Source organism: Phyllobates terribilis, unplaced genomic scaffold (assembly GCF_046119375.1).
Source record: "Phyllobates terribilis strain yellow unplaced genomic scaffold, ASM4611937v1 Scaffold_4__5_contigs__length_816908805, whole genome shotgun sequence".
Taxonomy (NCBI): domain Eukaryota; kingdom Metazoa; phylum Chordata; class Amphibia; order Anura; family Dendrobatidae; genus Phyllobates; species Phyllobates terribilis.
Genome location: NW_027362764.1, coordinates 485,578,483 through 485,722,661, shown reverse-complemented (window position 1 = coordinate 485,722,661; position 144,179 = coordinate 485,578,483).

Sequence of the window (144,179 nt, the reverse complement as noted above, 5' to 3'; positions counted from 1 at the left end):
CCAAAACCTGACAAATTCAATGGCAGAGAGAGTTCAGAAGCTCCTTTCGAACAAGGGGTGCTATGTGCAAATGTAACATCACCTAGAATAAAGTTTTGAGTTGAAAACTGTTTGATTTCAGTTTCTAATAACCTGCTAATGCTTATAATTTCAAAAATGACCATTTTTTGTTCTTTATTAAAATGAAAAGGTTGATCGAAGAGTGTGGGGGATCTAAGAGTGTGGCAACCCAGTAGTCAGGATTATTTCGAATTCTGACAATCTGAGGGTCATGTTGCAGGTAGTACAGCAAGAAGGCACTCATGTGTCTTGCGCATCTAGGAGCCCCAAAATTATTTTCCGGGCTTGATGCAGCTAAAAAGTATTATTCATTTGAAAGCTGTTGGAGCTTAGTATAGCTGGCCTAATAGAATCAGTACTGCAAACTGCTACAAGGCCCAAATTATTTTCCAGCCAAGATACAGATAAACATGATTAGAAATTTTAAATCTGGTGGAGTTTAGTACAGATGGCCTAATAGAATCAGTACTGCACACTGCTACAAGGCCCGAATTATTTTCCAGCCAAGATACAGATAAACATGATTAGTAATTTGAAAGCTTAAAACGGTTGGTGAGGTGATTTTAACAAATCATCAAGCTTTTACTCTCCCCAGGATGACACAGGGGTAGAAAAGTCGTTTCGGATCCATGATTTGTTCATCTTTATGAACGTGAGTCTGTCTACATTATCAGTGGAGAGCCGCATGCGCTTATCTGTCAGCACACCACCAGCAGCGCTGAACACACGTTCAGACAGAACGCTGGCTGCGGGGCATGACAAGATCTCCAAAGCGTAAGTGGCGAGCTCCGGCCATTTATCCAGAATGGAAGCCCAAAAAGAGCAAGGGTCCAGTGACACAGTCATGGCTTCAATGTTTACTTGGAGATACTCCTGTACCATTGTCCCTAGGCGTTGACTATGTGTCAGACTTCTTGTCTCCTGTGGCATTGCAAAGGATGGGCTAAAAAAGTGGTGAAATGATTCCGCAAAATTGATGTTACCAGCAGATACTGTGTTTCTGTTACGTTTTGAGTGCTGAACACTTGACGGTCCCACGGTTGGCAAGTTGGAACTGTGAGATTCACAACGTGCACCACTGGTGTTTTGTGGAAAAGCACATGTAGGATTCTGCAACAGTCTCTGCTGATACTCCTGCATGCGTGCATCTCTTTCTATGGCAGGAATAATTTCTGCAAATTTACTTTTGTACCGGGGATCTAACAGTGTGGCAACCCAGTAGTCAGGATTATTTCTAATTCTCACAATTCGAGGGTCATGTTGCAGGTAGTGCAGCAAGAAGGCACTCATGTGTCTTGCGCATCCAGGAGCACCAAGTCCCTGATGTGTTGGTGGCAAGGTAACAATCATGCTTCCTTCCTCTGCCCTCTCCCCCCAACCTCGCACAACAGAAATGTGATCAAGGTCTCCCTCATCTGGTGAGTCTTCCATCAGTTCGTCCTCCACTTCTTCCTGGGCTCCTGCACCTTCCTCACTAGTTTGGCTGCTACCATGCGCCCTGGTAAAACCATCTCCCCCACCCTAACTTGCCTGCCGCCTTGGTGCTGCCGACCGTCTGGACCTTGCAGATGTTAGCCCATCCGCATACAACTCCTCCTCCTCTACTTCCTCCACCTCCTCTTGTGCCACCACCTGACTCCGAATTCTGTTTAACATGTGCTCCAGCATGTAAATCACTGGAATAGTCATGCTGATAATGGCATCGTCAGCACTAAACATCTTCGTCGCCATTTGAAAACTGTGCAGAAGGGTGCATAGGTCCCTGATCTGAGACCACTCCTCCAGCGTGATTTGCCCCACCTCTGGATCTCGTTGGCCCAGGCTATACGTCAGAACGTATTGCACCAGGGCTTGTCGGTGCTGCCACAGTTGCTACAACATGTGCAGAGTTGAATTCCATCGGGTAGGCACATCGCATTTTAGCCGGTGAAGTGGCAGGCCCAACGACTTCTGTAGAGATGTAAGTCGCTGAGCTGCGGGATGCGAACTGCGGAAGTGAGCACACAGCGACCGTGCCCTCTGCAGAAGGCCATCTAGTCCGGGATAGTTGGCTAAAGACTGCTGGACAACCAGGTTAACACGTGAGCCATACAAGGCACATGTGTGACATTGCCCCGGCGAAGGGCCGCACCCAGGTTTGCAGCATTGTCGCACACGGCCTTCCCTGGTTTCAGGTCCAGTGGAGACAACCATTCATGAAACTGGTTCTCCAGAGCTGACCACAACACCTCTGCTGTGTGACTCACATTTCCCAGACATTTCAAAGTAAAAACTGCCTGATGATGTTGAGCCCTGCTGCCAGCATAGTAAGGAGGTGTGCAGGATCCCTTCTGCGCAGTTAGAAAGCTTGTGGCTTGACCAGACAGGCTTTGGGTGCAGGTGGAGGACCGAGAGGAGGTTGAGGAGGCAGAAGCAGTGGAGGAACTTCAAGATAAAGAGGATTGACGCACAACTCGTGGGGACGGCAAGACTTGGACAGCAGCCCCTTGTCCTGCTGTCACCATAGTTACCCAGTGCCCAGTCAGCGACATGTAACACCCCTGTCCATGCCTACTTGTCCAAGTGTCTGTGGTGAAATGCACCCTGTCACACACAGAGTTTCTCAAAGACGCGGTGATGTTGTGTGCGACATGCTGGTGGAGCTCAGGCACACCTTTCTTTGAGAAGTAGTGCCGACTGGGCATCTGGTACTGGGGCACTGCGATGGACATAAGGTCTTGAAAATTCTCTGTGTCCACCAGGTGGAAAGGCAGCATTTCTGTAGCCAAGAGCTTGCAGATGGTGAAATTCAACCTCTTAGCTTTCTCATGGCTAGGAGGAAATGGTCTTTTACTTGTCCACATCTGATGGACCGAGGGCTGGCTGTTGTGCTTAGACGGGGTTGAGAAGGGTGTCCCCGGCAAACTTCCCATCTGTGAGGAAGATGCAGGCAGACATGTTAGGTTGCCTTGATCCAAAGGTGGTGCTATCGATGTCGGACAGCGCTGAACACCAGCTGGTGTTTCCACCTCCAAAGAAAATGATGTCCTGCCAATCACGCTGGCTGTTGCGGGTAAAGAGGTGGCAGGTCTGCGTCCCAAAACAGGTGTGACTGCTGTCCCCCCAGTCACAGAGGATGAAGAGGCCGCGGATGCACAAGATGTGGCAGACGGTGGTTGGCCCGGCCGGCAAGGCCGCATTGTAGCACAGTGAGCTTCCCACTGCAACTTATGCTTCATATCCATGTGCCGGTTCATGCATGAAGTACTCAAACTATGTATTTTTTGGCCTCTACTTAGCTTTTGCTGACAAATGTTACAGATAACACGAGTTGGGTCATCTTTATCGATCTGAAAAAATGCCCAGGCTATGCAAGACTTAGCACCCATGCGACCTGAAGAGCCACCACGACTTGTGGTCAGAGGCAGAGTTGTGTTTGAGGATGCAGTTGTTGACGTGCTTCCAGTACTACGTCTCTGTCCAGGAAGGCGCAACCTGACCTCGTCGTCTCTAGCATCCTCCTCCACCTCCTTTGCTGACCTCATCAACTGGCTGACTGTGGGTTGACAGTAAGTGGGATCTCCAACCTCGTCCTCATCATCCTGTGTGTTATCACACCCGTCGTCCTCAGAGCCAACCTCTTCCTGCCCTGCCAAAAAACTAAAGTTGTCGCTCCAATCAGGTATTTGAGTCTCATCATCATCTTCCTCATTGTCTCCACCAACAGGAGTTACAGTTTGGGAACTTGGGTCGACATTATGGTCAGAACCTTCTGCGTCTGGTCCTGGATTCGACTCATAAAGATTCTGGGCATCAGTGCAGATCATTTCCTCGTCTGGATTCACAGAAGCTCTGGAGCTGACCTCTGATTCCCAGGCTATAGTATGAGTAAACAGCTCTGCAGACTCAACCATCTGTTCTACGCCATACTCAGATGGGCAGCTGGAGACTTGGGAGCTGTGAGGAAGCAAGTGCGATTGGGGTGACACCTCTGAGGACTGGAGTATTTGTGATGTTGAAGTTGATGTGGAGGAGAGCCCACTTAAAGGAGCACTTGATATCCGTTGAAGCACCTGCTGTTTTTGTGCCTCATCCGGAATTTGTAGCAATTGGCGTGGCCGTAAGAAAGGGATCTTATCACATTGTCCGCTAAAAGAAGTAGACAGTTTGGCTGGAAGATGGTCTTTCTTCTGCAGATTTTACTGTTGCTTTAACACCTACCCCACAGACACAACCTTTTTTTTCCCTTCCCAAGACGCCTAATCCCCTTTCCACCAGCAGTGGGCCTTTTTCCCCTCATTTTGGTGGTTAAGTAATTGACAACTCTGGAGTTGTTTGCACAAAAAACAATGGATGGGAACCGAGCAGAGCTGAGTGGCCAAACTGTGGTATTAGCCCAAAAGTATTGGCTGGGTTAGATGCAGATAAAAATTATTTTGAATTTGCAACCTGGTGGAGGTTAGTATAGATGGACTAATAGAACAAGTCCCACACACTGCTACAAGCCGAAATATTTTTTCAGAGCTAGATGCAGAAAAAAATTATATTGAATTTGCAACCTGGTGGAGGTTAGTATAGATGGACTAATAGAACAAGTCCCACACACTGCTACAAGCCGAAATATTTTTTCAGAGCTAGATGCAGAAAATAATTATATTGAATTTGCAACCTGGTGGAGGTTAGTATAGATGGACTAATAGAACAAGTCCCACACACTGCTACAAGCCGAAGCCAAAATATTTTTTCAGAGCTAGATGCAGAAAAAAATTATATTGAATTTGCAACCTGGTGGAGGTTAGTATAGATGGACTAATAGAACAAGTCCCACACACTGCTAAAAGCCGAAATATTTTTTCAGAGCTAGATGCAGAAAAAAATTATATTGAATTTGCAACCTGATGGAGGTTAGTATAGATGGACTAATAGAACAAGTCCCACACACTGCTACAAGCCGAAATATTTTTTCAGAGCTAGATGCAGAAAAAAATTATATTGAATTTGCAACCTGGTGGAGGTTAGTATAGATGGACTAATAGAACAAGTTCCACACACTGCTACAAGCCGAAGCCCAAATATTTTTTCAGAGCTAGATGCAGATAAAAATTATATTGAATTTGCAACCTGGTGGAGGTTAGTATAGATGGACTAATAGAACAAGTCCCACACACTGCTACAAGCCGAAATATTTTTTCAGAGCTAGATGCAGAAAAAGATATATTGAATTTGCAACCTGGTGGAGGTTAGTATATATGGACTAATAGAACAAGTCACACACACTGCTACAAGCCAAAATATTTTTTCAGAGCTAGATGCAGAAAAAAATTATATTGAATTTGCAACCTGGTGGAGGTTTGTATAGATGGACTAATAGAACAAGTCCCACACACTGCTACAAGCCGAAATATTTTTTCAGAGTGAGATGCAGAAAAAAATTATATTGAATTTGCAACCTGGTGGAGGTTAGTATAGATGGACTAATAGAATGATGCTATGCCCAAAAGGTTTTACTTCACTAGGTGCAGTAAAAAAAATTGGTATTCTATACACAGGTGGTGTAGCTTGCAACACAGATAGGCTACTCCACTGACTAACACACACTGCAAGAGGTCAAAAAGGATTTGCTTTGCTAGATTTAGCCAAATGCTGTGAAAAAAACTTGCACAGCACTAAAACAGACCTGCCTGGCAAAAAGTGATAGGAACTGATGTAACCTAGCCCTCAAAAGGACTGCAATTACAATTAGTCTTTACTCCCAACCTATCTATTTAAGAGCACAGTCCTGCCTGATAAAAGTGGTAGGAAATGATGTAACCTAGTCCTTAAAAGGACTGCAATCACAACTATTCCCTATTCCCAAGCTATCTGTAGATTTGTGCGAAAATTGGCTTGAAATTAACAAAGTATAGCGCACACAGCAACAGCGGTGCCGTCTAACACGCAGCTGCAGCAGTGAGAAAATGGTGGCGACGGGGAAAATAGCTGGGTCTTATAGGGCAAGGACATGTGACATACACTGCCAATTACACATGCCCTTGCTTGTGTGAAAAAAAGCAGTTCGCTCCGTGTGTGCACTGCTGATAGGCTGACAGATTGCACCTCCCCACTGTAAATGCGGGAAAGAGAAAAAAAAAATGGTGATCTTCATTATTCCTGCAGAGATCCATCCCCTGGCCCTCCCCCCGCCCCGCTGTACACTCAAACTGCATATTAACATTAATTTTCAGCATTACTGAGAAAAAATCCAGTTATGATTTTGGTGCACGAACAGTTATCGAACATAACCTCGAACAGCCAAATTTGAGATTGGCGAACAGTTCATCTCTACTGTCGAGTTTCACATGAAAGTTCTCTTTTTCTGGTCATTTTGAGAGTTTCATAGAACAAACAAATATAATGCTCCAGATTTAGCAAATATTGGTATTTTAAATGGACATTTTAGGTACCGGACCAACCGTTTAAATGCTTAGCTTCTGCAGGAGCTGCTCACCAGGGTCAGACATTCCATTCGTGCCGCAGGGGATCCTCAAGAGGTAAGGGGGCCGGGTTTCACTCCAAATCAGGTGGAATTGTTCATTATGATGAGCTATTGGACAGCAAGGTTAAGTTCCCCCGAAAAGCTGTTGGTAATTTTTTTATATTGCTCTTGCACAAGGGTCCTCTTCTGTCTGTGTCCGCTCCTGCTGCGCACACAAGGTGGTATAAGGGCTCAAAAGTAAGCCTTTGTGACAGTTATCCATAGACTTACTAACTTTTGAACCCATACGCTGCTCCAGACCCAGACACCAAATGATCAGCAGCACAAAGAAACCCCAGTGATATATATTGTTTTAATTGGTAGGTAAAGAACAATATGTTTTAAGGAACAATATTCCACTGATGTTTTACGATTTGCTGTTAAGTTTTTTGAAACCTCTATGGGAACCATGATAGTGACCTAACAGGTTGTTCCTTAGATTGCCCAAGAACAGATAGAGCTGAAATATTCTGTAAAATGTTCAACAATTTGAAATAAGGAGAAACTTGACTCAAAGACATTTTTTTGTGGTGGGGGGAGTATTTACCTTACTACCATTTGTAGTGGATATAAAAGTGTGTTACTTTTTATCCAACAGTCTTTAATGCATAAAGATGGAAAATAAAGGAGAATGAGATCAGAAGAGCCCTCTAGGGATCTCTTACAGTTTCTTACTCTTGATAGATAAAAGTATTGTCTGCCACCTTTGAATAGTTTCTAAATCAGTGCATAAAAGCAAATCATATTTTTAAATCTTACATTTCTCAAACGTGTGATACATGTATTTGTGTGTGTGTGTGTGTGTGTGTGTGTGCGTATGTGTCTGTGTATAAAGTGTCAGAACTGACACAGGTTTTTCTTAAGGATGAGGGTTAAAGTCTAAAACTCAGTACTGTGTCATACAAAAACATCTCTGCACATGTTTAAAAACTGCCATAATGCCAAAATCCATATAGCAACCAATCACAAATCATTCTTATAAAAAAATTGCATTGAAATCAATAAATAGTGAACTGTGGATTATTTTTTTCATAGGTAGTAATAATACACATAGCACACAACATTCAAAGTAAAAAGAGTTGCCTATTGCATAGAGAGGAACTCTAGAGAGGGGCACAAGCGCGCACAATAGGGCAGTACCGTTTAAAAAAAGGAACACTATTGAGGGGTTGGTTGCGCTCACCTGGTGGTGTTATGTGAAGGCGCAACCCCTGTTTAAGCATGAATATCTGCTGCTGTTGCCCCGTGGCTGGAGTAGATATCTTCCAGATGTATATTTACCAGAATGGAGAAAATCACATTAGGTGGACTGCGCTGTGAGAAATTAGGAACCTTGGAGTTTCAGATAAGGTTTTTATTAGTACCCAAGCACTTCAATGCTGGATTGGCACCTTTCTCAAGGTGGTCAAAATAAAAAATGACCTTGAGAGAAACATTTTTTTTTGATCTTGAGAAAGGTGCTGGTCCGGCATCGAGACGCATTGATACTAACTGAAGCCTTATCTGAAGCTCCAAGGCTCCTCATTTCCCGCAGCACAGCCCGCCTAACAAGATTCTCTCTATTCTGGTACATATTGTATGAACAAATCTATAGGTTTCCACTCAATTTTGGGTTTAAAGAGAATCTGTCATGTTGAGAAATGCTGTTTATCTGTAGATAAACTGTACAGTTCATCTGCAGGTAAGAAAACGTAAAATAATGCCTTCCTGCCTAATTGGAAGTGTGTCTACATGGAGAAATTTAAATTATATCCTCTTTGTAACCGATCATTTTCAGACATCGGGGCTATGCAGGGAGCAGTTACAGTCACAGCTCACTATACTGTGAGCGTTGTTATAATCACTCACAAAAACTTTGATTGACAGCCCGCTCTGTAGTGTGTTTGCAATGTATGTGTGCAGAGCAAGTTGTCTATCAAAATGCTGAGTAGTGATCATAGCCGTGATGACTGTATAGTGAGCAGTGACTGTAACCGCTTTATACACACCCTATGACGAAAAGCAATCAGCTACAAGGAAGACATAAGTTTATTTTCTCCTTGTAGCCATGGTTCCAGTTAGGCAAGCAAGCATCATTTCATGCAATTTACCTGAAGATTAACCATATATCTGCAGGTAAAAAGCATCTTTTGACATGACAAGTTTCCTTTAACCTTTTTACACCGCAGTCAATTTCCATTTTTTAATTTTTGTTTTTTTCGTCCCCTACTTTCAAGAGCCATTATTTTTTATATTACTGTCAATATAGCTGTATAAGGGCTTGTTTTTTGTAGGATGAGTTGTACTTTTGAATGGCACCATTGATTTTACCATACAATGTACAGGAATACAGGAAAGAATTAATAGTGCAGTGAAATTGCAAAAAAAAGTGCAAATCCACAATAGTTTTTTAGCATTTTTATTTACCATGTTCAATAAATGATAAAACTGACCTGGCAACATGATTCTCCCGGTCAGTATGAATATGCAGATCCCAAACATACATAGTTTTTTTATTTAATCATTAAAGAAAAATTCAGAAATTCTTGAGCAAATTTTTTTTTGCTTGTGTCGTCATTCTCCAAGACTCGTAACATTTAGAATTTTCGGGATATGGGGCTGTGTGAGGGCTTTCTTTTTGTACTCTTAGCGGATGTTTTTACTGATACCATTTTGGGATAGATATAATGTTTTGCCGTTGGCCGAAAAATTTTAATTGTTCCGTTTCAATCTTTTTTCTCGTTACGCCATTTACTGATCGGATTCATTTATTTGATATTTTGATAGATCAAACTTTCACGAATGCAGCGATACCAAATGTGTATTTTTTATTGTTTTATTTTTAATAGGGCAAAAGGGGGGTGATTTGAACTTTTATATTTTTTTATTTTTTTATCTTTTTAAAACTTTTTTTTTTCACTTTTAACTCTATTAACTCACCTTAGGAGACTTGAAGCTGTAGTAATCCGATCGCTTCTACTGTACATAGCAGCTAAACAATGGCTTTCACAGAAGAACCTTCATGACAAGCAGGTCTTCAGCAGATGCCTGGCTGTTACGGGTGCTCCGATGGGATTGACAGTGGCATTTAACAAGTTAAAAGCCTCAGGCAGATCTCTCTATGTTTTATAGAGGGAAAGACCTGTAGCAGCGTTGGAATAGTCAGATGGAAATTCAAAGTATATTTTCTCTGAAATTCTAGAGCATTTCAAAGAATAATATACTTGGTTGCAATCATGAAGCCAAGCTGCGATACATACTGCTGCAGTTTGGGCAGTTTGAATCAATCCTCTGGCAGGTTCCCTTTAAGTCACTCATCCATGGGATAGACCATCAATGTCAGATAAATGGAGGTTCAAAACCCGACACCTGCAGTCAGCGTTTATCTGCACCGTGGTGGTCGAATATAAACAATCTATGGAACGAGGACACCATGGCTCCATACACGGTTTAGTGGCCGCTCCCGGGCATTGCAGCTCAAATTCAAGTAAATCCTATGGATAGGTTATCAATATGTTAGTCATGGACAATCCTTTCATCAACTTATTCTTAAAATATATCTAAATCTACACTACATAAACCAAATGAACTTTAATAAATCCATTTTGACCAATTATATACTCTTAAGACATGACTAGGAATATCAGCCAAAATAGAGAAAACCATCTGTAGATAGCACTGATTCAGAGTTTTTGCTCCTCATTAGTAATAGGTAGCCCATTTCCTAGACAGTGACTCTTCATAGAAAATGCATCCACTTGTCTTGTCCCAAGACAATGACTGCAATCTACATATATCACTATCTATGCTAAAGAAACTTACTTAGAGGAATTTGGAATACAATCTTGTACAGCACTTCAATGTGGGTGCTGACTGTGAGTGTAGCAGGAGCCACTCTCCCCTATAATGGTGGGTGAGAGGCGAGGCATCGTTCTCCTTCAACCTCCATTCCCCGACTACTGAATGCGAGCTACAGTGTTCTCCGCAGTATAAACAATTATATGACAAGACCCCCTCTATTGGCCCATATGTACAAATGCCTTAGCATGTCATGTTGTCATTCAGCCACATGGTTGCAGTATTTTGAATGAATACAGACACAGAACACACTTAGGGCTAAGGCACATATAAAACATATAAACTATATACACTGTATATTTATACAGTATATATAGAGTCATGGCCAAAAGTGTTGGCACTTTTGAAATTGTCCAAGAAAATTATTGCAATTACAAGTTTTATTATACACATGTTTATTTCCTTTGTGGGTATTGGCTGACTTTTCAAATATGAGAGACCTGGAGCAGTTCTTAAAAGAAGAATGGTCGAAAATTCCAGTTGAGAGGTGTAAGAAGATTGTTGATGGTTACAGGAAGCGATTGATTGCAGCTATTTATTCCAAAAGGTGTGCAACCAAATATTAAGTTGAGGGTGGAAACAATTTTGTCTTGCCCAATTTTGGGGTTTTGTGTGAAATTATGTTAAATTTGCCTTTTTTCTCTGCTTTTTTGTGTTGTTTCAAAACACCCAAAGGAAATAAACCCGTGTAAAACAAAATATCTGTAATTACAATAATTTTCTGGGAGAAATAGTTGATTTTCTGGAACAATTTAGCAATTTCAAGGTCGCCAACACTTTTGCTCATGACTGTATATACTGTACTGTGTGTATATATAGACATATATATGTATATATACATATATCCACTGCTCAAAAAATAAAGAAAACACTTAAACAACAGAATATAAATCCAAGTAAATCAAACTTCTGTGAAATCAAACTATCCACTTAGGAAGCAACACTGATTGACAATCAATTTCACATGCTGTTGTGCAAATGGAATAGACAATAGATGGAACTTATTGGCAATTATCAAGACACCCTCAATAAAGGAATGGTTCTGCAGGTGGGGACCACAGACCACATCTCAGTACCAATGCTTTCTGGCTTATGTTTTGGTCACTTTTGAATGTTGGTTGTGCTTTCACACTTGTGGTAGCATGAGACAGACTCTACAACCCACAGAAGTTGCTCAGGTAGTGCAGCTCATCCAGGATGGCACATCAATGCGAGTTGTGGCAAGAAGGTTTGCTGTGTCTGTCAGCGTAGTGTCCAGAGGCTGGAGGCACTACCAGGAGACAGGCCAGTACACCAGAAGATGTGGAGTGGGCCATAGGAGGGCAACAAACCAGCAGCAGGACTGCTACCCCCGCCTTTGTGCAAGGAGGAACAGGAGGAGCACTGCCAGAGCCCTGCAAAATTACCTCCAGCATGCCACAAATGTGCATGTGTCTGCACAAACGATTAGAAACCGACTCCATGAGGGTGGTATGAGGGCCCGACGTCCACAGATGGGGGTTGTGCTCACAGCCCAACACCGTGCAGGACGCTTGGCATTTGCCACAGAACACCAGGATTGGCAAAGTCGCCACTGGCGCTCTGTGCTCTTCACAGATGAAAGCAGATTCACACTGAGCACATGTGACAGACATGACAGAGTCTGGAGATGCCATGGAGAGCGATCTGCTGCCTGTAACATCCTTCAGCATGACCGGTTTGGCAGTGGATCAGTAATGGTGTGGGTTGGCATTTCTTTGGAGGGCTGCACAGCCCTCCATGTGCTCGCCAGAGGTAGACTGACTGCCATTAGGTACCGAGATGAGATCCTCAGACCCCTTGTGAGACCATATGCTGGTGCGGTTGGCCCTGGGTTCCTCCTAATGCAGGACAATGCCAGACCTCATGTGGCTGGAGTGTGTCAGCAGTTCATAGAATCATAGAATCATAGAATGGTAGAGTTGGAAGGGACCTCCTGGGTCATCTGGTCCAACCCCCTGCTCAAAGCAGGATTCACTAAATCATCTCAGACAGATGTCTGTCCAGCCTCTGTTTGAAGACGTCCATTGAAGGGGAACTCACCACCTCTCGTGGCAGCCTGTTCCACTCATTGATCACCCTAACTGTCAAAAAGTTTTTTCTAATATCTAATCTGTGTCTCCTCCCATTTAGTTTCATCCCATTGCTTCTAGTCTTTCCTTGTGCAAATGAGAATAAAGATGATCCTTCTACAATGTGACAGCCCTTGACATATTTGTAGACAGCTATTAAGTCTCCTCTCAGTCTTCTTTTTTGCAAGCTAAACATTCCCAAATCCTGCAACCGTTCCTCATAGGACATGGTTTGCAGACCAGTCACCATTCTGGTCGCTCTTCTCTGAACTTGCTCCAGTTTGTCTATGTCTTTTTTAAAATGTGGTGCCCAAAACTGTACACAGTATTCCAGATGAGGTCTGACCAAAGAGGAGAAAAGGCCAATAATGACTTCACGTGATCTAGACTGTATGCTTCTGTTAATACATCCCAGAATTGTATTTGCCTTTTTTGCTGCTGCATCACATTGTTGACTCATGTTCAGTCTATGATCTATTAGTATACCTAAGTCTTTTTCACATGTACTGTTGCTTAGCTCTATTCCTCCCATTCTGTATATGCTTTTTTCATTTTTATTGCCCAGATGTAGTACTTTGCATTTTTCCCTGTTAAAAACCATTCTGTTGGTTGCTGCCCACTGCTCCAGTTTATTTAGGTCTTTTTGAATCCTCTCTCTCTCTTCTCTAGTATTAGCTATCCCTCCTAGCTTTGTGTCATCAGCAAATTTAATCAGTTTACCCTCAATTCCTTTATCTAAATCATTGATAAAGATGTTGAACAATACAGGTCCCAGGACAGAGCCCTGTGGTACCCCACTTGAGACATTCATCCAGCTGGATGTGAGGCCATTTACAACCACCCTTTGAGTCCGATCACTAAGCCAGTTATGAATCCACCTAACAGTAGCCTGGTCCATTGCATACTTGGTCATTTTTTCAATAAGGATGGTGTGAGATACTTTGTCAAATGCTTTGCTGAAGTCAAGATATACTATATCTACAGCATTTCCCTGATCCACCCAGTCAGTGATTCTGTCATAGAAGGAAATTAAGTTAGTCTGACATGACTTGTTAGTTACAAACCCATGCTGACTCTGGTTAATCACTTCATTCTTATCCATGTACTTACATATATGTTGTTTAATAATTTGTTCAAAGATCTTTCCTGGTATAGAAGTCAGACTCACCGGCCTATAGTTCCCTGGGTCCACCTTCTTCCCCTTTTTGAAGATAGGAACAACATTTGCTCTTCTCCAGTCTTCTGGGACTTCTCCTGTTCTCCAAGAATTTTCAAAGATTATGGAGAGTGGTTCTAAAATTTCTTCTACGATCTCCTTCAGTACTCTGGGGTGTAATTCATCTGGACCTGGAGACTTGAACTCATTTATGTTAGCTAAATATTCCCTTACAATCTTTCTGTTTACAGATAACTTGGATTCCTCTATTCCTTTAAAAGGACAGTGAAGATCAGTTGATGTTACATTTTCTTTCTGAGAGAAAACAGATGCAAAATAGGAGTTAAAAAGTTTGGCCTTCTCAACATCCTCTCTTACCATTTCTCCATTTTCATCCTGTAAAAATCCTATAGCATCTTTGACTTTTCTTTTACTTTTGACATACCCCCAAAATCCTTTTTTATTGCTTTTGACATCTCTTGCAAGCCTTAATTCATTGTCAGCTTTAGCTAACCTGATACGTGCCCTGCAGGATCTGCAGACTGCATTATAATCTTCTTTAGATATGCCTCCCTCTTTCCATTTAATAAACATTTCTTTCTTTCTTTTTAGCATGTGTTTAAGTTCTGTGTTCATCCATCCTGGTTTCCTTAAATGCTTCCCATTCTTCCTACTTTTCGGGATTGTTAACGATTGTGCTTTGAGAATCTCATTTTTAAAAATTTCCCATCCTTCCTGGACATTTTTGTCCTTAAGGACATCCAGCCATTGGATCCCTCCTATTCTCTTTCCTGCAAGATGAAGGCATTGAAGCTATGGACTGGCCCGCCCGTTCCCCAGACCTGAATCCGATTGAGCACATCTGGGACATCATGTCTCGCTCCATCCACCAATGTCATGTTGCACCACAGATTGTTCCGGAGTTTGTAGATGCTTTAGTCCAGGTCTGGGAGGAGATCCCACAGGAGACCATCCGCAACCTCATCAGGAGCATGCCCAGGAGTTGTAGGGAGGTCATACAGGCACGTGGAGGCCACACACAATACTGAGCCTCATTTTGACTTGTTTTAAGGACATTACATCAAAGTTGGATCAGCCTGTAGTGTCTTTTTCCACTTTAATTTTGGGGGTGACTCCAAATCCTGGCCTCCATTGATTAATAAATTAGATTTCCATTAATGATTTTTGTGTGATTTTGTTGTCAGCACATTCAACTTTGTACAGAACCAAGTATTCAATGAGAATATTTCATTCATTCAGATCTAGGATGTGTTATTTGAGTGTTCCCTTTATTGTTTTGAGCAGTGTATATACATATATATATATATATATGTATGTATATAAATATATCTATATCTATATATATATATGATAGATAGATATTAGATAGATAGATAGATAGATAGATATGTATTCAATGTATACAAATATACAACCTAAGTGCCACAAAAGGTAGATTGATAACAATAATGCAGAGTTGACTAAAGGCTGGAAGAGTAAGTGGTACTAATGAATAACAGCTGAATAGTCAAATTCAACTATGTCACATGACTGTGTATAAGATGTTAGAGAGGCAGAGTCTCTAAGAAGCAAAGATGGTCAGAGGTTCACCAATTTGTGTCTAAAAATGGTGGATCAATTTCAGAAAAATGTTCCTCAATGTAAAATTGTAAAACCTTTAAAAATCCAACCATCTACAGAGGTACAGTATAGTACATAATATCATCAAAAGATTCAGAGATTCTGGAGAAATCCATGTGCATGAGGGACAAGGCTTAAGATCAATAATGGATGCTTGTGATCTACAGGCCCTCAGTTGACACTGCATAAATCACTTCATTGGCTCTGAAATACTTTCAGAAATCATTGTCTGTAAATACAGTTTGTCTTGCAATCCACAAAGCTATATCATTCGAAGAAGAAGCCATATATCAACACAATCCAAAAACTTTGCTCTTTCCTCTGCACCAAAGCTCATTTATAATGGACTGAGGCAAAATAGAAAACTCAGATGAATCAAAATGTGTAATTCTTTATGGAATGCAGTTTATTATCAACGCACAGTTCAAAAAACTACATTTTTTATAGTATGGTGTTGTATTAGTTCCTATGGCATGGGCAGATTATGCATCTTGAAAGGAACTATCAATGCTGAGCATTATATAAAGGTTTTAGAACAACATACGCTTATTACCAATGTCTATTTCAGCGAAAGCCTCGCATATTTCAACAAGACAATACTAAATTACATACTGCATTCATCACAACAGCATGGCTTCACAGAAGAAGATTTAGGGTGATGGACTGCCTTCTGCAGTCCAGACCTTTTACCAATAGAAAATATTTGGCATATAGTGAAATAAAAAATCTGGCAAAGAAGACCCAGGACTGTTGAGCAGCTAGAATCCTACATCAGACAAGAATAGCAAAACATTCCTTTCCCATAACTTCAACAATTGGTCTTCTCACTCTATAGATGTTTACCGACCATTGTAAAAAGACGGGATGCTACAAAATGGTGGACATGGCCTTGTCCCAATGTTTTTGAGACTTGTTGCTGCTATCAATTTCTAAATTAGTTTTTTTCTAAATAAAAAATGTGTAACATTCAATTTCTGATCTGTGTTCTTTGTTCTGTTGTGAGTAAAATATGGATATAAGTGACTTTACATTCTTGTTTTCTTAACATTTTACATTTTTTCAAAATTTTGAGAAATCGAAGTCTAATATATACATAGCATGTGTATTTAAGGCATCACACCATGTTAAGTGAGAATGGACAAAATGTAAGAAATTCTTAACATATTGTAATTTTTACCTTCTATTTGCCCATTGTGTTTCCATTTTTTAAATAAAAATCATACTGATAAAGTGACTGATTGTACCCATACTAGAAAAAGTCCCTCAGTACTGTATGTACTTACATTTTACTAAAATGCCACTCTGTAGTAAACATCATGTCATGCCAATCTGTCAGAAATATCAAGTAATATTATATTTTCAATGGACTGCTGGGAGTCTTGCCAAAATCTAAGGAAAACAAATACACAGAAAGAATAATTTTGATGTTATCAAATGTGAGGTAAATGTTGACTCAATGTAGATACAGCATTTAAGAAATAGTGAAGCTGTTTTCTTATATTGATTAAAATCTTAAAGCATTTATTAATATGAATAAAAACAAGACTTTAATATTATTCCAGTATTGGTATGACTTAATGAATGCTGATCTGTACATTAGTATGTTAGTATTGAGACGAGTATAAAGGTTTGTCATATCAGTAAGTAGACGATAGATGTAGCAGAGCTGAGATGGCTGAGTGATATACTATAAATCACTGTGATAAAGCAGTGAGATGTATGTGGCCTTATGTAGAATTGCTGGCAGGTAATCCCATTGTTTAGCCCATGTGCACCTGGCTTCATTAGGACAGCGCAATTGCTTTTGCATAGAGATGTAATACAACTACACCCTACTATGGGGCTCTCCTGTACATATGCTTCTGATTTCATACACAGGCACGCAGAGCTTTTTTGGATTTTTCATGAAATCATAAAATTGGAGAAGATGTCTGAACATCCCCTTGTCGTTATATCTAACGTGACCTGTTTATTATTATGTGTTTTATCCTTATGTAGGCTGCAGTTTCCTGATGGACAGAGGGTGACAGGTTTAATTGAAGGACCGTGCCATTGTTGGGGAGGAGTAAATGGGCACTAGGGGTTCCTGTTTTTATAGCAAGTGTTTGTTGAGCTAGAGAGTAGAAAGGACAGCCTCAGTCAGTTCTGGTCATCATTGGGTGTGTGCGAAGAGCAGACCAGCAAGGTAGCATGTTCGGAGCAAGCAAGTAACAGTGGCGGCAGTCTACTCTCATAGCAGGCAGGTTGGGGCACCTACTTGAAGTGAATTTTAGCAAGTTTCAGTGTTAGCCAAACCTGTAGGTCTTTGTGAATAAATACGGGATGGGGAGCGTCAGTCAGTTAGCTGGGAGAACTCACTTACACAGTTCAAATATTGCAGTTTGGGTGCAGTAGTCACAGCACAACACACCGACCCATGTGGCCCTGTAGTAGGAAAATGGAGGGCCTGAGTGTAGTCTGTTATTCGTTTGCAACATTCTACACAAGTAATGTGCCGCCATCCACAACGGTCAAGTGTGAACCTTTGTCATAATGTGCAAAGGAAAAACTGAAACATTGTCTTTGCTACCCACTGTACAAACAGTGGGAAAAATAAGTATTTGATACATTGCCGATTTTGCAAGTTTTCCCACCTACAAAGAATGGAGAGGTCTGTAATTTTTATCGTAGGTACACTTCAACTGTGAGAGACAGAATCTAATAAAAAAAAACAAAAAAATCACATTGACATGAAATAATCTTTTGATGTAATAGAAAATCAGAACATAATACTTAGTACAGAAACTTTTCTTTGCAATTACAGAGGTCAGACGTTTCCTGTAGTTCTTGACCAAGTTTGCACACACTGCAGCAGGGATTTTGGTTTACTCCTCAATACAGATCTTTCAGGTTTCGGGGCTGTCACTGGGCAACATTGAGTTTTAACTCCCTCCAAAGATTTTCTTTTGGGTTCAGGTCTGGAGATTGGCTAGGCCATTCCAGGATCTTGAAATGCTTCTTACGGAGCAACTCCTTAGTTGCCCTGGCTGTTTGTTTGGGGTCATTGTCATGCTGGAAGACCCAGACACGACCCATCTTCAATGTTCTTAAAGAGGGAAGAAGGTTGTTGTCCAAAATCTCGCGACTAGTGACCCCATAAATCCTCCCTTCTATACGGTGCAATTGTCCTGTCCCCTTTGCAGAAAAGCATCCCTAAAGTATAATATTTTCTCAACCATGCTTCATGCTTGGGACTGTGTTCTTGGGATTGTATGCATCCTTCTTTTACCTCCAAACATGGCGATTGGAGTAGATACCAAAAAATTCTATTTTGGTCTCATCTGACCACATGACCTTCTCTCTTGCCTCCTCTGGATCATCCAGATGGTCATTGACAAATTTAAAATTTCAAATGTGCTGGTGTGAGCAGGGGGACCTTGCGTGCCCTGCAGGATTTTAATCCATGATGTCGTAGTGTGTTACTAATGGTAATGTTGAAGACCGTGGTCCCAGCTCTCTTCACGTCATTGACCATGTCCTCTCATGTAGTTCTGGGCTGATTCCTGACCTTTCTCAAAATCATCCATACCCCATGAGACGAGATCTTGCATGGAGCCCCAGACCCAGGAAGATTGACAGTCATCTTGTGTTTCTTCCATTTTCTAATAATTGCACCAACAGTTGTTGCCTTCTCAACAAGCCTCTTGCCAATTGTCCTTTGGCCCATACCAGCCTTGTGCAGGTCTACAGTTTTTTACCTGGTGTCCTTGGACAGCTCTTTAGTCTTGGCCATGGTGAAGACGTTGGAGTGTAATTGATTGAGTGTGTGGACACGTGTCTTTTATACAGGTAATGACTTCAAACAGGTGCAGTTAATACAGCGGAGTAGGATGGCTTCTTAAAGAAAAACTAACAGGTTTGTCAGAGCCAGAATTTTTGCTGGTTGGTAGATGATCAAATATTTATTTCATGTAATTAAAAAATAATAATTATTTAAAAATCACACAATGTGATTTTCTAGTTTTTATTTTTAGATTCTGTCTCTCAGCGTTGAAGTGTACAGTACAGACCAAAAGTTTGGACACACCTTCTCATTTAAAGATTTTTCTGTATTTTCATGACTTTGAAAATTGTACATTCACACTGAAGGCATCAAAACTATGAATTAACACATGTGGAATTATATACTTAACAAAAAAGTGTGAATCAACTGAAAATATGTCTTATATTCTAGGTTCTTCAAAGTAGCCACCTTTTGCTTTGATGACTGCTTTGCACACTCTTGGCATTCTCTTGATGAGCGGTAGTCACCGGAAATGGTTTTCACTTCACAGGTGTGCCCTGTCAATTTTAATAAGTGAGATTTCTTGCCTTATAAATGGGGTTGGGACCATCAGTTGTGTTGTGCAGAAGTCAGGTGGATACACAGCTGATAGTCCTACTGAATAGACTGTTAGAATTTGTATTATGGCAAGAATAAAGCAGCTAAGTAAAGAAAAATGAGTGGCCATCATTAGTTTAAGAAATGAAGGTCAGTCAGTCCAAAAAATTGTGCAAACTTTGAAAGTGTCCCCAAGTGCAGTTGCAAAAACCATCAAGCGCTAAAAAGAAACTGGCTCACATGAGGACCGCCCCAGGAAAGGAAGACCAAGAGTCGCCTCTGCTTCTGAGGATAAGTTTATCCGAGTCACAGTCTCAGAAATCGCAGGTTAACAGCAGCTCAGATTAGAGACCAGGTCAATGCCACACAGAGTTCTAGCAGCAGACACATCTCTACAACAACTGTTAAGAGGAGACTTTGTGCAGCAGGCCTTCATGGTAAAATAGCTGCTAGGAAACCACTGCTAAGGACAGGCAACAAGCAGAAGAGACTTGTTTTGGCTAAATAACACAAGGAATGGACATTAGACCAGTGGAAATCTGTGCTTTGGTCTGAAGAGTCAAAATTTGAGATCTTTGGTTCCAAGCACCGTGTCTTTGTGTGATGCAGAAAAGGTGAACGGATGGACTCTACATGCCTGGTTCCCATCATGAAGCATGGAGGAGGAGGTGTGATGGTGTGGGGGTGCTTTGCTGGTGACACTGTTGGGGATTTATTAAAAATTGATGGCATACTGAACCAGCATGGCTACCACAGCATCTTGCAGCGGCATGCTATTCCATCCGGTTTGCGTTTAGTTGGACCATCATTTATTTTTCAACAGGACAATGACCCCAAGCACACCTCCAGGCTGTGTAAGGGCTATTTGACCAAGAAGGAGAGTGATGGGGTGCTACCCCAGATGACCTGGCCTCCACAGTCACCAGATCTGAACCCAATCGAGATGGTTTGGGGTGAGCTGGAGCGCAGAGTGAAGGCAAAAGGGCCAACAAGTGCTAAGCATCTCTGGGAACTCCTTCAAGATTGTTGGAAGACCATTTCCGGTGACTACCTCTTGAAGCTCATTAAGAGAATGCCAAGAGTGTGCAAAGCAGTCATCAAAGCAAAAGGTGGCTACTTTGAAGAACCTAGAATATAAGACATATTTTCAGTTGTTTCACACTTTTTTGTTAAGTATATAATTTCACGTGTTAATTCATAGTTTTGATGACTTCAGTGTGAATGTACAATTTTCATAGTCATGAAAATACAGAAAAATCTTTAAATGAGAAGGTGTGTCCAAACTTTTGGTCTGTACTGTACCTACGATAAAAATTACAGACCTCTCATTCTTTGTAGATGGGAAAACTTGAAAAATCGGCAGTGTATCAAATACTTATTTTCCCCACTATATGGTCCATACCTAGTAAAGAGAGTTTATTTTTGTAAACCTGTCTGTCTTCTTCATCGCGGAGTTAAAGGGTCCCATTGTCTCACACAGTGTGGCACAACATAGTCTGAAGATGTTAGCAGCTGAATCAGAAATACATGCACATACCCAGAGACCCCTATGTAAAGTGGTTTCAGACACAGAAGTAAAATTCATACTGTGCCAGTTGAGTCCCTTATAAAATCTTGGAATTTATAGGAAGTCCAAATGATGGGACCACCACTTATCCTAGAGCCCTGTCTTAATGGATTAGAGGTCAAGCATGCACACCATTCAATTTTATTGTGATTGGAACTGGGATTAATGGTGGTCTCAACAGTTGGTAGCTGGTGTCGCTGAAATCTGCAAAGGATCACATTTTCAAGTAAAAAGATTCATTCTTAGGCAAATGGAAGGGACATAAAAGACAAATTGAAAGCAATATTTTTAGCCACATGAAACCTCAAAAATCAGATCAAGTCTTGTGGGATGATTGCTCGATGCATCCTGTTAATCAACATGCAGTCACTTGTTGCAATCTGAGAGGGACAGAATCTTTGAACTGAAAGACCTGGGTTTATCACTCTAGCAGATAGCTGCACAGGTAGGCTGATCTGTTCAGCATGGCATGTCCCAGTGGTTGGGAAAACAAAGACAAAATGTAATAACTGCAAAGGATATACAGAAGCAAATGTCTGCATGACCTGATCATCAGATTAGAAGAATGGCAGGTAGTGATCCATCCTGTAGTGAAATTTAACATCACATACCAAGGCATCAAACAGTGTTTACACAAACTATCAGAAGGCATTTGCATTGCATTGGGCTGCGAGCCATATGTCCAACTACAGGTATTCCATTGACCAAGTGTCAAGGGAATAGCCGGGGAGATCACACAAATCCCACCGCTGCCACCAATTTTTCATGGAAAACAGCCGGGGAGATCACACACATCCCACCACTGTCCCCATTTTGTCAGGGGACACAACTCCGATGCCTCCAATTATCATGACAATTACGCAATTGACTGGTGAGTGACTGAGGAGACAATGGCTGCTTCCACGACTAGGCTGGTTATTGGGGAACTCGCAGTGAGCATATGTTATATACATCTCAGATTCCAATGCATGGAATATATATACTGTATATACCCCGGTACTGTCACTGCCAACTCCACAATAACAAAAGGGAACCACTATTTGCCACCACCAATCGTTTGTACAGGACAATTGTACACCTGTTACCAGGTAGCATATGGCTTCAGTGGTGTGGTTTACAGAGCAAGAGAAACAGAGCTATTACATTTTATATATAGTTAATCCGGAAAAGTAGGCTGTGTTTATAAAAAAATATACAAAGATTATATATAATGGGAACAAAACTGTATATACAATTGCATGGCATAAAAGGGATAACAAAAGAAAATTAATAAACCTGTGTCACAAAAATGACTCAGATCTTAATGAAAGGAGGTACTCCTTTGAAAAACGGACAGAATCACAGCAAGTTGTACCTTCCAGGACTGACAAAATACACAAACCCAAATTCTGCTTTTTTATTAAGTTTACGCCCACATACCTCCCCTTGGTGAGCTCATGTGGGGGCTGGTTGTGGAATGGGCTAGGTCTTTCAGAATTTTATGAGATCTCCAACTTACAGGATATCTTTGCCGCTGGAGGTCCCAGTCGGTAGATATTGTAGTTATGTTTCCTATTGCAATTTTTCCTTTATATAGAGATGAAAAATGGCCTGGATAGCATTATCCATCGGACCATTCTTGAGTTTGAGGGTTTAGAATGGCTTTCAGTGATGTGATTGAATGTATTATGTTAGTTCCTTCACAATGATGCTGAAAATATATCTCCCATAAATATCAGATCAATGCAAACCCCAATATTCATCACTGACCACTGGCTCCAAAAAGTCTCAGAACATTGCTTTGATCAGAAGAAGCCCCTGTACGTCTCTGCCTCTGCCTAAATAAATTCCAGCTTTGGTGTCTGGTTTCCAGAGCAAATCTCCTATTGTAATTACCTGGTCGCTGCAGGAGGTCCCTACTTTAATGGAGGTTGAAGTGGCAGGTTTCTCTCACTTCCCCAGTTATAATTAGTTTCTTTCTTCCCAAGTTATAGTTAATCCCATATGTTGATTGTGAGATCCTACTTCAGCTAAGGTTGAAGTGACAGTTTCTTCTCACTTACCCAGTTATAATTAATCCCATATGTTCGATAGGTCCCCTCTCTGCAGATGTCTTATAGATTTGAATTTTTCACTATGACATCATGCTCAAAGGCTATCATGGTGCAGAGCAATATGGCAATGGAGAATAAATCCCACTTTTTGTCTTGGACACAATGATAGCTGGAGATTAGTCTGGAGACTTCACGAAGGAATGCTACATGGATCCTACTCCCGAGATTATGATGCGGGTTGACATAATTGACTGCAGGTGGACTGCATTCCAAGCACAGCAAGAGATCGGTGTAACATTGATTTGGGCAGAGGACGATTGGTACGGTCATTTCTTTAAAGTGTACTAGGAGCCTTTTTTCAACATGACTACATCATACCACATGTTGCTCACGCTACTGTGAGCAACCTACATAGCCTAAATATGCTACCATGGCATTCAGCATCTCCAGACTTGTTTCCCACTGTGCACATATAGGATGTCATTTGTCAGCAATTGCAAAGGGAGTTGCCAGCAGCGGATCTTAGTGATTTACATGCCCGAGAGCATTCAGCATGGCAGAACATTCTTCATACAACAATTATTTCCTGTGACTTTCATAATTCCACAACTTTTTCTTCTTGGTATTACAACTTCAATGTTGAGGAGTGTACTTCGAGCATTATAAGTGCTAGAGGGCCACAAACAAAATACATTTCTTGGAAATTATCAGCAAGCAAAGGCTTTTTACAATAACAACCAGTACTTTGCTGTTATAAGGTAGTAGTTTGTGTTGTATGGATTTGCACGGTAATTGTGGAAATTTCAATTGACCTGCTCCATTATGAGATCAATCTAGGACATAGAGGGAGCTATTCTGATAAAGTTGTAACGTATTTCTTATTTCTTTTTCTTATTGTAACCTGTTTTGTAAAAATTATTTTTGCATATACCAGGGTATTTTTTTCTAATAACTTTAATTTGCTCTTAATTTTGAACTGATCTCTTTAAACTTTCTAATTCAGAGACTTTTACTTACACCTCTCCGGCTTCAAGGAAATTTACATCCTGAATTCTGTCTAAGGAGTCGCTAGACATTCATGAATCAACTCTTCTGTCAAACAGGTTCTAATAACTCTAATGAAATCTGATCATCACATCTATACTCCGAAATATGACCATTAAGTGTGCCACATTTGAATCCACCAAGTTAGCAGGTCTGAACATTTTCCAGGAATTTTACCATCCATATATCTCATTAATAGTTATTTTTAATAGATTTCCACTGTATGCATAATTTATAAGCTACATGTTATACAAAACTCCTATATCTACAGTGCACAGGCATAACCTTGCTGAAAGGCTCAAGTTAAAGCCTTCAGAGTTTGGACGTAGACCAAAGAGGCAGCCTAGAGATTGAAGTGCACACAGGTACCTTCATTTCAAGTGTTTATTTTCCCTCCCTCTGGGTTTAAACATGCTCAGCATATCTGTTAAACAAGAGGTAAACATTGCTCTGTTTCAGATTACATCTGTTCCTCATGTCGACTCCAAGCCAAACACTGATCAACCAATGAAAAATATGACTAATGAACATAATTGGACAGTCACGCACTCCGGTGGACCGGCTAACTGTGCTGTTTAGGGTATTCTGGTTTCTAATAAAAATATACCAAGGAGAAAAAGTGGTCAGCAAAACGTAAGATGCAGGCAAGTTGGTTTCACAGCACCATGAGAGCCTGATGGGAGGTGGCACATTCCCTTTTTCTTCTTTCTATATGTCAAATATTTCAGTATGTATTAAAGAAATGTTCTAATGATATTCTGCACAAATTCTTGCCATTACAGTTTACTGAAATGCAAAGAATGAAAAGGGAATTGGTGTCTCTATAGACATTTTAAAAAAATAGACTACAATAAATCATTAAATTGTATGTTATGTGCCTGCATTAGGTGAATCTTTTGCTTCTATAATGGGGCTTTCTCCATTAACATTCCGCACACAATCGGGATGCTGATGTTAAAAAATAATAGAAACAGCCGTTACTCGACTGCCCAGATCCAGGGCTTCTGCTCTGGTGATTTGCTTACTGTCTTTAGTGGTGAGAATAGGTCAACCATGCTGCAGCCAATCACTCAGCAGATCTGCCGATGCAGATGGCGAGAGCCTCTGGACCAGGGGTGGACACAGACAAAAAAGTGGCCCTGTGCAAGGACAGTATATGGAGCCTTTGCAGTCCAATAGCTGATCATAAGGCATCGATTTATATGAATTTGGAGGTGGAAGTGGGACCATTTATCTTCTGGGCCCCTGTGTCACTGTACAGGATGCACCAATGTAATGTCTGCCCCTGCGCTGGACCCAGTAATTCACTACAGTGCTGTTGACTTAATGTCACTGCTGCATCCGGTAAACAATCAGCAGAGCAGTGGCAGAGGGGCAGCGCAGGACATATTTCTGTTATTTTTAACACAGCCATCCTGATATTAAAAGGGAAAACCCCTATAAGCATCATCCAGACCAGGGATGGGGAACCTCAGGCCCAAGGGCCATTTATGACCCTCAATGTTTCTCCAACCCCTGGGCAGATTCCTGAGGACAACAGTGCTTGAGCCAGCAGCTGTGTTTTGATGGCCACCAGCCTTTTAATTTCTTCTTGCTCTGTGAGCACATGCACACAGTATTCACTACTGAATGGTGAGGCACATGCAGTGAAAGATTATGTCCTGACACCAGTGCTAGTGTCAGGACGTTCCTTGTGGGTGGAGTTAGCGAGCAATTTGTATGGTGCCCGAAGGATGGTATAAATATGCAAATGGCCCTTGGCTGAAAGAAGGTCCCTCACTCCTGATCTAGATACTCAGTAAATACATAGGGCGCCTTGTACATAGTTTGGCCAAATAGCACCCTCCCAGATACTGAAAGTAATAAAGACTCTTCACAAAATGTTGCCTAAGGTCATGTTTTTACATCATCTACGACAGATATGTTTTAATCTATTTTGCAACAGATACTGACAGATGCTGTTGACATATAATGGTTGGCTTTTTTTTTTTACACATATTTTATTAGGGACGGAAAATCATCAACACATTAATTTGTTCTAAGGTTTAAACACATGCGCACCATTGATACTGTTTTATGCTTTTTTATATATACAGTTGGGAAAAAAAGTATTTAGTCAGCCACCAATTGTGCAAGTTCTCCCACTTAAAAAGATGAGATAGGCCTGTAATTGACATCATAGGTAGACCTCAACTATGAGAGACAAAATGAGAAAACAAATCCTGAAAATCACATTGTCTGATTTGTAAAGAATTTTTTTTCAAATTTTGGTGGAAAATAAGTATTTGGTCAATTACAAACAAGCAAGATTTCTGGCTCTCACAGACCTGTAACTTCTTTAAGAGGCTCCTCTCTCCTCCACTCATTACCTGTAGTACTGGCACCTGTTTGAACTTGTTGTTAGTATAAGAGACACCTGTCCGCAACCTCAAACAGTCACACTCCAAACTCCACTATGATGAAGACCAAAGTGTATATAAATAAGTCTACAACATTAAAATTAATATTATTTTTTCTGAAATAGAGCTACCTTACTTTGTCACGCAGTTAGAAAAGTTTTCTCATTTGTCCATTAGAGCATATGAACATTATATTGAGAGTCCCAAGATCAAAAGATGCCTCCCATTTATTAGACAGAAAAGAGAGCAAATACAAACAATGTTACAGTAAAAAGCAGTACATTTTTAAAGAGAATCTGTCAGCACAGAATGACTGTTATTATATATGTGACTGACATGTTTCTATCTATCTAATCTATGTGTGATGCTCTATTCTTTCTGTTCTAAATTGTCGGGTACCGGTGTATGCCGCTGCTGAATTGCCGGCTTTTCATGTTTCACTGTGAGCACTGTTCCCATCGATTTGGGCAATCACTGTAATGCCACAACCACCATGGCTGTGACATTACAATGAGTGGCAGACAATCCCTGCATTATTGGTGCGCTAAATAGCGCCAGACATGCAGGGAGGGGACCCGAGCTCCCACCCGAGCATCTTGAAAGTACTCGGCGAGCTCCGAGCATCTCGAGTACTGAGATACTCGGGCGAGTACCGAGCAGTGGCGAGCATGCTCGCTCATCACTACTCATCTTCTATTTGTCCCAATTCTGTCTTCTATTTTTCTTTAGCAGAATTGTAACATTTGTTCAAAAACTAACCTATTAAATTATGATAGATTAGCAGGATCATGCCAGATATCATACTAGACATATTAATAATCTTAACTATAGAGTTCTTTGTAATTTCTAAACTATGTGACTGTGCTTCTGAGCTATATGTATGCAGCAGGTATTTATAGACCTGTGAATTTAGTAGGGCATATTCTTTTCGAAACTGTTGGAAATGCCCTTGGGCATGTGTTATCTGACCAAGGCACCCAGACCGACCCAATTCCATTCACAGTATATGTTTTTTAATAAATATGTAGATATTAACCATTGACCATAGTAATATGAATTGTCCTTTATTGTTATATTTTATGTATTAAGCAGAGAAACACATAAAAAGCAATAACATATATAAAATTGTTGGTACTAATGTAAGGGAAAGAGGTGCAAATTGATGATAACCCTCTTCTATACATAGTGTTGGTCTCTCTGCAATAAAATTAATAAGTTTCTTACACATCTTAATAATATTATCACACTAATTAATATTTTCTAAAATAATATTAAATCTAATTAAAAAATATCAAATGTTGATTATTTTTATATGCAAAAAAATAAATATACATAGTTCACCAAGTGATGACTGAATTTTGCTGTCATAGGAATGCGATATGGCTGGGGGGCAATTGTAACTATAAATGTACATTTAGTCTTTACCAAATAGTTCAGCACTGGGAAAAATTTAATTCTGTTAAAATGACTTTTATTTAGGGGGTCATGGGAATTCAGCATTAGGTCAAGCATTTATTGTCAGCTTGTTATAATGGGCTTAATGGTAGTAAATTGTTGTTTGTCATCTCTGTAATTATCATTTCATTACACTTTACAAATTATTAACCCCAGACCCGATGTACATAGCCCTCAGTCTGCAGACATTCTAAACACAAAGCATGCACAGATCTAGGAAAGGTTACCTTGTCTCAGATAACACAGCATTGGAATATCATGACAAAAAATAGTGTAATACAACATTGATCAATGGCTTGTGCAATATTACATTATCTTAGTCCTCATAAAGTGAGTTAAACTCTGACAAGCTAGTTAGAGATGAGCGTTGTTCTACTCGAACTGTTTGCCAATCTCAAATTCGAGCTGTTTTGGGCGGTGTTCGAGCCGGTCGGCGAACACGAACAATTTGAGAAAAATTCGGCTGTTCGAGGTTATGTTCGATAACTGTTCGTGCACCAAAATCATAACTGGATTTTTTCTCAGTAATGATGAAAATTAATGTTAATACGCAGTTTGAGTGTACAGCGGGGCGGGGGGAGGGGCAGGGGATGGATCTCTGCAGGAACAATGAAGATCTCCATTTTTTTTTCTCTTTCCCGCATTTGCAGTGGGGAGGTGCAATCTGTCAGCCTATCAGCAGCGCACACACGGAGCGAAGTGCTTTTTTTCACACAAGCAAGGGCATGTGTGATTGGCAGTGTATGTCACATGTCCTTGCCCTATAAGACCAAGCCATTTTCCCCGTCGCCACCATTTTCTCACTGCTGCAGCTGCGTGTTAGACGGCACCGCTGTTGCTGTGTGCGCTATACCTTGTTAATTTCAAGCCAATTTTCGCACAAATCTACAGATAGCTTGGGAGTAGGGAATAGTTGTGATTGCAGTCCTTTTAAGGACTAGGTTACAGTATTTCCTACGACTTTTATCAGGCAGGTCTGTGCTCTTAAATAGATAGATTGTGGGAGTAAAGACTAATTGTAATTGGAGTCCTTTTCAGGACTAGGTTACATCAGTTCCTATCAGTTTTTGCCAGGCAGGTCTGTGCCAGTGCTGTGCAAGTTTTTTTCACAGCATTTGGCTGAATCTAGCAAAGCTAATCCTTTTTGGCCTATTGCAGAGTGTGTTAGTCAGTGGAGTAGCCTATCTGTGTTGCAAGATATACCACCTGTGTATAGAATACCAATTTTTTTACTGCACCTAGTGAAGTAAAATCTTTTGGGCATAGCATCATTCTATTAGTCCATCTATACTGACCTCCATCAGGTTGCAAACTGAATATAATTTTTTTCTGCATCTAGCTCTGAAAAAATATTTGGGCTTCTAGCAGTGTGTGGGACTTGTTCTATTAGTCCTTCTATACTGACCTCCAGCAGGTTGCAAATTGAATATAATTTTTTTCTGCATCTAGCTCTGAAAAAATATTTGGGCTTCTAGCGGTGTGTGGGACTTGGTCTATTAGTCCATCTATACTGACCTCCATCAGGTTGCAAATTAAAAATAATTTTTTTCTTCATTTAGCTCTGAAAAAATATTTGGGCTTCTAGCAGTGTGTGGGACTTGTTCTATTAGTCCTTCTATACTGACCTCCAGCAGGTTGCAAATTGAATATAATTTTTTTCTGCATCTAGCTCTGAAAAAATATTTGGGCTTCTAGCGGTGTGTGGGACTTGGTCTATTAGTCCATCTATACTGACCTCCATCAGGTTGCAAATTAAAAATAATTTTTTTCTGCATCTAGCTCTGAAAAAATATTTGGGCTTCTAGCGGTGTGTGGGACTTGGTCTATTAGTCCATCTATACTGACCTCCATCAGGTTGCAAATTAAAAATAATTTTTTTCTGCATCTAGCTCTGAAAAAATATTTGGGCTTCTAGCAGTGTGTGGGACTTGGTCTATTAGTCCATCTATACTGACCTCCATCAGGTTGCAAATTGAATAAAAAAAATTTCTGCATCTAGCTCTGAAAAAATATTTGGGCTTCTAGCGGTGTGTGGGACTTGGTCTATTAGTCCATCTATACTGACCTCCATCAGGTTGCAAATTAAAAATAATTTTTTTCTGCATCTAGCTCTGAAAAAATATTTGGGCTTCTAGCAGTGTGTGGGACTTGGTCTATTAGTCCATCTATACTTACCTCCATCAGGTTGCAAATTGAATAAAAAAAATTTCTGCATCTAGCTCTGAAAAAATATTTGGGCTTCTAGCGGTGTGTGGGACTTGGTCTATTAGTCCATCTATACTGACCTCCATCAGGTTGCAAATTAAAAATAATTTTTTTCTGCATCTAACCCAGCCAATAGTTTTGGCCTAATACCACAGTTTGGCCACTCAGCTCTGCTCGGTTACCATCCATTGTTTTTTTGTGCAAACAACTCCAGAGTTGTGAATTAGTTAACCACCAAAATGAGTGGAAAAAGGCCTGCTGCTGGTGGAAAGGGGAATAGGCGTGTTGGGAAGGGGAAAAAAGGTTGTGTCCGTGGGGTAGGTGCAGAAGAAAGACCATCTTCCAGCCAAACTAAAATGTCTACTTCTTTTAGCGGACAATGTGATAAGATCCCTTTCTTACGGCCACGCCAATCGCTAAAAATTCCAGATGAGGCACAAAAACAGCAGGTGCTTCAACGGATATCAAGTGCTCCTTTAAGTGGGCTCTCCTCCACATCAACTTCAACATCACAAATACTCCAGTCCTCAAAGGTGTCACCCAAATCGCACTTGCTTCCTCACAGCTCCCAAATCTCCAGCTGCCCGTCTGAGTATGAGGTAGAACAGATGGTTGAGTCTGCAGAGCTGTTTACTCATACTATAGCCTGGGAATCAGAGGTCGACTCCAGCGCTTCTGTGAATCCAGACGAGGAAATGATCTGCACTGATGCCCAGAATCTTTATGAGTCGGATCCAGGACCAGACGCAGAAGGTTCTGACCATAATGTAGACCCTCATTCCCAAACTGTAACTCCTGTTGGTGGAGACAATGAGGAAGACGATGATAAGACTCAAATACCTGATTGGAGCGACAACTTTAGTTTTTTGTCAGGGCAGGAACAGGTTGGCTCTGAGGACGACGGGTGTGATAACGCACAGGGTGATGATGATGAGGTCGGAGATCCCACTTACTGTCAACCCACAGTCAGCCAAGAGATGAGGTCAGCAGAGGAGGTGGAGGAAGATGCTAGTGACGACGAGGTCAGGTTGCGCCTTCCTGGACATAGACGTAGTACTGGAAGCACGTCAACAACTGCATCCTCAAACACAACTCTGCCTCTCACCACAAGTCGTGGTGGCTCTTCAGGTCGCATGGGTGCTAAGCCTTGCATAGACTGGGCATTTTTTCAGATCGATAAAAATGACCCAACTCGTGTTATCTGTAACATTTGTCAGCAAAAGCTAAGTAGAGGCCAAAAAATACATAGTTTGAGTACTTCATGCATGAACCGGCACATGGACATGAAGCATAAGTTGCAGTGGGAAGCTCAGTGTGCTACAATGCGGTCTAGCCGGCCGGGCCAACCACCGTCTGCCATATCTTGTGCATCCGCGGCCTCTTCATCCTCTGTGACTGGGGGGACAGCAGTCACACCTGTTTTGGGGCGCAGACCTGCCACCTCTTTACCCGCAACAGCCAGCGTGATTGGCAGGTCATAATTTTCTTTGAGGTGGTAACACCAGCTGGTCTTGAGCGCTGTCCGACATCGATAGCACCACCTTTGGATCAAGGCAACCTAACATGTCCGCCTGCATCTTCCTCACAGACCGGCAGTTTGCCGGGGACACCCTTATCAACCCCGTCTAAGCACAATAGCCAGCCCTCGGTCCCTCAGATGTGGACAAGTAAAAGACCATTTCCTCCTAGCCATGAGAAAGCTAAGAGGTTGAATTTCACCATCTGCAAGCTCTTGGCTACAGAAATGCTGCCTTTCCGCCTGGTGGACACAAAGGATTTTCGAGACCTTATGTCCGTCGCAGTGCCCCAGTACCAGATGCCCAGTCGGCACTACTTCTCAAAGAAAGGTGTGCCTGCGCTCCACCAGCATGTCGCACACAACATCACCGCTTCTTTGAGAAACTCTGTTTTGTGACAGGGTGCATTTCACCACAGACACTTGGACGAGTAGGCATGGACAGGGGCGTTACATGTCGCTGACTGGGCACTGGGTAACTATGGTGACAGCAGGACAAGGGGCTGCTGTCCAAGTCTTGCCGTCCCCACGAGTTGTGCGTCAATCCTCTTTATGTCATTTTTCCTCCACTGCTTCTGCCTCCTCAACCTCCTCTCGGTCTTCCACCTGCACCCAAAGCCTGTCTGGTCATGCCACAAGCTTTCTAACTGCGCAGAAGGGATCCTGCACACCTCCTTACTATGCTGGCAGTAGGGCTCAACATCATCAGGCGGTTTTTACATTGAAATGTCTGGGAAATGTGAGTCACACAGCTGAGGAGTTGTGGTCAGCTCTGGAGAACCAATTTCATGAATGGTTGTCTCCACTGGACCTGAAACCAGGGAAGGCCGTGTGCGACAATGCTGCAAACCTGGGTGCGGCCCTTCGCCGGGGCAATGTCACACACGTGCCTTGTATGGCTCACGTGTTGAACCTGGTTGTCCAGCAATTTTTAGCCCACTATCCCAGACTAGATGGCCTTCTGCAGAGGGCACGGTCGCTGTGTGCTCACTTCCGCCGTTCGCATCCCGCAGCTCAGCGACTTACATCTCTACAGAAGTCGTTGGGCCTGCCACTTCACCGGCTAAAATGCGATGTGCCTACCCGGTGGAATTCAACTCTGCACATGTTGCAGCGACTGTGGCAGCACCGACAAGCCCTGGTGCAATACGTTCTGACGTATAGCCTGGGCCAACGAGATTCAGAGGTGGGGCAAATCACGCTGGAGGAGTGGTCTCAGATCAGGGACCTATGCACCCTTCTGCACAGTTTTGAAATGGCGACGAAGATGTTTAGTGCTGACGATGCCATTATCAGCATGACTATTCCGGTGATTTACATGCTGGAGCACATGTTAAACAGAATTCGAAGTCAGGTGGTGGCACAAGAGGAGGTGGAAGAAGTAGAGGAGGAGGAGTTGTATGCGGAAGGGCTAACATCTGCAAGGTCCAGACGGTCGGCAGCACCAAGGCGGCAGGCATGTGAGGGTGGGGGAGATGATTTTACCAGGGCGCATGGTAGCAGCCAAACTAGTGAGGAAGGTGCAGGAGCCCAGGAAGAAGTGGAGGACGAACTGATGGAAGACTCATCAGATGAGGGAGACCTTGATCACATTTCTGTTGTGCGAGGTTGGGGGGAGAGGACAGAGGAAGGAAGCATGATTGCTACCTCGCCACCAACACAACAGGGACTTGGTGCTCCTGGATGCGCAACACACATGAGTGCCTTCTTGCTGCACTACCTGCAACATGACCCTCGAATTGTGAGAATTAGAAATAATCCTGACTACTGGGTTGCCACACTGTTAGATCCCCGGTACAAAAGTAAATTTGCAGAAATTATTCCTGCCATAGAAAGGGATGCACGCATGCAGGAGTATCAGCAGAGACTGTTGCAGAATCTTACATGTGCTTTTCCACAAAATACCAGTGGTGCACGTAGTGAATCTCACAGTTCCAACTTGCCAACCGTGGGACCGTCAAGTGTTCAGCACTCAAACCGTAACAGAACCACAGTATCTGCTGGTAACATCAATTTTGCGGAATCATTTCACCACTTTTTTAGCCCATCCTTTGCAAGGCCACAGGAGACAAGAAGTCTGACACATAGTCAACGCCTAGAGACGATGGTACAGGAGTATCTCCAAGTAAACATTGAAGCCACGACTGTGTCACTGGACCCTTGCTCTTTTTGGGCTTCCAATCTGGATAAATGGCCGGAGCTAGCCACTTACGCCTTGGAGATCTTGTCATGCCCCGCAGCCAGCGTTCTGTCTGAACGTGTGTTCAGCGCTGCTGGTGGTGTGCTGACAGATAAGCGCACGCGGCTCTCCACTGATAATGTAGACAGACTCACGTTCATAAAGATGAACAAATCATGGATCCGAAACGACTTTTCTACCCCTGTGTCATCCTGGGGAGAGTAAAAGCTTGATGATTGGTTAAAATCACCCTACCAACCGTTTTAAGCTTTCAAATTACTAATCATGTTTATCTGTATCTTGACTGGAAAATAATTTGGGCTTTGTAGCAGTGTGCAGCACTGATCCTATTAGGCCATCTATAATAAGCTTCACCAGATTTAAAATTAAAAATAATTTTTAGCTGCATCTAGCCCGGAAAATAATTTTGGGGCTCCGAGATGCGAAAGACACATAAGTGCCTTCTTGCTGCACTACCTGCAGCATGACCCTCATATTGTCAGAATTCGAAGTAATCATGACTACTGGGTTGCCACACTCTTAGATCCCCCAAACTTTTCGATCAACCTTTTCATTTTAATAAAGACCAAAAAAATGGTCATTTTTGAAATTATAAGCATTAGCAGGTTGTTAGAAACTGAAATCAAACAGTTTTCAACTCAAAACTTTATTCTAGGTGATGCTACATTTTCACATAGGACCCCTTGTTCGAAAGGAGCTTCTGAACTCTCTCGTCCATTGAATTTGTCAGGTTTTGGATGGTTTCTGCTTCAATTGTTTTGCATGAGGACAGAATACCCTCCCAGAGCTGTTGCTTAGATGTGAACTGCCTCCCGCCATCATAGACACTCCTTTTAATGATGCTCCAAAGGTTCTGAATGGGGTAGAGGTCAGGGGAGCATGGGGGTCACACCATCAACCAGCCATCCTCCACTCCATTCATCTGGACCATCGAGCGCTGCACGGCACTCATCCGTGAACAAAACAGTTTTGAAATCAGTCTTCATGTAATGTTTGGCCCACTGGAGCCGTTTCTGCTTGTGTGAAGTGGATAGAGGAGGTCGACAGGATGGCATATGCACAGCTGCAAACCTCTGAAGGACCCTGCATCTTGTTGTTCGGGGGACGTTGGAGGCACAAGCAGCTTCAAAAACTTGTCTGCTGCTATGACAAGGCTTTTTTGCCGCTGCTGTTTCAACCTGACGTAATTGCCTGTAGGAAAGAGTCCTCAATTTGCCCTTATCAGCACGCACACGTGTGTACTGTGAATCAGCTACATACTTCTTGATTGCCAAGACACTTCATCCTGATCATCGCACAATGTTGATTGTAGTCATGCCTTGACCTAAACACTCCACAATTTGTTGCTTCTCAGCAGCCGACACATCCTTTTTCTTTCCCATTTTGGCAGAAAATGTAGGCTGCTTAATAATGTGAGAGAGCCTTCTTAAGTAGTCTTGCCTTTCATTGGACACACCTGCCAAACTAATTAGCACAGGTGTCTGCAATTGCTTACAGTGATATAAAGAGCCCTGACACACATCACCATCAATGAGTTTAACTGACAAACAAACAAATTCTTCCCTTATCACTCCTAAACACTTTTTGCATAATAATTTGGAACGCGGTGTACATGTGCTTTTCCACAAAACACCAGTGGTTCACGTAGTGAATCTTACAGTTCTAACTTGCCAACCGTGGTCTGTATGGAATTGTTCAATAAAGGGCCCAAAATTAAGATAACATAGATGGGAGAGGTCTCTATGAATAGGAATTCCTAAGTATTTGATACCCTGTGAGGGCCAGGCAAAGGGAAAGTTGGACTGGATGGAATCCTATATGGATTTAGGGAGGGAGACATCGAGGGCCTCAGACTTCGCTGCATTGATTTTAAAATTTTACCATGTAACAAAGTGATCTATTTCAGCCATAACAGCAGGGATGGATATATGTGATTGAGTGATATATACTAGGACATCATCAGCAAATAGAGAGCACTTGTACTCGGTGCCTCCCACCTCAATCCACCTAATATTGGGGTTATGGCGAATTGATGAGAGCAGGTGCTCCGTCACTAGGATGTATAAGAGAGGGGACAGAGGACATCCCTGCCTTGTCCCATTGGTGATTGTGAAAGGTGATGAAAATGTTCTGACGCACCCCCTGGGCCTTGGGACACCCGGAGCCGGACCCTTTTTGGTGGATGCTGGTGGTTGTAGTCTTCGTGGCGGCGATCCGGTTCCGTGGCTCAGGGCGGTCAAACCAGTGGCGGAACTATTTATGTGGTTTTGATATTTAAATGTCCGACTACGCCACCCGTGGATTGCGGTCAGAGTGAACCGCCGCTACAGGGCAGACCGCTAAGGCTGGTGTTGTGGGTGCAGCAGAGCGTAGCATAACTCCCCACTGGAGGAGTATAGCCTCAGGTCAGTGTATGCGGAGGATGGGGGTGATGGTGCAGGGCAGCAGCAGTAATGACACGGAGTCAGTGATGCAGTCCAGGGCCTTTACTCACAGTTCTTATTATCCAGACCACGTCTGCAGGTAACGGCTGCCCACGTCGTACTGTGCTCACCAGGTGAGGGGCTCAGACAACTCCCAGATAACTTTGGAGCGCTTCACAGGAACCCCTTTGTGTGTCCTTTGTCTGGCCTTTCTTACCAACACTTCTGTCCGGCTGCCTCGGGCCTCCTCTTGGTAAACTTGGCGCCAGTTTCCCTGACCCTATGTGGTGCCTTCCTAGCGGGTGGAGCAAGGGGCTGCGCCACATAAAATGTCAGAGCCTCCGGTTTCTAGCTGAGGGTCGTTTCCTGCCTTCCCTAGTTCGGGGACCGGTCTCCCCCTTTGGCCTGACCCCTCCACGCAGGTGGATTCGGGCGTGCGGTGGCGACTCGCCCGTCCGCACCCCTGGGATCCCTTCATTCCTCATTCCTGGAGCCTTCTCCGCTCCTCTTCCTTCCTTCTCCCTCTTGCAGGCCTGGGCCTCTGTTACTAGGCCCGCCTCCGGAGCAGAGCTCATGCAGAGCCCCTGCTCCCTGCCACTTCTGCTCAGACTTCTCTGCACTGAACTAAGATGGTGCCCACCTTTTATACTCCCTTCTCAATGCACCCAGGAACTGCTTCCTCCCTGCTCCTGCACTGCAGGGTTCCCCTTCCTCAGTGTTCCCTCCCCCCACTCCAGCCAGGGACAGGGACTGTCGTGCCCATCTCAGGGGCATATTGGTCGCCCTGCCCCACGGCAATGTGGTGTAATGCATGCAGGTGTCGGGTCCTGATCCACACTCCATCCTTATCTGAGAGTGAGATATCACACCTCTGGGTGAGGTGCAATACGTCTGTAGCAACCGAGCCCTCGGTGCTACAGTTCCATTTATCTTCAGCCTAGGTGACGTATTGTGATACAGGGCCGTGATTTTGGCTATAAAAGGGTCCCCTAGACCCCTACCCAAAGCTTTTTAAGAGAATCATATATGGCGTGCCAGGAGACTCTATGGAATGCTTTCTCAGCATCCAACGAGAGTATCTACTTACAAATTTTTAACTGCATCTAGCCCAGGAAATACTTTGTGCCTAGTAGCAGTGTCTGCTAGTCAGCGGATTATCCCGGCTGTTAAGCAAGCTACACCACCTGTAGTTTGGACACTTAATTTTTTCAAAGGAAATGCTTCGGGACCACGGGATACTTAGTGAAGAGCATCAGGAGGCACCCCAAGGCATAGGGGCTGGGACTGGCACTAGGATGCCTTGCGGTGGACAGCCGAGCTCGATCCTTATAAAAGCTTTTTAACTGCAGCAGCTTTAGTGGACGCTACTGGAGCTGGAATTACGCGGCTGCTGGCATGAGACTTGCCCTCCAATAGATCCTTGTAAATGGATTTAAAGTGTATTCATTCAAATTAGAGGGACAATTTAAATTAAAAAGCTTAGAGCTGCCTCCACCACAGGGGGGCTCTCTCGACCCACCAGCGGACAGGCACCAGTATTGGGAGAGGGGGGCTGGCCGTCAGGGTTCACCGCGGCTCTGGCACAAACCCGGCGACACGGAGGTGGCACGGGCAGGAGCGGACTGGCCGTCTCGGCTTCTCACTTTTTGGATTTTAGAAGGGCATGACATGCCTATATCTGTGTCTCCCCCTCCTTTTACTCCTCCACCTCTTTTCTTTTCGCATGACTATATGTACTTGTCACTTTTCCATGTGTTAGTTGTGTCTTCTGAGCAGTTTGTCAGCTTTTGGACACCTTTGAAGGTGTTTTCTATGTGTTTCTATGTGTTTTTGTTTGCCTGCCATTGGTTTTAACGGTGTTCGAAGGTGTTCGACGAACAGTTCGACGAACAGTTCGGCGAACACACGGGTGTTCGACGAACCGAACCGAACTCGAACACTACGGGGGTGGCTCAACACTAAAGCTAGTATCAAGATAGTGCATTGTGAGTCATGATAACTTTAATTATATTTGTATGTTTTTATTGTATAAATATATTAAAAACCTGTCACCGGTGTGTCAGAGGTGACATATAGTTGCCCTGCAGTTGGTTGCAGGAGATCTCTACGTTTGGCATTACAGACATCTTCTTAGATGCTGTCTCTAGGACCCAGCTTCTACTTCCCTCTGGCTAATTAACTCCCTGGCCTGGGTGTATAAATACCTGGTGTGTTCTGGAGGGAAGTGCCGGCGATATTCATTATTCCTTGTGAAGGCTTAGCAAGAGCAGTACCTTTTCCTCTCTGGAGCTTAAGGACGTGTTTGTGCATTTGTCTGGAGTCATCTAAAGCTAAGCACTTTTCCCCTGTTTGTCCTTCCTTGTTGTCTATGGTGTTTAGTGGAGATCGACTAGTGCTCATCTCCTCCCTTCACTAGCTTGAGCCAAACGCCAGGGAAAGACAGGGCGAGGTACGCATGCGGCGATTGGTTACGAGCTAATACAGGGACGTTAGGGGAGACAGGGTGACGCTAGATCAACCTAGGAGGTCTCCACTTTTCCCCCTTTCCCTAGAGTTTGGGCTCCCCTTCCCCCCCTTTGTGTTGCACTAAGTCTTTCCCACACCTTGCATGACAAAACCCCAATTTAATAATGTTAAAGGTATTGTCTCATCCCAACAATTTCTGTCACTCTGCAACCCCCATCTATGACCATGTTTAGAAAGCCACTAATAACCAGCAAGTCTTGTTTCTTAGGCAATCCATTTATTACAGACAACAATCTATTTAAGCAAAAGAATAAACTAACACAATTCACCAGTAGCAACTGATGGCTACTTTCTCCAGACAAAAATAGCTCAGAAGTCAAGGATCCCAGTAGATGGGAATCAGCTATGCCACAAACATCCTTCTGACCAAGTAAAAGCATGGACTTATCACAACATGTGAGTCTAACTCTTAGGCCATGGCCCCAATATCAGTATTTGGTCAGTATTCAGTCAGTATTTTTTCTTAGGAGAGGGAAACAAAACCAGGAGTAGTGTTGAGCCACCCCCGTAGTGTTAGAGTTCGGTTCGGTTCGTCGAACACCCGTGTGTTCGCCGAACTGTTCGTCGAACTGTTCGTCGAACACCGTTAAAACCAATGGCAGGCAAACAAAAACACATAGAAACACATAGAAAACACCTTCAAAGGTGTCCAAAAGCTGACAAACTGCTCAGAAGACACAACTAACACATGGAAAAGTGACAAGTACATATAGTCATGCGAAAAGAAAAGAGGTGGAGGAGTAAAAGGAGGGGGAGACACAGATATAGGCATGTCATGCCCTTCTAAAATCCAAAAAGTGAGAAGCCGAGACGGCCAGTCCGCTCCTGCCCGTGCCACCTCCGTGTCGCCGGGTTTGTGCCAGAGCCGCGGTGAACCCTGACGGCCAGCCCCCCTCTCCCAATACTGGTGCCTGTCCGCTGGTGGGTCGAGAGAGCCCCCCTGTGGTGGAGGCAGCTCTAAGCTTTTTAATTTAAATTGTCCCTCTAATTTGAATGAATACACTTTAAATCCATTTACAAGGATCTATTGGAGGGCAAGTCTCATGCCAGCAGCCGCGTAATTCCAGCTCCAGTAGCGTCCACTAAAGCTGCTGCAGTTAAAAAGCTTTTATAAGGATCGAGCTCGGCTGTCCACCGCAAGGCATCCTAGTGCCAGTCCCAGCCCCTATGCCTTGGGGTGCCTCCTGATGCTCTTCACTAAGTATCCCGTGGTCCCGAAGCATTTCCTTTGAAAAAATTAAGTGTCCAAACTACAGGTGGTGTAGCTTGCTTAACAGCCGGGATAATCCGCTGACTAGCAGACACTGCTACTAGGCACAAAGTATTTCCTGGGCTAGATGCAGTTAAAAATTTGTAAGTAGATACTCTCGTTGGATGCTGAGAAAGCATTCCATAGAGTCTCCTGGCACGCCATATATGATTCTCTTAAAAAGCTTTGGGTAGGGGTCTAGGGGACCCTTTTATAGCCAAAATCACGGCCCTGTATCACAATACGTCACCTAGGCTGAAGATAAATGGAACTGTAGCACCGAGGGCTCGGTTGCTACAGACGTATTGCACCTCACCCAGAGGTGTGATATCTCACTCTCAGATAAGGATGGAGTGTGGATCAGGACCCGACACCTGCATGCATTACACCACATTGCCGTGGGGCAGGGCGACCAATATGCCCCTGAGATGGGCACGACAGTCCCTGTCCCTGGCTGGAGTGGGGGGAGGGAACACTGAGGAAGGGGAACCCTGCAGTGCAGGAGCAGGGAGGAAGCAGTTCCTGGGTGCATTGAGAAGGGAGTATAAAAGGTGGGCACCATCTTAGTTCAGTGCAGAGAAGTCTGAGCAGAAGTGGCAGGGAGCAGGGGCTCTGCATGAGCTCTGCTCCGGAGGCGGGCCTAGTAACAGAGGCCCAGGCCTGCAAGAGGGAGAAGGAAGGAAGAGGAGCGGAGAAGGCTCCAGGAACGAGGAATGAAGGGATCCCAGGGGTGCGGACGGGCGAGTCGCCACCGCACGCCCGAATCCACCTGCGTGGAGGGGTCAGGCCAAAGGGGGAGACCGGTCCCCGAACTAGTGGAGGCAGGAAACGACCCTCAGCTAGAAACCGGAGGCTCTGACATTTTATGTGGCGCAGCCCCTTGCTCCACCCGCTAGGAAGGCACCACATAGGGTCAGGGAAACTGGCGCCAAGTTTACCAAGAGGAGGCCTGAGGCAGCCGGACAGAAGTGTTGGTAAGAAAGGCCAGACAAAGGACACACAAAGGGGGTCCTGTGAAGCGCTCCAAAGTTATCTGGGAGTTGTCTGAGCCCCTCACCTGGTGAGCACAGTACGACGTGGGCAGCCGTTACCTGCAGACGTGGTCTGGATAATAAGAACTGTGAGTAAAGGCCCTGAACTGCATCACTGACTCCGTGTCGTTACTGCTGCTGCCCTGCACCATCACCCCCATCCTCCGCATACACTGCCCTGAGGCTATACTCCTCCCGTGGGGAGTTATGCTACGCTCTGCTGCACCCACAACACCAGCCTTAGCGGTCTGCCCTGTAGCGGCGGTTCACTCTGACCGCAATCCACGGGTGGCGTAGTAGGACATTTAAACATCAAAACCACATAAATAGTTCCGCCACTGGTTTGACCGCCCTGAGCCACGGAACCGGATCGCCGCCACGAAGACTACAACCACCAGCATCCACCAAAAAGGGTCCGGCTCCGGGTGTCCCAAGGCCCAGGGGGTGCATCAGAACATTTTCATCACCTTTCACAATCACCAATGGGACAAGGCAGGGATGTCCTCTGTCCCCTCTCTTATACATCCTAGTGACGGAGCACCTGCTCTCATCAATTCGCCATAACCCCAATATTAGGTGGATTGAGGTGGGAGGCACCGAGTACAAGTGCTCTCTATTTGCTGATGATGTCCTAGTATATATCACTCAATCACATATATCCATCCCTGCTGTTATGGCTGAAATAGATCACTTTGTTACATGGTAAAATTTTAAAATCAATGCAGCGAAGTCTGAGGCCCTCGATGTCTCCCTCCCTAAATCCATATAGGATTCCATCCAGTCCAACTTTCCCTTTGCCTGGCCCTCACAGGGTATCAAATACTTAGGAATTCCTATTCATAGAGACCTCTCCCATCTATGTTATCTTAATTTTGGGCCCTTTATTGAACAATTCCATACAGACCACGGTTGGCAAGTTAGAACTGTAAGATTCACTACGTGAACCACTGGTGTTTTGTGGAAAAGCACATGTACACCGCGTTCCAAATTATTATGCAAAAAGTGTTTAGGAGTGATAAGGGAAGAATTTGTTTGTTTGTCAGTTAAACTCATTGATGGTGATGTGTGTCAGGGCTCTTTATATCACTGTAAGCAATTGCAGACACCTGTGCTAATTAGTTTGGCAGGTGTGTCCAATGAAAGGCAAGACTACTTAAGAAGGCTCTCTCACATTATTAAGCAGCCTACATTTTCTGCCAAAATGGGAAAGAAAAAGGATGTGTCGGCTGCTGAGAAGCAACAAATTGTGGAGTGTTTAGGTCAAGGCATGACTACAATCAACATTGTGCGATGATCAGGATGAAGTGTCTTGGCAATCAAGAAGTATGTAGCTGATTCACAGTACACACGTGTGCGTGCTGATAAGGGCAAATTGAGGACTCTTTCCTACAGGCAATTACGTCAGGTTGAAACAGCAGCGGCAAAAAAGCCTTGTCATAGCAGCAGACAAGTTTTTGAAGCTGCTTGTGCCTCCAACGTCCCCCGAACAACAAGATGCAGGGTCCTTCAGAGGTTTGCAGCTGTGCATATGCCATCCTGTCGACCTCCTCTATCCACTTCACACAAGCAGAAACGGCTCCAGTGGGCCAAACATTACATGAAGACTGATTTCAAAACTGTTTTGTTCACGGATGAGTGCCGTGCAGCGCTCGATGGTCCAGATGAATGGAGTGGAGGATGGCTGGTTGATGGACACCCCACGCAAACACGGCTACAGCGCCAACAAGGAGGAGGTGGAGTAATGTTTTGGGCTGGAATCATGGGGAGAGAGATTGTCGGCCCCTTTAGGATCCCTGAAGGCGCTAAAGATGAACTCCATAATGTATGTGGATTTTCTCAAACAGCACTTCCTGCCATGGTTCAAGAAGAAGAACCGTGTATTTCACAGCAAGATCATTTTTCTGCATGATAATGCACCATCTCATGCTGCACATAAAACATCTGCATCTCTGGCTGATATGGGCATAAAAGGGGACAAACTTATGGTGTGACCCCCATGCTCCCCTGACCTCTACCCCATTCAGAACCTTTGGAGCATCATTAAAAGGAGTGTCTATGATGGCGGGAGGCAGTTCACATCTAAGCAACAGCTCTGGGAGGGTATTCTGTCCTCATGCAAAACAATTGAAGCAGAAACCATCCAAAACCTGACAAATTCAATGGACGAGAGAGTTCAGAAGCTCCTTTCGAACAAGGGGTCCTATGTGAAAATGTAACATCACCTAGAATAAAGTTTTGAGTTGAAAACTGTTTGATTTCAGTTTCTAACAACCTGCTAATGCTTATAATTTCAAAAATGACCATTTTTTTGGTCTTTATTAAAATGAAAAGGTTGATCGAAAAGTTTGGGGGATCTAAGAGTGTGGCAACCCAGTAGTCATGATTACTTCGAATTCTGACAATATGAGGGTCATGCTGCAGGTAGTGCAGCAAGAAGGCACTTATGTGTCTTGCGCATCTCGGAGCCCCAAAATTATTTTCCGGGCTAGATGCAGCTAAAAATTATTTTTAATTTTAAATCTGGTGAAGCTTATTATAGATGGCCTAATAGGATCAGTGCTGCACACTGCTACAAAGCCCAAATTATTTTCCAGTCAAGATACAGATAAACATGATTAGTAATTTGAAAGCTTAAAACGGTTGGTAGGGTGATTTTAACCAATCATCAAGCTTTTACTCTCCCCAGGATGACACAGGGGTAGAAAAGTCATTTCGGATCCATGATTTGTTCATCTTTATGAACGTGAGTCTGTCTACATTATCAGTGGAGAGCCGCGTGCGCTTATCTGTCAGCACACCACCAGCAGCGCTGAACACACGTTCAGACAGAACGCTGGCTGCGGGGCATGACAAGATCTCCAAGGCGTAAGTGGCTAGCTCCGGCCATTTATCCAGATTGGAAGCCCAAAAAGAGCAAGGGTCCAGTGACACAGTCGTGGCTTCAATGTTTACTTGGAGATACTCCTGTACCATCGTCTCTAGGCGTTGACTATGTGTCAGACTTCTTGTCTCCTGTGGCCTTGCAAAGGATGGGCTAAAAAAGTGGTGAAATGATTCCGCAAAATTGATGTTACCAGCAGATACTGTGGTTCTGTTACGGTTTGAGTGCTGAACACTTGACGGTCCCACGGTTGGCAAGTTGGAACTGTGAGATTCACTACGTGCACCACTGGTATTTTGTGGAAAAGCACATGTAAGATTCTGCAACAGTCTCTGCTGATACTCCTGCATGCGTGCATCCCTTTCTATGGCAGGAATAATTTCTGCAAATTTACTTTTGTACCGGGGATCTAACAGTGTGGCAACCCAGTAGTCAGGATTATTTCTAATTCTCACAATTCGAGGGTCATGTTGCAGGTAGTGCAGCAAGAAGGCACTCATGTGTGTTGCGCATCCAGGAGCACCAAGTCCCTGTTGTGTTGGTGGCGAGGTAGCAATCATGCTTTCTTCCTCTGTCCTCTCCCCCCAACCTCGCACAACAGAAATGTGATCAAGGTCTCCCTCATCTGATGAGTCTTCCATCAGTTCGTCCTCCACTTCTTCCTGGGCTCCTGCACCTTCCTCACTAGTTTGGCTGCTACCATGCGCCCTGGTAAAATCATCTCCCCCACCCTCACATGCCTGCCGCCTTGGTGCTGCCGACCGTCTGGACCTTGCAGATGTTAGCCCTTCCGCATACAACTCCTCCTCCTCTACTTCCTCCACCTCCTCTTGTGCCACCACCTGACTCCGAATTCTGTTTAACATGTGCTCCAGCATGTAACTCACCGGAATAGTCATGCTGATAATGGCATCGTCAGCACTAAACATCTTCGTCTCCATTTCAAAACTGTGCAGAAGGGTGCATAGGTCCCTGATCTGAGACCACTCCTCCATCGTGATTTGCCCCACCTCTGAATCTCGTTGGCCCAGGCTATACGTCAGAACGTATTGCACCAGGGCTTGTCGGTGCTGCCACAGTCGCTGCAACATGTGCAGAGTTGAATTCCACCGGGTAGGCACATCGCATTTTAGCCGGTGAAGTGGCAGGCCCAACGACTTCTGTAGAGATGTAAGTCGCTGAGCTGCGGGATGCGAACGGCGGAAGTGAGCACACAGCGACCGTGCCCTCTGCAGAAGGCCATCTAGTCTGGGATAGTGGGCTAAAAATTGCTGGACAACCAGGTTCAACACGTGAGCCATACAAGGCACGTGTGTGACATTGCCCCGGCGAAGGGCCGCACCCAGGTTTGCAGCATTGTCGCACACGGCCTTCCCTGGTTTCAGGTCCAGTGGAGACAACCATTCATGAAATTGGTTCTCCAGAGCTGACCACAACTCCTCAGCTGTGTGACTCACATTTCCCAGACATTTCAATGTAAAAACCGCCTGATGACGTTGAGCCCTACTGCCAGCATAGTAAGGAGGTGTGCAGGATCCCTTCTGCGCAGTTAGAAAGCTTGTGGCATGACCAGACAGGCTTTGGGTGCAGGTGGAAGACCGAGAGGAGGTTGAGGAGGCAGAAGCAGTGGAGGAAAAATGACATAAAGAGGATTGACGCACAACTCGTGGGGACGGCAAGACTTGGACAGCAGCCCCTTGTCCTGCTGTCACCATAGTTACCCAGTGCCCAGTCAGCGACATGTAACGCCCCTGTCCATGCCTACTCGTCCAAGTGTCTGTGGTGAAATGCACCCTGTCACACACAGAGTTTCTCAAAGAAGCGGTGATGTTGTGTGCGACATGCTGGTGGAGCGCAGGCACACCTTTCTTTGAGAAGTAGTGCCGACTGGGCATCTGGTACTGGGGCACTGCGACGGACATAAGGTCTCGAAAATCCTCTGTGTCCACCAGGCGGAAAGGCAGCATTTCTGTAGCCAAGAGCTTGCAGATGGTGAAATTCAACCTCTTAGCTTTCTCATGGCTAGGAGGAAATGGTCTTTTACTTGTCCACATCTGAGGGACCGAGGGCTGGCTATTGTGCTTAGACGGGGTTGATAAGGGTGTCCCCGGCAAACTGCCGGTCTGTGAGGAAGATGCAGGCGGACATGTTAGGTTGCCTTGATCCAAAGGTGGTGCTATCGATGTCGGACAGCGCTCAAGACCAGCTGGTGTTACCACCTCCAAAGAAAATGATGACCTGCCAATCACGCTGGCTGTTGCGGGTAAAGAGGTGGCAGGTCTGCGCCCCAAAACAGGTGTGACTGCTGTCCCCCCAGTCACAGAGGATGAAGAGGCCGCGGATGCACAAGATATGGCAGACGGTGGTTGGCCCGGCCGGCTAGACCGCATTGTAGCACACTGAGCTTCCCACTGCAACTTATGCTTCATGTCCATGTGCCGGTTCATGCATGAAGTACTCAAACTATGTATTTTTTGGCCTCTACTTAGCTTTTGCTGACAAATGTTACAGATAACACGAGTTGGGTCATCTTTATCGATCTGAAAAAATGCCCAGGCTATGCAAGGCTTAGCACCCATGCGACCAGAAGAGCCACCACGACTTGTGGTGAGAGGCAGAGTTGTGTTTGAGGATGCAGTTGTTGACGTGCTTCCAGTACTATGTCTCTGTCCAGGAAGGCGCAACCTGACCTCGTCGTCACTAGCATCTTCCTCCACCTCCTCTGCTGACCTCATCTCTTGGCTGACTGTGGGTTGACAGTAAGTGGGATCTCCGACCTCATCATCATCACCCTGTGCGTTATCACACCCGTCGTCCTCAGAGCCAACCTGTTCCTGCCCTGACAAAAAACTAAAGTTGTCGCTCCAATCAGGTATTTGAGTCTTATCATCGTCTTCCTCATTGTCTCCACCAACAGGAGTTACAGTTTGGGAATGAGGGTCTACATTATGGTCAGAACCTTCTGCGTCTGGTCCTGGATCCGACTCATAAAGATTCTGGGCATCAGTGCAGATCATTTCCTCGTCTGGATTCACAGAAGCGCTGGAGTCGACCTCTGATTCCCAGGCTATAGTATGAGTAAACAGCTCTGCAGACTCAACCATCTGTTCTACCTCATACTCAGACGGGCAGCTGGAGATTTGGGAGCTGTGAGGAAGCAAGTGCGATTTGGGTGACACCTTTGAGGACTGGAGTATTTGTGATGTTGAAGTTGATGTGGAGGAGAGCCCACTTAAAGGAGCACTTGATATCCGTTGAAGCACCTGCTGTTTTTGTGCCTCATCTGGAATTTGTAGCGATTGGCGTGGCCGTAAGAAAGGGATCTTATCACATTGTCCGCTAAAAGAAGTAGACATTTTAGTTTGGCTGGAAGATGGTCTTTCTTCTGCACCTACCCCACGGACACAACCTTTTTTCCCCTTCCCAACACGCCTATTCCCCTTTCCACCAGCAGCAGGCCTTTTTCCACTCATTTTGGTGGTTAACTAATTCACAACTCTGGAGTTGTTTGCACAAAAAAACAATGGATGGTAACCGAGCAGAGCTGAGTGGCCAAACTGTGGTATTAGGCCAAAACTATTGGCTGGGTTAGATGCAGAAAAAAATTATTTTTAATTTGCAACCTGATGGAGGTCAGTATAGATGGACTAATAGACCAAGTCCCACACACCGCTAGAAGCCCAAATATTTTTTCAGAGCTAGATGCAGAAATTTTTTTATTCAATTTGCAACCTGATGGAGGTCAGTATAGATGGACTAATAGACCAAGTCCCACACACTGCTAGAAGCCCAAATATTTTTTCAGAGCTAGATGCAGAAAAAAATTATTTTTAATTTGCAACCTGATGGAGGTCAGTATAGATGGACTAATAGACCAAGTCCCACACACCGCTAGAAGCCCAAATATTTTTTCAGAGCTAGATGCAGAAAATTTTTTTATTCAATTTGCAACCTGATGGAGGTCAGTATAGATGGACTAATAGACCAAGTCCCACACACTGCTAGAAGCCCAAATATTTTTTCAGAGCTAGATGCAGAAAAAAATTATTTTTAATTTGCAACCTGATGGAGGTCAGTATAGATGGACTAATAGACCAAGTCCCACACACCGCTAGAAGCCCAAATATTTTTTCAGAGCTAGATGCAGAAAAAAATTATTTTTAATTTGCAACCTGATGGAGGTCAGTATAGATGGACTAATAGACCAAGTCCCACACACCGCTAGAAGCCCAAATATTTTTTCAGAGCTAGATGCAGAAAAAAATTATATTCAATTTGCAACCTGCTGGAGGTCAGTATAGAAGGACTAATAGAACAAGTCCCACACACTGCTAGAAGCCCAAATATTTTTTCAGAGCTAAATGAAGAAAAAAATTATTTTTAATTTGCAACCTGATGGAGGTCAGTATAGATGGACTAATAGACCAAGTCCCACACACTGCTAGAAGCCCAAATATTTTTTCAGAGCTAGATGCAGAAAAAAATTATATTCAATTTGCAACCTGATGGAGGTCAGTATAGATGGACTAATAGAATGATGCTATGCCCAAAAGATTTTACTTCACTAGGTGCAGTAAAAAAATTGGTATTCTATACACAGGTGGTATATCTTGCAACACAGATAGGCTACTCCACTGACTAACACACTCTGCAATAGGCCAAAAAGGATTAGCTTTGCTAGATTCAGCCAAATGCTGTGAAAAAAACTTGCACAGCACTGGCACAGACCTGCCTGGCAAAAACTGATAGGAACTGATGTAACCTAGTCCTGAAAAGGACTCCAATTACAATTAGTCTTTACTCCCACAATCTATCTATTTAAGAGCACAGACCTGCCTGATAAAAGTCGTAGGAAATGCTGTAACCTTGTCCTTAAAAGGACTGCAATCACAACTATTCCCTACTCCCAAGCTATCTGTATATTTGTGCGAAAATTGGCTTGAAATTAACAAGGTATAGCGCACACAGCAACAGCGGTGCCGTCTAACACGCAGCTGCAGCAGTGAGAAAATGGTGGCGACGGGGAAAATGGCTTGGTCTTATAGGGCAAGGACATGTGACATACACTGCCAATCACACATGCCCTTGCTTGTGTGAAAAAAAGCACTTCGCTCCGTGTGTGCGCTGCTGATAGGCTGACAGATTGCACCTCCCCACTGCAAATGCGGGAAAGAGAAAAAAAAATGGAGATCTTCATTGTTCCTGCAGAGATCCATCCCCTGCCCCTCCCCCCGCCCCGCTGTACACTCAAACTGCGTATTAACATTAATTTTCATCATTACTGAGAAAAAATCCAGTTATGATTTTGGTGCACGAACAGTTATCGAACATAACCTCGAACAGACGAATTTTTCTCAAATTGTTCGTGTTCGCCGACCGGCTCGAACACCGCCCAAAACAGCTCGAATTTGAGATTGGCGAACAGTTCGAGTAGAACAACGCTCATCTCTAACCAGGAGTGGGTGATAAATGCAGAATTGGTGACTTGTTTCTAATATACCTTTTCTCTCATTGTTCCTCACTGGGTTTTGGCTCCCACTCCTGAGAAAAAATACTGACCGAATACTGACCAAATACTGATAGTGGGGCCGTGGCCAAAACATGATGCTCTAAATAATTTCTGATTCATACCACAAAATCTCCTGCTTCCCATTACACTATATAGGGTGTATATAAAGAGAGATAAAATCCCGCGATCCCAACTTATTATTACCCCTTTTTAAATCACTTGTGAGGCCTCATCTGGAATATGGGATCCAGTTTTGGGCTCCACCTTTTAAAAAGGATATTCAGAAGTTAGAGTCAGTTCAAAGGCGGGCAACTAGATGATTAGAGGTTGAAAAAGTTGGGCTTGTTTAGCTTAGAAAAACGATGCCTCAGAGGGAATCTCATTTATATGTATAAGTATACAGTGGTGGCCAAAAGTATTGGCACCCCTGCAATTCTGTCAGATAATACTCAGTTTCTTCCTGAAAATGATTGCAATCACAAATTCTTTGGTATTATTATCTTCATTTAATTTGCTTGCAAGGAAAAAACACAAAAGAGAATGAAGCAAAAATCAAATCATTGATCATTTCACACAAAACTCCAAAAATGGGCCAGACAAAAGTATTGGCACCCTCAGCCTAATACTTGGTTGCACAACCTTTAGCCAAAATAACTGCGAACAACCACTTACGGTAACCATCAATGAGTTTCTTACAATGCTCTGCTGGAATTGTAGACCATTCTTCTTTGGCAAACTGCTCCAGGTCCCTGATATTTGAAGGGTCCCTTCTCCAAACTGCCATTTTGAGATCTCTCCACAGATGTTCTATGGGATTCAGGTCTGGACTCATTGCTGGCCACCTTAGAAGTCTCCAGTGCTTTCTCTCAAACCATTTTATAGTGCTTTTGGAAGTGTGTTTTGGGTCATTGTCCTGCTGGAAGACCCATGACCTCTGAGGGAGACCCAGCTTTCTCACACTGGGCCCTACATTAAGCTGCAAAATTTGTTGGTAGTCTTCAGACTTCATAATGCCATGCACACGGTCAAGCCGTCCAGTGCCAGAGGCAGCAAAGCAACCCCAAAACATCAGGGAACCTCCGCCATGTTTGACTGTAGGGACCGTGTTCTTTTCTTTGAATGCCTCTTTTTCTTTCCTGTACACTCTATGTTGATGCTTTTTGCCAAAAAGCTCTACTTTTGTCTCATCTGACCAGAGAACATTCTTCCAAAACGTTTTAGGCTTTCTCAGGTAAGTTTTGGCAAACTCCAGCCTGGCTTTTTTATGTCTCAGGGTAAGAAGTGGGGTCTTCCTGGGTATCCTACCATACAGTCCCTTTCCATTCAGACGCCGACGGATAGTACGGGTTGACACTGTTGTACCCTCGGACTGCAGGGCAGCTTGAACTTGTTTGGATGTTAGTCGAGGTTCTTTATCCACCATCCGCACAATCTTGCGTTGAAATCTCTTGTCAATTTTTCTTTTCCGTCCACATCTAGGGAGGTTAGCCACAGTGCCATGGGCTTTAAACTTCTTGATGACACTGCGCACGGAAGACACAGGAACATTCAGGTCTTTGGAGATGGACTTGTAGCCTTGAGATTGCTCATGCTTCCTCACAATTTGGTTTCTCAAGTCCTCAGACAGTTCTTTGGTCTTCTTTCTTTTCTCCATGCTCAATGTGGTACACACAAGGACACAGGACAGAGGTTGAGTCAACTTTAATCCATGTTAACTGGCTGCAAGTGTGATTTAGTTATTGCCAACAGGTAAGTTACAGCTGCTGTTAATTACACGAATTAGAGAAGCATCACATGATTTATCAAACAGTGCCAATAATTTTGTCCACCCCCTTTTTTAGGTTTGGTGTGGAATTGTATCCAATTTGGCTTTAGGACAATTCTTTTTGTGTTTTTTCATTGAAGACAAATTAAATGAAGATAATAATACCAAAGAATTTGTGATTGCAATCATTTTCAGGAAGAAACTGAGTATTATCTGACAGAATTGCAGGGGTGCCAATACTTTTGGCCACCACTGTATGTGTGGTCAATACATCAATACAAAGGACTGCCACATGACTTATTCCTTCCAAATACTCTACAAATAAATGGCATTGTGGGTTATAAAAAATCTAGCGATAGAGAATGTAGAACTGATGTAGAAAGGAAAAAAGGATGAACTTGATGGACTATATATAGAGGTAGCCTAGCCTTGCAGCCCCTTCGTTTTCAGGATAGGTGGGGGAGAGAGGACAATCCCCATTGATTTTAAGTGATGCAGATTCTAGCGATAGGCCATCACTTTATTATAGAAGACTATCACTTTAAAGAAATTAACTGAAATTAGCTAAAAGGATCTGCTTCCTTTTCCAAAACACAATTTCACTCGTTCATGGGCAATATATGGTACAGCATTCTGACCAGAGTCTCTCAAATAGTTTCTGCAACATACTCCCAAAAGCATTAGAATGACCTCACCTTGCCCACTGGTGCAAAGTGGAATGGCAATGTAGGTAGGAGTGACTGACATGTCTACACTGTGCCTGCCCATTCCTTAAGAATAACTGTGCGGCAATGAGTCAGGGGGACTATCTTAGGCTACTGCTTCCCATATTTATTGGTTCTATAGGAAAGCAGTAGTCTGACTTCATTAAGACAGGGGATAAAGGATAACTTACTATCTGGGGGTTACCCTTTAAGCTCACATTGACATCTTTTGTCAGGGCCATAGTCACATGAATGATGAATCTGATATCAATTAGTTCTTCCTCCCGAAACTTCTCGATCGAGATATTGCAATGTTGCCTAAACAGTACAATACCTTAGACTGTGTTGCCAAGATGGCGCGCCTTTTTCAGTTTTTGACAATTTATTGACAACCAAGCCATTTTTATAACTTTTGCAAGTACTTCACCTACCTTGATTGCTACACAGGCCTGAATTAAGGTTGGTGGAGTCCCTTAAACAACAAATCTGATGAGGGCCCTCCATATCAATATTAGGATTGAAATCTAGGGCAGAAAAAACAAATAATGATAATACACACATACACACATGCACACTGTCAGTCACATAAGTACTATAGAAAATATAACCCAGGGGAGGCAACAAATCCCAGATAAAACCTTTAAATAAGGGACAGAATCTGCAAGATATAATAGAAACAGAATTAAACTTGCTATTTGGAACAATTCATTGTAATATCACAACGTGTCATCTGTGGTGACCAATTCAAGTCAGCTAGATCTCCTCCATATTCGTTCATCTAAGATGGACATTCATTTTGGTAATACCAGCTATTAAATAGAGTTCCATAAATATGCATATATATGAAGCAGATGTAGCAGGGCAGTACTTCATCACAGATGGCACATTGTGAGATCATCATATGACTAACAGCACATCTACTGACTTTACTGAACTTGGCAGCAATATTAGGCTGTGTGCCCACGTAGCATTTTTCAAGCGTTTTTGATGCAGAATTTCCGCAGCGTAAACGCTTGAAAAACGCTTGGTAACACGCACCCCATGGTCCCCAATGGGATTCCGCAAGTTCTATGCACATGCTGCGGATTTTTCCGCAGCGTTTATGCTGCGTTCAAAAATCCGCAGCATGTCATTTAATTTTGCGTTTCCGCAAGCAGAATTGCCTTTGTTCAATGCATAAAAAACGCAAGGCAATTCCGCATGTGGAAAACGCGTGATAAACGCGCGAAAAAAGCGCGATAAACGCGTGCGGAATTCCGCATGCGTTTTTCCGGGAGAGGACTTGCATTTATGCAGCAGAAATTTTCTGCTTCATAAATGCAACGTGGGCACATAGCCTTAGAATGTACACATAGGTATATGTACACTATTTGTATTATTAGAGTGCACAAATATACCTGTGCCTGACTTCTGTTATCATCCTAAAAACCATGAGCTTAAAAGGTACTTTTCAGCCCCATGTGACAGCATTTTAAATGCCGCCCATATTATGCCGCACATATTATGCCGCACATATTATAATAAGGGCAATCTGGGTTACCGCCCGGGGCATCCATGGGCAGATTCCCCTCATTATAATATGTGTGGCGCCGCGGCACATACCGGCAGTCAGAGGCGAGGGGCCCCCGGACCGCGCCCCCAGCAGCGGCACACAGCCGCTGCTTCTTCTTTGGCCGGGCCAGCACTGCACCTGTTAACTTCCCTGTGCTGGCCCAGCCGCTTCACAGCTAGGAGACATGGCCCTGTGCGCGGCCGTGTCTGCTAGTGTGACGTCACGCACTGCTACTTACCACCAGAGAGGAGCTGGACGACGTGAGCCGGGGGGATGGTGAGTGTGTGTGAGTGTTTGTGTGTGTGTGTGCAGGCAGATATCATTGTGTGATGTCAGTTTATATGTATTTTTGTGTTTCAAATGTGTTTATGCATGTATGTATATGTCTGTATATGTTTGTGTGTGTGCGTGACTGCGCTGTCTCTGGGGGGGCGCCGTGCGGCCTCCCGCTGTCTCTGGGGGGGCACCATGCAGCCTCCCGCTGTCTCTGGGTGGGCGCCATGTGGCCTCACACTGTTTCTGGGGGGGGCCGTGCGGCCTCCCGCTGTCTCTGGGGGAGGCGCCATACGGCCTTCCGCTGTCTCTGGGGGGCGCTGTGCGGCCTCCCGCTGTCTCTGGGGGGGCGCCGTGCGGCCTCCCGCTGTCTCAGAGGGGGCGCCGTGCGGCCTCCCGCTGTTTCTGGGGGGGCGCCTTTCAGCCTCCCGCTATATCTGGGGGGCGCCGTGGGACCTCCCGCTGTGTATAGATGGCTACGTGTGGCCTCCCGCTGTGTATAGATGGCTATGTGTGGCCCCCTGCTGTGTATAGATGGCTATGTGCAGTCTCCCGCTGTGTATAGATGGCGCCGTGCGGCCTCCTGCTGTGTATAGATGGCGCCGTGCAGCCTCCTGCGGTGTATAGATGGCACCGGGTGGCCTCCAGCTGTGTATAGATGGCTACGCGTGGCCTTCCGTTGTGTATAGATGGCTACGTGCTGCCTCCCACTGTGTATAGATGGTGCAATGTGGCCTCCCGCTGTGTATAGATGGCTACATGTGGCCTCCTGCTGTGTATAGATGGCGCCGTGCGGCCTCCTGCTGTGTATAGATGGCGCCGTGCAGCCTCCTGCGGTGTATAGATGGCACCGGGTGGACTCCAGCTGTGTATAGATGGCTACGTGTGGCCTCTCGTTGTGTATAGATGGCTACGTGCTGCCTCCCACTGTGTATAGATGGTGCAATGTGGCCTCCCGCTGTGTATAGATGGCTACATGTGGCCTCCTGCTGTGTATAGATGGCGCAGTGTGGCATCCCGCTGTGTATAGATGGCTACGTGCGGCCTCCCGCTGTGTATAGATGGCTACGTGCGGCCTCCTACTGTGCATAGATGGCACCGTGTGGCCCCCCACTGTGTATAGATGGCGCAGTGCGGCCTCCCGCTGTGTATAGATGGCGCAATGCGGCCTCCTGCTGTCTACAGATGGCGCAGTGCGGCCTCCCGCTGTGTATAGATGGCACCGTGTGGCCCCCTGCTGTGTATAGATATTGTCGTGCGGCCTCCCGCTGTGTATAGGTGGCTACATGCGGCCTCCTGCTGTGCATAGATGGCTACATGCTGCCTCCCATTGTGTATAGATGGTGCAATGTGGCCTCCTGCTGTGTATAGATGGCTACATGTGGCCTCCTGCTGTGTATAGATGGCGCAGTGTGGCATCCCGCTGTGTATAGATGGCTACGTGCGGCCTCCCGCTGTGTATAGATGGCTACGTGCGGCCTCCTGCTGTGTATAGATGGCACCGTGTGGCCCCCACTGTGTATAGATGGCGCAGTGCGGCCTCCCGCTGTGTATAGATGGCGCAATGCGGCCTCCTGCTGTCTATAGATGGCGCAGTGAGGCCTCCTGCTGTGTATAGATAGCGTCGTGCGGCCTCCTGCTGTGTATAGGTGGCTACATGCGGCCTCCTGCTGTGCATAGATGGCTATGTGCGGCCTCCCACTGTGTATAGATGGCTACATGCGGCCTCCCGCTGTGTATAGATGGCGCCTTACGGCCTCCTGCTGTGTATAGATAGCGTTGTGCAGCCTCCCGCTGTGTGTAGATGGCTATGTGCGGTCTCCCACTGTCTATAGATGGCTACGTGCGGTCTCCCGCTTTCTATAGATGGCACCGTGCGGCTTTCCGCTCTGTATAGATGCCACCGTGCAGCCTTCCACTGTGTATAGATGGCGCAGTGTGGCCTCCCGCTGTGTATAGATGGCGCAGTGCGGCCTCCTGCTGTGTATAGATGGCGCAGTGCGGCCTCCCGCTGTGTATAGATGGCGCAGTGCGGCCTCCCGCTGTGTATAGATGGCGCCGTGTGGCCTCCTGCTGTGTATGGATAGCGTCGTGCGGCCTGCCGCTGTGTATAGGTGGCTACATGCGGCCTCCTGCTGTGCATAGATGGCAATGTGCGGCCACCCACTGTGTATAGATGACTATGTGCGGCCTCCCGCTGTGTATAGATGGCGCCGTGCGGCCTCCTGCTGTGTATAGATAGTGTCGTGCAGCCTTCCGCTGTGCATAGATGGCTATGTGGGGTCTCCCGCTGTCTATAGATGGCTACGTTCGGTCTCCCGCTGTCTATAGATGGCACCGTGCGGCCTTCCGCTGTGTATAGATGGCACCGTGAGGCCTTCCGCTGTGTAGAAATGGCGCAGTGCGGCCTTCCGCTGTGTATAGATGGCTATGTGCGGCCTCCTGCTGTGTATAGATGGCTATGTGCGGCCTCCCACTGTGTATAGATGGCTACGTGCGGCCTCCCGCTGTGTATAGATGGTGCCGTGCGGCCTCCTGCTGTGTATAGATAGCGTCGTGCGGCCTCCTGCTGTGTATAGATGGCTACGTGCGGCCTCCCGCTGTGTATAGATGGCGCCGTGCGGCCTCCTGCTGTGTATAGATGGCTACGTGTGGCCTCCCGCTGTATATAGATGGCACCGTGCGGCCTCCTACTGTGTATAGATGGCACCTTGCGGCCTCCTGCTGTGTATAGATGGCTACGTGCGGCCTCCTACTGTGTGTAGATGGCACCTTGCGGCCTCTTGCTGTGTATAGATGGCTACATGCGGCCTCCTGCTGTGTATAGATGGCACCGTGTGGCCTCCCGCTGTGTATAGATGGCTCCGTGCTGCCTCCTGCTGTGTATAGATGGCTACGTGCGGCCTCCTGCTGTGTATAGATGGCACCGTGCGGCCTCCCGCTGTGTATAGATGGCTACGTACGGCCTCCTGCTGTGTATAGGAGGATTGTGGCAGCTCATATTGTGTGTAGGGTCTCATACTGTATATAGGGGAGGTCAGCATACTTAATTGTGCTCAATATTAAGTCATACAATTAATGTAAAAAAAAATTATAATTAATATATTAATATTGTGCCAAATTAATTTCACATGAACTATCACATGATCTATCACAGGGGATCATGTGACATGTCACGTGATACATCAGGTGTGTGTGGTGTGTGTGGGGGGGCCGCGCCTTCTAAACTGCCCAGGGCCCTTGCTACTCTTAATTCACCCCTGCATCCGGCGCTTCCTTTCTTCTTGCAATGCCGTTCTCCTCTGCTTTGTGTGGATGATGCATCCTACATCATCCATGCAGTGTCCCCCTTCGCGCGGGGAGAGGCCCAAGAGTGCTGGCACATGCACATTACAGTACCTTGCTCCGCCCTCTCTTATGTCATAGTGCAATCTATTATTATTATATTGTTGTGTACCTTATTAAATTGTGTCCTGTCTTATTATGTATAGCACTATTCCTTATTGCATTGTTTCCTCTGTTATTATGCATAGAACCATCCCTTATTACATAGTGTCCTCTATTGTTTTATTGCCATCCCTTGTTACATAATGTCCTCTTTTATTATTTATAGTGCCATGCTTTCTTATATATTGCAATTTCTTGCTATGTACATTGCTTGCCCATATTAAAAAGTGTCCATCCTAATGTATAGCACAGTCCCTTATTACATACTGTTCTTTTTTATGTATAATGCCATCTTTTGTTACATATCATTCTCCCTTATTATGTATAATGCTGTCCTTTATTACATAGTGTCCTCCCTGTATAGTGACATTCCGGTTATTACATAGCATCCTTGTTTATTAGGTATAGTGTTGTCCCATTAATACATAATATTTTATCGTACTACTTACTATGTATAGTGCTATCCTGTTATTACATAATATCCTCTCTTATTATGTACAGCTCCATCCCTTATTATATAGCATCCTCCTTTATTATGAATAGCACCATTTCTTATTACATAACATGCTTCCATATTATGTATATTGCTATCCAGCTATTATATAGCATCCTCCATTATTATGTATCTTGCCATCACTTATTACAGTGTCCTCTCTTATATGAATAGTGCCTTCCTTTATTACTGTTCTCTTTTATTATACATATTTTTATACATGATGTTTTCCTTTATTATGTATAGTGCTGTCCATATTACATAGTATCCTCCATTATTATGTATTGCACCATCTTGTTATTACATAGCATCCTCCCTTATTATCTATAATGCCATTTCTAATTATTTAGTGTAATTTTATTATGTGCAATATTGTTTAACAATTTTAAGCAGGTGTGGGGAAAATGCTATAAAACAAGAATGCTTTCAAAAATAGAAATAGACATTCATTTTTGTAACGCTCTTCAGCCCTTCGGGAAACAAATTACCTTCTATTACAGCCAATAGTTCATATTTTGACTTATCAGTGAAGAATACTTGCCATTTTTCTGCACCCCATTTCCTATGTTTTCATGCATAGTTGAGTAACTTGCTCTTATTTCCAGGTTGAATGTATAGCTTTTTAGCCCAAATTTTTTCAAGAAGATCATTTTTGTCCATGCTTTTTCAAACAATAATGAGTGCAGCTGAGTTCCCTTGGTTGCTGCTAGTTCTGAGCTGATGGCATTGCCGGACATTTTAAAATTTTGAAATGAAGTAAGAATGATGTGTCTTACAGCTGCTGCACTAAGTTTCCTTGGCCAACCGCTGCATCTCTTTCTTCAACATTGCCCCTTTCTTGGTGTCCTCAATGCTGAGACACACAGGCCGATACTTACCTATGATGCAATACTATCAGAGAGGTGTCTTATTTGCTCCACAATTATTCTGCAGCAGGCAACAACTGCAAACATACAGCCAAATGTCATTAAGAATCATCATCAACGTCAAGGAGAATAGAGTCCTGGAAGTGATGATGTGTTCCCAACAGAGTCCTGATTTCAACATTATCAAGCCTATCTGGTATTATATGAAGAGACAGAAGGATTTGCACAACCTTACATCCGCAGAAGATCTTTGATTAGTTTTCAAAGATGTTTGAAACAACTTCCCTGCTGAGTCCTTTAAAAATGTGTGTGCAAGTGTACGTAGAAGAATTGATACATTAATGCCATTTTGAAGGCAAACGGTGGTCACATGAAGTATTTATTTTATTTAGATTTTTTTTTTAGGATTTGTTAAACATAGACTAATAACACTTCCTTCTTTTAAGGCATTTTTACTTTTCAGCATTATTTCGCCAACTGCCTAAAACTTTTGCAGAGTGCTACATTGTACTGTTATGTATTGCATATTACAGTGTCCTCACTAGAGATGAGCGTTGTTCGACTCGAACTGTTCGCCAATCTCAAATTCGAGCTGTTTTGGGCGGTGTTCGAGCCGTTCGGCAAACACGAACAATTTGGAAATAATTTGGCTGTTCGAGGTTATGTTCGATAACTGTTCGTGCTCCAAAATCATAAATGGATTTTTTCTCAGTAATGATGAAAATTAATGTTAATACGCAGTTTGAGTGTACAGCGGGGTGGGGGGAGGGGCAGGGGATTGATCTCTGCAGGAATAATGAAGATCTCCATTTTTTTTTCTCTTTCCCGCATTTACAGTAGGGAGGTGCAATCTGTCAGCCTATCAGCAGCGCACACACGGAGCGAAGTGCTTTTTTTCACACAAGCAAGGGCATGTGTCATTGGCAGTGTATGTCACATGTCCTTGCCCTATAAGACCAAGCCATTTTCCCCGTCGCCACCATTTTCTCACTGCTGCAGCTGCGTGTTAGATGGCACCGCTGTTGCTGTGTGCGTTATACCTTGTTAATTTCAAGCCAATTTTCGCACAAATCTACAGATAGCTTGGGAGTAGGGAATAGTTGTGATTGCAGTCCTTTTAAGGACTAGGTTACAGCATTTCCTACGACTTTTATCAGGCAGGTCTGTGCTCTTAAATAGATAGGTTGGGAGTAAAGACTAATTGTAATTGCAGTCCTTTTCAGGACTAAGCTACATGAGTTCCTATCAGTTTTTGCCAGGCAGGTCTGTGCCAGTGCTGTGCAAGTTTTTTCACAGCATTTGGCTAAATCTAGCAAAGTTAATCCTTTTTGGCCTATTGCAGAGTGTGTTAGTCAGTGGAGTAGCCTATCTGTGTTGCAAGCTACACCACCTGTGTATAGAATACCAATTTTTTTACTGCACCTAGTGAAGTAAAACCTTTTGGGCATAGCATCATTCTATTCGTCCATCTATACTGACCTCCATCATGTTGCAAATTGAATATAATTTTTTTCTGCATCTAGCTCTGAAAAAATATTTGGGCTTCTAGCAGTGTGTGGGACTTGGTCTATTAGTCGATCTATACTGACCTCCATCAGGTTGCAAATTAAAAATAATTTTTATCTGCATCTAGCTCTGAAAAAATAATTTGGGCTTCTAGCAGTGTGTGGGACTTGGTCTATTAGTCCATCTATACTGACCTCCATCAGGTTGCAAATTGAATATAATTTTTTTCTGCATCTAGCTCTGAAAAAATATTTGGGCTTCTAGCAGTGTGTGGGACATGTTCTATTAGTCCATCTATACTGACCTCCACCAGGTTGCAAATTGAATCTAATTTTTTTCTGCATCTAGCTCTGAAAAAATATTTGGGCTTCTAGCAGTGTGTGGGACTTGGTCTATTAGTCCATCTATAATGAACTCCATCAGGTTGCAAATTAAAAATAATTTTTATCTGCATCTAGCTCTGAAAAAATATTTGGGCTTCTAGCAGTGTGTGGGACTTGGTCTATTAGTCCATCTATACTGACCGCCATCAGGTTGCAATTTGAATATAACATTTTTCTGCATCTAGCTCTGAAAAAATATTTGGGCTTTTAGCAGTGTGTGGGACTTGGTCTATTAGTCCATCTATACTGACCTCCATCAGGTTGCAAATTAAAAATAATTTTTATCTGCATCTAGCTCTGAAAAAAATATTTGGCCTTCTAGCAGTGTGTGGGACTTGGTCTATTAGTCCATCTATACTGACCTCCATCAGGTTGCAAATTGAATATAATTTTTTTCTGCATCTAGCTCTGAAAAAATATTTGGGCTTCTAGAAGTGTGTGGGACTTGGTCTATTAGTCCATCTATACTGACCTCCATCAGGTTGCAAATTGAATATAATTTTTTTCTGCATCTAACCCAGCCAATAGTTTTGGCCTAATACCACAGTTTGGCCACTCAGCTCTGCTCGGTTCCCATCCATTGTTTTTTTGTGCAAACAACTCCAGAGTTGTGAATTAGTTAAACACCAAAATGAGTGGAAAAAGGCCTGCTGCTGGTGGAAAGGGGAATAGGCATGTTGGGAAGGGGAAAAAAAGTTGTGTCCGTGGGGTAGGTGTTAAAGCAACAGTAACATCTGCAGAAGAAAGACCATCTTCCAGCCAAACTAAAATGTCTACTTCTTTTAGCGGACAATGTGATAAGATCCCTTTCTTACGGCCACGCCAATCGCTACAAATTCCAGATGAGGCACAAAAACAACAGGTGCTTCAACGGATATCAAGTGCTCCTTTAAGTGGGCTCTCCTCCACATCAACTTCAACATCACAAATACTCCAATCCTCAGAGGTGTCACCCCAATCGCACTTGCTTCCTCACAGCTCCCAAATCTCCAGCTGCCCGTCTGAGTATGAGGTAGAACAGATGGTTGAGTCTGCAGAGCTGTTTACTCATACTATAGCCTGGGAATCAGAGGTCGGCTCCAGCGCTTCTGTGAATCCAGACGAGGAAATGATCTGCACTGATGCCCAGAATCTTTATGAGTCGGATCCAGGACCAGACGCAGAAGGTTCCGACCATAATGTAGACCCTCATTCCCAAACTGTAACTCCTGTTGGTGGAGACAATGAGGAAGACGATGATGAGACTCAAATACCTGATTGGAGCGACAACTTTAGTTTTTTGTCAGGGCAGGAACAGGTTGGCTCTGAGGACGACGGGTGTGATAACACACAGGGTGATGATGATGAGGTTGGAGATCCCACTTACTGTCAACCCACAGTCAGCCAAGAGATGAGGTCAGCAGAGGAGGTGGAGGAGAATGCTAGTGACGACAAGGTCAGGTTGCGCCTTCCTGGACAGAGACGTAGTACTGGAAGCACGTCAACAACTGCATCCTCAAACACAACTCTGCCTCTCACCACAAGTCGTGGTGGCTCTTCAGGTCGCATGGGTGCTAAGCCTTGCATAGCCTGGGCATTTTTTCAACTCGATAAAGATGACCCAACTCGTGTTATCTGTAACATTTGTCAGCAAAAGCTAAGTAGAGGCCAAAAAATACATAGTTTGAGTACTTCATGCATGAACCGGCACATGGACATGAAGCATAAGTTGCAGTGGGAAGCTCACTGTGCTACAATGCGGCCTAGCCGGCCGGGCCAACCACCGTCTGCCACATCTTGTGCATCCGCGGCCTCTTCATCCTCTGTGACTGGGGGGACAGCAGTCACACCTGTTTTGGGACATAGACCTGCCATCTCTTTACGCGCAACAGCCAGCGTGTTTGGCAGGTCATCATTTTCTTTGGAGGTGGTAACACCAGCTGGTGTTGAGCGCTGTCCGACATCGATAGCACCACCTTTGGATCAAGGCAACCTAACATGTCCGCCTGCATCTTCCTCACAGACCGGTAGTTTGCCGGGGACACCCTTATCAACCCCGTCTAAGCACAACAGCCAGCCCTCGGTCCCTCAGATGTGGACAAGTAAAAGACCATTTCCTCCTAGCCATGAGAAAGCTAAGAGGTTGAATTTCACCATCTGCAAACTCTTGGCTACAGAAATGCTGCCTTTCCGCCTGGTGGACACAGAGGATTTTCGAGACCTTATGTCCGTCGCAGTGCCCCAGTACCAGATGCCCAGTCGGCACTACTTCTCAAAGAAAGGTGTGCCTGCGCTCCACCAGCATGTCGCACACAACATCACCGCGTCTTTGAGAAACTCTGTGTGTGACAGGGTGCATTTCTCCACAGACACTAGGACGAGTAGGCATGGACAGGGGCGTTACATGTCGCTGACTGGGCACTGGGTAACTATGGTGACAGCAGGACAAGGGGCTGCTGTCCAAGTCTTGCCATCCCCACGAGTTGTGCGGCAATCCTCTTTATCTCAAAGTTCCTCCACTGCTTCTGCCTCCTCAACCTCCTCTCGGTCCTCCACCTGCACACAAAGCCTGTCTCGTCATGCCACAAGCTTTCTAACTGCGCAGAAGGGATCCTGCACACCTCCTTACTATGCTGGCAGTAGGGCTCAACGTCATCAGGCGGTTTTTACTTTGAAATGTCTGGGAAATGTGAGTCACACAGCTGAGGAGTTGTGGTCAGCTCTGGAGAACCAATTTCATGAATGGTTATCTCCACTGGACCTGAAACCAGGGAAGGCCGTGTGCGACAATGCTGCAAACCTGGGTGCGGCCCTTCGCCGGGGCAATGTCACACACGTGCCTTGTATGGCTCACGGGTTGAACCTGGTTGTCCAGCAATTTTTAGCCCACTATCCCGGACTAGATGGCCTTCTGCAGAGGGCACGGTCGCTGTGTGCTCACTTCCGCCGTTCGCATCCCGCAGCTCAGCGACTTACATCTCTACAGAAGTCATTGGGCCTGCCACTTCACCGGCTAAAATGCGATGTGCCTACCCGGTGGAATTCAACTCTGCACATATTGCAGCGACTGTGGCAGCACCGACAAGCCCTGGTGCAATACGTTCTGACGTATAGCCTGGGCCAACGATATCCAGAGGAGGGCAAATCACACTGGAGGAGTGGTCTCAGATCAGGGACCTATGCACCCTTCTGCACAGTTTTGAAATGGCGACGAAGATGTTTTACTGCTGACGATGCCATTATCAGCATGAATATTCCGGTGATTTACATGCTGGAGCACATGTTAAACAGAATTCGGAGTCCGGTGGTGGCACAAGAGGAGGTGGAGGAAGTAGAGGAGGAGGAGTTGTATGCGGAATGGCTATCATCTGCAAGGTCCAGACGGTCGGCAGCACCAAGGCGGCAGGCATGTGAGGGTGGGGGAGATGGTTTTACCAGGGCGCATGGTAGCAGCCAAACTAATGAGGAAGGTGCAGGAGCCCAGGAAGAAGTGGAGGATGAACTGATGGAAGACTCATCAGATGAGGGAGACCTTGATCATATTTCTGTTGTGTGAGGTTGGGGGGAGAGGACAGAGGAAGGAAGCATGATTGTTACCTCGCCACCAACACAACAGGGACTTGGTGCTCCTGGATGCGCAAGACATATGAGTGCCTTCTTGCTGCACCACCTGCAACATGACCCTCGAATTGTGAGAATTAGAAATAATCCTGACTACTGGGTTGCCACACTGTTAGATCCCCGGTACAAAAGTAAATTTGCAGAAATTATTCCTGCAATAGAAAGGGATACACGCATGCAGGAGTATCAGCAGAGACTGTTGCAGAATCTTGCATGTGCTTTTCCACAAAACACGAGTGGTGCACGTAGTGAATCTCACAGTTCCAACTTGCCAACCGTGGGACCGTCGAGTGTTCAGCACTCAAACCGTAACAGAGACACAGTATCTGCTGGTAACATCAATTTTGCGGAATCATTTCACCACTTTTTTAGCCCATCCTTTGCAAGGCCACAGGAGACAAGAAGTCTGACACATAGTTAACGCCTAGAGACAATGGTACAGGAGTATCTCCAAGTAAACATTGAAGCAATGACTGTGTCACTGGACCCTTGCTCTTTTTGGGCTTCCAATCTGGATAAATGGCCGGAGCTAGCCACTTACGCCTTGGAGATCTTGTCATGCCCCGCAGCCAGCGTTCTGTCTGAACGTGTGTTCAGCGCTGCTGGTGGTGTGCTGACAGATAAGCGCACGCGGCTCTCCACTGATAATGTAGACAGACTCACGTTCATAAAGATGAACAAATCATGGATCCGAAACGACTTTTCTACCCCTGTGTCATCCTGGGGAGAGTAAAAGCTTGATGATTGGTTAAAATCATCTCACCAACCGTTTTAAGCTTTCAAATTACTAATCATGTTTATCTGTATCTTGGCTGGAAAATAATTTGGGCTTTGTAGCAGTGTGCAGTACTGATTCTATTAGGCCATCTATACTAATCTCCACCAGATTTAAAATTACTAATCATGTTTATCTGTATCTTGGCTCGAAAATAATTTGGGCTTTGTAGCAGTGTGCAGTACTGATTCTATTAGGCCATCTATACTAAGCTCCACCAGATTTAAAATTAAGCTGCATCTAGCCCGGAAAATAATTTTGGGGCTCCGAGATGCGCAAGACACATAAGTGGCTTCTTGCTGCACTACCTGCAACATGACCCTCAGATTGTCAGAATTCGCAGTAATCCTGACTACTGGGTTGCCACACTCTTAGATCCCCCACACTCTTCGATCAAACTTTTCATTTTAATAAAGAACAAAAAAATGGTCATTTTTGAAATTATAAGCATTAGCAGGTTATTAGAAACTGAAATCAAACAGTTTTCAACTTAAAACTTTATTCTAGGTGATGTTACATTTGCACATAGGACCCCTTGTTCGAAAGGAGCTTCTGAACTCTCTCGTCCATTGAATTTGTCAGGTTTTGGATGGTTTCTGCTTCAATTGTTTTGCATGAGGACAGAATACCCTCCGAGAGCTGTTTCTTAGATGTGAACTGCCTCCCGCCATCATAGACACTCCTTTTGATGATGCTCCAGAGGTTCTGAATGGGGTAAAGGTCAGGGGAGCATGGGGGTCACACCATAAGTTTGTCCCCTTTTATGCCCATATCAGCCAGAGATGCAGATGTGTTATGTGCAGAATGAGACGGTGCATTATCATGCATGAAAATGATCTTGCTGTGGAATACACGGTTCTTCTTCTTGAACCATGGCAGGAAGTGCTGTTTGAGAAACTTCACATACATTATGGATTTCATCTTTACCCCTTCAGGGATCCTAAAGGGTCTGACAATCTCTCTCCCCATGATTCCAGCCCAAAACACTACTCCACCTCCTCCTTGTTGGCGCTGTAGCCGTGTTTGCGTGGGGTGTCCATCAACCAGCCATCCTCCACTCCATCCATCTGGACCATCGAGCGTTGCACGGCACTCATCCGTGAACAAAACAGTTTTGAAATCAGTCTTCATGTAATGTTTGGCCCACTGGAGCCGTTTCTGCTTGTGTGCAGTGGATAGAGGAGGCCGACAGGATGGCGTACGCACAGCTGCAATCCTCTGAAGGACCCTGCATCTTGTTGTTCGGGGGACGTTGGAGGCACCAGCCGCTTCAAAAACTTGTCTGCTGCTATGACAAGGCTTTTTTGCCGCTGCTCTTTTAACCTGACGTAATTGCCTGTAGGAAAGAGTTCTCAATTTACATTTATCAGCACGCACATGTGTGTACTGTGAATCAGCTACATACTTCTTGATTGCCAAGACACTTCATCCTGATCATCGCACAATGTTGATTGTAGTCATGCCTTGACCTAAACACTCCACAATTTGTTGCTTCTCAGCAACCGACACATCCTTTTTCTTTCCCATTTTGGAAGAAAATGTAGGCTGCTTAATAATGTGGGACAGCCTTCTTAAGTAGTCTTGCCTTTCATTGGACACACCTGCCAAACTAATTAGCATAGGTGTCTGCAATTGCTTACAGTGATATAAAGAGCCCTGACACACATCACCATCAATGAGTTTAACTGACAAACAAACAAATTCTTCCCTTATCACTTCTAAACACTTTTTGCATAATAATTTGGAACACAGTGTACATGTGCTTTTCCACAAAACACCAGTGGTTCACGTAGTGAATCTTACAGTTCTAACTTGCCAACCGTGGTCTGTATGGAGTTGTTCAATAAAGGGCCCAAAATTAAGATAACATAGACGGGAGAGGTCTCTATGAATATGAATTCCTAAGTATTTGATACCCTGTGAGGGCCAGGCAAAGGGAAAGTTGGACTGGATGGAATCCTGTATGGATTTGGGAAGGGAGACATCGAGAGCCTCAGACTTCGCTGCATTGATTTTAAAATTTGACCATGTAACAAAGTTATCTATTTCAGCCATAACAGCAGGGATGGATATATGTGATTGAGTGATATATACTAGGATATCATCAGCAAATAGAGAGCACTTGTACTGGGTGCCTCCCACCTCAATCCACCTAATATTGGGGTTATGGCGAATTGATGAGAGCAGGTACTCCATCACTAGGATGTATAAGAGAGGGAACAGAGGACATCCCTGCCTTGTCCCATTGGTGATTATGAAAGGTGATGAAAATGTTCTGACGCGCCCCCTGGGCCTTGGGACACCCGGAGCCGGACCCTTTTTGGTGGATGCTGGTGGTTGTAATCTCCGTGGCGGCGACCCGGTTCCGTGGCTCAGGGCGGTCAAACCAGTGGCAGAACTATTTATGTGGTTTTGATGTTTAAATGTCCGACTACGCCACCCGTGGATTGCGGTCAGAGTAAACCGCCGCTGCAGGGCAGACCGCTGAGGCTGGTGTTGTGGGTGCAGCAGAGCATAGCATAACTCCCCACGGGAGGAGTATAGCCTCAGGGCAGTGTATGCGGAGGATAGGGGTGATGGTGCAGGGCAGCAGCAGTAACGACACGGAGTCAGTGATGCAGTCCAGGGCCTTTACTCACAGTTCTTATTATCCAGACCACTTCTGCAGGTAACGGCTGCCCACGTCGTACTGTTCTCACCAGGTGAGGGGCTCAGACAACTCCCAGATAACTTTGGAGCACTTCACAGGACCCCCTTTGTGTGTCCTTTGTCTGGCCTTTCTTACCAACCCATCTGTCCGGCTGCCTCGGGCCTCCTCTTGGTAAACTTGGCGCCAGTTTCCCTGACCCTATGTGGTGCCTTCCTAGCGGGTGTAGCGAGGCGCTGCGCCACATAAAATGTCACAGCCTCCGGTTTCTAGCTGAGGGTCGTTTCCCACCTCCACTAGTTTCGGGGACCAGTTTCCCCCTTTGGCCTGACCCCTCTACGCAGGTGGATTCAGGCGTGCGGTGGCGACTCGCCCGTCCTCACCCCTGGGATCATTTCGTTCCTCGTTCCTGGAGCCTTCTCCGCTCCTCTTCCTTCCTTCTCCGTCTTCCAGGCCTGGGCCTCTGTTACTAGGCCCGCCTCCGGAGCAGAGCTCATGCAGAGCCCCTGCTCCCTGTCACTTCTGCTCAGACTTCTCTGCACTGAACTAAGATGGTGCCCACCTTTTATACTCCCTTCTCAATGCACCCAGGAACTGCTTCCTCCCTGCTCCTGCACTACAGGGTTCCCCTTCCTCAGTGTTCCCTCCCCCCACTCCAGCCAGGGACAGGGACTGTCGTGCCCATCTCAGGGGCATATTGGTCACCCTGCCCCACGGCAATGTGGTGTAATGCATGCAGGTGTCGGGTCCTGATCCACACTCCATCCTTACCTGAGAGTGAGATATCACACCTCTGGGTGAGGTGTAAAACCTCTGTAGCAACCGAGCCCTCAGGGTGCTACAGTTCCATTTATCTTCAGCCTAGGTGACGTATTGCGATACAGGGCCGTGATTTGGGCTATGAAAGGGTCCCCTAGACCCGTACCCCAAGCTTTTTAAGAGAATAATATATGGCGTGCCAGGAGACTCTATGGAATGCTTTCTCAGCATCCAACGAGAGTATCTAATTACAAATTTTTAACTGCATCTAGCCCAGGAAATACTTTGTGCCTAGTAGCAGTGTCTGCTAGTCAGCGGATTATCCCGGCTGTTAAGCAAGCTACACCACCTGTATTTTGGACACTTAATTTTTTCAAAGGAAAAGCTTCAGGACCACGGGATACTCAGTGAAGAGCATCAGGAGGCACCCCAAGGCATAGGGGCTGGGACTGGCGGTAGGATACCTTGCGGTGGACAGCCGAGCTCGATCCTTATAAAAGCTTTTTAACTGCAGCAGCTTTAGTGGACGCTACTGGAGCTGGAATTACGCGGCTGCTGGCATGAGACTTGCCCTCCAATAGATCCTTGTAAAAGGATTTAAAGTGTATTCATTCAAATTAGAGAAACAATTTAAATTAAAAAGCTTAGAGCTGCCTCCACCACAGGGGGGCTCGCTCGACCCACCAGCGGACAGGCACCAGTATTGGGAGAGGGGGGCTGGCCGTCAGGGTCCACCGCGGCTCTGGCACAAACCCGGCGACACGGAGGTGGCACGGGCAGGAACGGACTGGCCGTGTCGTCTTCTCACTTTTTGGATTTTAGAAGGGCATGACATGCCTATATCTGTGTCTCCCCCTCCTTTTATTCCTCCACCTCTTTTCTTTTCGCATGACTATATGTACTTGTCACTTTTCCATGTGTTAGTTATGTCTTCTGAGCAGTTTGTCAGCTTTTCGACACCTTTGAAGGTGTTTTCTATGTGTTTCTATGTGTTTTTGTTTGCCTGCCATTGGTTTTAACTGTGTTCGAAGGTGTTCAACAAACAGTTTGACGAACAGTTCGGCGATCACACGGGTGTTCGACGAACCGAACCGAACTCGAACACTACGGGGGTGGCTCAACACTAGTCCTCACTTATAATAAATAGCACCTTTTCTTATTTCATGGCATCCTATATTATTATGTATAGCATTGTCCCGTTATTATGTAGCATCCTCCCTTATTCAGTACAGTGACAGTGACAACCCATTATTACATGGCATCCTCCCTTATTTTGTATAGTCCCGTCCTCATACTATGTATAGCGTCATCCCATTACAACTTAGCACCCTTTCTTATTTGTATATAGCTCCATCCCATTACTACATAACCACCTCTCTTGTTATGTATAGCACCATCCCATTATTACACAGTGTCTTCTACTTTTATGTTAAGCGTGATCCCTTATTAAACAGTATCCTCTTTTGCTATGTATAGCAATGTCCATAAGGTAAAACATTTGGCGCGGTGCTTACGCACAACACTCTATTCTCTAGTCTGCCAAATGTACATTAGACCAGCTATGTGGTCATCACGTGACGTATAATATAACACCTCCCACTATCATGTGAAATCTTACATGACACAGGGCCCACACAGTCTAAACTGCCCAGGGCCCTGGAAAGCCTTAATCCACCCCATGTACCACAAGAAATGTAGCTGCAAATTACCATCATTTTTGTCCACTGTTACTTCATTAGGAGGAAAGATGTTTATACACAGCACATTGGTAATCCTTTCTATAATAACAATAAAAGATTTTCAGTTACTATAATAATGTGATGATCCATGGGACGGCCTCTAATCTGCACTATGAAGGGGAAGTGGTGCTCATATGAAAGGAGGTCTGACCACTTATCAAACATCGATGATTGGTGTGAAGAATAAGATGTCAAGCATGTAAAACATAAATGTCAAATTCCTTTATTTATATGTTTGTTTTTTCTTAATTTGGCAATTAAATGTTATTTTGCTTTAAACTTTTTCAACTGAGGAGTTAATGGCAACCTGGCAAAATTAACTCATAATTAGAAAATAATTCATTGTATTATTTTTCTATCCATTATTTTTACAAGTGTTTTGCAAAAAAAAAACAAAACATAAAAATCAAGATTAAAAGAAACCTATCAGCTGATTCGTGCTGCCCAAACCACGGGCAGGCTGAGTGAAAAACTAGCTGTGTTATGTTTTATGCAGAAAAGCTGCAGCATTTCAGAGAAGACATACCTTGAATCGACAACTAGGGGCTATATGCATCTTGGATGACTACACCGAGGCAAGTCCCCAAAGGCTTCTTCTTGCCATGCTGTCCCATACATGCACATTGGGGGGACCAATTAGTTTAGAGGAGAAGAGTTGGGAGAAGTCTTCTGAGCTGCCTAGTCATATGTTTTCTCTGAAATGCTGCAGCATAAAACATACAGAGTTGCAAAAATGCAGTCAGTGTCTCAATCATGCTGCCTGTGTTTTGGGCAGCATAAATCTAATGTCATGTTCCTTTTAAAATTGAGAATCACCCATAAAGTTAAAAAAAATAGTTTACACTGTGACTGACTAATAATATTTGTCTGTCTACAAAAACTTTACATCATGCCTACTGACTATCCTCATTGGAGAAGGCGATGTGTAGGTGGAAGATGCTATCACTATCTTACACCTTGGTAGTGTAAGTTACTTGGAGTTTGGTGGTGGAAAGTAGGAGGAAAGGTTTTCAGTGGAGGTCACCAAGTTTGAGGAAAACTATGAAGCCTGGACTGGTGATGTGACAGAGGTAGGCTCACTGACTTGAAACATAAGAGTAGGTACATACAGTATGTTGCAGTTGCACTGTGCCAGCTATGTGTGCAAAAATTTAGCCAACCTGTAGATTGATATGGTTTTCATTGTGACGGCAGCTAAAAGAATCCTATTGTAAATGGTTATACAGTGAACTTCCATTAGCGGTGAAACTGATTTTACTGTCAATTTGGAAACTACATGTCGTGGTTTTTTTTACATAATGAGTAGAGATGAGCATTGTTCGACTCGAACTGTTCGCCAATCTCAAATTCGAGCTGTTTTGGGCGGTGTTCGAGCCGTTCGGCGAACACGAACGATTTGAAAAAAATCCGGCTGCTCGAGGTTATGTTCGATAACTGTTCGTGCACCAAAATCATACATGGATTTTTTCACAGTAATGCTGATAATCAATGTTAATACGCAGTTTGAGTGTACAGCGGGGCGGGGGGAGGGGCAGGGGATGGATCTCTGCAGAAATAATGAAGATCTACATTTTTTTTCTCTTACCCGCATTTACAGTGGGGAGGTGTAATCTGTCAGCCTATCAGCAGCGCACACACGGAGCGAACTGCTTTTTTTCACACAAGCAAGGGCATGTGTCATTGGCTGTGTATGTCACATGTCCTTGCCCTATAAGACCCAGCCATTTTCCCCGTCTCCACCATTTTCTCACTGCTGCAGCTGCGTGTTAGACGGCACCGCTGTTGCTGTGTGCGCTATACTTTCAGTGTTAATTTCAAGCCAATTTTCTCTGAAATATACAGATAGCTTGGGAGTAGGGAATAGTTGTGATTGCAGTGCTTTTGAGGACTAGGTTACTGCATTTCCTATGACTTTTACCAGGCAGGTCTGTGCTCTTAAATAGATAGGTTGGGAGTAGGTACTAATTTTAATTGCAGTCCTTTTGAGGACTATTTTACAGAATTTCCTAGGACTTTTTGCCAAGCAGGTCTGTGTCAGTGCTGTGCAAGTGTTTTTCACAGCATTTGGCTAAATCTAGCTAAGCAAATCCTTTTTGGCCTCTTGCAGTGTGTGTTAGTCAGTGGAGTAGCATATCTGTGTTGCAAGCTACACCACCTGTGTATAGAATACAATTTTTTTTACTGCACCTAGCCAAGTAAAACCTTTTGGGCATAGCATCATTCTATTAGGCCAGCTATACTAAGCTCCACCAGCTTGCAAATTAGTAATAATTTTTATCTGCATCTAGCTCAGATAATAATTTTGGGCTTGTAGCAGTGTGTGGGACTTATTCTTAATCCATCTATACTAAGCTCCTCCAGCTTGCAAATTACAAATAATTTTTATCTGCATCCAGCTTGGAAAATAATTTTGGGCTTGTAGCAGTGTGTGGGACTTATTCTTAGTCCATCTATACTAAGCTCCTCCAGCTTGCAAATTACAAATAATTTTTACCTGCATCTAGCTCGGAAAGTAATTTTGGACATAGTAGTAGTGTGTGGTACTCATTGTATTAGGCCATCTATACCAAGCTCCATCAGCTTTGAAATTAATAATAATTTTTAGCTGCATCTTGCCTGTAAATAATTTTGGGCATATTATCTGTGTGTGGTACTCATTCTATTAGGACATCTTTACTAAGCTCAACCAGCTTTCAAATTACTAATAATTTTTAGCTGCATCTTGCCTGGAAAATAATTTTGGGCATAGTAGCAGTGTGTGGTACTCATTGTATTAGTGTTAGAAACCCTCCTGTTAGTTTTTTTCTATTTTGTGGTCACGTGACCTGCTGCCTATTTATTCCAGCTCCGCCCTTCTGGCTTTGCTGGACTTCAGTGTTACTTTGACTCTTAATCTAGCCAGGTGCTTTGTACCTATCTCTATAGTTTGCTTGGTCCTTGGACCTCTAAGTATTTTTGTCTGTTTGTCTTTTTGCTCCGCTACAACTTCTGCTAGGAGGTGTCCAATTTTGTCCCAGTCCTTAGTACTTTTAGGGACCCCTCCCTTATATCTATAGGTCTGCGTTCAGACTAGTTGAGGACGAAGGCGGGTCTGTTCACAAGGAACAGGTTGCCAGCTGCATCGTAGGGAATCAGCTTAGTCCTATTGTAGGGACAGTTTTCCTATCTTTCCTTAGTTCTTGTAGCAGATCATAATAGTAAGTCGAGCCCAAAATAAAAAAAAATAAAAAATCCTAAGGAACGAGATCCGGAGATTAGCATGGTGTCTGTTCAGGAATTGGCTCAACGCCTACAGGGATTGTCTCTTGAGGTGGCCGAGCTCCAGCAACACGTGAGTAGCTGTCCTGGAGCGCATTTTGTTGAACCGAAGGTAGGACTGCCTGATTTTTTTTTATGGTAAACAACAAGATTTTTTTTCCTTTAAAAATGCTGGTTTATTATATTTTCGTTTGAGACCCAGGTCCTCTGGGAATGAATCACAGCGCATTGGGTTTATCATGTCACTTTTGCACAAGGAACCACAGGGATGGGCCTTTTCTCTCCAACCTAATGATCCGTGTTTTAGATCAGTGGAAGATTTTTTTTCTGCTATGGGGTTGTTGTATGACGATCCTGATTGAGTCTCTTCTGCTGAGACACAACTGAGACGTTTAAAGCAGGGGTCAGGGGATGTTGAAAATTATTGTACACACTTCAGAAGGTGGTCTTCTGAAGTGAGATGGAGTGATTCAGCGTTAAAATGTTTGCTTCTTGCTGGTCTAAGTGAAAGGGTTAAGGATCTGCTGATTGCTTTCCCTGCACCTGGAAACTTGCAAGAAGCCATGCTATTAGCTATACGGGTGGCGATGCCACTCCGCTCTCAGGAAAAAGACCGCAGGTTTTCCAAGGGATTGTGTTTTTACTGTGGTAAATCTGACCATTTTGTTTAGAACTGTGAGCTTCTGTTAAACAAAGAAAAAAAAAAGCTCAGTTACGCCCGTATTGCTTGTTTAAACTCTAAGGGAGTATTTCTTTCAGGGAGTACCTCATTGCAGGAGGAGTTGATTGAATTTCAGGTATTTGTCGATTGTGGTTCTACACTGAATGTGATTGATAAGGGATTTTTGGAAAAACTTAAATTGGAACCTAAACCTTTGTCATCTCCTATTTCTGTAGTTGTTGTTGATAACACTCCTTTGAAATGTGTTACTCACAAGGTTTTTGAATTTCCCCTCAATATTAATGGTATTCACCATGAGAATTTGGATTTAGAGGTATTAAATAATTTACCTTCTCCAGTAGTGTTAGGGTTGCCTTGGTTAAAACTGCTCAATCCTTTACTGGACTAGTCTACTAATGAGATTAAATCTTGGAGTCCTAAGTGTTATGATAAATGTTGTAATGGTCGCATTGCTGCTGTGGAAAGAGAGGAATTACCTGTACCTATTCAGGATTTTTGGAAGGTTTTTTCAGAGGAGGAGTCGCAAATTCTACCTCCTCATAGGGACTATGATTGCACCATTGAGTTTGTTCCTGGAGCTATTCTTCCCAAGAGTCGCTTATTTAATCTTACTATCCCTGAAAGAAAAGCCTTGGAGGAATACATACAGATGAGCTTGGCTGCCGGTCACATTAGACCTTCTAAGTCACCTGTGGCTGTTGGATTTTTTTTTTTTTGTAAAAAAAAAGGACGGCGGTTTACGTCCATGTCTGGACTTTCGCGAAATTAATAAAATTACCGTACGCAATTCCTACCCACTGCCGTTAATTCCTGACTTGTTTAATCAGTTAGTGGGGGCCAAGTGGTTCTCTAAAATTGATCTCCGGGGGGCATACAATTTGTTGCGAATGAAGGAGGGTGATGAATGGAAGACTGCTTTTAACACCCCGGTGGGTCATTTTGAGAATCTAGTTATGCCTTTTGGTCTTACCAATGAACCAGCGTTTTTTCAGAACCTTATTAATGACATCCTGAAACCTTTGATTGGTAAGAATGTGGTGGTGCATTTGGATGACATTTTGATTTATTCGCCAGATCTGGAGTCTCATTGGCAGAGCGTACGTGAGGTATTGCAGTTATTAAGTGACAATTCACTTTTTGCTAAGCTGGAGAAATGCGAGTTCGCTCTGTAGAGAATTAGTTTTTGGGCTACATTATCTCCAGCAAGGGCTTTGAGATGGACCTGGTGAAGGTTCAGGCTGTGCAAGAATGGCCTAGGCCTATTGGTTTAAAATTGATACAGAGATTATTGGGTTTCGCCAATTATTACAGAAAATTCATTAAGAATTTTTCTATAATTATTAAGCCGCTGACCGATCTCACCAGGAAAGGTGCGAATACGGTCCAGTGGACTACTGAGGCCATTGAAGCTTTTGTGTATCTCAAGGAGAGGCTCAGTTCTGCCCCCATCCTTATGCAGCCTGATGAGACCAAGCCTTTTATGGTCGAGGTTGATGCTTCTTCGGTGGAGGTCGGTGCGGTTTTGTTTCAGGAGAACAAGGATGGGGTTCATCCCTGTGCTTTTTTTTCGAAAAATTTTCTGAAACCGAACTTAATTACGATGTTGGCAATCGGGAATTGCTGGCTATCAAACTCGCATTTGAACATTGGCGTCATTTCTTGGAAGGTGCTTAATTTCTCATTCAGGTTTTCACTGATCATAAGAATCTGATCTATCTAGATGCTGCCAAGTGCTTGAATGCCCGTCAGGCTAGGTGGGCACTGTTTTTTTCGCGGTTTCATTTTTCTGTTACTTACATCCCGGGCACTAAGAATGTTAAAGCTGATGCTTTATCTCGCAGTTTTTCTCCCATGGTTGGTACCGAGGAGGAGGAGAGCATTTTACAGGAGGGAGTTGTGATAGCAGCATTGCACTCCGTTGTGGAAGATGGGATTCTGAAAGCCCAGGAGGATGCCCCATCTAACACTCCCCAAGGGAGGTTGTTTGTACCTTGAACCTTTAGGAGAGAGTTGTTTGTGGAGTATCATGAGTAGAGATGAGCGGTGTTCGACTTGAACTGTTCGCCAATCTCAAATTCGAGCTGTTTTGGGCAGTGTTCAAGCCATTCGGCGAACACGAACGATTTGAGAAAAATTCGGCTGTTCGAGGTTATGTTCGATAACTGTTCGTGCACCAAAATCATAACTGGATTTTTTCTCAGTAATGATGAAAATTAATGTTAATACGCAGTTTGAGTGTACAGCGGGGCTGGGGGAGGGGCAGGGAATGGATCTCTGCAGGAATAATGAAGAACTCCATTTTTTTTTCTCTTTCCCGCATTTACAGTGGGGAGGTGCAATCTGTCAGCCTATCAGCAGCACAAAAACGGAGCGAAGTGCTTTTTTTCACACAAGCAAGGGCATGTGTCATTGGCAGTGTATGTCACATGTCCTTGCCCTATAAGACCCAGCCATTTTCCCCGTCGCCACCATTTTCTCACTGCTGCAGCTGCGTGTTAGACGGCACCGCTGTTTCTGTGTGCGCTATACCTTGTTAATTTCAAGCCAATTTTCGCACAAATCTACAGATAGCTTGGGAGTAGGGAATAGTTGTGATTGCAGTCCTTTTAAGGACTAGGTTACAGCATTTCCTACGACTTTTATCAGGCAGGTCTGTGCTCTTAAATAGAAAGGTTGGTAGTAAAGACTAATTGTAATTGCAGTCTTTTTCAGGACTAAGTTAGATCAGTTCCTATCAGTTTTTGCCAGGCAGGTCTGTACCAGTGCTGTGCAAGTTTTTTTCACAGCATTTGGCTAAATTTAGCAAAGCTAATCCTTTTTGGCCTATTGCAGAGTGTGTTAGTCAGTGGAGTAGCCTAACTGTGTTGCAAGCTACACCACCTGTGTATAGAATACCAATTTTTTTACTGCACCTAGTGAAGTAAAACCTTTTGGGCATAGCATAATTCTATTAGTCCATCTATACTGACCTCCAACAGGTTGCAAATTGAATATAATTTTTTTCTGCATATAGCTCTGAAAAAATATTTGGCCTTCTAGCAGTGTGTGGGACCTGTTCTATTAGTCCATCTATACTGACCTCCATCAGGTTGCAAATTGAAAATAATTTTTTTCTGCATCTACCTCTGAAAAAATATTTGGGCTTCTAGCTGTGTGTGGGACTTGTTCTATTAGACCATCTATACAGACCTCCATCAGGTTGCAAATTGAATATAATATTTTTCTGCATCTACCTCTGAAAAAATATTTGGCCTTCTAGCAGTGTGTGGGACTTGTTCTATTAGTCCATCTATACTGACCTCCATGATGTTGCAAATTGAATATAATTTTTTTCTGCATCTAGCTCTGAAAAAATAATTGGCCTTCTAGCAGTGTGTGGGACTTGTTCTATTAGTCCATCTATACTGACCTCCATCAGGTTGCAAATTGAATATAATATTTTTCTGCATCTAGCTCTGAAAAAATATTTGGCTTTCTAGCAGTGTGTGGGACTTGTTCTATTAGTCCATCTATACTGACCTCCATCAGGTTGCAAATTGAATATAATATTTTTCTGCATATAGCTCTGAAAAAATATTTGGCCTTCTAGCAGTGTGTGGGACTTGGTCTATTAGTCCATCTATACTGACCTCCATCAGGTTGCAAATTGAATATAATATTTTTCTGCATCTAGCTCTGAAAAAATATTTGGCCTTCTAGCAGTGTGTGGGACTTGGTCTATTAGTCCATCTATACTGACCTCCATCTGGTTGCAAATTGAATATAATATTTTTCTGCATCTAGCTCTGAAAAAATATTTGGCCTTCTAGCAGTGTGTGGGACTTGGTCTATTAGTCCATCTATACTGACCTCCATCTGGTTGCAAATTGAATATAATATTTTTCTGCATCTAGCTCTGAAAAAATATTTGGCCTTCTAGTAGTGTGTGGGACTTGTTCTATTAGTCCATCTATACTGACCTCCATCAGGTTGCAAATTGAAAATAATTTTTTTCTGCATCTACCTCTGAAAAAATATTTGGGCTTCTAGCTGTGTGTGGGACTTGTTCTATTAGACCATCTATACAGACCTCCATCAGGTTGCAAATTGAATATAATATTTTTCTGCATCTAGCTCTGAAAAAATATTTGGCCTTCTAGCAGTGTGTGGGACTTGTTCTATTAGTCCATCTATACTGACCTCCATGATGTTGCAAATTGAATATAATTTTTTTCTGCATCTAGCTCTGAAAAAATAATTGGCCTTCTAGCAGTGTGTGGGACTTGTTCTATTAGTACATCTATACTGACCTCCATCAGGTTGCAAATTGAATATAATTTTTTTCTGCATCTAGCTCTGAAAAAATATTTGGCTTTCTAGCAGTGTGTGGGACTTGTTATATTAGTCCGTCTATACTGACCTCCATCACGTTGCAAATTGAATATAATATTTTTCTGCATCTAGCTCTGAAAAAATATTTGGCCTTCTAGCAGTGTGTGGGACTTGTTCTATTAGTCCATCTATACTGACCTCCATCAGGTTGCAAATTGAATATAATATTTTTCTGCATCTAGCTCTGAAAAAATATTTGGCCTTCTAGCAGTGTGTGGGACTTGTTCTATTAGTCCATCTATACTGACCTCCATCACGTTGCAAATTGAATATAATATTTTTCTGCATATAGCTCTGAAAAAATATTTGGCCTTCTAGCAGTGTGTGGGACTTGTTCTATTAGTCCATCTATACTGACCTCCATCACGTTGCAAATTGAATATAATATTTTTCTGCATCTAGCTCTGAAAAAATATTTGGCCTTCTAGCAGTGTGTGGGACTTGTTCTATTAGTCCATCTATACTGACCTCCATCAGGTTGCAAATTGAATATAATATTTTTCCGCATCTAGCTCTGAAAAAATATTTGGGCTTCTAGCAGTGTGTGGGACTTGTTCTATTAGTCCATCTATACTGACCTCCATCACGTTGCAAATTGAATATAATATTTTTCTGCATCTAGCTCTGAAAAAATATTTGGCCTTCTAGCAGTGTGTGGGACTTGTTCTATTAGTCCATCTATACTGACCTCCATCACGTTGCAAATTGAATATAATTTTTTTCTGCATCTACCTCTGAAAAAATATTTGGACTTCAAGCAGTGTGTGGGACTTGTTCTATTAGTCCATCTATACTGACCTCCATCAGGTTGCAAATTGAATATAATATTTTTCTGCATCTAGCTCTGAAAAAATATTTGGCCTTCTAGCAGTGTGTGGGACTTGTTCTATTAGTCCATCTATACTGACCTCCATCAGGTTGCAAATTGAATATCTTCTTTTTCTGCATCTAGCTCTGAAAAAATATTTGGGCTTCTAGCAGTGTGTGGGACTTGTCTATTAGTCCACCTATACTGACCTCCATCAGGTTGCAAACTAAATATAATTTTTTCTGCATCTAACCCAGACAATAGTTTTGGCCTAATACCACAGTTTGGCCACTCATCCATTGATTTTTTGTGCAAACAACTCCAGAGTTGTGAATTAGTTAACCATCAAAATGGGTGGAAAAGGCCTGCTGCTGGTGGAAAGGGGAATAGGCGTGTTGGGAAGGGGAAAAAAGGTTGTGTCCGTGGAGTAGGTGTTAAAGCAACAGTAACATCTGCAGAAGAAAGACCATCTTCCAGCCAAACTAAAATGTCTACTTCTTTTAGCGGACAATGTGATAAGATCCCTTTCTTACGGCCACGCCAATCGCTACAAATTCTAGATGAGGCCCAAAAACAGCAGGTGCTTCAACGGATATCAAGTGTTCCTTTAAGTGGGCTCTCCTCCACATCAACTTCAACATCACAAATACTCCAGTCCTCAGAGGTGTCACCCCAATCGCACTTGCTTCCTCACAGCTACCAAATCTCCAGCTGTCCGTCTGAGTATGAGGTAGAACAGATGGTTGAGTCTGCAGAGCTGTTTAGTCATACTATAGCCAGGGAATCAGAGGTCGGCTCCAGCGCTTCTGTGAATCCAGACGAGGAAATGATCTGCACTGATGCCCAGAATCTTTATTAGTCGGATCCAGGACCAGACGCAGAAGGTTCTGACCATAATGTAGACCCTCATTCCCAAACTGTAACTCCTGTTGGTGGAGACAATGAGGAAGACAATGATGAGACTCAAATACCTGATTGGAGCGACAACTTTAGTTTTTTGTCAGGGCAGGAACAGGTTGGCTCTGAGGACGACGGGTGTGATAACACACAGGGTGATGATGATGAGGTTGGAGATCCCACTTACTGTCAACCCACAGTCAGCCAAGAGATGAGGTCAGCAGAGGAGGTGGAGGAGGATGCTAGTGACAACGAGGTCAGGTTGCGCTTTCCTGGACAGAGTACTGGAAGCACGTCAACAACTACATCCTCAAACAGAACTCTGCCTCTGACCACAAGTTGTGGTGGCTCTTCAGGTCGCATGGGTGCTAAGCCTTGCATAGCCTGGGCATTTTTTCAGATCGATAAAGATGACCCAACTCGTGTTATCTGTAACATTTGTCAACAAAAGCTAAGTAGAGGCCAAAAAATACATAGTTTGAGTACTTCATGCATGAACCGGCACATGGACATGAAGCATGAGTTGCAGTGGGAAGCTCAATGGGCTACGATGCGGCCTAGCCGGCCGGGCCAACCACCGTCTGCCCCATCTTGTGCATCTGTGGCCTCTTCATCCTCTGTGACTGGGGGGACCGCAGTCACACCTGTTTTGGGACACAGACCTGCCACCTCTTTACCCGCAACAGCCAGCGTGATTGGCAGGTCATCATTTTCTTTGGAGGTGGTAACACCAGCTGGTGTTGAGCGCTGTCCGACATCGATAGCACCACCTTTGGATCAAGGCAACATAACATGTCCGCCTGCATCTTCCTCACAGACCGGCAGTTTGCCAGGGACACCCTTATCAACCCCGTCTAAGCACAACAGCCAGCCATCAGTCCCTCAGATGTGGACAAGTAAAAGACCATTTCCTCCTAGCCATGAGAAAGCTAAAAGGTTGAATTTCACCATCTGCAAGCTCTTGGCTACAGAAATGCTGCCTTTCCACCTGGTGGACACAGAGGATTTTCAAGACCTTATGTCCGTCGCAGTGCCCCAGTACCAGATGCCCAGTCGGCACTACTTCTCAAAGAAAGGTGTGCCTGCGCTCCACCAGCATGTCACACACAACATCACCGCTTCTTTGAGAAACTCTGTGTGTGACATGGTGCATTTCACCACAGACACTTGGACAAGTAGGCATGGACAGGGGCGTTACATGTCGCTGACTGGGCACTGGGCAAATATGGTGACAGCAGGACAAGGGGCTGCTGTCCAAGTCTTGCCATCCCCACGAGTTGTGCGGCAATCCTCTTTATGTCAAAGTTCCTCCACTGCTTCTGCCTCCTCAACCTCCTCTCGGTCCTCCACCTGCACCCAAAGCCTGTCTGGTCATGCCACAAGCTTTCTAACTGCGCAGAAGGGATCCTGCACACCTCCTTACTATGCTGGCAGTAGGGCTCAACGTCATCAGGCGGTTTTTACTTTGAAATGTCTGGGAAATGTGAGTCACACAGCTGAGGAGTTGTGGTCAGCTCTGGAGAACCAATTTCATGAATGGTTGTCTCCACTGGAGCTGAAACCAGGGAAGGCCGTGTGCGACAATGCTGCAAACCTGGGTGCGGCCCTTCACCGGGGCAATGTCACACACGTGCCTTGTATGGCTCACGTGTTGAACCTGGTTGTCCAGCAATTTTTAGCTCACTATCCCGGACTAGATGGCCTTCTGCTGAGGGCACGGTCGCTGTGTGCTCATTTCCGCCGTTCGCATCCCGAAGCTCAGCGACTTACATTTCTACAGAAGTCGTTGGGCCTGCCACTTCACCGGCTAAAATGCAATGTGCCTACCCGGTGGAATTCAACTCTGCACATGTTGCAGCGACTGTGGCAGCACCGACAAGCCCTGGTGCAATACGTTCTGACGTATAGCCTGGGCCAACGGGATCCAGAGGTGGGGCAAATCACGCTGGAGGAGTGGTCTCAGATCAGGGACCTATGCACCCTTCTGCACAGTTTTGAAATGGCGACGAAGATGTTTAGTGGTGACGAAACCTTTATCAGCATGACTATTCCGGTGATTTACATGCTGGAGCACATGTTAAACAGAATTCGGAGTCAGGTGGTGGCACAAGAGGAGGTGGAGGAAGTAGAGGAGGAGGAGTTGTATCCGGAAGGGCTAACATCTGCAAGGTACAGACGGTCGGCTGCACCAAGGCGGCAGGCATGTGAGGGTGGGGGAGATGGTTTTACCAGGGCGCATGGTAGCAGCCAAACTAGTGAGGAAGGTGCAGGAGCCCAGGAAGAAGTGGAGGACGAACTGATGGAAGACTCATCAGATGAGGGAGACCTTGATCACATTTCTGTTGTGCGAGGTTGGGGGGAGAGGACAGAGGAAGGAAGCATGACTGTTACCTCGCCACCAACACAACAGGGACTTGGTGCTCCTGGATGCGCAAGACACATGAGTGCCTTTTTGCTTCACTACCTGCAACATGACCCTCGAATTGGGAGAATTAGAAATAATCCTGACTACTGGGTTGCTACACTGTTAGATCCCTGGTATAAAAGTAAATTTGCAGAAATATTTCCTGCCATAGAAAGGGATGCACGCATGCAGGAGTATCAGCAGACACTGTTGCAGAATCTTACATGTGCTTTTCCACAAAACACCAGTGGTGCACGTAGTGAATCTCACAGTTCCAACTTGCCAACCGTTGGACCGTCGAGTGTTCAGCACTCAAACCATAACAGAAACACAGTATCTGCTGGTAACATCAATTTTGCGGAATCATTTCACCACTTTTTTAGCTCATCCTTTGCAAGGCCACAGGAGACAAGAAGTCTGACACATAATCAACGCCTAGAGACGATGGTACAGGAGTATCTCCAAGTAAACATTGAAGCCATGACTGTGTCACTGGACCCTTGCTCTTTTTGGGCTTCCAATCTGGATAAATGGCCGGAGCTTGCCACTTACACCTTGGAGATCTTGTCATGCCCCGCAGCCAGCGTTCTGTCTGAACGTGTGTTCAGCGCTGTTGGTGGTGTGCTGACAGATAAGCGCACGCGGCTCTCCACTGATAATGTAGACAGACTCACGTTCATAAAGATGAACAAATCATGGATCCGAAACGACTTTTCTACCCCTGTGTCATCCTGGGGAGAGTAAAAGCTTGATGATTGGTTAAAATCACCTCACCAATCGTTTTAAGCTTTCAAATTACTAATCATGTTTATCTGTATCTTGGCTGGAAAATAATTTGGGCTTTGTAGCAGTGTGCAGTACTGATTCTATTAGGCCATCTATACTAAGCTCCACCAGATTTAAAATTAATAATAATTTTTAGCTGCATCTAGCCCGGAAAATAATTTTGGGGCTCCGAGATGCGCAAGACACATAAGTGCCTTCTTGCTGCACTACCTGCAACATGACCCTCAGATTGTCAGAATTCGAAGTAATCCTGACTACTGGGTTGCCACACTCTTAGATCCCCCACACTGTTCGATCAACCTTTTAATTTTAATAAAGACCAAAAAAATGGTCATTTTTGAAATTATAAGCATTATCAGGTTATTAGAAACTGAAATCAAACAGTTTTCAACTCAAAACTTTATTCTAGGTGATGTTACATTTGCACATAGGACCCCTTGTTCGAAAGGAGCTTCTGAACTCTCTCGTCCATTGAATTTGTCAGGTTTTGGATGGTTTCTGCTTCAATTGTTTTGCATGAGAACAGAATACCCTCCCAGAGCTGTTGCTTAGATGTGAACTGCCTCCCGCCATCATAGACACTCCTTTTGATGATGCTCCAGAGGTTCTGAATGGGGTAGAGGTCAGGGGAGCATGGGGGTCACACCATAAGTTTGTCCCCTTTTATGCCCACATCAGCCAGAGATGCAGATGTGTTATGTGCAGCATGAGATGGTGCATTATCATGCATGAAAATGATCTTGCTGCGGAATACACGGTTCTTCTTCTTGAACCATGGCAGGAAGTGCTGTTTGAGAAACTCCACATACATTATGGAGTTCATCTTTACCCCTTCAGGGATCCTAAAGGGGCTGACAATCTCTCTCCCCATGATTCCAGCCCAAAACATTACTCTACCTCCTCCTTGTTGGCGCTGTAGCCGTGTTTGCGTGAGGTGTCCATCAACTAGCCATCCTCCACTCCATCCATCTGGACCATCGAGCGTTGCACGGCACTCATCCGTGAACAAAACAGTTTTGAAATCAGTCTTCATGTAATGTTTGGCCCACTGGAGATGTTTCTGCTTGTGTGCAGTGGATAAAGGAGGTCAATAGGATGGCGTACGCACAGCTGCAAACCTCTGAAGGACCCTGCATCTTGTTGTTCGGGGGACGTTGGAGGCACCAGCAGCTTCAAAAACTTGTCTGCTGCTATGACAAGGCTTTTTTGCCGCTGCTCTTTTAACCTGACGTAATTGCCTGTAGGAAAGAGTCCTCAATTTGCCCTTATCAGCACGCACACGTGTGTTCTGTGAATCAGCTACATACTTCTTGATTGCCAAGACACTTCATCCTGATCATCGCACAATGTTGATTGTAGTCATGCCTTGACCTAAACAATCCATAATTTGTTGCTTCTCAGCAGCCGACACATCCTTTTTCTTTCCCATTTTGGCAGAAAATGTAGGCTGCTTAATAATGTGGGACAGCCTTCTTAAGTAGTCTTGCCTTTCATTGGACACACCTGCCAAACTAATTAGCACAGGTGTCTGCAATTGCTTACAGTGATATAAAGAGCCCTGACACACATCACCATTAATGAGTTTAACTGACAAACAAACAAATTCTTCCCTTATCACTCCTAAACACTTTTTGCATAATAATTTCGAACACAGTGTACATGTGCTTTTCCACAAAACACCAGTGGTTCACGTAGTGAATCTTACAGTTCTAACTTGCCAACCGTGGTCTGTATGGAGTTGTTCAATAAAGGGCCCAAAATTAAGAAAACATAGACGGGAGAGGTCTCTATGAATAGGAATTCCTAAGAATTTGATACCCTGTGAGGGCCAGGCAAAGGGAAAGTTGGACTGAATGGAATCCTGTATGGATTTGGGGAGGGAGACATCGAGGGCCTCAGACTTCGCTGCATTGATTTTAAAATTTGATCATGTAACAAAGTGATCTATTTCAGCCATAACAGCAGGGATGGATATACGTTATTGAGTGATATATACTAGGACATCATCAGCAAATAGAGAGCACTTGTACTCGGTGCCTCCCACCTCAATCCACCTAATATTGGGGTTATGGCGAATTGATGAGAGCAGGTGCTCCGTCACTAGGATGTAAAAGAGAGGGGACAGAGGACATCCCTGCCTTGTCCCATTGGTGATTATGAAAGGTGATGAAAATGTTCCGACGCGCCCCCTGGGCATTGGGACATCCAGAGCCGGACCCTTTTTGGTGGATGCTGGTGGTTGTAGTCTCCGTGGCGGCGACCCGGTTCCGTGGCTCAGGGCGGTCAAACCAGTGGCGGAACTATTTATGTGGTTTTGATGTTTAAATGTCCGACTACGCCACCCGTGGATTGCGGTCAGAGTGAGCCGCCGCTGCAGGGCAGACCGCTGAGGCTGGTGTTGTGGGTGCAGCAGAGCGTAGCATAACTCCCCACGGGAGGAGTATAGCCTCAGGGCAGTGTATGCGGAGGATGGGGGTGATGGTGCAGGGCAGCAGCAGTAACGACACGGAGTCAGTGATGCAGTCCAGGGCCTTTACTCACAGTTCTTATTATCCAGACCACTTCTGCAGGTAACGGCTGCCCACGGCGTACTGTGCTCACCAGGTGAGACAACTCCCAGATAACTTTGGAGCGCTTCACAGGACCCCCTTTGTGTGTCCTTTGTCTGGCCTTTCTTACCAACCCTTCTGTCCGGCTGCCTCGGGCCTCCTCTTGGTAAACTTGGCGCCAGTTTCCCTGACCCTAAGTGCTGCCCTCCTAGCGGGTGTAGCGAGGGGCTGCGCCACATAAAATGTCACAGCCTCCTGTTTCTAGCTGAGGGTCATTTCCCGCCTTCACTAGTTTCGGGGACCCGTCTCCCCCTTTGGCCTGACCCCTCCACGCAGGTGGATTCGAGCGTGCGGTGGCGACTCACCCGTCCACACCCCTGGGATCCCTTCGTTCCTCATTCCTGGAGCCTTCTCCGCTCCTCCTCCTTCCTTCTCCCTCTTCCAGGCCTGGGCCTCTGTTACTAGGCCCGCCTCTGGAGCAGATCTCATGCAGAGCCCCTGCTCCCTGTCACTTCTGCTCAGACTTCTCTGCACTGAACTAAGATGGTGCCCACCTTTTATACTCCCTTCTCAATGCACCCAGGAACTGCTTCCTCTCTGCTCCTGCACTACAGGGTTCCCCTTCCTCAGTGTTCCCTCCCCCCACTCCAGCCAGGGACAGGGACTGTCGTGCCCATCTCAGGGGCATATTGGTCGCCCTGCCCCACGGCAATGTGGTGTAATGCATGCAGGTGTCGGGGTCCTGATCCACACTCCATCCTTACCTGAGAGTGAGATATCACACCTCTGGGTGAGGTGCAATACGTCTGCAGCAACCGAGCCCTCGGGGTGCTACAGTTCCATTTATCTTCAGCCTAGGTGATGCATTGCGATACAGGGCCATGATTCTGGCTATAAAAGGGTCCCCTAGACCTCTACCCCAAGCTTTTTAAGAGAATAATATATGGCGTGCCAGGAGACTCTATGGAATGCTTTCTCAGCATCCAACGAGAGTATCTAATTACAAAGTTTTAACTGCATCTAGCCCAGGAAAAACTTTGTGCCTAGTAGCAGTGTCTGCTAGTCAGCGGATTATCCCGGCTGTTAAGCAAGCTACACCACCTGTAGTTTGGACACTTAATTTTTTCAAAGGAAATGCTTCGGGACCACGGGATACTCAGTGAAGAGCATCAGGAGGCACCCCAAGGCATAGGGGCTGGGACTGGCGATAGAACGCCTTGCGGTGGATAGCCGAGCTCGATCCTTATAAAAGCTTTTTAACTGGAGCAGCTTTAGTGGACGCTACTGGAGCTGGAATTACGCGGCTGCTGGCATGAGACTTGCCCTTCAATAGATCCTTGTAAAAGGATTTAAAGTGTATTCATTCAAATTAGAGAGGCAATTTAAATTAAAAAGCTTAGAGCTGCCTCCACCACAGGGGGCCTCGCTCGACCCACCAGCGGACAGGCACCAGTATTGGGAGAGGGGGGCTGGCCGTCAGGGTCCACCGCGGCTCTGGCCCAAACGGAGGTGGCACGGGCAGGAACGGACTGGCCATGTCGGCTTCTCACTTTTTGGATTTTAGAAGGGCATGACATGCCTATATCTGTGTCTCCCCCTCCTTTTACTCCTCCACCTCTTTTCTTTTCGCATGACTATATGTATTTGTCACTTTTCCATGTGTTAGTTATGTCTTCTGAGCAGTTTGTCAGCTTTTGGACACCTTTGAAGGTGTTTTCTATGTGTTTCTATGTGTTTTTGTTTGCCTGCCGTTGGTTTTAACGGTGTTCGAAGGTGTTCGACGAACAGTTCGGCGAACACAAGGGTGTTCGACGAACCGAACCGAACTCGAACACTACGGGGGTGGCTCAACCCTAATCATGAGTCTCGGTTGGCAGGTCATCCAGGAATTTCTGAGACTAAGAGATTGGTAGGTCGATGTTTTTGGTGGCCTGGGTGGCAGAAGGAAGTCATTAAATGGCTACGGGGTTGCTTTGCCCTCTGGAGGTTCCTAGTGCACCTTGGACGCATCTTGCAATGGATTTTATTACTGACCTTCCTTTGTCCGAGCGTTTCACTGTCATCTGGGTGGTCGTGGACCATTTTAGCAAGATGTGTCACTTGGTTCCTTTCATTAAACTACCCTGCGCTAAGACACTCGCTAAGGCTTTTGTTAAGGAACTTGTCAGACTCTATGGCGTTCCCACCGACATTGTTTCTGATAGGGGACCTCAGTTTGTGGCTGGTTTTTGGCTTGCCTTTTGTGACAGGTTGGGGGTCCATTTGTCATTTTCATCTGGGTATCATCCTGAGTCTAATGGACAGACAGAAAGAAAGAAACAGGATGTTGAGCAGTTTTTGCGTTGTTTTGTGGCAGACAATCAAGAGGGGTGGTCTGAGTTTCTGCCACTTGCTGAATTTGCTCTTAACAACCATACATCCTCTTCTGCTGGGTGTTCTCCGTTTTTTTGTTGTACTGGGAGACATCCGTCGTTTGGTTCGTTCTCCAAATTGGTGTCGGCTGTGCCGGAGGAGGAGAATTTTTCCGGTGATATGGAGAGAGTTTAGACTGATGTACGTTGTAACCTTCAAGAGGCTAACAAAAAGTCTAAGAAGTATTTTAACAGGAAACTTCAAGAGGTTTTGTTTACTGTTGGTGACATGGTTTGGTTGTCCTCAAAGAATCTGCGGTTGAGGATTCCTTCTAAGAAATTGGGTCCGAAGTTTGTGGGACCATTTAAGGTGCTTCAGGTGGTTAACCAGTCTGCTGTTAGGTTGGAGGTTCCCTCCTCCTGGAAGATTAATCCGGTGTTTCATGTTTCCTTGTTGAAAAAAGCTGATGTATCAGATAGGGATGCCACTGTCACAGTTCCTCCGGTGGTGGAAGACGGTGAATATGAAATTTCTCGTATCCTGAATTCCAGAAGGCATAGAGGGAGATTGCAGTATCTCGTCGCTTGGAAAGGTTTCGGTCCTGAGGATAACTCCTGTGTAAGGGCAGATGATGTCTCTGCTCCTAGACTTATCAGAGCGTTTCACAGGAGGTTTCCTGATAGGCCTGGGCCTGGAGGATCCGGAGGATCCTCATAGAAGATTGGGTACTGTTAGAACCCTCCTGTTAGTTTTTTTCTATTTTGTGGTCACGTGACCTGCTGCCTATTTATTCCAGCTCCGCCCTTCTGGCTTTTCTCGACTTCAGTGTTACTTTGGCTCTTAATCTAGCCAGGTGCTTTGTACCTATCTCTATAGTTTGCTTGGTCCTTGGACCTCTAAGTATTTTTGTCTGTTTGTCTTTTTGCTCCGCTACAACTTCTGCTAGGAAGTGTCCAATTTTGTCCCAGTCCTTAGTACTTTTAGGGACCCCTCCCTTATATCTATAGGTCTGCGTTCAGACTAGTTGAGGACGAAGGCGGGTCTGTTCAAAAGGAACAGGTTGTCCGCTGCATCGTAGGGAATCAGCTTAGTCCTATTTTAGGGACAGCTTTCCTATCTTTCCTTAGTTCTTGTGGCAGATCATAACAATTAGGCCATCTATACCAAGCTCCACCAGTTTTGAAATTAATAATAATTTTTAGCTGCATCTTGCCTGGAAAATAATTTTGGGCATAGTAGTAGTGTGTGGTACTCATTGTATTAGGCCATCTATACCAAGCTCCACCAGCTTTGAAATTAATAATAATTTTTAGCTGCATCTTGCCTGTAAAATAATTTTTGGCATATTAGCAGTGTGTGGTACTCATTCTATTAGGCCATCTAAAGTTATATGAAAAAGTTTCGGCACCCCTATTAATCTTAAGCTTAATGTTTTCTTAAAATTGGTGTTTTTGCAACAGCTATTTCAGCTTGATATATGTAATAACTGTTGGACACAGTAATGTTTCTGCCTTGAAATGAGGTTTATTGTACAAACAGAAAATGTGAAATCTGCATTCAAACAAAGTTTGACAGGTGCATAAGTATGGGCACCCTTATCATTTTCTTGTTTTAAATACTCCTACCTACTTTTTACTGACTTACTAAAGCACTTTTTTGGGTTTTGTAACCTCATTGAGCTTTGAACTTCATAGCCTGTATGCAATCTTGAGAAAAGCTACTTAAAGTGGCCACTTGTAAGTTGTTCTCCTGTTTGAATCTCCTCTGAAGAGTGGCATCATGGGCTCCTCAAAACAACTGTCAAACGATCTGAAAACAAAGATTATTCAACATAGTTGTTCAGGGGAAGGATACAAAAAGCTGTCTCAGAGATTTAACCTGTCAGTTTCCACTGTGAGGAACATAGTAAGGAAATGGAAGAACACAGGGACAGTTCTTGTTAAGGCCAGAAGTGGCAGGCCAAGAAAAACATCAGAAAGGCAGAGAAGAAGAATGGTGAGATCAGTCAAGGACAATCCTCAGACCACCTCCAGAGAGCTGCAGCATCAACTTGCTGCAGTTGGTGTCACTGTGCATCGGTCAACTATACAACGCACTTTGCACAAGGAGAAGCTGTATGGGAGAGTGATGCGAAAGAAGCCATTTCTGCAAGCACGCCACAAACAGAGTCGGCTGAAGTATGCAAAAGCACATTTGGAGAAGCCAATTTCTTTTTGGAAGAAGGTCCTGTGGACTGATGAAACCAAGATTGAGTTGTTTGGTCATACAAAAAGGCGTTATGCATGGCGTCAAAAAAACACAGCATTCCAAGAAAAACACTTGCTGCCCACAGTAAAATTTGGTAGAGGTTCCATCATGCTTTGGGGCTGTGTGGCCAATGCCGGCACCGGGAATCTTGCTAAAGTTGAGGGACGCATGGATTCCACTCAGTATCAGCAGATTCTTGACAATAATGTTCAAGAATCAGTGATAACGTTGAAGTTACGCTGGGGATGGATCTTTCAGCAAGACAATGATCCAAAACACCGCTCCAAATCTACTCAGGCATTCATGCAGAGGAACAATTACAATGTTCTGGAATGGCCATCCCAGTCCCCAGACCTGAATATCATTGAACATCTGTGGGATCATTTGAAGAGGTCTGTCCATGCTCGGCGACCATCAAACTTAACTGAACTGGAATTGTTTTGTAAAGAGGAATGGTCAAAAATACCTTCATCCAGGATCCAGGAACTCATTAAAAGCTACAGGAAGTGACTAGAGGCTGTTATTTTTGCAAAAGGAGGATCTACTAAATATTAATGTCACTTTTCTGGTGAGGTGCCCATACTTATGCACCTGTCAAATTTTGTTTGAATGCAGATTGCACATTTTCTGTTAGTACAGTAAACCTCATTTCAAGGCAGAAACATTACTGTGTCCAACAGTTATTACATATATCAAACTGAAATAGCTGTTGCAAAAACACCAATTTTAAGAAAACATTAAGCTTAAGATTAATAGGGGTGACCAAACTTTTTCATATAACTGTATACTAAGCTCCACCAGCTTTCAAATTACTAATAATTTTTAGCTGCATCTTGCCTGGAAAATAATTTTGGGTATAGTAGCAGTGTGTGGTACTCATTGTATTAGGCCATCTATACCAAGTTCCACCAGTTTTGAAATTAATAATAATTTTTAGCTGTATCTTGCCTGGAAAATAATTTTGGGCATAGTACTAATGTGTGTGGTACTCATTGTATTAGGCCATCTATACCAAGCTCCGCCAGCTTTCAAATTAATAATAATTTTTAGCTGCATCTTGCCTGTAAAATATTTTTTGGCATATTAGCAGTGTGTGGTACTCATTCTATTCGGCCAACTATACTAAGCTCCACCAGCTTTCAAATTACTAATGATTTTTAGCTGCATCTTGCCTGAAAAATAATTTGGGGCATATTAGCAGTGTGTGGTACTCATTCTATTAGGCCATCTATACCAAGCTCCACCAGCTTTCAAATTACTAATAATTTTTAGCTGCATCTTGCCTGGAAAATAATTTTGGGCATAGTAGCAGTGTGTGGTACTCATTGTATTAGGCCATCTATACCAAGCTCCACCAGCTTTGAAATGAATAATAATTTTTAGCTGCATCTTGCCTGTAAAATAATTTTGGGCATATTAGCAGTGTGTGGTACTCATTCTATTAGGCCGTCTATACTAAGCTCCACCAGCTTGCAAGTTACAAATAATTTTTATCAGCATCTAGCTCGAAAAATAATTTTGGGCTTGTAGCAGTGTGTGGGACTTATTCTTAGTCCATCTATACTAAGCTCCTCCAGCTTGCAAATTACAAATAACTATTATCTGCATCTAGCTCGGAAAATAATTTTGGGCTTGTAGCAGTGTGTGGGACTTATTCTTAGTCCATCTATACTAAACTCCTCCAGCTTGTAAATTACAAATAATTTTTATCTGCATCTAGCTCGGAAAATAATTTTGGGCTTGTAGCAGTGTGTGGGACTCATTCTATTAGTCCATCTATACTAAGCTCCACCACCTGTGTATGTAATAAAATTGTTTTACTGCATCTAACCCAGCCAATCTTTTTGGGCTAATACCACAGTTTGGCCACTCAGCTCTGCTCGGTTCCCATCCATCGTTTTTTGTGCAAACAACTCCAGAGTTGTCAATTAGTTAACCACCAAAATGAGTGGAAAAAGGCCTGCTGCTGGTGGAAAGGGGAATAGGCGTGTTGGGAAGGGAAAAAAAGGTTGTGTCCGTGGGGTAGGTGTTAAAGCAACAGTAACATCTGCAGAAGAAAGACCATCTTCCAGCCAAACTAAGATGTCTACTTCGTTTAGCGGACAATGTGATACGATCCCTTTCTTACGGCCACGCCAATCGCTACAAATTCCAGATGAGGCACAAAAACAGCAGGTGCTTCAATGGATATGAAGTGCTCCTTTAAGTGGGCTCTCCTCCACCTCAACTTCAACATCACAAATACTCCTGTCCTCAGAGGTGTCACCCCAATTGCTCTTGCTTCCTCACAGCTCCCAAGTCTCCAGCTGCCCGTCTGAGTATGGGGTAGAACAGATGGTTGAGTCTGCAGAGCTGTTTATGACTCGCCCCCTGGGCCGTGGGGCACTTGGAACCGGGCTTCAGGGCAATGCTGGGGGTAGAGGTGGCGACCCGGTTCTGTGGCTCAGGGTGGTCAGACCAGTGGTAGTCTGCTATGTGCTGTAGGTAATGTCCAACTACGCCACCCGTGGATTGCGGTCAGGGCTAAAAGCCATGGCAGTGCAGACCGCTGGGGCTGATATAAATGTGCAGCACTGAATAGTTCAACTCCCCACGGGAGGAGTATGGCCCCAGGGCAGTATATATAATGGATGATGGAGGGGATGATTCCGACCGCGATAGCCAGGAAACGGAGGCCTCTTAAACAGTTCAGGGTCTTTATTAGAACAGGTAAAATGACCCAGAAACAGGCCCGGCTAGGAGGGGGCCTGGATGTCTGAGAACAAGTGGGAAGCTGGCCCTGGTCAGGGTGAGGGTGTAGGCCTACCGTGCTCTCTGTGCTCCTTCTGGCTATTTTCCTCCTTGTAGTGTATCAGCCCACGTTCCCGAGCTCACCGTGTCCTCTCGCCCGTATGGCTTGCAACTTGGGTCCCTTTTTACTCCCGGCCTGGTACGGCTTTGCTGGTCCCTTCTGCTGTGGCGGAGCCTCCGGGCTTCTTAGGCCAAGGAACATACAGTCCCCTGCGGACTGGTTATCTGCTGTAGGACTTGGAATCCTTCCAGCCTCAGACACCAAAGTCTGGTAGATTAGTTTCTTTATCTGCCAGGACAGGCTCACTTCGCCTTTTGTCCCTGGCTCGTGGCTCTCCTACGGCCACACGTCCTCTTAGGCTGCAACACAACTGTCTGTCCCTGCTCTGGGACACCTCTCAATCCAGAGACAGGTTGTCCAGTTCTCCCTAACCCTGCCCCCAGCTCCAGCTTTTATAGGGGCAGCCTGCTCCCCCTACTGGTCTGGGACAGGAGGTGCTGCATGCTAATGGTCCTTGACTAGAGGACCTCCCCCTTGCTCTCAGACACAGCTTTATTATATTTGTGGCATCCCGGCCAGGGTGACACATTTACTCATACTATAGCCTGGGAATCAGAGGTCGGCTCCAGAGCTTCTGTGAATCCAGACGAGGAAATGATCTGCACTGATGCCCAGAATCTTTATGAGTCGGATCCAGGACCAGACGCAGAAGGTTCTGACCATAATGTAGACCCTCGTTCCCAAACTGGAACTCCTGCTGGTGGAGACAATGAGGAAGACGATGATGAGACTCAAATACCTGATTGGAGCGACAACTTGAGATTTTTGTCAGGATAGGAAGAGGTTGGCTCTGAGGACGACGGGTGTGAGAACACACAGGGTGATGATGATGAGATTGCAGATCCCACTTACTGTCAACCCACAGTCAGCCAGTCGATGAGGTCAGCAGAGGAGGGGGAGGAGGATGCTAGTGACGACGAGGTCAGGTTGCGCCTTCCTGGACAAAGACGTAGTACTGGAAGCACGTCAACAACTGCATCCTCAAACACAACTCTGCCTCTGACCACAAGTCGTGGTGACTCTTCAGGTCGCATGGGTGCTAAGCCTTGCATAGCCCTGGGCATTTTTTCAGATCGATAAAGATGACCCAACTCGTGTTATCTGTAACATTTGTCACCAAAAGCTAAGTAGAGGCTTAAAAATCCATAGTTTGAGTACTTCATGCATGAACTGTCACATGGATATGAAGCATAAGTTGCAGTGGGAAGCTCACTGTGCTACAATGCGGCCTAGCGGGCCGGGCCAACCACTGTCTGCCCCATCTTGTGCATCCGCGGCCTCTTCATCCTCTGTGACTGGGAGGACAGCAGTCACACCTGTTTTGGGACGCAGACCTGCCACCTCTTTACCCGCAACAGCCAGCATGATTGGCAGGTCATCATTTTCTTTGGAGGTGGAAACACCAGCTGGTATTGAGCGCTCTCCGACATCGAGAGCACCACCTTTGGATCAAGGCAACCTAACATGTCCGCCTGCATCTTCCTCACAGACCGGCAGTTTGCTGGGGACACCCTTCTCAACCCCGTCTAAGCACAACAGCCAGCCCTCGGTCCCTCAGATGTGGACAAGTAAAAGACCATTTCCTCCAAGCCATGAGAAAGCTAAGAGGTTGAATTTCACCATCTGCAAGCTCTTGGCTACAGAAATGCTGCCTTTCCGCCTGGTGAACACAGAGGATTTTCGAGACCTTATGTCCATCGCAGTGCCCCTGTACCAGATGCCCAGTCGGCACTACTTCTCATAGAAAGGTGTGCCTGCACTCCATCAGCATGTCGCACACAACATCACCACTTCTTTGAGAAACTCTGTGTGTGACAGGGTGCATTTCACCACAGACACTTGGATGAGTAGGCATGGACAGGGGCGTTACATGTCGCTGACTGGGCACTGGGTAACTATGGTAACAGCAGGACAAGGGGCTGCTGTCCAAGTCTTGCGGTCCCCACGAGTTGTGCGTCAATCCTCTTTATCTCGAAGTTCCTCCACTGCTTCTGCCTCCTCAACCTCCTCTCGGTCCTCCACCTGCACCCAAAGCCTGTCTGGTCTTGCAACACGATTACTAACTGCGCAGAAGGGATCCTGCACACCTCCTTATTATGCTGGCAGCAGGGATCAACGTCATCAGGTGGTTTTTACTTTGTCTGGGAAATGTCTGGGAAATGTGAGTCACACAGCTGAGAAGTTGTGGTCAGCTCTGGAGAATCAGTTTCATGAATGGTTGTCTCCACTGGACCTGAAACCAGGGAAGGCCATGTGCGACAATGCTGCAAACCTTGGTGCGGCCCTTCGCCGGGGCAATGTCACACACGTGCCTTGTATGGCTCACGTGTTGAACCTGGTTGTCCAGCAATTTTTAGCCCACTATCCCGGACTAGATGGCCTTCTGCAGAGGGCACGGTCGCTGTGTGCTCACTTCCGCCATTCGCATCCCGCAGCTCAGTGACTTACATCTCTACAGAAGTCGTTGGGCCTGCCACTTCACCGGCTAAAATGCGATGTGCCTACCCAGTGGAATTCAACTCTGCACATGTTGCAGCGACTGTGGCAGCACCGACAAGCCCTGGTGCAATACGTTCTGATGTATAGCCTTGGCCAACGGGATCCAGAGGTGGGGCAAATCACGCTGGAGGAGTGGTCTCAGATCAGGGACCTATGCACCCTTCTGCACAGTTTTGAAATGGCGACAAAGATGTTTAGTGCTGACGATGCCATTATCAGCATGACTATTCCGGTGATTTACATGCTGGAGCACATGTTAAACAGAATTCTGAGTCAGGTGGTGCGACAAGAGGAGGTGGAGGAAGTAGAGGAGGAGGATTTGTATGTGGAAGGGCTAACATCTGCAAGGTCCAGACGGTCGGCAGCACCAAGGTGGCAGGCATGTGAGGGTGGGGGAGATGGATTTTCCAGGGTGCATGGTAGCAGCCAAACTAGTGAGGATGGTGCAGGAGCCCAGGAAGAAGTGGAGGACGAACTGATGGAAGACTTATCAGATGAGGGAGACCTTGATCATATTTCTGTTGTGCGAGGTTGGGGGGGAGAGGGCAGAGGAAGGAAGCTTGATTGTTACCTCGCCACCAACACAACAGGGACTTGGTGCTCCTGGATGCGCAAGACACATGAGTGCCTTCTTGCTGCACTACCTGTAACATGACCCTCGAATTGTGAGAATTAGAAATAATCCTGACTACTGGGTTGCCACACTGTTAGATTCCCGGTACAAAAGTAAATTTGCCGAAATAATTCCTGCCATAGAAAGGGATTCACGCATGCAGGAGTATCAGCAGAGACTGTTGCAGAATCTTACGTGTGCTTTTCCACAAAACACCAGTGGTGCATGTAGTGAATCTCACAGTTCTAACTTGCCAACCGTGGGACTGTCGAGTGTTCAGCACTCAAACAGTAACAGAAACACAGTATCTGCTGGTAACAGCAATTTTGCGGAATCATTTCACAGCTTTTTGAGCCCATCCTTTGCAAGGCCACAGGAGACAAGAAGTCTGACACATAGTCAACGCCTAGAGACGATGGTACAGGAGTATCTCCAAGTAAACATCGAAGCCATGACTGTGTCACTGGACCCTTGCTCTTGTTGGGCTTCAAATCTGGATAAATGGCCAGAGCTCGCCACTTACGCCTTGGAGATCTTGTCATGCCCCGCAGCCAGCGTTCTCTCTGAACGTGTGTTCAGCGCTGCTGGTGGTGTGCTGACAGATAAGCGCACGCGGCTGTCCACTAAGAATGTAGACAGACTCACGTTCATAAAGATGAACAAATCATGGATCCGCAAGGACTTTTCTACCCCTGTGTCATCCTGGGGAGAGTAAAAGCTTGAGGATTTCGTAAAATCACCTCACCAACCGTTTTAAGCTTTCAAATTACTAATAATTTTTAGCTGCATCTTGTCTGGAAAATAATCTTGGGCCTGTAGCAGTGTGCGGTACTCATTCTATTATGCCATCTATACTAAGCTCCACCAGCTTGCAAATTACTAATAATTTTTAGCTGCATCTTGTCTGGAAAATAATTTTGGGCATAGTAGCAGTGTGTGGTACTCATTCTAACCGTTTTAAGCAACTCTGGGGCAATTGATGCCACTTAAGTGGTGTCTGTGCCACAAACGCCACTTAAGTGGTGTCTGTGCCACAAATTTTTGGAAAAAATGGAGACTCTTTTTGGAGTCCCCTTGCTTTGTTTTACGTGACATTGCCATCGTCAATTAGAGGTGGGTTGGGTCTCCCCCCTCCCCTTTTAACCGTAAGAAAATACATACACTATCACTTGGGGTTGCACAGATGGTTGAGTCTGAAGAGCTGTTTACTCAGAGGTCTGCTCCAAAGCTTCAGTGTCTGCTAGTCAGCGTAGTAACCCAGTTGCGAAGTCAGCTGCACCGCCTGTGTATCTAATAATGATTTTTAAATGCATATAGCCTAGGCAGACTGTGGGGACCCCTAACCGAACCCAGACGCTCAGCCCCCTAAAGCCCCCCTTTCATTGACAATACAATCATGTAACTCTTACAACTGGATGGGTGAGGATCGGTCACAGCTTTATTAACTGTTTATACTCATCCCATTAGAAATGCATTTTATTTCTAAAATAATTCAGCTTGTTGCAGCATGCCCTGTGTCTCCAGTCTCCACAACAGCAAGTTGGCAAACAAGTGTAACTCTCCAACATGTCCTTTCTATTTCCAGGCCACGGAGGATCCTGCTTACTCGTTTGCAGGACTCCGACCCACATCCATCACTCTTAACGCTTGTTCCACTCCGTCCTGGAGTCCTGACAGGAATATGTCCAGTCCAATATCCATTAAGTGAACATCATCGTGCCGTATGAGGCCTGCTTTATCTCCTTCCAGTTGTCGGTGTCGTATCACTACACAGCCTCTGTCTCTTATAAATTTTGCCATCCGAATATTTATTACCTGCCTTGTCCGTTCGATGACCGTGATGTCTCATGCACCTTGCCATACTGTTCTCGGCACAATCTCTGACCATACTATAGTTAGTTTTGTGAAAATTTCTCTGAAGCGCTCAGTGTCTAGTTTCATTATTGCCATTAGTTATGGGCTCTCGTGATAAGCTATGTCGTTTCCCCCGGCCTGTATAACTAAGATGATCGGACCTCTTGCCTCTCTCCCTACCTTGATTACCTCCATTAGTACCAGTGGCCATTGCAGGCCTCTAATACTTCTCCAGTTCAAATATGTGTTATGAAACTCCAATTTCCTCCCGCCTGGGCGGAATTTCACCCTTCTTTCTGCACAATATATATACGAGTTCTTAATCATTGCATAGCAAAAAAACAGCAAGGAAGTGGTATTTATATGTCATGTCCTGCTATGCACCTGTTCAAGGTTGAGTTAATCAGAAATTTAAACACACATACCATGTTAAAATTGTATAGCATAGAAACAATGCATATAAATGTAAATAATCAAAAAGAAAAAGAAAAGAAGAAAAAAGGAACATATATAATAATAATCTATAAATGATCACTCATAATGATACATCAAATCATGTCTGATGTTTAAACCCGCTGGTACACGTGTATTTAAAGTATAAATCCACCAACTTTCTCTATTAAGGAGCTTTCTCCTATAATCATCCACCAAATCTCCACCAATCGCCACGGCCCACGGAGGGGCCACCACAGTCAGTGAATCCTTCCTTATTTAGTATAGCGTCTACCAATACTTTGGGCGTATTAGCCCAGCTGCGAAGCAAGCTGCACCGCCTGTGTATCTAATGAGAATTTTTAACTGCATCAACCTAGGCAGACTGTGGGGACCCCCAACCAAACCCAGACACTCTGCATCTAACCCAGCCAATCATTTGATAGTATTGCTAGTAGCAGAGTTGCATGGGCTCTAAACCTTGCATAGCCTGGGCATTTTTTCAGATTGCTAAGGATGACCCAACTTATGTTATCTGTAACATTTGTCACCAAAAGCTAAGTAGAGGCTTAAAAATCCATAGTTTGAGCACTTCATGCATGAACCGTTACATGGATATGAAGCATAAGTTGCAGTGCGAAGCTCACTGTGCTACAATGCGGCCTAGCGGGCTGGGACAACCACCATCTGCCCCACCTGTGTCATCCTAAGGAAACTAAAAGCTACTGCGTAGTCTTTTCCAAAAATTTGAGGGAATTACCACGGTAATGGTTTGGAAGAGGTATAAGAGTTTAGGTAGGACGTTCCTTTTTAGTATACTTATTCTGCCGAACCAGGAAAAATCCTTCACCGTCCAAGAAGTAAGATCTTTATGGAGTTGTTCAATAAAGGGCACAAAATTAAGATAAAATAGACGGGAGAGGTCTCTATGAATAGGAATTCCTAAGTATTTGATACGCTGTGAGGGCCAGGCAAAGGGAAAGTTGGACTGGATGGAATCCTGTATGGGTTTGGGGAGAGAGACATCGAGGGCCTCAGACTTCGCTGCATTGATTTTAAAATTTGACCATGTAACAAAGTGATCTATTTAAGCCATAACAGCAGGGATGGATATATGTGATTGAGTGATATATACTAGGACATCATCAGCAAATGCAGAGCACTTGTACTCGGTGCCTCCCACCTCAATCCACCTAATATTGGGGTTATCGCGAATTGATGAGAGCAGGTGCTCCATCACTAGGATGTATAAGAGAGGGGACAGAGGACATCCCTGCCTTGTCCCATTGGTGATTATACATACAGTTTCCAACCGGTGCATAATCACAGAAGTATAGGAGTAGAACAATTGACACCTATGGAAAATGATAAGGGAAAATCGCCCAACATGGAGATCAAATCAAAGAAAACAAGCGATCAAAGAGACCCAAAGGTAAATTGGTAAGTATAAAAATTAACTTTTATTAAATATTTCATAAGATAAAAGATATCAGACAAAAAGTGGTGCAAAGTACATACAATGTAAAAAATCCATCATACTGGAGGACTAGCTAGGTTCATAGTGTAGAAGTATAGCACTGTGGCCCATAAAGTTATCATCACAATCTCAAATGGTCACAGGTAAAGTCTCAAGAGAAGCTATATTGTGAGTATAATGTATTACCTAATGAATTTACCTCCAGCTTCAACCACCAAGACAAAGAGATGGAGAAAGAATGTATACAATATATATATATATACCTGGACTCAGAATAGGGACCATATGAAACTTGACATGTGAACCAGGCGTCCACCCCAACGCGCGTTTCGGCGCTGCCTTCTTCAGGGGGCATATATCCCCTCCGGCGGTGTGTCATTTTAAATGATAGCCAGCCAATCCGGGATAAGACAAGGACCTAAGATGACGCGTGCAGCGTCACGACCGCCGGGCCTATCCCCGACGCCGGCGTCATGCAAAAGGAGGTGCAGAGATCACGTGGGCCCACATGATCCCGCAGGTCCTGCATGGAGACGCCGACATCACAGAGACGCCCGGACAGCTCACAGCGCGCACGCGCACAGGTCCGGTCTGCTACATAAGGGGACAAGATGTTTAACTGGACTAGTATATCAACATAGGCAATCATGGCTCTGTCTAAGGCTCAAAGTGTGTATATCATACAACACAATAATTCTTGGGTAACACTGCCATAGTAATATTGTGCGATTCGAAGTGATCAATGCAATCAAGGATGCAGATATAACAATAAGGCAAGCATATACAGTTAACATGGTACATAGAAGATACATAAAAGTGAATCAGGCTCGTAATTAGTCACCATTGACCTCTCAAATACATATAACATTAAAAATATATACCATGACAACTGTATTACTAAATCAAAGAAATAATAATAATAAAAAATGATCATCTCCGAATCACACAACAAGCATGCGATCCCAATAAGGAATGCAAACTGTATGGTCGCATGATTAACACACGGGAACTGCACAAACAGAACCATGGTGACAGATTGACGTCCTGAAAAGCGAATGATAACATCCCACAATTAGTGCATAATATGCACAAAATGTAATACTAATAAATCACAATGAATGATGATATTGTAGCCAACAACTCGGTCCTGCATCCAATAATATGTCATATCCAAGGGAGTGTTTCTTATTGATGAATGAAAGCGGCCACCACCCGAAGGGATAAAAGACGAACCAGATGGAATTATACTGTGAAAAATAAAATCAAGAATTAAAAAATTAAAAACAATACTATCGTATGTTGCAGGTGGAGAAAGATCAAAGAAACGGGACAAAACTAAGATTTTCATTTAATCCATTGGGGCATACCGTCCCCAACCTCCAAATCCATTTGGACTCAAGTTGAGCTAAGCGCTGGCCAAGTTTACCCCCCCGAATACCATATTTAAGTAAGTCAATACTCCTAACCTTTAACAGTGAGCTATCACAATCATGACAGAGTTTGAAGTGACGTGGTATTGTCCTGAGGGTGGAGGTGTCCATGCAGTCGATGGCTGCCGAGATGCCCAATACATGTTCCCTCACTCTGACCTTCAGTTGGCGTGTAGTTAGGCCAACATAGATTAGTCCACAAGGACAAGTCGCATAATAAATAACATAGCGTGAGGTACATGTAATACGGCTCCTGATGTCAAAAATCCTAGTACCAGCCGAATTTGTAAAATTGGTATTTTTTACCATATTAGGGCAGGCTACACATCGACCGCAAGGAAAACTTCCACACTCAGGACCGGAGGCATCAAAGATTGTTGTAGTTCTCAATTCAGTCTGATAATGACTGTGAACTAATCTGTCACGCAAATTTTGGGACCGACGTATAGTGATAGAGGGACGATTTGGAAGGATTTTAGACAGTATGGGATCTACCAATAAAATTGGCCAAGCCTTAGTCAAACAGTCTCTCATACGTCCAAATTGGCTGTGATAGTTAGTTATAAACCTTACTCTGTCATCAACTTTTGGGCATTTCTGCTTATATAGTAGCTCATGTCGGTTGGAATATTTAGCACGATGATAAGCTTTTTTTATCATACGCCTACTGTAACCTCTCTCATAAAACCTTTCCTTCAGATCCTCAGACTTCTCAACAAAATCTCTATCATTGGAGCAGAGTCTACGTAGGCGCAGAAATTGGCCTGTCGGTACGGATTGAATCATATAGGGAGGATGAGAGGATTTGGCGTGAAGTAACATATTTGTAGAAGTTTCCTTCCTATAGATACTAGTCTGCAGAGTATTATCACGATCCCTAGTCAGGGTCACATCCAGAAAATTTACTGTATCCCTATCCCACGTAAATGTAATCCGAATATTCATCGCATTTTTGTTGAGGGAATCTATAAATTGAAGTAGATCCTCTACTGGTCCCTGCCAGATCAGCAGAATGTCATCAATGTACCGCGTCCAAAATGGGACACAGTCCATTGACGACTGCCGATCCGGCAGGGTGAGGTCCCTCTCCCACAGCCCCAGGAAGAGGTTAGCATAGGCTGGCGCAAAAGCTGCACCCATAGCAGTACCCTGGAGCTGTAGGTAGAAGGACCCTTTGAACGTAAAAAAGGACAATACCACGTCACTTCAAACTCTGTCATGATTGTGATAGCTCACTGTTAAAGGTTAGGGGTATTGACTTACTTAAATATGGTATTCGGGGGGGTAAACTTGGCCAGCGCTTAGCTCAACTTGAGTCCAAATGGATTTGGAGGTTGGGGACGGTATGCCCCAATGGATTAAATGAAAATCTTAGTTTTGTCCCGTTTCTTTGATCTTTCTCCACCTGCAACATACGATAGTATTGTTTTTAATTTTTTAATTCTTGATTTTATTTTTCACAGTATAATTCCATCTGGTTCGTCTTTTATCCCTTCGGGTGGTGGCCGCTTTCATTCATCAATAAGAAACACTCCCTTGGATATGACATATTATTGGATGCAGGACCGAGTTGTTGGCTACAATATCATCATTCATTGTGATTTATTAGTATTACATTTTGTGCATATTATGCACTAATTGTGGGATGTTATCATTCGCTTTTCAGGACGTCAATCTGTCACCATGGTTCTGTTTGTGCAGTTCCCGTGTGTTAATCATGCGACCATACAGTTTGCATTCCTTATTGGGATCGCATGCTTGTTGTGTGATTCGGAGATGATCATTTTTTATTATTATTATTTCTTTGATTTAGTAATACAGTTGTCATGGTATATATTTTTAATGTTATATATATTTGAGAGGTCAATGGTGACTAATTACGAGCCTGATTCACTTTTATGTATCTTCTATGTACCATGTTAACTGTATATGCTTGCCTTATTGTTATATCTGCATCCTTGATTGCATTGATCACTTCGAATCGCACAATATTACTATGGCAGTGTTACCCAAGAATTATTGTGTTGTATGATATACACACTTTGAGCCTTAGACAGAGCCATGATTGCCTATGTTGATATACTAGTCCAGTTAAACATCTTGTCCCCTTATGTAGCAGACCGGACCTGTGCGCGTGCGCGCTGCGAGCTGTCCGGGCGTCTCTGTGATGTCGGCGTCTCCATGCAGGACCTGCGGGATCATGTGGGCCCACGTGATCTCTGCACCTCCTTTTGCATGACGCCGGCGTCGGGGATAGGCCCGGCGGTCGTGACGCTGCACGCGTCATCTTAGGTCCTTGTCTTATCCCGGATTGGCTGGCTATCATTTAAAATGACACACCGCCGGAGGGGATATATGCCCCCTGAAGAAGGCAGCGCCGAAACGCGCGTTGGGGTGGACGCGTGGTTCACATGTCAAGTTTCATATGGTCCCTATTCTGAGTCCAGGTATATATATATATATATTGTATACATTCTTTCTCCATCTCTTTGTCTTGGTGGTTGAAGCTGGAGGTAAATTCATTAGGTAATACATTATACTCACAATATAGCTTCTCTTGAGACTTTACCTGTGACCATTTGAGATTGTGATGATAACTTTATGGGCCACAGTGCTATACTTCTACACTATGAACCTAGCTAGTCCTCCAGTATGATGGATTTTTTACATTGTATGTACTTTGCACCACTTTTTGTCTGATATCTTTTATCTTATGAAATATTTAATAAAAGTTAATTTTTATACTTACCAATTTACCTTTGGGTCTCTTTGATCGCTTGTTTTCTTTGATTTGATCTCCATGTTGGGCGATTTTCCCTTATCATTTTCCATAGGTGTCAATTGTTCTACTCCTATACTTCTGTGATTATGCACCGGTTGGAAACTGTATGTATATTTACTCTTTCCGTGTTTTGCACGGTTATCTTGTTTTCAACAGTGATGGATTTTAGAGCCAAGGAACAGTCCTGGCTCTGCCAAATGGATCAGGTGTTTGGCATGGGTGGTGCTGGGCAGCAGGTGGAGAATGATCAAGATTGGGACAATCAAGTCCAGTCCATACAGGACTTACTTATAAAGCGGACCAAGTTGTGGTGGAATAGGGCTTTTCTTCAGAGGTACATCACCGGCAAATTAATCCCGAGAGGGCTAAGAGTACGGGTGATCCCCACTTTTATAGTAGATGATAAGGACTTCATCTCTAATTGGGAGAATCTATGCAACACCTGCTCTTTAGGACTCATGCAGTTATTGATCGAAAATAATACTAAAACTATTTTGGCTCTTGACGTATGTATTGATGAAGCACAAAACAAGCTCAAAACTACCTGCCCATCCGATAAACTTTTGGAATTTAATGCAAAAATAGAAAAAAATCTTGATATATGTGTCAAGAAAATTCATGAGATTCAAACTTCGAAAATGTCAAGAGATCAACGCGATTTTGCCTCCAATATGGTATATAATTGGAGGAAGACTACTATGCCATCTTCATCTGCACAACGTTCCACTTCCATTACATCACTGTCATCTCTCAGTGAATCTTCAGGCATGTCGTCCTCATCAATTACCACAAGATCGGGACTCAGCCTGAAAAGGATACGCAATACCAACTTTCACCCCTATAGACGTAGACAGTATAGACAAGTGGACGGTGGGCAGAATAAGGTAATTAACCTAAGTAGTTATGAATTGACTGATATTGATTTGAAATTACTATATAAGGGTTTGTCCTTTTCACCAAAAAGTAATTTTGATGTGTTCACTGGCATTAAAGACCTCCACCTATTCGCTAGGTCTTTGTTGCTCAAAAAATTTTATTTTAATGATAAATTATTCAATTTATTTCCAACAGAAGAAGAGCAACTAGCACTACGAACTTTGGAGGAACTTGCCAGTGAACACAATAGTGAAGAAGGAGGTAAGATTCCTCCGTCAATTAGGACTAAATCAAAAAAATTTCCCCCACTGTCCACTTGTGCTAATATTGATTTATTTGTTCAAGTCGTAACAAGGGAGTTTGAATGTATTCCTTGTCATATACAAAATGACAATCTTACCAGAAATGAGCGTGTACGTCTACGATTTTTACAAAATCTCCCCGATGTATTGCTGAAGCCGGCTGACAAGGGTGGCAACATTGTACTGTGGCCCAAGGAGATGTATGAGAAGGAGGCCTTTGGTCAGCTAAATAATAAAACTTGCTATAAACGATTAACATTTAATCCTCTGGCTTCCTTTTCTTTACAACTATCTCAGATTATTAATCGGGCCGCAGACAATGGCGTCATCACCAAGGAGCTGGCTTCGACATTACGTGTTACTGAACCGATGGTGTCCACATTCTATATGTTGCCGAAAGTGCACAAAAACTTGTCTGTACCTCCTGGCCGCCCCATCATCTCAGGGGCAGGTAATTATTTGGAGAAGGTTAGCCGTTGGATAGATAGTAAACTGCAGCCATTGGTAGAGAGCTTACCTTCATTCCTATTGGACACTGGGGACTTATTGAGAAGAATTGATGGGTTGAGCTTGAACTCAGAAATGATCCTAGTGACGGGGGATGTGGAGTCTCTCTATACAAGCATTAAACATCCAGATGGCCTTAGGGCCTGTGCTTTCTTTCTCCATATGTCAAACCTTTCTAGTGATATGATTAAGTTGGTGATGGAGCTCTTAGAGTTTGCCCTTACCCACAGTTTTTTTACGTTCAAAGGGTCCTTCTACCTACAGCTCCAGGGTACTGCTATGGGTGCAGCTTTTGCGCCAGCCTATGCTAACCTCTTCCTGGGGCTGTGGGAGAGGGACCTCACCCTGCCGGATCGGCAGTCGTCAATGGACTGTGTCCCATTTTGGACGCGGTACATTGATGACATTCTGCTGATCTGGCAGGGACCAGTAGAGGATCTACTTCAATTTATAGATTCCCTCAACAAAAATGCGATGAATATTCGGATTACATTTACGTGGGATAGGGATACAGTAAATTTTCTGGATGTGACCCTGACTAGGGATCGTGATAATACTCTGCAGACTAGTATCTATAGGAAGGAAACTTCTACAAATATGTTACTTCACGCCAAATCCTCTCATCCTCCCTATATGATTCAATCCGTACCGACAGGCCAATTTCTGCGCCTACGTAGACTCTGCTCCAATGATAGAGATTTTGTTGAGAAGTCTGAGGATCTGAAGGAAAGGTTTTATGAGAGAGGTTACAGTAGGCGTATGATAATAAAAGCTTATCATCGTGCTAAATATTCCAACCGACATGAGCTACTATATAAGCAGAAATGCCCAAAAGTTGATGACAGAGTAAGGTTCATAACTAACTATCACAGCCAATTTGGACGTATGAGAGACTGTTTGACTAAGGCTTGGCCAATTTTATTGGTAGATCCCATACTGTCTAAAATCCTTCCAAATCGTCCCTCTATCACTATACGTCGGTCCCAAAATTTGCGTGACAGATTAGTTCACAGTCATTATCAGACTGAATTGAGAACTACAACAATCTTTGATGCCTCCGGTCCTGAGTGTGGAAGTTTTCCTTGCGGTCGATGTGTAGCCTGCCCTAATATGGTAAAAAGTACCAATTTTACAAATTCGGCTGGTACTAGGATTTTTGACATCAGGAGCCGTATTACATGTACCTCACGCTATGTTATTTATTATGCGACTTGTCCTTGTGGACTAATCTATGTTGGCCTAACTACACGCCAACTGAAGGTCAGAGTGAGGGAACATGTATTGGGCATCTCGGCAGCCATCGACTGCATGGACACCTCCACCCTCAGGACAATACCACGTCACTTCAAACTCTGTCATGATTGTGATAGCTCACTGTTAAAGGTTAGGGGTATTGACTTACTTAAATATGGTATTCGGGGTGGTAAACTTGGCCAGCGCTTAGCTCAACTTGAGTCCAAATGGATTTGGAGGTTGGGGACGGTATGCCCCAATGGATTAAATGAAAATCTTAGTTTTGTCCCGTTTCTTTGATCTTTCTCCACCTGCAACATACGATAGTATTGTTTTTAATTTTTTAATTCTTGATTTTATTTTTCACAGTATAATTCCATCTGGTTCGTCTTTTATCCCTTCGGGTGGTGGCCGCATTCATTCATCAATAAGAAACACTCCCTTGGATATGACATATTATTGGATGCAGGACCGAGTTGTTGGCTACAATATCATCATTCATTGTGATTTATTAGTATTACATTTTGTGCATATTATGCACTAATTGTGGGATGTTATCATTCGCTTTTCAGGACGTCAATCTGTCACCATGGTTCTGTTTGTGCAGTTCCCGTGTGTTAATCATGCGACCATACAGTTTGCATTCCTTATTGGGATCGCATGCTTGTTGTGTGATTCGGAGATGATCATTTTTTATTATTATTATTTCTTTGATTTAGTAATACAGTTGTCATGGTATATATTTTTAATGTTATATATATTTGAGAGGTCAATGGTGACTAATTACGAGCCTGATTCACTTTTATGTATCTTCTATGTACCATGTTAACTGTATATGCTTGCCTTATTGTTATATCTGCATCCTTGATTGCATTGATCACTTCGAATCGCACAATATTACTATGGCAGTGTTACCCAAGAATTATTGTGTTGTATGATATACACACTTTGAGCCTTAGACAGAGCCATGATTGCCTATGTTGATATACTAGTCCAGTTAAACATCTTGTCCCCTTATGTAGCAGACCGGACCTGTGCGCGTGCGCGCTGCGAGCTGTCCGGGCGTCTCTGTGATGTCGGCGTCTCCATGCAGGACCTGCGGGATCATGTGGGCCCACGTGATCTCTGCACCTCCTTTTGCATGACGCCGGCGTCGGGGATAGGCCCGGCGGTCGTGACGCTGCACGCGTCATCTTAGGTCCTTGTCTTATCCCGGATTGGCTGGCTATCATTTAAAATGACACACCGCCGGAGGGGATATATGCCCCCTGAAGAAGGCAGCGCCGAAACGCGCGTTGGGGTGGACGCGTGGTTCACATGTCAAGTTTCATATGGTCCCTATTCTGAGTCCAGGTATATATATATATATATTGTATACATTCTTTCTCCATCTCTTTGTCTTGGTGGTTGAAGCTGGAGGTAAATTCATTAGGTAATACATTATACTCACAATATAGCTTCTCTTGAGACTTTACCTGTGACCATTTGAGATTGTGATGATAACTTTATGGGCCACAGTGCTATACTTCTACACTATGAACCTAGCTAGTCCTCCAGTATGATGGATTTTTTACATTGTATGTACTTTGCACCACTTTTTGTCTGATATCTTTTATCTTATGAAATATTTAATAAAAGTTAATTTTTATACTTACCAATTTACCTTTGGGTCTCTTTGATCGCTTGTTTTCTTTGATTTGATCTCCATTGGTGATTATGAAAGGTCATGAAAATGTTCCATTTATCTTCAGCCTAGCAGACGGATTGCGATACAGGGCCATGATTTTGGCTATAAAAGGGTCCCCTAGACCCCTACCCCAAGCTTTTTAAGAGAATAATATATGGCGTGTAACATACCTGGCGGCGTCCTTGCATAGTGGTCCATCTCCCACTGTGCAAGAGCGCGCACTTGATCTCCTGTCCAGAATGTCTCTCTGGCTTCCCTCCATGCTGTCTGTTTGTGTCTGTTTCTGCTGCTTAAGGGCGGCGCCCGATCACTTCCTGCTTTTTGTACCTGCTGTGGGTCACACCCCTTGTGCGTCCTCAGCCTATTGCTGTCTGTCACCTGGTATATAGCTCAGCTGCTCCCATCTATTCCTGCCTGAGCATAGTGTTTCATTCAGTGTGTGCTTGCACTCTGAAGGTGCCAGGTCCCGTTCTGTGTTCTCTTGTCTGCCTATCCTGGAGGCTGTATTTCCAGGCCTGTCTGAACACGATCCTAGCCTGTTCCTCCTGCCTTCTAGGGGCCGATTACCTAGACCCGTTCCTGTATCTTGTCTGACCTGTCTGAACACGCTCCTAGCCTGTTCCTCCTGCCTTCTAGGGGCCGATTACCTAGACCTGCTCCTGTATCTTGCCTGTTCGTCCTGCCTCTCTGGGGGCCGTATTCCCAGACCCGCTCCTGTATTCCGCTGCAGTGTCGGTCTCCTCCGTACACTCAGTTCCAGTCTGAACTCTCTCCTATCCTTTACCTGTTTTGCCTCTATGTCCGTTCCCTTCCTTTTTCTGCAGAGTCTGAACTTGTACCTAACTCCTGCTTGTTGTCTCTGTACTCCCGTTTGTGAGTTTGTGGTCCACTCGCTACTTCTCTGCTAGTACCCTGTGGGTGTCTGGCTCTGCCTTTCCCTTCCTGTCTGTTCCGTGTGAACAGAGCCCTGTCCCCCCTACTCAGCCTAGCCTGCTCTGACTCCTTTGCTCACCGCTCCGGTGGTTCTAGCCTGCTCTGACTCCTTTGCTCACCGCTCCGGCGGTTCTAGTCTGCTCTGACTCCTTTGCTTACCGCTCCGGCGGTCCTGTCCTGCCCTGCTTCTGCCCGCTGCTCCGGCAGTCCTGTCCTGCCCTGCTTCTGCCCGCTGCTCCGGCAGTCCTGTCCTGCCCTGCTTCTGCCCGCTGCTCCGGCAGTCCTGTCCTGCCCTGCTTCTGCCCGCTGCTCCGGCAGTCCTGTCCTGCCCTGCTTCTGCCCGCTGCTCCGGCAGTCCTGTCCTGCCCTGCTTCTGCCCGCTGCTCCGGCAGTCCTGTCCTGCCCTGCTTCTGCCCGCTGCTCCGGCAGTCCTGTCCTGCCCTGCTTCTGCCCGCTGCTCCGGCAGTCCTGTCCTGCCCTGCTTCTGCCCGCTGCTCCGGCAGTCCTGTCCTGCCCTGCTTCTGCCCGCTGCTCCGGCAGTCCTGTCCTGCCCTGCTTCTGCCCGCTGCTCCGGCAGTCCTGTCCTGCCCTGCTTCTGCCCGCTGCTCCGGCAGTCCTGTCCTGCCCTGCTTGTGCTCGCTGCTCCGGCAGTCCTGTCCTGCCCTGCTTGTGCTCGCTGCTCCTGCAGCCCCGTCCTGCTCTGTTCTTGCCCACCGCTTCGGGCGTTCCCTCTCTGCTGTGGTTGTCTACCGCATCTGCGGTTCTGTGACCCAGTCTGTACTGGGTCTTAACCTTTCTGTGCTCCAGCCCGTCCTTTCGGCCAGTACCTCCCTGCCTGCATACTCGCCTGTATCCACCCATCTGCATACCTGCCGTGTTTGCTTTTATCCACCAGTCTGTGCCAGCCTGACCTGCCTGTTCCTGAGTCCCAGTGTGTACTGGGTCCTATCCCGCCTGTGTTCCTACCTGCTAGTGCCTCCCTGTCTGCACTCTAGCTGTGCTTGCCTGTACCCCTCTACCTGTATTGTTCCTGAGTCCCAGTGTGTACTGGGTCCTATCCCGCCTGTGTTCCTACCTGCTAGTGCCTCCCTGTCTGCACTCTAGCTGCGCTTGCCTTTACCCGCCTGCCTGCATACCAGTCGTGCCTGCCTATACCCTCCAGTCTGTGCGCCAGCCTAACCAGCCTGATCCAGTAATCCCTGTGTGGGTCAACCCCCGTGTCCGGAGTTTGACCTGGAGTAGCACCTGGTCCCTCTGCCCGGTTTCTCCCTGGTGCACTGGCGTCGTATGCCGTCGTGCCATCTTGGTCGGATCGGCCAGATACTTAGTCACGCCCCTCCAGGCACTCTCCGGTTCATGGTCCAGTGGAATCACTACAATCACACGCACACGCCGCTCAGCCCGGGCGTGTGCATAACATGGCGTGCCAGGAGACTCTATGGAATGCTTTCTCAGCATCCAGCGAGAGCATCTAATTACAAATTTTTAACTGCATATAGCCCAGGCAATACTTTGGGCCTAGTAACAGTGTCTGCTAGTCAGCGGATAATCCCACCTGTTAAGCAAGCTACACCACCTGTAGTTTGGACACTTAATTTTTTCAAAGGAAATGCTTCGGGCCCCCGGGACACTCAGAGAAGAGCATCGGGGAGGCACCCCAAGGCACAGGGGCTGGGACTGGCAGTAAGACGCCTTGCGGTGGACAGCCAAGCTCGATCCATATAAAAGCTTTTTAACTGCAGCAGCTTTAGTGGACGTTACTGGAGCTGGAATTCCAGCGGCTGCTGGCAGCAGACTTGCCCTCCAATAGATCCTTGTAAAAGGATTTAAAATGTACTCATTCAAATTACAGAGACAATTTAAATTAAAAAGCTTAGACCTGCCTCCACCGCACAGGGGCTTGCTTGACCCACCAGCGGACAGGCACCAGTATTGGGAGAGGGGCGCTGGCCGTCAGGGCCACCACAGCTCTGGCACAAACCCGGCGACACGGAAATCGCACGCGCAGGAACGGACTGGCCGTGTCAGCTTCGCACTTATTTGGTTTTAGAAGGGCATGACATGCCTATATCTGTGTCTCCCCCTCCTTTTACTCCTCTACCTCTTTTCTTTTCGCATGACTATAAGTACTTGTCACTTTTCCATGTGTTAGTTGTGTCTTCTGAGCAGTTTGTCAGCTTTTGGGAACCTTTGAAGGTGTTTTCTATGTGTTTCTATGTGTTTTTGTTTGCCTGCCATTGGTTTTAACGGTGTTCCACAGTGTTCGACGAACAGTTCGACGAACATACGGGTGTTCGACGAACCGAACCGAACTCAAACACTACGGGGGTGGCTCAACTCTAATAATGAGGTCACACCTTGGCGACCATGTGTCTGCAATGTGCAAACCTAGCCTAAGCATTAGTAATATGAAAGCAAAGGGGTGGATAATATTGTGGAAAACGTTCCCCAAGAAAATAAATAAAAATATTTTTTCATCCGGTTATCAATAAAATTATGTTATTATTTGAAAATAGCCCACATAGTATACCGACGCAATCCTAATGACCCACACAATGAGAATAACTTCTTATTTTTAAAGCATCATAAAAAGCAAAAATATAAACAACTTTGTTATTGTGCCTATCTGAAAATAAGTGCGCCACCACAAAGGAATCCAAGAGGAGTCCATTTGATCTGTCTCATTGTAATGAATATAACCATCAAGAGAAACAGGATTGAGTCTGAAGACCCGGACAGAGGCCATCAAACTACTGCAAAACACAATGTTTATCCAGCCTTTCAAGTGTTTGACCAACAGCAATCTAAACTGCATAGTCAGATGAAACGTGGGACATGAGCACAATAAATTTCTACATTTATCCCCAAAAAGCTGGAGGGTTGTGGAGGCAAGAACCAGTTTTTTATATAAACCTAGTGAGTGCTCCAATTTTTCCTAAAATTCGCAAAAAAAAAAAAGTTTTGCTTTCATTTTGAAAAACAAAAATGTTGTGAATACATTTAACAGTTAAATAACTGCACCTTGCAGCATTTTTTCACATTCTTTTTAGGTAGCGATTTGAGGTGGTGTGAATCAATTCACGCGACCTGATCTACTGGCCAAGTTAGTGATTTGTGGCCACTGGACATCCGCTGCTCATATCTTGATTAGGCCGCCTGATTCAATGTCATTGTTGAGGCATGACATATATTTTACATCGCTCCAGTTAGGCAAATCAAAAGCAGAGCTGTGGATGCCGTCAGGTATGGCTCAGTTCTCATAACTATCGTCCAGTTGCCACAGATTACTAACAATCTATCAATTCGCAGTAAATCTAGTAGCAATGTATTGTGGTTCCTCGCATCATTTACATACAAGAGGCCAAACATAATTATTTACAGACTGAAGATAGATATACAGTTAGGTCCATATATATTTGGACAGAGACAACATTTTTCTAATTTTGGTTCTAGACATTACCACAATGAATTTTAAACAAAACAATTCAGATGCAGCTGAAGTTTAGACTTTCAGCTTTCATTTGAGGGTATCCACACTAAAATTTGATGAAGGGTTTAGGAGTTTCAGCTCCTTAACATTAGAGATGAGCGTTGTTCTACTCGAACTGTTCGCCAATCTCAAATTCGAGCTGTTTTGGGCGGTGTTCGAGCCGTTCAGCGAACACGAACAATTTGAGAAAAATTCGGCTGTTCGAGGTTATGTTCGATAACTGTTCGTGCACCAAAATCATAACTGGATTTTTTCTCAGTAATGATGAAAATTAATGTTAATACGCAGTTTGAGTGTACAGCGGGGTAGGGGGAGGGGCAGGGGATGGATCTCTGCAGGAACAATGAAGATCTCCATTTTTTTTTTCTCTTTCCCGCATTTACAGTGGGGAGGTGCAATCTGTCAGCCTATCAGCAGCGCACACACGGAGCAAAGTGCTTTTTTTCACACAAGCAAGGGCATGTGTCATTGGCAGTGTATGTCACATGTCCTTGCCCTATAAGACCAAGCCATTTTCCCCGTCGCCACCATTTTCTCACTGCTGCAGCTGCGTGTTAGACGGCACCGCTGTTGCTGTGTGCGCTATAGCTTGTTAATTTCAAGCCAATTTTCGCACAAGTCTACAGATAGCTTGGGAGTAGGGAATAGTTGTGATTGCAGTCCTTTTAAGGACTAGGTTACAGCATTTCCTATGACTTTTATCAGGCAGGTCTGTGCTCTTAAATAGATAGGTTGTGGGAGTAAAGACTAATTGTAATTGGAGTCCTTTTCAGGACTAGGTTACATCAGTTCCTATCAGTTTTTGCCAGGCAGGTCTGTGCCAGTGCTGTGCAAGTTTTTTTCACAGCATTTGGCTGAATCTAGCAAAGCTAATCCTTTTTGGCCTATTGCAGAGTGTGTTAGTCAGTGGAGTAGCCTATCTGTGTTGCAAAATATACCACCTGTGTATAGAATACCAATTTTTTTACTGCACCTAGTGAAGTAAAATCTTTTGGGCATAGCATCATTCTATTAGTCCATCTATACTGACCTCCATCACGTTGCAAATTGAATATAATTTTTTTCTGCATCTAGCTCTGAAAAAATATTGGGCTTCTAGCTGTGTGTGGGACTTGTTGTATTAGTCCATCTATACTGACCTCCATCAGGTTGCAAACTGAATATATTTTTTTCTGCATCTACCTCTGAAAAAATATTGGGCTTCTAGCTGTGTGTGGGACTTGTTCTATTAATCCATCTATACAGACCTCCATCAGGTTGCAAACTGAATATATTTTTTTCTGCATCTACCTCTGAAAAAATATTGGGCTTCTAGCTGTGTGTGGGACTTGTTGTATTAGTCCATCTATACTGACCTCCATCAGGTTGCAAATTGAATATAATTTTTATCTGCATCTAGTTCTGAAAAAATATTTGGCCTTCTAGCAGTGTGTGGGACTTTCTCTATTAGTCCATCTATACTGACCTCCATCAGGTTGCAAATTAAAAATAATTTTTATCTGCATCTACCTCTGAAAAAATATTTGGGCTTCTAGCTGTGTGTGGGACTTGTTCTATTAATCCATCTATACAGACCTCCATCAGGTTGCAAACTGAATATATTTTTTTCTGCATCTACCTCTGAAAAAATATTGGGCTTCTAGCTGTATATGGGACTGGTTGTATTAGTCCATCTATACTGACCTCCATCAGGTTGCAAACTGAATATATTTTTTTCTGCATCTACCTCTGAAAAAATATTGGGCTTCTAGCTGTGTGTGGGACTTGTTCTATTAATCCATCTATACAGACCTCCATCAGGTTGCAAACTAAATATATTTTTTTCTGCATCTACCTCTGAAAAAATGTGTGGCCTTCTACCAGTGTGTGGGACTTTCTCTATTAGTCCATCTATACTGACCTCCATCAGGTTGCAAACTGAATATAATTTTTTTCTGCATCTAGCTCTGAAAAAATATTTGGCCTTCTAGCAGTGTGTGGGACTTTCTCTATTAGTCCATTTATACTGACCTCCATTAGGTTGCAAATTCAAAATAATTTTTTGTCTGCATCTAGCTCTGAAAAAATATTGGGCTTCTAGCTGTGTGTGGGACTTGTTGTATTAGTCCATCTATACTGACCTCCATCAGGTTGCAAATTAAAAATAATTTTTATCTGCATCTACAGTACCTCTGAAAAAATATTTGGGCTTCTAGCTGTGTGTGGTACTTGTTCTATTAGTCCATCTATACTGACCTCCATCAGGTTGAACATTGAATATAATTTTTATCTGCATCTAGCTCTGAAAAAATATTTGGCCTTCTAGCAGTGTGTGGGACTTTCTCTATTAGTCCATCTATACTGACCTCCATCAGGTTGCAAATTAAAAATAATTTTTATCTGCATCTACCTCTGAAAAAATATTTGGGCTTCTAGCTGTGTGTGGGACTTGTTCTATTAGTCCATCTATACTGACCTCCATCAGGCTGCAAATTAAAAATAATTTTTATCTGCATCTAGCTCTGAAAAAATATTTGGGCTTCTAGCAGTGTGTGGGACTCATTGTATTAGGCCATCTATACCAAGCTCCACCAGCTTTGAAATTAATAATAATTTTTAGCTGCATCTAGCCCTGAAAATAATTTTTCCCACTAGTGGTAGCAATAGAAATATGGGGCGCGCGCCTGGCTAACAAAAATATACGCTTCATAACACAAAACACCAGGCTAGCGCACTGCATTAATAAGATGGCATCATCGTCTCTCCCAGTGCTAGGCCTACTACGCAGGCTAGCATTCCTGTGCCTAAAACACAATGTATGGGTCCGCGCTAGCCACTATGCTGAGGGGTATAAAGCTGCTGCTAACGCTTTATAACAATTCAATTGGCAGATTTTCACAGAGCTCTTCCACAACACCCTCCCATCGGGCAACAGTTGCCCACCCTCCCTATGGGATCTAGTGGCGAATAGTTGATGCCATTAATCAGAGCGTCAGTTGCCCTGTCAACGTGGCAAGCATACGGTAAGGCATGGGAAGAGTGGACACGACTAGTAGCAGGCAGACCGGTTGACCAATGTGAACAAGCCAGATCACAAGTCACCATAGAATTTCTCCACCAGCTAATGATGAGGGGCATATCAGGGGCGTCAGCGCAGCGGTGTCTGACCGGAGTAGCATTTCACTTCTAACTACTGAATTGGGGAGATGTGACAAAGATTCATCATCAGACAATCCATAAAAGGGTGGAAAAGGGGTCAGCCAAGTCAGGAATGTAGACGTCCCGTCCCGTGTCACTAAAACTGATTTCTCACATCTTATCCCTAACACCATTAACATGACACTCACAATTTGAAGCAACACTAATGTCTACTGCATTTGTGATAGCCTTCTTCGGGGCACTATGTATAAGCGAATTAGTCCCTCAATCCAAAATTACCACCAGTGGAGGCTTATTACACCAGGACGTAGTCATAGCCAATAATGCAATACGTCTACGCATACACCAATCGAAAACGGTTCCAGCGGGCAGGGGTGCTTGGGTACTTCTACAACCCACAAACGGTACACTGAGTCAGGTAACAATAGCAAAAACATATCTAACCATCAGATCACAAAGTAATTTCTTCCTATCACACATTGATGGAACGCCATTATCAAGATACCTGTTCCAAGCTATATTTAATAAATGCATAACATCGGCAGGGAACCACCCCAAAGATTACGGGACACACTCATTCCGCATAGGTGCGGCCACGGAAGCAGCAAGAGCAGGACTGTCAGAAACGGAAGTTCAGAGGATAGGAGTGGAACAAGCGTTAAGAGTGATGGGTGGGGGTCAGAGTCCTGCATACGAGTACGCTGGATCCTCCGTGGCCTGGAAATAGAAAGGACATGTTGGAGAGTTACACTTGTTGGCCAACTTGCCGGAGTGGGGACCCAGGGCATGCTGCAACAAGCTGAATTATTTTAGAAATAAGATGCCTTTCTAATGGAATGAGTATAAAGAGTTAATAAAGCTGTGACCGATCCTCACCCATCCAGTTGTAAGAGTTACATTATTGTATTGTCCATGAAAGGGGGGCGGTAGGGGGGCTGAGCGTCTGGGTTTGGTTGGGGGTCCCCACAGTCTGCCTAGGCTAGATTCATTTAAAAATTCTTATTAGATAAACAGGCGGTGCAGCTTGCTTCGCAGCTGGGCTACTACGCCCAAAGTATTGCCTAGGCTAGATGCAGTTAAAAATTCTACACTGACTAGCAGACACTGAAGATTTGGAGCAGACCTCTGAGTAAACAGCTCTTCAGACTCAACCATCTGTGTTACCCCAAGCCATAGTGTATGTAGTTTCTTACAGTTAAAAGGGGGGGGGGGTTGCGACCCAACCCACCTGGAATTGACGATGCCAACATCACGTAAGACACAGCAAGAGGACTCCCAAAATTGTGGCACAGACACTACTTAACCCTAGAACGCATACCTGTGGCCTTGCAGGCCCGCCCAGTTAATTGTTTTCTATTTTCTGCAAGATTATTTTAGTTAGAATTTTGAAACTCTAGGTATTCTTCATCTATATACTTGTTTGTCATTTGAGTTTGAGTTATTCCATGTTATTTGCACACGGGCCTAAAGGGCCCCAGGTATGTGAAAGTGTAGATTTTTATGGTCATGCGTTCTAGGGTTAAGTGGCATCAATTGCCCCACTGTTGCTTAAAACGGTTGGTGAGGTGATTTTACCAAATCCCCAAGCTTTTAGTCTCCCAAGGATGACACAGGGGTAGAAATGTCCTTGCGAATCCATGATTTGTTCATCTTTATGAACGTGAGTCTGTCTACATTCTCAGTGGACAGCCGCGTGCGCTTATCTGTCAGCACACCACCAGCAGCGCTGAACACACGTTCAGAGAGAACGCTGGCTGCATGGCATGACAAGATCTCCAAGGCGTGAGTGGCGAGCTCCGGCGATTTTTCCAGATTGGAATACCAAAATGAGCAAGGGTCCAGTGACACAGTCATGGCTTCGATGTTCACTTGGAGATTCTCCTGTACCATCCTCTCTAGGCATTGACTATGTGTCAGACTTCTTGTCTCCTGTGGCCTTGCAAAGGATGGTCTAAAGAAGTGGTGAAACGATTCCACAAAATTGCTGTTACCAGCAGATACTGTGTTACTGTTACTGTTTGAGTGATGAAGACTCGACAGTCCCACCGTTGGCAAGTTAGAACTGTGAGATTCACTACGTGCACCACTGGTGTTTTGTGGAAAAGTACATGTAATATTCTGCAACAGCGTCTGCAGATACTCCTGCATTCGTCAATACCTTTTTATGGCAGGAATTATTTCGGCAAATATACTTTTGTACCGGGGATCTAAGAGTGTGGCAACCCAGTAGTCGGGATTACTTCGAATTCTGACAATCCGGGGGTCATGTTGCAGGTAGTGCAGCAAGAAGGCACTCATGTGTCTGCGCATCCAGAAGGACCAAGTCCTTGTTGTGTTGGTAGCGAGGTAAGAATCATGCTTCCTTACTCTGCCCTCTCCCCCCAACCTCGCACAACAGAAATGTGATCAAGGTCTCCCTCATCTGATGAGTCTTCCATGCCCATCGCCAGTTCGTCCTCCACTTCTTCCTCGGCTCCTGCACCTTCCTCAACAGTTTGGCTGCTACCATGCGCCCTGGTTAATCCCTCTCCCCCACCCTCCCATGCCTGCCGCCTTGGTGCTGCCAACCGTCTGGACCTTGGAGATGTTATCCCTTCCGCATACGACTCCTCCTCTACTTCCTCCACCTCCTCTTGTCCCACCACCTGACTCTGAATTCTGTTTAATGTGTGCTCCAGCATGTAAATCACCGGAATAGTCATGCTGATAATGGCATCGTCGTCAGCACTAAACATCTTCGTCGCCATTTCAAAACTGTGCAGAAGGGTGTGTGGCGCCCCTGAGGGTTCAGTCACCACAGAGTTACTGCATCTCACCCAGAGGTGTGGTATCTCACCCTCAGGTAAGGAAGGCGTATGGCTCGGGACCCTAACTCCTGCATCCAACACATACCCGCAGTGGGGGTAGGGCGAGATTGCTCCTAAGGGAGAGCACAGTCCCAGGTCCCTAGCTGGTTTGAGGGTCCTATGTAGTGGGTGCTTAGGGGAGCAGCTTAGGGGAGCACATGACAAGGAGAGTATAAATAGGAAGGCATCTTAGAAAGAGCAAGCCAGACAGAGGAGGAAAAGTGACAGGAGCAGAGACTAGGCATGAGCTCTGCTCCGGAGGCGGGCCTAGCCTGGGAGGCCCAGGACTGAAGGAGAGAAGAGAGGAGTGGGAGCTGGAAGGCTCCAGGAACCGAAGGGACCCTACGGCTATGGGCCGTGCAGAAGGCCACCCGTACTCCCGCTGCTACCAGGAGGTAGAGGGGTCAGGCCAGATAATTTGCTGACAAATATTACAGATAACACGAGTTGGGTCATCCTTATCGATCTGAATAAATGCCCAGGCTATGCAAGGCTTAGAGCCCATGTGACCTGAAGAGCCACTACGACTTGTGGTCAGAGGCAGAGTTGTGGTTGAGGATGCAGTTGTTGACGTGCTTCCAGTACTCCGTCTCTGTTCAGGAAGGCGCAACCTAACCTCGTCGTCAATAGCATCTGTGATGCCCCGCTGCGCTTGGTATCACAGATCCTAGAAGAGTGCATTGATGGAATCCTCCACAAGAGGCCCCCATAAACATTCACACATCTCCACCTTCCATCTCAGACCAGCAGAGGGAGCCCGTTAGGGATATAAATAGGGAAGGTGGAGCTAGGCAGTTCAGTTCCTCTGAAGAGTTCCTGCAGTAGAGAAGCCTAAGAGAGGTCAGTCTGCAGTGGAGCTCAGTCTAGTCTAGAGAACGCAGTTAATAGTTCAGCAGTGGAGCACGAGGCTCCTGCTTGCAAGATTCAGGGAGCCCAGATAGAGCTTAAGGTGTGCCGGTGCCGTAAGATCAGTGAAGCGCGGCAAGCTGCCGTTAGTGTGTGCAGCCTAGTGAGGGCCCGAGTAGGCCGAAGGCGAGTGGCAAGTTAGTACATAAGGGGCAGAGGAGCTTAACCAGCTCACCCCGAAGCATTTACCGGACACAGGATCCGAGCTTACCGGTATCTCTATGACCCAGTAAGGCATAACCGGAATCCCTGGAGAACTACAAGTCCCAGGATCGCTAAGGTGCTGATATGTAACAGAGCCAGGAGACGCTTAGGCCCCGCATACTGGGAGCGTGAACTCCAAGAGAAGGCCCTACCACAAGGTCAGCCAGCGCAGGACAGAGACAAAGTTAGGCCTAGCTCCAGGCAGGTCAGAAACTTACTACGCAGAGGCAAGAAACAGGAGGCCCTACACCCGCTCATTGGGGAGGATCCTGATATGCACCCTTCACCCTACAGTGCTCCGGGATGTGCCTGAATTTCCACCAGTAAAAGGTACTGAAGTGACTACCGTGTCCGTTCCCGTTCTTGCTCTGACCCAGCTGGGTCTCGCCTGTCCTGCATTCAACCTGCATACGCTGCCCTGAGACCTAGCTCCACCTGGGGGGAGCTATACCATCGAGCTGCCTTATCACCGGCCTCAGTGGACTGCTGCAGCGCTGGTGCTTGTCACCAGATACCACAGGTGGCGTCATGAACTCTTATAAAATTAACAATTATCCACCCTTTTAAAGAGAGACCCCAGGGTACGGGCCAGGGAGCCGACCACCGCGACATCCCCAAGGCCAGGCAAATGCCCGGGTACCGAGTCATCCCCATCCCCAGGGCTAGTCACATCTTCCCCCACCTCCTCTGCTGACCTCATCAACTGGCTGACTGTGGGTTGACAGTAAGTGGGATCTCCAACCTCGTCATCATCACCCTGTGTGTTATCACACCCGTCGTCCTCAGAGCCAACCTCTTCCTGCCCTGACCGAAAAGTCAAGTTGTCGCTCCAATCAGGTATTTGAGTCTCATCATCGTCTTCATCATTGTCTCCACCAACAGGAGTTACAGTTTGGGAACAAGGGTCTACATTATGCTCAGAACCTTCTTCATCTGGTCCTGGATCCGACTTATAAAGATTCTGGGCATCAGATCAGATCATTTCCTCATCTGGATTAACAGAAGCTCTGGAGCAGACCTCCGTTTCCCAGGCTATAGTATGAGTAAACAGCTGTGCAGATTCAACCATCTGTGTTACCCCATACTCAGACGGGCAGCTGGAGACTTGGGAGCTGTGAGGAAGCAAGTGCGATTGGGGTGACACCTCTGAGGACTGGAGTATTTGTGATGTTGAAATTGAGGTGATGGAGAGCCCACTTGAAGGAGCACTTGATATCCGTAGAAGCACCTGCTGTTTTTGTGCCTCATCTAGAATTTGTAGCGATGGGCGTGTCCGTAAGAATGGGATCGTATCACATTGTCCACGAAAAGAAGTCGACATCTTAGTTTGGCTGGAAGATGGTCTTTCTTCTGCAGATGTTACTCCCCCCCCACTGTGGGGGGCCTCGACCCACCAGCGGACAGGCACCAGTATTGGGATAGGGGGGCTGGCCGTCAGGGTCCACCGCGGCTCTGGCACAAACCCGGCGACACAGAGGTGCCACGGGCAGGAACGGACTGGCCGTGTCGGCTTCTCACTTTTTGGATTTTAGAAGGGCATGACATGCCTATATCTGTGTCTCCCCCTCCTTTTACTCCTCCACCTCTTTTCTTTTCGCATGACTATATGCACTTGTCACTTTTCCATGTGTTAGTTGTGTCTTCTGAGCAGTTTGTCAGCTTTTGGACACCTTTGAAGGTGTTTTCTATGTGTTTCTATGTGTTTTTGTTTGCCTGCCATTGGTTTTAACGGTGTTCGAAGGTGTTCGACGAACAGTTCGACGAACAGTTCGGCGAACACACGGGTGTTCGACGAACCGAACCGAACTCGAACACTACGGGGGTGGCTCAACACTACTTAACATGTGCCACCCTGTTTTTAAAGGGACCAAAAGTAATTGGACAGATTAAATAATTGTAAATAAAATGTTAATTTCTAGTACTTGGTTGAAAACTCTTTGTTGGCAATGACTGCCTGAAGTCTTGAACTCATGGACTTCGCCAGACGCTGTGTTTCCTCCTTTTTGATGCTCTGCCAGGCCTTCACTGCTGTGTTTTTCAGTTGCTGTTTGTTTGTGGGGCTTTCTGTCTGAAGTTTAGTCTTTAACAAGTGAAATGCATGCTCAATTGGGTTGAGATCAGGTGACTGACTTGGCCATTCAAGAATATTCCACTTCTTTGCTTTAATAAAATCCTGGGTTGCTTTGGCTTTATGTTTTGGGTCATTGTCCATCTGTAATATGAAAGACGACTAATCAGTTTGGCTGCATTTGGCTGGACCTGAGCACTCAGTATGGCTCTGAATACATCAGAATTCATTCGGCTGCTTCTGTCCTGTGTCACATCATCAATAAACACTAGTGACCCAGTGCCACTGGCAGCCATGCATGCCCAAGCCATCACACTGCCTCCGCCGTGTTTTACAGATGATGTGGTATGCTTTGGATCATGAGCTGTACCACGCCTACGCCATACTTTTCTCTTTCCATCATTCTGGTAGAGGTTGATCTTGGTTTCATCTGTCCAAAGAATGTTCTTCCAGAACTGCGCTGGCTTTTTTAGATGTTTTTTAGCAAAGTCCAGTCTAGCCTTTTTATTCTTGATGCTTCTGAGTGGCTTGCACCGTGCGGTGAACCCTCTATATTTACTTTCATGCAGTCTTCTCTTTATGGTAGATTTGGATATTGATACGCCTACCTCATGGAGAGTGTTGTTCACTTGGTTGGCTGTTGTGAAGGGGTTTCTCTTCACCATGGAGATTATTCTGCGATCATCCACCACTGTTGTCTTCCGTGGGCGCCCAGGTCTTTTTCATTGATGAGTTCACCAGTGCATTCTTTCTTTCTCAGGATGTACCAAACTGTAGATTTTGCTACTCCTAATATTGTAGCAATTTCTCGGATGGGTTTTTTCTGTTTTTTCAGCTTAAGGATGGCTTGTTTCACCTGCATGGAGAGCTCCTTTGACTGCATGTTTACTTCACAGCAAAACCTTCCAAATGCAAGCACCACACCTCAAATCAACTCCAGGCCTTTTATCTGCTTAATTGAGAATGACATAACGAAGGGATTGCCCACACCTGTCCATGAAATAGCCTTGGAGTCAATTGTCCAATTACTTTTGGTCCCTTTAAAAACAGGGTGGCACATGTTAAGGAGCTGAGACTCCTAAACCTTTCACCCAATTTTAATGTGGATACCCTCAAATGAAAGCTGAAAGTCTGAACTTCAACTGCATCTGAATTGTTTTGTTTAAAATTCATTGTGGTAATGTCTAGAACCAAAATTAGAAAAATGTTGTCTCTGTCCAAATATATATGGACCTAACTGTAGCTTTTTATCATTAAAACTAAGTATGTGAATCCATAACCCCCTTTCTTAGCCCACTGTCAGCCTGCATTTAACTAATGGAACTCATCATTGGGTTCCTCAATGGTGCTTAATTAAATGTATATGAGACATCACTGACAACCCATATCATATAGTACATTAATTTGCCCTCCCTTTGCAGTTAGCAACATAAAACAAGAAGAAATCCCCATTCTGCTACACTGGAATCGATAGGGGAATGCTGGGGAACCGCAAATGGTCGAGGCGACCTTTCTTAATTTGTGGTCGTGCAACACAGATGATCTCCTGTAATATCAGCCTTACCTCTACTTGTTCTTGATCTAAGTGATCTCTAATTGCCCCAACCTCAGCCTATTACCCAAGCTGTATGGACTATAATTATAACTATAGTTAACCCACTGGTAATAGCATGATAGATGAACCAAGAACTACCATGTAAAATATTTGGTGATTCAGTTGTGATTTGAGTACAATTTTTAAGTGTCGCTTTTAAATGATCATAAAATACATGCTTATTAATTTGGCTCAGCTGACCCAGAACCTTCTGATGAAAAAACACTACTACATTATGCCATCTGTATGATGTATGCTTCAGTGCTACTACTATTACTACCGATAGCTTAATATTCTATATTTTGGCATAGGATAGCATTATCAATAATAATATAGTTAAATATTGAATACTCTTTATGTAGCTAGGATGCTCTTTTATCTGAAAATATTTCACTATTCTATCCATAATATTTGCACACTTTGCTTTCAGAGTATACTGATACTTTTTCTGTTTGTAGCAGTCAGAATTGCTTTACAGAGCTTTGCCATGGAGCATGAATGAAATCATTACTTTAGCGAGTGACATCTTAGATTTCACACGTACAACACAAATGGCCTTGTCTAACACTTCTGCTTGTCGTATGTTGTTAAAATTAAATTGTGCCTCAGGTAGAATTCACAGATGAGATATTTACCACTTGACCAAGTTGATACCTTCCCTGAATCTTTTAATTATCACATTGTTTTGATGTGTTATTAAACAAAATTGTATTGATCAAGGTTGAATTTTAGCATGCTTGAAACAAATAATTACAAATTATAATATTATATTGGATAAAAACATGATAATAAGAAATTGATTATAGCAATACACAAAAAACAGCATCTGATATCTCATTCTCCAAGTAAGTTCTCATTTCTATTCCTCTTATTTCTAAAAGTTTACTGTTCCATCATGTTGGCAATGGAAACAAGTTTCTTAGAATTTGATATGAGCTATCATCCAAAAATACCATATATTCTGGTTTTGCAGAAAAAATGCTCCAAGATATTTTCCGATCCTGAATACAGTGTAAAGTGTGAGGGCATTAGACCACAATGGTGAAGTATCAGCACTGTGTGCAGGGTAAGTCGATGGTAACTTGAAGGTGACTTTGAGAGGTATTTTTTAAAAATCTTGTCCACATATTCAAGTAAACACCTTGTAAGCAAAGCTACATTATAATAGTGTCACAAGGATATTTATGATTGGCACCTCGGTATTTGGTTTCCCCAACCCTTAGCAGTTTTATTTAAAGAGAATGTGCAGGATGAGAAATTTCAATAACAGGCCCATTCTTGTCCATGCCATAGCAGTAGACATCTACTTCAACGAGAATGAGCTGTAGTACTATATATAGCCCATAGAAAAGAGTGTGCATTTCTCGTAAAAGAAAAGACCCATTTCTAACCCCAGACAATCGTTTCAGACTGGTTTAACACTCTGTGGCCTATTTTTTATAAAACATTATATAATTTGCATCTTTGACTCTGCCACTCCATATTTAAGAGGAATTGAAGGGCTGTGTCCTTCCTATATACCTATTTTAAACACCCTAACCAATTTTGGAATTTGCATTATTATAAAATTCCCTACACTTCTCCCTATCCTGCTAAACCCTAAATGTGTTTTTTTTTACTATTCTTCCTGTGATGTTTCATTTCAGAGGAGTCTTAAACAAAGCATCATCAGGAGGCTAGGGCTGCACTCTCTCCCCCAGCATCTATCACACTGTCTGGAACAGAAAGTCATCAATCAGTTACTACAGTTTCTTTCACCACCCTCTGAAGATGTCTTGGATCCATAGTGCTGAGAGAGGCTGTGGGAAAGGTGAGGGTAATTCTGGTACACTGCTTCTGCCCACCACTGCAGATTCTTACTGTAAAAAGAGATGTCATCAAGGAGTGGTGATAGAAGCAGGGTAAGTGACACCAGCACCGCCCCATAGCTGCTATGATTAAACGAATCGTCATAAGGGGGGCGGTGTTGGAAGCAACAGGGGTGACAAAATATTTGTTTGAGTGTAGTGATTTTTTTTATTTTTTAACCTTTTGATGGTCCATTATGGTTAGTGGAAATGTGTTTAGTTGTGAATAAAATGGAAATTTGGCAAAAATTTTGAAAATTTTGCAATTTTCAAACCTTGAATTTTTATGTCCTGAAATCAGAGAGATATGTCACACACAATAGTTAATAAATAACATTTCCCAGATGTCGACTTTACATCAGAACAATTTTGGAACCAAAATTTTTTTTTGTTCGGAAGTTAAAAGGGTTAAAAGTTGACCAGCGATTTTTAATTTTTCCAACAAAATTTACAAAACCATTCTTTTAGGGACCACATCACATTTGAAGTGACTTTGAGGGATCTATATGACAGAAAATACCCAAAAGTGACATTATTCTGTACCCCCTCAAGGTGCTCAAAACCACATTCAAGAAGTTTATTAACCCTTCACAAGGGTAACCTTTTCACAAGGGTAACTAAAGAAAATGGACCACAAAATTTGTTGTGCTATTTCTCGTGAGCACGCCTATACCCCATATGTGGGGGAAAACCACTGTTTGGGTGCACGGCAGGGTTCGGAAGGGAAGGAGCACCATTTGACTTTTTGAATGTAAAATTTGCTTGAATAATTAGCAGACGCCATGTAGCGTTTCAGGAGCCCCTGATGTGCCTAAACAGTGGCAACCCCCAAGTGACACAATTTTGGAAACTAGACCCCTCAGGGAACTTATATAGATTTGTGGTTAACACCTTGAACCCCCATGTGCTTCACAGAAGTTTATAACATTGAGCGGTAAAAATAAAATTTTCACATTTTCTCACAAAAATGTTTTTCAGCCCCCAATTTTGCATTTTCATAAGGGTAACAGGAGAAATTGCCCCATTTGTTGTGCAATTCCTCCTGAGTAAGCCGATGCTCCATATTTTGGGAAAAAACACTGTTTGGGCGCACAGCAGAGTTTGGAAGGGAATGAGCGCCATTTGACTTTTTTAATGTAAAATTTGCTTGAATAATTAGCAGATGCCATGTCCTGTTTGGGGAGCCCCTGATGTGCCTAAATAGTAGAAACCCCCCACAAGTGACCCCATTTTGGAAACTAGACCCCACAGGGAACTTATCTAGATGTGTGGTGAACACCTTGAACCCCCAGGTGCTTCACAGAAGTTTATAACATTGAGCAGTAAAAATAACATTTTCACATTTTTCCCACACAATTTCTCCCGAACGCGATGATGCCCCATATGTCATCAGAAATTACTGTTAGGCCATATGTCAGGGTTGAGAAGGAAGCAGTACTCTTTGGCTTTTGGAGCATATATTTGGTAGAATAGTTTTTGGGTGACATATGCGGAGTCCCTAAGGTGCCAGAGCAGCAGAAACACCCCAAAAGTGTCCCCATTGTAGAAATTGCACATCTCAATGAATTCATCTACTGCTGCAGTGACTATTATGTAACATCCATGTCAGGCTTTATTCTGGAGAATTCCAAATATGTCAGTTTAGTGCCCATACATTGTGCCCCCATAATGTGTAGTGCCCCCATACATTTTTCCTGGTGGCACACATCCCCGCTATAATAATGCCAAACATGTGGCCACTTACTGCGGTTTAGGCACAGTGAAGCTCAGGAGTAGTGTTGAGCCACCCCCGTAGTGTTCGAGTTCGGTTCGGTTCGTCGAACACCCGTGTGTTCGCCGAACTGTTCGTCGAACTGTTCGTCGAACACCTTCGAACACCGTTAAAACCAATGGCAGGCAAACAAAAACACATAGAAACACATAGAAAACACCTTCAAAGGTGTCCAAAAGCTGACAAACTGCTCAGAAGACACAACTAACACATGGAAAAGTGACAAGTACATATAGTCATGCGAAAAGAAAAGAGGTGGAGGAGTAAAAGGAGGGGGAGACACAGATATAGGCATGTCATGCCCTTCTAAAATCCAAAAAGTGAGAAGCCGAGACGGCCAGTCCGCTCCTGCCCGTGCCACCTCCGTGTCGCCGGGTTTGTGCCAGAGCCGCGGTGAACCCTGACGGCCAGCCCCCCTCTCCCAATACTGGTGCCTGTCCGCTGGTGGGTCGAGAGAGCCCCCCTGTGGTGGAGGCAGCTCTAAGCTTTTTAATTTAAATTGTCCCTCTAATTTGAATGAATACACTTTAAATCCATTTACAAGGATCTATTGGAGGGCAAGTCTCATGCCAGCAGCCGCGTAATTCCAGCTCCAGTAGCGTCCACTAAAGCTGCTGCAGTTAAAAAGCTTTTATAAGGATCGAGCTCGGCTGTCCACCGCAAGGCATCCTAGTGCCAGTCCCAGCCCCTATGCCTTGGGGTGCCTCCTGATGCTCTTCACTAAGTATCCCGTGATCCCGAAGCATTTCCTTTGAAAAAATTAAGTGTCCAAACTACAGGTGGTGTAGCTTGCTTAACAGCCGGGATAATCCGCTGACTAGCAGACACTGCTACTAGGCACAAAGTATTTCCTGGGCTAGATGCAGTTAAAAATTTGTAAGTAGATACTCTTGTTGGATGCTGAGAAAGCATTCCATAGAGTCTCCTGGCACGCCATATATGATTCTCTTAAAAAGCTTGGGGTAGGGGTCTAGGGGACCCTTTTATAGCCAAAATCACGGCCCTGTATCACAATACGTCACCTAGGCTGAAGATAAATGGAACTGTAGCACCGAGGGCTCGGTTGCTACAGACGTATTGCACCTCACCCAGAGGTGTGATATCTCACTCTCAGATAAGGATGGAGTGTGGATCAGGACCCGACACCTGCATGCATTACACCACATTGCCGTGGGGCAGGGCGACCAATATGCCCGTGAGATGGGCACGACAGTCCCTGTCCCTGGCTGGAGTGGGGGGAGGGAACACTGAGGAAGGGGAACCCTGCAGTGCAGGAGCAGGGAGGAAGCAGTTCCTGGGTGCATTGAGAAGGGAGTATAAAAGGTGGGCACCATCTTAGTTCAGTGCAGAGAAGTCTGAGCAGAAGTGGCAGGGAGCAGGGGCTCTGCATGAGCTCTGCTCCGGAGGCGGGCCTAGTAACAGAGGCCCAGGCCTGCAAGAGGGAGAAGGAAGGAAGAGGAGCGGAGAAGGCTCCAGGAACGAGGAATGAAGGGATCCCAGGGGTGCGGACGGGCGAGTCGCCACCGCACGCCCGAATCCACCTGCGTGGAGGGGTCAGGCCAAAGGGGGAGACCGGTCCCCGAACTAGTGGAGGCAGGAAACGACCCTCAGCTAGAAACCGGAGGCTCTGACATTTTATGTGGCGCAGCCCCTTGCTCCACCCGCTAGGAAGGCACCACATAGGGTCAGGGAAACTGGCGCCAAGTTTACCAAGAGGAGGCCCGAGGCAGCCGGACAGAAGTGTTGGTAAGAAAGGCCAGACAAAGGACACACAAAGGGGGTCCTGTGAAGCGCTCCAAAGTTATCTGGGAGTTGTCTGAGCCCCTCACCTGGTGAGCACAGTACGACGTGGGCAGCCGTTACCTGCAGACGTGGTCTGGATAATAAGAACTGTGAGTAAAGGCCCTGAACTGCATCACTGACTCCGTGTCGTTACTGCTGCTGCCCTGCACCATCACCCCCATCCTCCGCATACACTGCCCTGAGGCTATACTCCTCCCGTGGGGAGTTATGCTACGCTCTGCTGCACCCACAACACGGGCCTTAGCGGTCTGCCCTGTAGCGGCGGTTCACTCTGACCGCAATCCACGGGTGGCGTAGTCGGACATTTAAACATCAAAACCACATAAATAGTTCCGCCACTGGTTTGACCGCCCTGAGCCATGGAACCGGATCGCCGCCACGAAGACTACAACCACCAGCATCCACCAAAAAGGGTCCGGCTCCGGGTGTCCCAAGGCCCAGGGGGTGCGTCAGAACATTTTCATCACCTTTCACAATCACCAATGGGACAAGGCAGGGATGTCCTCTGTCCCCTCTCTTATACATCCTAGTGACGGAGCACCTGCTCTCATCAATTCGCCATAACCCCAATATTAGGTGGATTGAGGTGGGAGGCACCGAGTACAAGTGCTCTCTATTTGCTGATGATGTCCTAGTATATATCACTCAATCACATATATCCATCCCTGCTGTTATGGCTGAAATAGATCACTTTGTTACATGGTAAAATTTTAAAATCAATGCAGCGAAGTCTGAGGCCCTCGATGTCTCCCTCCCTAAATCCATATAGGATTCCATCCAGTCCAACTTTCCCTTTGCCTGGCCCTCACAGGGTATCAAATACTTAGGAATTCCTATTCATAGAGACCTCTCCCATCTATGTTATCTTAATTTTGGGCCCTTTATTGAACAATTCCATACAGACCACGGTTGGCAAGTTAGAACTGTAAGATTCACTACGTGAACCACTGGTGTTTTGTGGAAAAGCACATGTACACCGCGTTCCAAATTATTATGCAAAAAGTGTTTAGGAGTGATAAGGGAAGAATTTGTTTGTTTGTCAGTTAAACTCATTGATGGTGATGTGTGTCAGGGCTCTTTATATCACTGTAAGCAATTGCAGACACCTGTGCTAATTAGTTTGGCAGGTGTGTCCAATGAAAGGCAAGACTACTTAAGAAGGCTCTCTCACATTATTAAGCAGCCTACATTTTCTGCCAAAATGGGAAAGAAAAAGGATGTGTCGGCTGCTGAGAAGCAACAAATTGTGGAGTGTTTAGGTCAAGGCATGACTACAATCAACATTGTGCGATGATCAGGATGAAGTGTCTTGGCAATCAAGAAGTATGTAGCTGATTCACAGTACACACGTGTGCGTGCTGATAAGGGCAAATTGAGGACTCTTTCCTACAGGCAATTACGTCAGGTTGAAACAGCAGCGGCAAAAAAGCCTTGTCATAGCAGCAGACAAGTTTTTGAAGCTGCTTGTGCCTCCAACGTCCCCCGAACAACAAGATGCAGGGTCCTTCAGAGGTTTGCAGCTGTGCATATGCCATCCTGTCGACCTCCTCTATCCACTTCACACAAGCAGAAACGGCTCCAGTGGGCCAAACATTACATGAAGACTGATTTCAAAACTGTTTTGTTCACGGATGAGTGCCGTGCAGCGCTCGATGGTCCAGATGAATGGAGTGGAGGATGGCTGGTTGATGGACACCCCACGCAAACACGGCTACAGCGCCAACAAGGAGGAGGTGGAGTAATGTTTTGGGCTGGAATCATGGGGAGAGAGATTGTTGGCCCCTTTAGGATCCCTGAAGGCACTAAAGATGAACTCCATAATGTATGTGGATTTTCTCAAACAGCACTTCCTGCCATGGTTCAAGAAGAAGAACCGTGTATTTCACAGCAAGATCATTTTTCTGCATGATAATGCACCATCTCATGCTGCACATAAAACATCTGCATCTCTGGCTGATATGGGCATAAAAGGGGACAAACTTATGGTGTGACCCCCATGCTTCCCTGACCTCTACCCCATTCAGAACCTTTGGAGCATCATTAAAAGGAGTGTCTATGATGGCGGGAGGCAGTTCACATCTAAGCAACAGCTCTGGGAGGGTATTCTGTCCTCATGCAAAACAATTGAAGCAGAAACCATCCAAAACCTGACAAATTCAATGGACGAGAGAGTTCAGAAGCTCCTTTCGAACAAGGGGTCCTATGTGAAAATGTAACATCACCTAGAATAAAGTTTTGAGTTGAAAACTGTTTGATTTCAGTTTCTAACAACCTGCTAATGCTTATAATTTCAAAAATGACCATTTTTTTGGTCTTTATTAAAATGAAAAGGTTGATCGAAAAGTTTGGGGGATCTAAGAGTGTGGCAACCCAGTAGTCATGATTACTTCGAATTCTGACAATATGAGGGTCATGCTGCAGGTAGTGCAGCAAGAAGGCACTTATGTGTCTTGCGCATCTCGGAGCCCCAAAATTATTTTCCGGGCTAGATGCAGCTAAAAATTATTTTTCATTTTAAATCTGGTGAAGCTTATTATAGATGGCCTAATAGGATCAGTGCTGCACACTGCTACAAAGCCCAAATTATTTTCCAGTCAAGATACAGATAAACATGATTAGTAATTTGAAAGCTTAAAACGGTTGGTAGGGTGATTTTAACCAATCATCAAGCTTTTACTCTCCCCAGGATGACACAGGGGTAGAAAAGTCGTTTCGGATCCATGATTTGTTCATCTTTATGAACGTGAGTCTGTCTACATTATCAGTGGAGAGCCGCGTGCGCTTATCTGTCAGCACACCACCAGCAGCGCTGAACACACGTTCAGACAGAACGCTGGCTGCGGGGCATGACAAGATCTCCAAGGCGTAAGTGGCTAGCTCCGGCCATTTATCCAGATTGGAAGCCCAAAAAGAGCAAGGGTCCAGTGACACAGTCGTGGCTTCAATGTTTACTTGGAGATACTCCTGTACCATCGTCTCTAGGCGTTGACTATGTGTCAGACTTCTTGTCTCCTGTGGCCTTGCAAAGGATGGGCTAAAAAAGTGGTGAAATGATTCCGCAAAATTGATGTTACCAGCAGATACTGTGGTTCTGTTACGGTTTGAGTGCTGAACACTTGACGGTCCCACGGTTGGCAAGTTGGAACTGTGAGATTCACTACGTGCACCACTGGTATTTTGTGGAAAAGCACATGTAAGATTCTGCAACAGTCTCTGCTGATACTCCTGCATGCGTGCATCCCTTTCTATGGCAGGAATAATTTCTGCAAATTTACTTTTGTACCGGGGATCTAACAGTGTGGCAACCCAGTAGTCAGGATTATTTCTAATTCTCACAATTCGAGGGTCATGTTGCAGGTAGTGCAGCAAGAAGGCACTCATGTGTGTTGCGCATCCAGGAGCACCAAGTCCCTGTTGTGTTGGTGGCGAGGTAGCAATCATGCTTCCTTCCTCTGTCCTCTCCCCCCAACCTCGCACAACAGAAATGTGATCAAGGTCTCCCTCATCTGATGAGTCTTCCATCAGTTCGTCCTCCACTTCTTCCTGGGCTCCTGCACCTTCCTCACTAGTTTGGCTGCTACCATGCGCCCTGGTAAAATCATCTCCCCCACCCTCACATGCCTGCCGCCTTGGTGCTGCCGACCGTCTGGACCTTGCAGATGTTAGCCCTTCCGCATACAACTCCTCCTCCTCTACTTCCTCCACCTCCTCTTGTGCCACCACCTGACTCCGAATTCTGTTTAACATGTGCTCCAGCATGTAAATCACCGGAATAGTCATGCTGATAATGGCATCGTCAGCACTAAACATCTTCGTCGCCATTTCAAAACTGTGCAGAAGGGTGCATAGGTCCCTGATCTGAGACCACTCCTCCAGCGTGATTTGCCCCACCTCTGAATCTCATTGGCCCAGGCTATACGTCAGAACGTATTGCACCAGGGCTTGTCGGTGCTGCCACAGTCGCTGCAACATGTGCAGAGTTGAATTCCACCGGGTAGGCACATCGCATTTTAGCCGGTGAAGTGGCAGGCCAAACGACTTCTGTAGAGATGTAAGTCGCTGAGCTGCGGGATGCGAACGGCGGAAGTGAGCACACAGCGACCGTGCCCTCTGCAGAAGGCCATCTAGTCTGGGATAGTGGGCTAAAAATTGCTGGACAACCAGGTTCAACACGTGAGCCATACAAGGCACGTGTGTGACATTGCCCCGGCGAAGGGCCGCACCCAGGTTTGCAGCATTGTCGCACACGGCCTTCCCTGGTTTCAGGTCCAGTGGAGACAACCATTCATGAAATTGGTTCTCCAGAGCTGACCACAACTCCTCAGCTGTGTGACTCACATTTCCCAGACATTTCAATGTAAAAACCGCCTGATGACGTTGAGCCCTACTGCCAGCATAGTAAGGAGGTGTGCAGGATCCCTTCTGCGCAGTTAGAAAGCTTGTGGCATGACCAGACAGGCTTTGGGTGCAGGTGGAAGACCGAGAGGAGGTTGAGGAGGCAGAAGCAGTGGAGGAAAAATGACATAAAGAGGATTGACGCACAACTCGTGGGGACGGCAAGACTTGGACAGCAGCCCCTTGTCCTGCTGTCACCATAGTTACCCAGTGCCCAGTCAGCGACATGTAACGCCCCTGTCCATGCCTACTCGTCCAAGTGTCTGTGGTGAAATGCACCCTGTCACACACAGAGTTTCTCAAAGAAGCGGTGATGTTGTGTGCGACATGCTGGTGGAGCGCAGGCACACCTTTCTTTGAGAAGTAGTGCCGACTGGGCATCTGGTACTGGGGCACTGCGACGGACATAAGGTCTCGAAAATCCTCTGTGTCCACCAGGCGGAAAGGCAGCATTTCTGTAGCCAAGAGCTTGCAGATGGTGAAATTCAACCTCTTAGCTTTCTCATGGCTAGGAGGAAATGGTCTTTTACTTGTCCACATCTGAGGGACCGAGGGCTGGCTATTGTGCTTAGACGGGGTTGATAAGGGTGTCCCCGGCAAACTGCCGGTCTGTGAGGAAGATGCAGGCGGACATGTTAGGTTGCCTTGATCCAAAGGTGGTGCTATCGATGTCGGACAGCGCTCAACACCAGCTGGTGTTACCACCTCCAAAGAAAATGATGACCTGCCAATCACGCTGGCTGTTGCGGGTAAAGAGGTGGCAGGTCTGCGCCCCAAAACAGGTGTGACTGCTGTCCCCCCAGTCACAGAGGATGAAGAGGCCGCGGATGCACAAGATATGGCAGACGGTGGTTGGCCCGGCCGGCTAGACCGCATTGTAGCACACTGAGCTTCCCACTGCAACTTATGCTTCATGTCCATGTGCCGGTTCATGCATGAAGTACTCAAACTATGTATTTTTTGGCCTCTACTTAGCTTTTGCTGACAAATGTTACAGATAACACGAGTTGGGTCATCTTTATCGATCTGAAAAAATGCCCAGGCTATGCAAGGCTTAGCACCCATGCGACCTGAAGAGCCACCACGACTTGTGGTGAGAGGCAGAGTTGTGTTTGAGGATGCAGTTGTTGACGTGCTTCCAGTACTACGTCTCTGTCCAGGAAGGCGCAACCTGACCTCGTCGTCACTAGCATCTTCCTCCACCTCCTCTGCTGACCTCATCTCTTGGCTGACTGTGGGTTGACAGTAAGTGGGATCTCCGACCTCATCATCATCACCCTGTGCGTTATCACACCCGTCGTCCTCAGAGCCAACCTGTTCCTGCCCTGACAAAAAACTAAAGTTGTCGCTCCAATCAGGTATTTGAGTCTTATCATCGTCTTCCTCATTGTCTCCACCAACAGGAGTTACAGTTTGGGAATGAGGGTCTACATTATGGTCAGAACCTTCTGCGTCTGGTCCTGGATCCGACTCATAAAGATTCTGGGCATCAGTGCAGATCATTTCCTCGTCTGGATTCACAGAAGCGCTGGAGTCGACCTCTGATTCCCAGGCTATAGTATGAGTAAACAGCTCTGCAGACTCAACCATCTGTTCTACCTCATACTCAGACGGGCAGCTGGAGATTTGGGAGCTGTGAGGAAGCAAGTGCGATTTGGGTGACACCTTTGAGGACTGGAGTATTTGTGATGTTGAAGTTGATGTGGAGGAGAGCCCACTTAAAGGAGCACTTGATATCCGTTGAAGCACCTGCTGTTTTTGTGCCTCATCTGGAATTTGTAGCGATTGGCGTGGCCGTAAGAAAGGGATCTTATCACATTGTCCGCTAAAAGAAGTAGACATTTTAGTTTGGCTGGAAGATGGTCTTTCTTCTGCACCTACCCCACGGACACAACCTTTTTTCCCCTTCCCAACACGCCTATTCCCCTTTCCACCAGCAGCAGGCCTTTTTCCACTCATTTTGGTAGTTAACTAATTCACAACTCTGGAGTTGTTTGCACAAAAAAACAATGGATGGTAACCGAGCAGAGCTGAGTGGCCAAACTGTGGTATTAGGCCAAAACTATTGGCTGGGTTAGATGCAGAAAAAAATTATTTTTAATTTGCAACCTGATGGAGGTCAGTATAGATGGACTAATAGACCAAGTCCCACACACCGCTAGAAGCCCAAATATTTTTTCAGAGCTAGATGCAGAAAAAAATTATATTCAATTTGCAACCTGCTGGACGTCAGTATAGAAGGACTAATAGAACAAGTCCCACACACTGCTAGAAGCCCAAATATTTTTTCAGAGCTAAATGAAGAAAAAAATTATTTTTAATTTGCAACCTGATGGAGGTCAGTATAGATGGACTAATAGACCAAGTCCCACACACTGCTAGAAGCCCAAATATTTTTTCAGAGCTAGATGCAGAAAAAAATTATTTTTAATTTGCAACCTGATGGAGGTCAGTATAGATGGACTAATAGACCAAGTCCCACACACCGCTAGAAGCCCAAATATTTTTTCAGAGCTAGATGCAGAAATTTTTTTTATTCAATTTGCAACCTGATGGAGGTCAGTATAGATGGACTAATAGACCAAGTCCCACACACTGCTAGAAGCCCAAATATTTTTTCAGAGCTAGATGCAGAAAAAAATTATTTTTAATTTGCAACCTGATGGAGGTCAGTATAGATGGACTAATAGACCAAGTCCCACACACTGCTAGAAGCCCAAATATTTTTTCAGAGCTAGATGCAGAAAAAAATTATTTTTAATTTGCAACCTGATGGAGGTCAGTATAGATGGACTAATAGAACAAGTCCCACACGCTGCTAGAAGCCCAAATATTTTTTCAGAGATAAATGAAGAAAAAAATTATTTTTAATTTGCAACCTGATGGAGGTCAGTATAGATGGACTAATAGACCAAGTCCCACACACTGCTAGAAGCCCAAATATTTTTTCAGAGCTAGATGCAGAAAAAAATTATTTTTAATTTGCAACCTGATGGAGGTCAGTATAGATGGACTAATAGACCAAGTCCCACACACTGCTAGAAGCCCAAATATTTTTTCAGAGCTAGATGCAGAAAAAAATTATTTTTAATTTGCAACCTGATGGAGGTCAGTATCTATGGACTAATAGAACAAGTCCCACACGCTGCTAGAAGCCCAAATATTTTTTCAGAGATAAATGAAGAAAAAAATTATTTTTAATTTGCAACCTGATGGAGGTCAGTATAGATGGACTAATAGACCAAGTCCCACACACTGCTAGAAGCCCAAATATTTTTTCAGAGCTAGATGCAGAAAAAAATTATTTTTAATTTGCAACCTGATGGAGGTCAGTATAGATGGACTAATAGACCAAGTCCCACACACCGCTAGAAGCCCAAATATTTTTTCAGAGCTAGATGCAGAAAAAAATTATATTCAATTTGCAACCTGCTGGAGGTCAGTATAGAAGGACTAATAGAACAAGTCCCACACACTGCTAGAAGCCCAAATATTTTTTCAGAGCTAAATGAAGAAAAAAATTATTTTTAATTTGCAACCTGATGGAGGTCAGTATAGATGGACTAATAGACTAAGTCCCACACACTGCTAGAAGCCCAAATATTTTTTCAGAGCTAGATGCAGAAAAAAATTATATTCAGTTTGCAACCTGATGGAGGTCAGTATAGATGGACTAATAGAATGATGCTATGCCCAAAAGATTTTACTTCACTAGGTGCAGTAAAAAAATTGGTATTCTATACACAGGTGGTATATCTTGCAACACAGATAGGCTACTCCACTGACTAACACACTCTGCAATAGGCCAAAAAGGATTAGCTTTGCTAGATTCAGCCAAATGCTGTGAAAAAAACTTGCACAGCACTGGCACAGACCTGCCTGGCAAAAACTGATAGGAACTGATGTAACCTAGTCCTGAAAAGGACTCCAATTACAATTAGTCTTTACTCCCACAATCTATCTATTTAAGAGCACAGACCTGCCTGATAAAAGTCGTAGGAAATGCTGTAACCTAGTCCTTAAAAGGACTGCAATCACAACTATTCCCTACTCCAAAGCTATCTGTATATTTGTGCGAAAATTGGCTTGAAATTAACAAGGTATAGCGCACACAGCAACAGCGGTGCCGTCTAACACGCAGCTGCAGCAGTGAGAAAATGGTGGCGACGGGGAAAATGGCTTGGTCTTATAGGGCAAGGACATGTGACATACACTGCCAATCACACATGCCCTTGCTTGTGTGAAAAAAAGCACTTCGCTCCGTGTGTGCGCTGCTGATAGGCTGACAGATTGCACCTCCCCACTGCAAATGCGGGAAAGAGAAAAAAAAATGGAGATCTTCATTGTTCCTGCAGAGATCCATCCCCTGCCCCTCCCCCCGCCCCGCTGTACACTCAAACTGCGTATTAACATTAATTTTCATCATTACTGAGAAAAAATCCAGTTATGATTTTGGTGCACGAACAGTTATCGAACATAACCTCGAACAGCCGAATTTTTCTCAAATTGTTCGTGTTCGCCGACCGGCTCGAACACCGCCCAAAACAGCTCGAATTTGAGATTGGCGAACAGTTCGAGTAGAACAACGCTCATCTCTACTCAGGAGGTGGGGGTATTAGGATTTTGGAGAGCAGAATTCATTGGATTTTATTTGAGAGGGGCAGGAGCCATGTCGCTTTTCCAGAGTCTTTGTTCTACCAGTAACATGGGACCCCCTGTAGTCCCAGTGACAGATGATGGACCTGAGATGGGGCTGGTTTTGTATGGGATAAATTAGGGGTTTTATTGTTAACATTTTGGGGTACATAATTTTCTATTGCTTCCAGAATAAGACTGGACGCCAGTCTACGCTGAGCACTTATGATGGGGTTTCCATGTAAATCCCACAAAAATGTGATTCAGACGAAACCTCCAACAGAACCACCCACCACAAAGAGGCAGATAGAGACACTTTGGAGTTCGTTTAACTTCTGCTCCGGTGGTCTCCGCCTTTTTAGGCGCACACAGGTCTGTGGTCGTCCACAGTTGTGTGCTAAAAAAAAGCCTAAAATGATAGTACGCCGCCGGAACAGAGACCAGTCCAAAGCGACTCCATCGGCCTCATCAGTGAGTGATTCCATCTAGGGTTTGGTCTGAATCACAATTTTAGAGAATTTACACGGAATCCCCAATGTAAGAGCTCAGGATAAACGTGAGGATAAACTTATTCCAATTTTTTTGGAGTCAGAATGAAAAATTAGACAGCAGTACTAGAATTGTCCTTAATTTTATTTTTTCGCGATTCACTGTGCGGTTTAAGTGATAAGGCGGATTTATTCTTCAGATCGGGGTGATTACAGCGATACCAGATTTATATTGGGGTTTTTTTAAGTTTTGCTGCTATCACACAGTAAAAATGCTTTTTTTTATAAAAAGTAGTTATATTCTGAGAGCTGTAACTTTTTTAGTTTTTGGTGAACAGAGTTGTATGATGGCTTATTTTTTGCGGGACGAGTTGCAAATTTTTTTGGTACCATTTTGGGGCACATAGTAATTTTTGATTGCTTTTTATTCAGATTATTCAGACACAGAATGAACAAATTCCAGAAATTAAGTTATTCTTTATATTTTTTATTTTTTGCGCCGTTCGCCTTGCAGTAAAAGTGATACAACAGATTTGTCCGTCGGGTCGGTATGATTACAGAGATACCAGATATATATATTTTTTTATACTTTGCTATTTTTACAGTCTAAAAACAGTATTTTACAAAAAAGAACTTGATTTTGCATCGTCTCATTCTGAGAGATGTAACTTTTTTATTTTTTTGCCGAAAGAGCCATATTATGGCTTGTTTTTTGCTGGAACGGTTTGGCATTTTTATTTATATAATTTTTTTTACATATGACTTTTTGATCGCTTCTTATTCACTTTTTTGTGAGTCAGTGTAATGAAAAAGAGTCATTTTTGGCGTGTTTTTTTTTTAAACGGCATTCGCCAAACGGACTAAATAACGTGATAGTTTTATAGAGCGGGGAGCCTTCCAGATGCAGCAATACCAATTATGTGTATGTTTTTTCGTTTATTTTTGTTTCATCACAAATGCTGCCTTTTGAGCGGCGAAACAGATTTTAGTGATTTGTGTGCACTTTTGTGTGTTTTTTTTAACTTTTTTACATATTTTATTTGACTTTTTTTTTACTTTTTTACCAAGTCCCACTGTGTGACATGTATAATTTTCACTTTGATCGCTGGTCTCATAAACTGCAGTACTCCTGTACTGCAGTGTATGAGACCTGTCAGTGAGTCACTGAACTCACTGACTCTGACTGTGAGATCCAGCTTATTGGATCTCACAGGACACCGTACCATGGGATCATCACATGATCTCAGGGTACCATGGCAACCATCGGGACCTGGAATTCTCATCGCGGGGGTCCGATGGTTACTAAAGGGGTCTTGCGACCCCCTGGTAAGCACTTAAATAATCGGCCCCGATCGGCATCGAGACCAGCCGGGGCAGATACTGCAGGATGTCAGGTCAGCTGTCACACACGTGTAAGAAGGAAGACTTGCCTAGGGACAGGTGCGGAGCTCCAGAGCCAGAACTGCCAGGGTCCTGCCCAGTGTTGCCAGGGGACGGGATTAAGAGTGCACGAGGGACTTCCTGGACAGTGCTGGGGGACAAAGGAGAGGGACGGGAGAGAGGAAGTCAGGTGTCTGGGCTCGCGCGAAAGAGACAGTTGGTTGTGGAGAGCAGACCGGCAGTTGGGGAGAAACAGTCTGACCTGCCGACAACGAGAGAGAGACGTGCTGCCCTATCCTCGGTGAAATAGAGACGTGCTGACCTGTCTGCGGTGATGGACGAACGGGTGACACAGCTTGCCACAAAACAAGGGGCGTGCAGTCTGTACCGGGCCTACAGAAAGTGATCATTCAGTTACCTGCATCACCACAGTTTTCCAGACATCTGACGGTGACCTACGGGTGAGCATGCACCCAGGATTAGTGATCCTAACTAGTGTTGAGCGAGCACTAAAATGCTCGGGTGCTTGAAGTTCGGGCCAAGCTCACCGTGATATTCGGGTGCTCGACCCGAGCAACGAGCCCAATGTTAGTCTATGGGAGACCCGAGCATTTTTGCGGCGGCACCCTCGGCAGTCTGTAGAAAGCCTAAAAAGTGCCCAAAACGATAGTGACAGTGCTCAAAAGACATGGGGGCAGCATGGGGATCGCCCCTGGAAGCATTTCTGACCCCCAGGTCACTGCTGTCAACAAAGTGGTCAGAGGTATTAAGCCACTTTTACGGGCTCACAATAAAACGTTCAAAAATGAAACTGAAACGGTTTTCCTGTGAAATATGTTAAGGAATTTCCTTTCCAGGGTAAAGACTTGTGTATAAGGTAAAATAAATAACCCAAAACAAAAATACTCCTCCACACCTTGGGCTATGTTCACAAGTAGGATTTTTCATGCGTTTTTGCACTTTTGTATTGCTTTCAACCGTGACAAATGCATTCACCGGGAAATGTCATTTTAACATTTTACAACCTTATCTGGCCATGTGCTGTGTGACACATGCATACAGTGCTGAAAAGACATGGGAACAGCATGGGGAAGACCCCTGGAAGCATCTCTGACTCCCAGGTCACTGCCTAAAAGTGTGCCCATCAGAAGTGATCCTTGCCGCATCAGAAGATGCAGACTTGCAACTATCCCCGTGCAAGTCCTTGTCCCAAGGCAGTGTTCAATTGTACCTCCCCCATTCCTTGCAAAGCAAGCGCAAATATGCTGCCAACCACCCACCTGCAGGCTGCAATACCATATTGCTAGCTTTCACTTGAAATGGGGCCTTTTAGTTTGGTGGAGGCCAAAGCTGGCCACTACCTCATGGCTGCTTCGGCGGCCTGGTATCCATACTCAGTCCCCAGCCGCCTGGCGGCCGGGTTTCCACACTCAGTCCCCAGCCACCAGGGGGCGGCCGGGTGTCCATACTCGGTCCCCAGCCACCCCGCGGCCGGGTGTCCACACACGGTCCCCAGCTGCCCCTATTTCTCCTGTCTCCTTCCCACACACTTTTCTTAGCCTGGCCTGCTTTAGGGCAGCATTGGACGAGCCCACCAGAGAACCAGACTCCTCCGGTGGGCCCTGGCTTCTCCATCAGGGAAGTTGAGAGTGCCAAGGTGAGGAGCATGATGATGATGATAGAAGTTAGCATCTGCTTTGTTTTCTTGGAATGCAAGCCTAAGTGTGCAGCCTGCCACCCACCCACCCCCAGGCTGCAATGCCATTCTGCTAGCTTGTACTTGAAATGGGGCCTTTCAGTTTGGAGTAGGCCGAAGCTGGCCACTACCTCATGGCTACTTCGGCGGCCTGGTATCCATACTCAGTCCCCAGCCACCCGGCGGCCGGGTGTCCACACTCGTTCCCCAGCCGCCAGGGGGCGGCCGGGTGTCCATACTCGGTCCCCAGCCGCCCCGCGGCCGGGTGTCCACACACGGTCCCCAGCCGCCTGGGGGCGGCCGGGTGTCCATAAATGGTCCCCACCCGCCCCTATTTCTCCTGTCACCTTCCCACACACTTTTCTTAGCCTGGCCTGCTTTAGGGCAGCATTGGACGAGCTCACTAGAGAACCAGACTCCTCCGGTGGGCCCTGGCTTCTCCATCAGGGGAGTTGAGAGTGCCAAGGTGAGGAGCATGATGATGATGATAGAAGTTAGCATCTGCTTTGTTTTCTTGGAATGCAAGCGCATGTATGTAGTAGCGGCTAGGCCTGAGGTGGTCATCGTTTTGGCGCATATCCTTCCTCCTCCGAGGATTGCTGGATGTTTTCCTGCTACTATCCCATTTCTATGACTCCCATTAAAACAAAGCTTCAGGTGATAAATGATGGGTGAGGTGGTGGCAAAGGAGAAAGAGCAGGAGGAACAGGGAGCATTTACATCAATATCAGGCCAGTCAACCACACATGTCTTGTAGGATATGTTTCTGTACCAAAAGGAGCGGTTCGGCTACACAGTTATAGGGCATACAGTGAGTGCAATACCTACCAAAAATTTCAAGGCACTCCAATGCCCCTTGGAAGTGACATGGAGGTCAGAGGGCCTTAACTAAACCATTCTTTCCATTTATAGCAACTGGGTCTCCTGTGCACTGTTGGCCTAAGCAGTGAATGGAAGGCTTTCCAAAAATTATGAGGAACTGCAATGCCCCTTGAAACAGACGTGGATTACAGCGTACTAAAAACCTTCTACCCATTATTGGGGAGTGGGTCTCCCTTAGTGTTCGCCTATTCATTGAAAAGCAAAAGCTGACTAAAATTAGGAGGAAATGCAATGCCCATTGGAAGAGTCGTGGAGGTCGCAGTAGCTTAACAAGATGGTTTTAATGCCTCTCAGAAGAGACGTGGAGGTCGCAGTAGCTTAACAAGACAGTTTTAATGCCCTTTGGAAAAGTGGTGGAGGTCACAGTAGCTTAACAAGACGGTTTGAATGCCCCTTGGAAAAGTAGTGGAGGTCGCAGTAGCTTAACAAGATGGTTTTAATGCCCCTTACAAGAGCCATACAGTACAGCATCTTAAAAACATTATTCCCATTATTGTGGAGTGGGTCTCCCATATAGTGTTGAGCCACCCCCGTAGTGTTCGAGTTCGGTTCGGTTCGTCGAACACCCGTGTGTTCGCCGAACTGTTCGTCGAACTGTTCGTCGAACACCTTCGAACACCGTTAAAACCAATGGCAGGCAAACAAAAACACATAGAAACACATAGAAAACACCTTCAAAGGTGTCCAAAAGCTGACAAACTGCTCAGAAGACATAACTAACACATGGAAAAGTGACAAGTACATATAGTCATGCGAAAATAAAAGAGGTGGAGGAGTAAAAGGAGGGGGAGACACAGATATAGGCATGTCATGCCCTTCTAATATCCAAAAAGTGAGAAGCCGACACGGCCAGTCCGCTCCTGCCCGTGCCACCTCCGTGTCGCCGGGTTTGTGCCAGAGCCGCGGTGAACCCTGATGGCCAGCCCCCCTCTCCCAATACTGGTGCCTGTCCGCTGGTGGGTCGAGCGAGCCCCCCTGTGGTGGAGGCAGCTATAAGCTTTTTAATTTAAATTGTCTCTCTA